The sequence below is a fragment of the Oncorhynchus clarkii genome, chromosome 15, assembly GCF_045791955.1.
Source record: "Oncorhynchus clarkii lewisi isolate Uvic-CL-2024 chromosome 15, UVic_Ocla_1.0, whole genome shotgun sequence".
Lineage (NCBI taxonomy): Eukaryota > Metazoa > Chordata > Actinopteri > Salmoniformes > Salmonidae > Oncorhynchus > Oncorhynchus clarkii.
This window is the reverse complement of record NC_092161.1, coordinates 39,685,546-39,829,724: the sequence shown is the minus strand read 5'-3', so window position 1 is coordinate 39,829,724 and position 144,179 is coordinate 39,685,546. Positions and strand designations below refer to the sequence as shown.

Here is a 144,179-nt window from a genome sequence, read left to right as displayed (position 1 = left end):
AGCTGGCTGACACATACACATGTGCTCAAGCATGGGCGTACACACACACACACACACACACACACACACACACACACACACACACACACACACACACACACACACACACACACACACACACACACACACACACACACACACACACACACACACACACACACACACATCCTGCAGTTTTCTGTTCTTCTTCGCTGGTCACATTTGTAGTAGAGAGCCAGACCGACACACCGAAAAACAATGTATTCAGAGCTAATATGCAAAAGGTTGGCTTGTGAATGCTACAGAGAAAATGCTATACAGAGCAGAGTGGCGATCACATGCAACAGTAAGTCCTCTGAACAGTTTGTTGTATTCCAAGCTGTAATGTACCGTTCAGTTCACTGACCAGAGGCCATCACACTAAATGCCCCGTAAACACACGCACTGAGCGAACAATAGGGAATAGTTTCAGGGAGTGATTTATGTCCATAATGTTACTGTAGCCTCTACTCCAGAGAAACATATTGTGTGTGTGTGTGTGTGTGTGTGTGTGTGTGTGTGTGTGTGTGTGTGTGTGTGTGTGTGTGTGTGTGTGTGTGTGTGTGTGTGTGTGTGGACTAACAGATCGAGCTTGTAATGTTAGCGGGCACATATGGCACCTCAGCCTTTGACATCATGGAGTTGTATTGGAATGGAAACACTGACACTGAGCTGAACAGCATACATATTATTGCTTAATAAAGGCAAATTCTTCTTCAATTTTTATACCACAGGCTCTCCTTATTAAAGACCACTGTCTATTTACAATACAGCGTACATTTAGGGCCCTACCATTCCATGTTTGCATTTGCACAAAACCCATGTAGAGAGAAAAGACAGAGAAGGCAGAAGAATGGATGAATAGATGCGAAGAAAGGGAGGAGGATGAGAAACGGGGGTTTCAGGGTGAAAAAGACGAGTCTGAAAATATATATAAGCTGTGTGTTTCCAGGGGCTTTAAAGGACAGAGTAAGTGTAATGTGACAATCAACACATGTATTTTGTGAAGTTTCAATCACATTCAAAGAGAGGACCTCGGTTATTAAATGAATCTGTTTTAGGTCACAAATTTGTCTGACTGATGGAGAAAGAGAGAGAGAGAGAGAGAGAGAGAGAGAGAGAGAGAGAGAGAGAGAGAGAGAGAGAGAGAGAGAGAGAGAGAGAGAGAGAAGAGAAGGAAATGTGAGAAAGTTTGTAGATGCATGCTTAGATAAGGATCAAAGTCAATGCTGTCTATCAAGTTCTCTTCCATGTTGTGGGTGCAGTCAGAGAGGGTAAGCCTACAGCAGGTGGAACTAGAATGTCTTCATAGTCATGATGGTTGTAGAGACACACTAATGAGTCCAACCCAGCAGGAGGCAGGGTCTCATGTGGCAAATCAAAGAGTCTGGGCTATGGGAGTATATGGGAGTGGTGTGTGACACAGGATGGCAAAGCCAAAGCGGGCACAGATGTCAAAGTAAACACATAGCCAGAGGCCATACAGGGCTCCAGATGACTTTCGTTCCTCCTTAGCTTAACACAGCTGTACTGCTGATTAGAGGAGAGGGAGACGGAGAGGATATCTGACAATGCTGTGAGTAAAACAAGCCTTCGCCCACATGCAAGTGACAGAATGGTCACTTTCCATTATAGATACAGAATAAATGGTATTTCATTCAGGAAATGGTTAACCCACTGTTCCCCAGTAGGCCACCATTGTAAATAAGAATGTGTTCTTAACTGACTCGCCTAGTTTAATAAAGGGCGACAAAAAAAAGTGTTATTAAAAATAGAGGGTTTCACACAATTCGCCTGGGTTTGTCCATACCAGAGCAAGTCACCACATCTTACCCCCCACAACCCACACCCATACTACACCCAACAACAACCCTGTTTTGGGAACCCCACACACATACACTCATACCCAAACTAACACACCCCTACGTGGGACTGGGTCACATTCTCTCCCCACCCACACCCCACAACCCCCCAGACGAGGGAACAGCCAAGTCCTCCCCCAAAACTATTCCTGTTTTATTTCCCCCTGAAGGAAAGATGTTACCCTCAAAGGAAAGGAAAGGTAACAATAAACTAATTGTGGGTTTGGAATCCTTGGGAACACAAAAATAAGGGTATGCGTCCCAAATGGCACCCTATTCGCTATTACCTCCCCCTAAAGGACCATCATCCCCGAGAGAGAGAGAGAGAGAGCGAGAGAGAGAGAGAGAGAGAGAGAGAGAGCTGGTTTAAACCAGTTTGTGGAAATTATGGGTCTCATGGCAGCTGGAATTACACTATTCAGAGCAGAGGTTCTGTTACCATCCTTGTTGAAACTTCACGTCCTTCTACTTGTCAAAAGTAGTGCACTATGTAGGGAATAGGGCGCTATTTGGGATGAAACCGTACCTTGTTCTTGTTCTTTCCCAGCTGACATTCCAAACTAAAGGGCACATCCCTAGCGTGCATTCGAAGATGACCCAGTCGCCAGGTGCTTGTTCACATTTCTCCAGTGGTGTTTACAAACACTAATTATAAAACATTCCTAGGGGAACGAGGTATCAGGACAGACATACAGATAGGCCCATCTGGCAAGAAACCGCAGACAGCCCTGACTAGAGGCCAAAGTGAGCAGTGCCCCTGTATTTGTTTAGAAATAATTTTTTTTGGGGGGGGGGAACTGTGTTTCCATATAGCTAGTGCTGACACTGAGGACTTCTGAAGAGCAGATTTAACAACCTCTGCATCTTTAAGACAGTTATTTGTGAGAAGGTATAAATGCCAGCTAAAAAGTACTAGAGGCCTGGGTCTTGGCTCCACGTCAGAGTAGGTCCACTGAGGATGTGGCTCAGTGAGACACTGGGGCCAAGCCATGGAGATGGAAACACAAAAGTCTAACCCTTTTGGGTAAAACACTGGGTTAAGTCCTTAGTGGAAGTGGAAATCCGCCATCACTGTCACAGAGCGTAGCACTTGCAATGCAAAGTTTTGAGATCGATTCCTGCTGGAGACACCCATACAAAAATGTATGCACACACGACTGTGAGTCGCTAAGATCATTTGCTAAATTGCTTATATTACTATAAGAGTATCCTTTACATTTACAGTAGCCTCATGACAGAGATATGGAACTGGTGTGGAAATATCTACTCTATGAAGGACTGTCATTTTTATCCATCGCTGACAACAGTCAATGAATGTTGTATCTTTCTGAGGGTCTCCCATTTGACAAATCCGACAGGCTTTATTTCTAGCAGTCAGCTGGAGGTCTCTCTGTGTGCATCCCAAATGGCACCATATTCCTTATATATATATAGTGTAATACAAGCATCCAGGGGGCCATTTGGGATGCTCTCCTTCTCTGTTACTGAAACCAAAATAATAGTTTAATTGAATTAGGCTCTGTGCTATTACATGTAATTTAGCCGCAATGAGAAAAAACACAGGCAGGTTTTGTTTTTGTCTATTGGCTGGATGTAATCTCACTGCCTCGTCTGAACCCATTAGTTTCTCCAGCTCTGTCTGACTCTGATATTTCATGTTGCGTGCGTGTGTGTGTGTGTGTGTGTGTGTGTGTGTGTGTGTGTGTGTGTGTGTGTGTGTGTGTGTGTGTGTGTGTGTGTGTGTGTGTGTGTGTGCTTGCGTGCGTGCGTGCGTGCGTGCGTGCGTGTGTGTGTGTGTGTGTGTGTGTGTGTGTGTTTGTGAGAGTAAAATCAGCCAATTCATAGCAGCAATCTAAGAATTTCAAATAGGCCTCTTCTGAATATTGCCACTCAGCAAAACTGCTATCAGGCCAAATCTCATGAACCCTTAAGTAATTAGATTTTGGTTAAGAAGTCTGTGGCAACCAATTACCAGAGGTGGAATGGAGTCTGGGGCTGCTTCCCAAACGGCAGTCTATTCCCTATATCAGTGTTCCCCCACTGGCAGCCGAGGGACATAAAGACTGTAAAAAAAACAGGAAATCAGCTCCAAGTGATTTTCATTTTGGAAATCTCTTCCAAAGTATTCCAACGCTTAATAGAGAGACATACATATGTGATCGCATACAAATTTTAGCAAGGTTTGAAATTATTACCTTTTCGTCAAATATTATATCTGTTTGTGCTTCTAGCGGTAAATTTGTACAAACTGAAACAGACATTCATGTGTTCTCTGTCTAAAAAGACAAACAAGCAACAAACTGAACAAACTAGAATAACTGATGTGTCTGGTTAATACTTTTACTGCATTATTTGAAGATCCAAGAAGATATTTGTGAAATGCCACCGCACCAGCAGATGTTAGCTCAGCTCTCTGTCTGTCTGTCTGTCTCTCTCTCTGTCTCTCTCTCTCTCTCTCTCTCTCTCTCTCTCTCTCTCTCTCTCTCTCCTTTCCTGTCTATCTTAGTCTCTCTCCTTTCCTCTCTCTCTCCTTCTCTCTCTCTCGCTCTCCTTTCCTGTGTATCTTACACTGTCTCTCTCCTTTCCTCTCTCTCTCTCCCAAATTCAAAATCAAATTCTAGCTGCTTTTTTGGCATGAAAAACATTGTGTCAATATTGCCAAAGCAACCATGTATACAGTATACATTGGTAATACAATTATAATCAATAACATATGATAATATAAAATGGAAGTAAATAATAATACAAAATTAAATACAAAAATAGCAACAATAACAATATATTAGAAATGAAATAAATATAAAAAGCTAAACATGGAAAATGAAACTATTACTAACTTATAACTAAATGACTGTCATCTTCACCATCACATCATTACTACTACCACCACCATCATTAACCTGCTATCACTACCACCACCCTACTGCCCATACCACTACAATTTGGAATGATACACAACATGATACACAACATGGTCGTGCAGTGAACACATACACGCTCCTCTTTGGGTAGCCATGTCTTTTTATGTCTGCCGGTTTCTATTGCCAATTGGTGGCCACTCAGCCTGTACTTGGTAAGGATCTGTCTCTGCTTCGTATCTCTGAGTAGAGATAATCAGCCAATTCATATTCTCTGTTTAGGGTCAGATAGCAATTTAGTACGCTTTGGGATTTTGTTTCGCTTTTCCAATGTTGTAAATATGATTCCTTTGATTGGTTCATGATTTTGCTTATTGGAATTCTTTCTTTTGAAGCAGTGCTGGTGTCAGCTTGGTTGGTGAGGTCCAACACCAGCTGACTGAGAGGGCTCGTTTCTGGGCTCAGCTCTTGGGTTTGAAGTGCTTTAAATTGCAGACTTGAATTTGGACTTGAATTTAGATGTGGCTAACATTTTTAGTATCTTTTCTGTATTTTCATTACCACTGGAAAGCAGCCCAATTCTGCCCTACATGCATTAGTTGGTGTATTTCTGGACTTGTAGCATTTTACGACAGAATTCTGCATGTAGGGCTTCAATTGGATGTTTGTTCCACATATCAAAGTCAAGTTTATTGATTGGCCCCCAAACCTTACTTTCGTAAAGAGCTATTGGTAGGATTACACTGTCAAATATTTTGACCCAAATTCTAATATTGAATAATTGTTTTGTTATTGCATGCAATGCTCTGCGGGCTTTTTCTTTGAGTGCATTCACATCCATATTAATATATTCCGATACAGATATGGTCAGACCAAGGTAGGTGTAATTTTTTGTGTGTTCAATTATGGTGTTGTTCAGGGTGAATTTATATTTGTGTTTCTGACATCTGTTTTTTGGGGGGGAAATCATGATTTTCATTAGACCCAGGGCCCAATATTTTTACAGCCAGGGCCCAATTATGGCAATATTGCTCTAGAATGTTAAGGTTCTGTTGAAGACCTTCTTTGGTTGGTGATAGAAGTACCACATCATCAGCATATAGCATGTATTTTACCTCTGTGTCAAATAGTGTGAGTCCTGGGGCTGGAGAATGGTCCAACATGTCTGCTCATTCATTAATATAAATGTATATATAAAAGATTTGGACTCAAACAGAAGCCTTGTCTCACACCTCGACATTGTGAAAATAATTATGTTCTTTGGTTTCAGATTTTTATTGCACACTTGTTTTCTGTGTACATACATTTTATTAAGTCATACACCTTACCACCAAGCCCACTTTGGAGAATTTTGTAGAAAAGCCCTTCGTGCCAAATAGAATCAAATTATTTTTTAAAGTCAATAAAGCAAGCAAAGATTTTGCCCGCTTTTTTTTGGTGGACGTGTTTATTAATTAGTGTGTGTAAGGTGTATATATGGTCAGTAGTGCGATGGTTAGGGAGAAAGCAAAATTGACATTTACTTATTACATTTTTTTTGATAAAAGGTTTGGATTGTTGAATTCAAAATGCTACAGAAAACCTTTCCCGAGTTGCTGTTTATGCAAATTCCCCTGTAATTATTGGGATCTGATTTGTCTCCACTTTTGTGGATAGGGGAGATGAGCCCCTGGTTCCAGACATCAGGGAAGCAGCCAGAAGTTAAAACCATGTTGAACAATTTAAGCACAGCATTTTGCAACTCAGGTGTGCTGTTTTTCAGCATTTCATTTCTGATGTATCTAGACCACAAACCTTCCTTGATTTTATAGATTTTAGCTTTTCATTTAGTTCTTGTTGGGTTATTGGGTAATCTAATGGATTTTGGTTGTTTTTATGACTGATTCAAGCATGTTCAATTTTGTTGAATTTCAAATTAGTTCTGTTCTAAATCTTTTTGTGGGATGTTTTTTCATAGATTATCAAAAAAAAAGTTTTCCAAATTCCTTAATCTTGTATTGCTGGTATAATTAAATTTCTTGCGTTTCAGTGTATGTTTACACTGTTTCATAGTTTCAAAGTATTCATAGCGTAGCTCTGGGTTGTTTTGCTGCTTATGTTTTTCATTTCACATTTGTCTTAGGTATTTTCTAATTGTTTTACATTCGTTATCAAACCATTTTTCAGAAACTTTTTGTTTTTTGCTTCTGATGTTGCATGGTTTTCTCAAATTTGCTTTCGATGCTGCTGAGCAGTAAGTAAACCTCTCTCTCCTTTAATTCTCTCTCTCACTCTCTTACCCTCTCTCCCTTTACCTCTCTATAGTACCCTCTCTCTCTCTCCTTCTCTCTCTCTCCTTTCCTCTCTCTCCATCTTATACTCTCTCTCTTACCCTCTCTCTCTCTTTTACTCTCCCTCTCTCTTTCTCTCTCTACTTTAATTCTCTCCCTTTCTCTCGCTCTCTCGCTCCATTCTTCTCTCTATCTTACCCTCTCTCTCTATCTATCTTACGTCACTCTCTCTCTTTATTACCCTCTCTCTCTTACCCCCCTCTCTCTCTATCATACCATTTCTCTCCCTCTATCTTACCGTTTCTCTCTTTCCTTTCCTCGCTCTATCTTACACACTCTCTCTCTCTCTATCGCACCCTCTCTCTCACCCTCCATATCGCTCTCTCTCCCTCTCCTTCTCTCTGTCTTACCCTCTTTCTCTCCTTCTCTCTCTCCTTTCCTCTCTCCTTCTCTCTCTCTCTCTTACCGCCTCTCTCTCCTTTCCTCTCTCTCTATCTCGCTCTACTTTAAATCTCTCTCTCTCGCTTTCTTACCCTCTCGCTCTCTCTCTCGTTCCTTCTCTCAATCTTACTCTCTATCTTACCCTCTCTCTCTCTCCTTTCCTCTCTCTCCATTCCTCTCTCACTCTCTCTCTATCTTACCCTCTCTCTCTCCTTCTCTCTCTCCTGTCCAATCTCTATCTTACTCTCTCTCTCTCCTTTCCTCTATCTCACTATCTCTCTCCATCTTACCCTCTCTCTCTCCTTTCCTCTCTCCTTCTCTCTCTCTCTCTTACCCTCTCTCTCTTTCTCTCTCTTCTTTAAATCTCTCTCTTTCGCTTTCTTACTCTCTCTCTCTCCTTTCCAATCTCTATCTTACTTTCTCTCTCCTTTCCTCTATCTTACCCTCTCTCTTTTCTCTCTCTTTCTTTCGCTCTCGCTCTCCATTCTTCTCTATTTATTTTACCGTCACTCTCTCTCTTTATTAACCTCTCTCTCTCTCTCTCTCTCTCTCTCTCTCTCTCTCTTACCCCCCTCTCTCTATCGTACCATTTCTCTCCCTCTCTCTCTATCTTACCATATCTCTATCTCTAACTATCTTACCGTCTCTCTCTCTCTCCTTTCCAATCTCTATCTCACTCTCTCTCTCCTTTCCTCTCTCTATCTTACCCTCTTTCTCTCTCTCTCGCTTACCCTCTCTCTCGCTCCTTTCCTCTCTCTCTCTCCTTTCCTCTCTCTGTCTCACTCTCTTTCGATCTTACCCTCTCTCTCCTTTCCTTCTCTCTCTTACCCTCTCTCTGTCTCTCTCTCTCCCTCCATCTTACACTCTCTCTCTCCTCTCTCTCTCTCTCTCTATCTTACTCTCTCTCTCCATCTTACACTCTCTCTCACCCTCTCTCTCTCTCTCCTTTCCTCTATCTTACCCTCTCTTTATTTCTCTCTCTCTCCCTCACTTTATCTTACCCTCTCTCTTTATCTTACTCTCTCTCTATCTTACTCTGTCACCCTTTTGTATCGTAGTTTTTTCCAATTTTGCCAGAAGTTGTTTGTGTTTACTCAATCAGCGTCAGCTGCTTGCTGTTGTACTGTGCTTTTTTAGTTCTGAGTGTACGTTTATAGAGTTTTAAATTCTCACAGTAATGAAGGCGTAATTCACCATTATTTGGATCTCTGTGCTTTTGGTTGGATAGTGTTCTAAGTTTTTTCCTTATAATTTTACAATCTGCATCAAACCAGGTGTCATCTGTTGTCGTTTCTGTTTTATTTTTTATCAATTTCAGTTGTGCTTCTTTTGCCGTTTGCCTGAATATATAGTTGATGTTTTGTACGGCTAGATTGATGCCTTCTTTACTGTGAGTGAATGTGGTATCCAGAAAGTTATCTTTAGAGTGTTTGGATATTTTGGTTACAGGTTGCTTTCTGGTATTCTTCTGTGCTGTTTTGGGCCCATCTGTATGAATTTCTGATGTTGTATAGCTTACTGGGCTGTGAATGTGTGGTTGTTTCCATGTCTGTTCTTTTGAGGAACAATGTAATTTGACTGTGATTAGACAGAGGTGTTGGAGGCTTAACTGTGAATGAGCTGAGAGGTCAATGTCTGTAATCTTATAGTCTACTGTGCTGTGGCCAAGAGGTGAGCAGTAGGTGAAACTCCCCAAAGAGTCCCCCCATAACCTACCATTGGCAAAGTACAGACCCAGGCTTCTACAGAGCTGCAACAGATCCTTTCCGTTTTTGTTGACGGTGCTGTCACTGTTGTTTCTATGGGGGAGATTAAGGCAATTACAAACAGTATGGCCTGTAATAAAGCTGTCCCCTCGTGTGGTTGTTTGATCAGGTAGTATTCCTGTGAGCGCATTTGTGTCCCCACAGATGAGCACATTTCCCTGGGCCTGGGTCTCTTCCTCAAGGGTGGGGAAGATCTCCTCTGAATAATATGGTGATTCTGAGGGGGGGATATATATTGCGTAAAGGAACACATATTTTTCTATCAGTACAAGTTTTCAGTACAAGTTTTTTTCAGTTTTAACCAAATTGTCACAACTTCCGCCAAAGTTGGCTCCCCTGCCTGTTCGGGGTGTTGCTCGTCACCGTCCTACTAGCCGCTACCGATCCCTTTTTCGTTTGTCTGTTGGTTTTGTCTTATTAGTTTCACCTGTGTGTATTTTGGTTGAATTAGCTTCCCTATATGTAGTAGTTTGACCCGCCCTTGTTTTGTGCGGGATTGTCTTTTGTTACGTGTGTACATATTAGGTCGTGGTGTATTTTGTTTTCTATACTGGACACCCTGTGGTTTTGAGTTGTCTGGTATAGTGTCCTGCGCCCTGCATTGTATTGGGCTTTGGTGTGCAATAGTAAAGCACTTTACTCCGTTACTCTCTCTCTGCGTCTGATTCTTGCACACACACCTAGTCCCGCGTGACACAAATGTGATAATTACCAATTTTGAGGGGATCAATTAGATTTTGTAGTTCGGATTTGTACCAAATGATCAGTCCTCCAGAGTCTCTGCCTCTATTGACAGAGCTGTCTTTCTGTGATGGCACAAGTACCTCTTTGTAGCCTGTTGGACAGTGAGTGACAATGTCTGCCTTACATACTGCAGAGTGATGACGTCAACATCTTTAACATTTTGTTGAACTCCAGTGCTAGACTCTTCAGTCCAAAGGTTGATGAGTTTAGGCCCTGAATGTTCCACATGCTAACTGATAGTGATTTCGTGTTGCAAAAATAAAGAATAGCCTCTCTCTTTATCTATCTTACTCTCTATATATCTTACCCTCTCTGTCTCTCCTTTCCTCTTTGTCTTACTCTCTCTCTCTCTCCTTTCCTCTCTCGCTCTCTCTCTCTTTCTGTGTGTGTGTGTGTGTGTGTGTGTGTGTGTGTGTGTGTGTGTAATTAGGACTAACTGCAAGGAAATAAAAAGGTAGGGCGACAGCAATGACGCATGATCGTCCAGCACAATAAAAAGCTGGGAGGGAGGGAGGGAGGGAGGGAGGGAGGGAGGGAGGGAGGCAGGCAGGCAGGCAGGCAGGCAGGCAGGGAGGGAGGGAGGGAGGGAGGGAGGGAGGGAGGCAGGCAGGCAGGCAGGCAGGCAGGCAGGCAGGCAGGCAGGCAGGGAGGGAGGGAGGGAGGGAGGGAGGGAGGGAGGGAGGGAGGGAGGGAGGGAGGGAGGGAGGGAGGGAGGGAGGGAGGGAGGGAGGGAGGGAGGGAGGGAGGGAGGGAAAAAGAGAGAGAACCCTGAACTCAGGTAATTCATTCCCAGTCAGAGCAGTGCAGTGTAGAGTAGACTAGAGAGAAATGCCCAGCGGGAGACAGGCCTCATTATGATATCGTGTTACAGCCTGGAGGAGCCAACATCTGAAACAAGCAGCTCAACGTTCTCTCTCTCTCTCTCCTCACACATACAGCGACTGAACAGACTTGGAGCAGAACAACATGACAAATAAAGGAACTCTATTATTCGCCATTGTGTTCTTTGTGGTTAGCAATAGCATGTGCCTGAGGCCCACCCAGTAGTTACATGTCAACATGGCGGCATGCTTCCCTCGTCCTCTGTAACTCTAGCAATGTCAGGTGGGTGGGTGTGTTTCTCCCCTTTATGAGAAGCAGGTGCAAGCTGATTGGCAGTGTAACGTGAGTGAGTGAGTGAGTGAGTGAGTGAGTGAGTGAGTGAGTGAGTGAGTGAGTGAGTGAGTGTGTGTGTGTGTGTGTGTGTGTGTGTGTGTGTGTGTGTGTGTGTGTGTGTGTGTGTGTGTGTGTGTGTGTGTGTGTGTGTGTGTGTGTGCGCGTTCTCAAGCAGATAGCTGTGCTGGAGTATCTGCAGCTACTGTGGAGACCCAGCACCTGTCATTCACAGTCTTAGAAGTGTTGAATATAATAGTGGTGATTCAGGTGCGTTAAAGGCTCCATGAGCAAATATTGGCAGTGTTCATTCTGAACAAGAAATAGCAATGAAGGTGTTGACGGTACTATGACAATTCTGCTTTGTACTGTAAATGTGAATTTGTGTTATGGAACACTTCTGTCCGTCTTCCCATCAGTTGGTGGGTACCATTAAACCCAGGCAGTGTTGGTGTCTCCCTCTCGAATCTAATGAATTAGAGTCCAGTTCAGAGAGAGCTCTCTGTGTCTGTACTGCCTGAAGCAAACTGTGTTGAGACTAAGCCTGCATCCAAATGGCACTCTATCCGTTTTACAGTGCACTACTTTTGACCAGGGCCCATTTGGTTCTGGTCAAAAGTAGTGCACTATACAGGGAATAGGGTGCCATTTGGGACATACCCTGTTGAGAGTACATCTCTATTCTCCATAGTGAGACTTCTACAAACGACAGCATACAGAAGCACACAAACATTAACGACATCACCGCTACCCAGACCCACCTGCTCACACCCACATCTCCAGCTCCGGCATCACTCTCCGCCACATGGCTTTAAACCTTTCTATTGTATTAACGATGGAGGTTTGGTTGATTTCCAGTTTTTAAGCATACGTTTTTTGAAGATGATTGACAAGAAAAGTATCGTCACTGCACCCTCATATGTCTTGAAATATGCAGACGGACAGATTAAAAGGAAATATACACTGCTGTTCAAAAGTTTAGGGTCACTTAGAACTGTCCTTGTTTTTGAAAGAAAATACAATTTCTTGCCTATTAAGATAACATCAAACTGATCAGAAATAGAGTGTAGACATTGTTAACCTCACTAGGGTAGGGGGCACTATTTTCACCTCCGGATGAAAAGTGTGCCCAAAGTAAACTGTCTGTTACGCAGGCCCAGAAGCTAGGATATGCCTCTTCACTGTAGACATTGAGACTGGTGTTTTGCAGGTACTATTTAATGAAGCTGCCAGTTGAGGACTTATGAGGCATCTGTTTCTCAAACTAGACGCTCTAATGCACTTGTACTCAGTTGTGCACCGGGGCCTCCCACTCCTCTTTCTATTCTGGTTAGAGACAGTTTGTGCTGTTCTGTGAAGGGAGTAGTACACAGCATTCTAAGAGATCTTGGCAATTTCTTGCATGTAATAGCCATTTCTCTGAACAAGAATAGATGGACGAGTTTCAGAAGAAAGTCCTTTGTTTCTGGCCATTTTGAGCCTGTAATCGAACCCACAAGTGCTGATGCTCCAGATACTCAACTAGTCTTAAGAAGGCCAGTTTTATTGCTTCTTTAATCAGCACAACAGATTTCAGCTGTGCTAACATAATTGCAAAAGTGTTTTCTAATGATCCATTAGCCTTTTATAATGATAAACTCGGATTAGCTAACACAACGCACCACTGGAATGCAGGAGTGATGGTTGCTGATAATGGGCCTCTGTAAGCCTACTGTATATTCCATAAAAAATCTGCAGTTTCCAGCTGCAATAGTCATTACAATATTAATACAGTTTACACTGTATTTCTGCTCAATTTTATGTTATTTTAATGGAAAAATGTGCTTTTCTTTCAAAAACAAGGACATTTGCAAGTGACCCCAAACTTTTGAATGGTAGTGTACATTGTATTACTTCTGACAGTTTCCCCTATTCTGTGTTTATGAGTGAACAATATTGGACTCCACGCAGTTTGGTTTTAACAAAGCATTTTTTACAGGGGCAGATTCTCTCTCTCTCTCTCTCTCTCTCTACCAGGAGACTTCCTGAAAATTGGTCTTCTCACGAAAACGTTGGTATCGTCTGAACGGTTTGGACTACTTCTAGAAACTACCCTGTTCTATAAAGCTCACAAACACGTGTTCTCCGTTTTGCTCTACGACACCCACAAGCTTTACGGGACTCATCTCAAGGTAACCCTGTACCGACCGGTGAAAAATGTTATGAAAACGAATAGGCTTTTTTAGGACCAGGGTTACACATGTAACTCTTTTTATTGCTTGTTTTTCAGGTCCTGGTGCTTTTCTTTCTCGCAGATGCATTTCAGAGACCTCAAACCATACATCCCATAGGTTTTGCCATGTGTTATTCAATGTGTTTCTGTGGGCTAATAGCAGTAAGGTCAACTTCAATTTTTCATCACACTAAAAATGACTCTTTTAAATAGTGTAGGAACACACCCGCACGCATACATGCACACACTCAAGCACACACACACACGCGGACACACACTACAAGCTCAATAGTGGAGAACATGTTTTCCACTGTGCTAGGCCCAAGTCTTCAACACAGCACCAATCTGTTTGTCATCCAGCCCCAAGTGTTTATACGCTTGTGTTGATCACTTAGTGAGACAGACAGGGTTTTTAATCAGACAACATCTAATAGATGTTTTACACAACTGTACAATTATTGTGCATAAGAACGAATCATTTACAAACTAAACACATCTGTATTATTAAACATTAATTGCACATCAGTAATGGATACAATGTAATTCACTTTCACTAGAATTAAATCGTGTCCTATTTGGAGCCTTGGCTACACTGGGCTGGGTTGGGTTGAGGCAGGGTTGGCCAAATGCAGACCAGCCCCAGCCTCAGCCCCAATGTCAGATCCTAAACGAGACAGGAGTTAACACAGTGCTTCCTGTCTGACTGCAGGCCCTTTTAGGTTCCACCACTCCACAGACCTCTGGTCTGAATTATGCCTGTCTGTCCCCCTCCATACCACCCCCCTGTCCCCCTACCCTTGTCCCCCCTTCGCCCCCTCTCAGACTTCAGTGGTCTGCCCAATGTTCACTCTTAACTCTTAATGTTGTACAGATGAGGGCTGCCACCACTGCCTAAACCACACAGGGCGAGGGGAGAGAAGAGGAGAGGAGATGAGAGGAGTGCTGTAAATGTGTTTCCCTATAAGCCCCACAGGGGAATCAAAGGAGAGGGGAAAAGCAGGGAATTATTGCAAATATCTCTTTAAAAAATACAAGAACAAAGAGGCCACATAACCTCCCACACTCAAATGGAGAAATAAGAAACCTTTGCTTTAGGCATATTATTCTAGCGTAATGTAGCTGTAATTCATTAAGCATTCAGAAGGGAAATAATGTATGAATTTTAATAAAGCATGATTGATTTGAGGAACATTAATTAGCGAGAGAGAGAGAGCAAACAAACAAACAAACAGAGGCAGGGGGCTGTTAGGATCGTAATGTGGCCATTGCATGTACTGGGTGAAGTTTAACAACAATGGCTCTTATGAGAGCAGCAGTAAATATGTGCCTGGGACCTTGACCCCAGTAGTAAACAGGCTTAACCCACTGTGATGATTAGCTGAGCTAGGAGCTGTGTAGAGCAGGAGGAAACAGAAAACGGAAAGGAAGAACATTGCAAGAACATTCATGTGTCCAGTTTTTCCTGAGGTTTAGGAGAATATTCCATCAACGTCACACCAAACATACACAGAACATGGTTTCCATGTTCTCAGAATAAAATATATTAATGTTCTTGACATGTTTCATGGGAGGCTTAGAAGAACATTCAATCAACATAACACCTAACAGACACATGATGTCATTGGACACAGGATTGTTTTTGCAACTCTGAGACCATGGCAACCATGTTCTGTGTATGTTTGTTGTGATGTTGATGGAGTATTCTCCTATCCCTCAGAAAACTGGACTCATGAATGCTCTTGCAACGGTCCAATGATACATGCCTAGAACATTAATATTGAATATTCTGAGAACATGGTAACCACGTTCTGTTTAACATTAAGGGAATGGTCTCTTGGAAACAGTTCCTGCACATCACTGGAACATTCCTATGAAAACATTAGGTAATGACCTAATGAGAGTCTCAGTGGAATGTTCTTTAAAGATGAATGTTTGTTGTTAGCTGGTCCTCTCTGGAATAAACAAAAAGAAGAAGAAATGAACTCTCTCTTCCTCACTCTCTCTCTCTATTTCTCCATCTCACATACCCTCCCCCCTCCTCTTCTCCCACCATCTCTCTCTTTTACTATTTGACCATCAAACCAGGCCAGTACATTGGTAAACTGTGATTACTGTAGCTCTAGCTCCTGTTCCCCCATGCTCCAGCTCTCCCTCTACACTTCTAATTAATGGAGTATAGGATTACAGAACCCTGGGATGGGGGAACCTCCTCACCCCTCCTCACCCCTTGTCCGTCTCCACAGAAATCCACATCCCAAATGCACCAAATGCACCCTATTCCCTACATAGTGCGTTACTTTTGACCAGTGCACTATGTAGGGAATAAAGTGCCATTTGGAACTAAAACACTACGCGCAGAGGAAGCCTCTCGTCCTGTTTATTTTCCATTGCCCTGCTCTCAGTGACCCAAGGGGACTGTCCTACATTTAAACATATTTATGTTTGGAAGTGAACTTCACTCTTCTTCTCAAGAGCCACATCCTCCTAGCAGTGCAGAGCCAGACCACATGGATAACTATTTCGTATTTTTTCTGAGGAGATGGTGGTTTTTTCCCAAACTTGGACGATTTATGAGATTGAGAGGTAGTGAATTCAATATGGAGCCTCAGACTCACAATAGTAACTACCTGGACTGGGTAAGTCTTAGATGGAAAATCACCATAGGTAGTGTGAGATGACTGGAGGCTCCTCAGGAGGATCATCTTCCTTTGTGAATTTCATTTTTTTTTTTATAATGAAACATTTAAAAAGTTATCCTTTAGATAAAAGTATACTAAATATTTTCACGTCACCAAATAATTGAATAAAACACTGTTCTGCAATGAAGTTCTACAGTACCCTCAACAGCACTCTGTAGGGCAGCACCATAGTGTAGCTGGAGGACAGCGAGCTTCCATCCTCCTCTGGATAAATTGACTTCAATACAAAACCTAGGAGGCTCATGGTTCGAACCTTCTTCCGTAGACTTACACAGTAAATATGACAACTTCCCCAACCTAATAGGACATCCCTGTCAGAGTCGTGTAAATAGGTGGCAGGGAAGTCAGGCACAGGAGAATCAAACTGAGTGTAATGGAGTTATTTAATAACGATAAACGAAACATACTCCAAACACTAAATGTAAACAATAAACAAAGTGGGTACGAGGACCGGTCGCACAACAATACAAAAAACAACACAAATAAATAACAAACAATCTCTGACAAAGACATGAGTGGAAACAGAGGGTTAAATACACAACAGGTAATGAATGGGATTGAAACCAGGTGTGTAGGAAGACAAGACAAAACCAATGGAAAATGAAAAATGGATCAATGATGGCTAGAAGACCGGTGACGTCGACCTCCGAGCACCGCCCGAACAAGGAGAGGCTTCGCGGCTCCAGCAGCTCCAGCAGCACGTCGACACCGGCCTCGGTGACGACCCGGAGGGCGAGGTGCAGGGCGATCCGGATGGAGATGGTGGAACTCTCACAGCATGGAAGGATCTAATGCGTCCTCCACCAGAACCCAGCGTCTCTCCTCCGGACCGTACCCAGAAGCCTGTCCCGAACAAGGAGAGGCTTCGACTTCGGTAGAAGTCGTGACAGTCCTCCAACCTTTCAGAGCTCTTCCAGCATGAAATGACATGTTGTCCACCCAATCAAAGGATCAGAGAATTAATCTAGTACTGAAAGCATAAGCCACAGCTAGCTAGCACTACAGTGCATAAAATGTGGTAAGTAGTTGACTCAAAGAGAAAGACAATAGTTCAACAGTTTGGAACAAATTAATTTCTTAAAAAATATAGAAGCAAGAGAGATTTTTTTCACATTCACTTACTCACTTGCACTTAATTAGCTAGCAAATGCAGCTAGCTAGTTTAGCCTACTCAAACACTCGGCTCAAACAGAGGGATGCTATGTTAGCTAGCTGGCTATTGCTATCCAACACAACACTGGAACTCTTCCAAGTCAAGTTAAGCTTTTGATTTTACTAATTTAATTGCCATGGGGTCCGACGGTGTGACTGCTGAACTACTTACTGATTTCAGCGGGTTTACTAACACATTAGTTATATTAGCTATGTTGACTATGACATTACTTTAGCTAATATGGTAACAACAATGTAGACTGTGTGTAGCGGTTTTGATATGGTTTGGCTTGGAAAGGATTTTTCGCCAGGTCACATACAGTACCAGTCAAAAGTTTGGACCCACCTACTCATTCCAGGGTTTTTCTTTATTTTTACTATTTTCTACATTGTAGAATAATAGTGAAGACATCAACACTATGAAATAACACATATGGAATCATGTAGTAACCAAACAAGTGTTAAATAAATCAAAACAGATTTTATATTCTAGATTCTTCAAAGTATCCATCCGATGCCTTGGTGACAGCTTTGCATACTCTTGGCATTCTCTCAACCAGCTTCACCTGGAATGCTTTTCCAACAGTCTTGAAGGAGTTCCCACATATGCTGAACACTTGTTGGCTGCTTTTACTTCACTCTGCAGTCCAACTCATCGCAAACCATCTCAATTGGGTTGAGGTCGGGTGATTGTGGAGTCCAAGTCATCTGATGTAGCACTCCATCACTTTCCTGCTTGGTCAAATAGCCCTTACACAGCCTGGAGGTGTGTTGGGTCATTGTCCTGTTGAAACACAAATGATAGTCCCACTAAGCGCAAACCAGATGGGATGGGTAACGTTGCAGAATGCTGTGGTAGCCATGCTGGTTAAGTGTGCCTCTAAATAAATATGAATGACAGTATGCTGTTGTAAAAATAAGGCCATTCTCATCTTAAACGGCACCGAACACCACAGTTTGAGATCTACCTGCTCACCACACCTGACCTTGCTTTAAAAACACACCACACCTCGGAAACAGAGAGACACCCTTCCCAATAACCGCAATACTCAGGTCAACTCTGACCTGGCTATGGGCCTGCCTATGAGCCGTGGGCTTTAGCCAGGCGGCAGGCGGCTTCACCATTCCACCGGATGCACCAGGACACCAGGGAGGGAGAGGCAGCCTGTCTGGTCTGGCAAAGTGAAGCACTGTTTACTCCTGCACTCTAGAGTTTCCAAACAGTCATTAAGACTGAGACGTCTGGAGGGCAGTGAATCATGTTTACGACAAACTAACCTCTCCGGGACTGAGCTATGGGGACTCAGAGGGACTGTGGCTTTGTCCTAAATGGCACCCTATTCTCTATGTTGTGCACTACGTTTGACCAGAGTTAGTTATAGGGCATGGGGTATTCATCACTTACACTATGAGGTCCGGAGCCTGCTGGTTTTCTGTTCTACCTGATAATTAATTGCACACACCTGGTGCCCAAGGTTTAAATCAGTCCCTGACAAGAGGGGAACAGTGAAAGAAAAAAAATAATCAGTGGAACTGGATTCTAGGTCCAGAGTTGAGTTTGAAGGATATAGGGAATCAAATCAAATCAAATTATATTTTTCACATGCGCCTTACAGTGAAATGCTCATTTACAAGCCCTAAACCAACAATGCAGTTTTAAGAAAATACCTAAAACAAAGAGATAAGAATGACAAATAATTAAAGAGCAGCAGGAAATAACAGTAGGGCTACACAGGGGGGTCACCGGCACAGAGTCCATGTCAATGTGTGGGGGTGCCATTTAGGACGCAGCCTGTGACTGGTAAATTGCCCTAGTGAATATGCACTTAATGTAGGATGTAGTGGAGGGTGCTAGAGGAAGCAGGGAGTGGTGACCTCTAGGTGTCTGGGTGGGTTGGATGGGGGACCTCGGGTTCAGGGAGGCAGGGGACAGGTTAGTGACCTCATGTGCTGGATCACTGGGCATTAAGGATCCAGCCATTACCCAAGTAGACGTGGCCTGTCTCCCGCTAGAGAGATATGGACAGGGGAGGGAGGTCTGAAGTTCTAGAGTATCTGCAAAGAGGTGGTGTCACGCCCTGACCTTAGAGAGCCTGTTAATTTCTCTATTTGGTTAGGTCAGGGTGTGATTTGGGTGGGTATTCTAGTTTTCTATTTCTTTGTTGGCCGGGTATGGTTCCCAATCAGAGGCAGCTGTCTATCGATGTCTCTGATTGGGAATCATACTTAGGCAGCCTGTTTTCCACCTGAGTTTGTATCTTGTTTTCTGTTTAGTTACTGTTGCCTGACAGAACTGTGCGCTTTCGTTTTCGATTTGTTATTTTGTTTGAGTGTTTTTTGAATTAAAATCATGAACACTTTCCACGCTGCACCTTGGTCTACTCTTTCTACCACAAACGAGAGCTGTTACAGGTGGAGAGGAAAGGGGGAAGAGGGGGAGTGGACAGAGGGAAGAGGTAGAGAGAGGTGGAGAGGAGGACAGGGAGAGGAGGTTTCATGACTGTGTGGTTGTCCTACCTACCTAAGTTGAATACACTGACTTTAAGTCGCTTTGGATAAGAGTGTCTGCTAAATGTCCAAAAGTAATGTTTTCAGTTCTATAGGCTATAAACTATCATCAAAGAGGTGGAGAGGAGAGGTAGAGCTCTGAGGATCTACTATATACTGTAGTCTATCAGCATTCAGGAATGCTGACACCTGCCATTACAGTATGTACAAATCTCAACCAAGAATTTTATACTCCAAATAAATATAATGTTTGTGAAATGTATAACAAGAATCACATGTAGGCCTATTTGCCAAACATGATTTTCCATGTGTGTATGTACTGTATAAAAATATATATATTTACACCTAAAGCCTTTGCATGTCTGTCCCTGATTGCATCCCAAATGGCACCCTATTCTATATACTATCCTTTATATAGTGCATTACTTTTGACCAAGGCCCAGGCCCTGGTCAAAAGTAGGGCTCTATATCGGGTATAGGGTGCCATTTGAGATGCAACAACCTTTATTGTAAATGGTAAATAGGACACTTTCCCCAAACAAACCCTGCCGTTTGAACGTTCCCCAGAAAGTGTCGTAAAGCTCTGAGAGAGAATAATTACCCAGCGTTTACCCCAGTGTTTTGGAACATAGCAGTCTAACTGTCATACTTTGCCCTGCAGCGGTGTAGCCCTCCAACATGTGCTAGCTGTGTCAGTTAGTGATTTCTCAAACAGAAACAAATAAATCTATTTTGTCAGGAGCGGTTTTATCGCTCCACTAAGTTTTATCACTTATGGACTCCTTCTTTCAGTTGTCTGTCTGTAGATGACTTAGTAGGGCCCCTCTTACTATGAAATACATTGGACACATTTTTCCGTAGCATGTTCTTGGGTGTCGCTTGACAATGGCCACTCACCCAAACTGAAATGGAACAATTTGATTTTGATCCAGGCTGCACACACCCATCCACCGGAGAGAAAAATAAAAAATAACCATACTTGCTTTCTAAACACCAGTGCAGCTCATATTATCAAATCTCCCAGAGACTTAGTGAACCAGATAGCATCTGCGCTGACGTGGTCTTAAAGATGAAATCTGCAGTAGGGAAACAGCGCCACTCTCCTCCCCATGGCCATTGTTATGCTTTTGTTTTGTTGACTGGTGCACTATACAGGGAATAGAGTGCCCTTTGGGAGGCAGTTCCACAGTCTTACCTGTTACTGTGGGGCTAGATCCTGTGGGCATATCACTGCCTGCCATCCTTTTAAATGCTCCATACAGTAGGGAATAGTGTCAGGGAGATGCACTGAAACACAGTCATCTCTCCTTTCAATCAGGTAATCCCTAGGATGTAAGACTCACAATGCACACACAGTATAACTTCCCTGCACAGAGCAGTGTCCCACCTGGGGTATGGCTGCCAACACACACACACACACACACACACACCCCCCCCCCCCCCCGAGGGCTATGGCTGCCAACTCAAGGTGCTGCCGCTGCTCACCGTCCCTGCTCTGTACTCTTCAAGAGAGTAGCCTGGCTCTGGCCAGCTGCCAATAAGCTTTGTGAAAGCCATTATTATTAGTCCTTAGTATGCACGCAACCTTTTAGCTTTTCTCCCTCTCTTTTTTCTTGTGTGTGTGGGGGAGGCTTATTTCACAGTTATGTTCAGGTTCTGCCTCCATTGTCACACTCTGTGTTCATTAAATGTGCTCACGGTTGGCACCTGATAATGTACTTAATCTCTCCTCGACTACAGAAGTCTGTTTGGATGTACGGGGATTACGTTAACAGCAGGATGTGGCATAAAGGTGGGAGGTGGTCCTCTAGCAAGATGAAAAGCAATCAAACTGGTGCACATTGTGCTGTCCCACTATAAACATGTCCCTTCCGTATGCCTACATCTATGACTAGGCCCATCTGACTTGTATAACATTGTAACTACAAAAGAGGGTTTTTAACCACAAGAAAGGCCCGTCCTTGTTATGCCATATGCGCCTATCTCTGTAATCCATGACTGGAGAGATGTGTGGTTGTAGGAGGTGGGACTCAGAGGGTAAGAAATGTCAGAGTTAATGAGAGTTAAACATTGTTCTGCCATCTGTCTTTAGGACCTGATCTTCAACTGACAGAGAAGGGCCCATAAGTGCCCTTATAGTAGCACGGATGATGAGGGTGTCACGTGCACAGAGTGCTGAATGGAGAAAAGTGTCTGTCTGAGGGGCACAGTCCCAGAGGCCCAGGGCTGGGTTCATCTCAGTTCAGTTAAGGTCTGGTGGGGACAGGTCACTACTGGGCCTAGTCTGGATCCTTAGGGGGGGGATCTCTGAATGTCAGTAAGTTAAGAGTCTCAACACATCTCATGAGGACTGGCTTGGTCGCTTCCAGACCCCTCTTCCTTCCTCTTGCCGTCGTCCTCCTCCTCTCCTCCTCCTTCTCCTCACTAGCACGACTTCTCAGCCTTGCCTCAGTGACACAAAACGAACCAGCAGGACTCTTGACTAGCAGCACGGGTTGTTAGTAGAGGTCGACCGATTAATCGGAATGGCCGATTAATTAGGGCCGATTTCAAGTTTTCATTAACAATTTACATAACACTTTATTTAATCTTTATTTAACTAGGCAAGTCAGTTAAAAACACATTCTTATTTTCAATTACGGCCTAGGAACGGTGGGTTAACTGCCTCGTTCAGGGCCAGAACGACAGATTTTCACCTTGTCAGCACGGGGGATTCAATCTTGCAACCTTACAGTTAACTAGTCCAACGCTCTAACCACCTGCCTCTCATTGCACTCCACGAGGAGACTGCCTGTTACGCGAATGCAGCAAGCCAAGGTAAGTTTCTAGCTAGCATTAAACTTATCTTATAAAAAAACAATCAATCAATCAATCATAATCACTAGTTAACTACACATGGTTGATGATATTACTAGTTTATCTAGCGTGTCCTGCGTTGCATATAATCGATGTGGTGTGTATCGTTGCTCCAATGTGTACCTAACCATGAACATCAATGCCTTTCTTAAAATCAACACACAGAAGTATATATTTTTAAACCTGCATATTTAGATAAAAGAAATCCAGGTTAGGAGGCAATTTTAACCAGGTGAAATTGTGTCACTTCTCTTGCGTTCATTGCACGCAGAGTCAGCATATATGCAACAGTTTGGGCTGCCTAATTTGCCAGAATGTTACGTAATTATGACATAACATTGAAGGTTGTGCAATGTAACACAAATATTTAGACTAATGGATGCCACCACTTAGACAAAATACGGAACGGTTCCGTATTTCACTGAAAGAATAAACGTCTTGTTTTCGAGATGATAGTTTCCGGATTCGACCATATTAATGACCTAAGGCTTGTATTTCTGTGTGTTATTATGTTATAACTAAGTCTATGATTTGATAGAGCAGTCTGACTGAGCGATGGTAGGCAGCAGCAGGCTCGTAAGCATTCATTCAAACAGCAATTTTGTTTGTTTTGCCAGCAGCTCTTCGTTGTGCGTCAAGCATTGCGCTGTTTATGACTTCAAGCCCATCAACTCCCGAGATTAGGCTGGTGTAACCGATGTGAAATGGCTAGCTAGTTAGCGGGGTGCACACTAATAGCGTTTTAAACGTCACTCGCTCTGAGACTTGGAGACCAGACCTTGCTCTGCATGGGTAACGCTGCTTCGAGGGTGGCTGTTGTTGTTGTGTTCCTGGTTTGAGCCCAGGTAGAAGCGAGGAGAGAGACTGAAGCTATACTGTTACACTGGCAATACTAAAGTGCCTATAAGAACATCCAATAGTCAAAGGTTAATGAAATACAAATCGTATAGAGAGAAATAGTCCTATAATTCCTATAATAACTACAACCTAAAACTTCTTGGGAATATTGAAGACTGGGAATATTGAAGTTAAAAGGAAACACCAGCTTTCATATGTTCTCATGTTTTGAGCAAGGTGTTCATTCAGTATTGTTGTAATTGTCATTATTACAAAAAAATAAATAATAAACAATAAAAAAATATATATATATATATTTTTTTTAAATCGTCCGATTAATCGGTAGCGGCTTTTTTTGGTCCTCCAATAATCTGTATCGGTATCAGCCTTGAAAAATCATAAATCGGTTGACCTCTAGTTGTTAGCTACACCGATATACAAAGTCAGACATTGGAATATCTATTTGGAACTTGTAATTTAATCATTATCATCTCTGTCACCGTCTTTTAATTAATTATCTTTCATTTGGAGAGATATTGTGCTGATTTAACCGTGGTTGAAATGCAACTGAAAAGCCCTCTTTAAAAAAAAATAACAAAACATCTATTTACAGACGGTGACATTAAGCTTCAAGAGTCCCAGTCAGATCTCGTAAACATTCCCAACCAAATTATTTTTCTCTTGAGGAAGATTTATATCTAAATGTTAACACGCAGGGATAAATATTTAGATGGGTAAATTAGGACAGGGACCAACACATGTTTTTATCCATTCAAAGGAAATACATTTTCTTTGTGTGGAATAAATATTTATTCCTTGTCTTGTTTTAAAGAATGTCCATTCGTCACAGGGCAGAATGACACTAATGTACTGTACTGTGCATTAAGAGTAATGTAGTTAATGCTGAGAAGATAAATAATAACCTGTAACCTGTCATAGGATGCCACCTTTCCAACAAGTCAGTTTGTCAAATTTCTGCCATGCTAGAGCTGCCCCGGTCAACTGTAAGTGCTGCTATTGTGAAGTGGAAACGTCGAGAAGCAACAACGCTTCACCATCTGGCAGTATGACGGACAAATCTAGGTTTGGCGGATGCCAGGAGAATGTTACCTGCCCCAATGCATAGTGCCAACTGTACAGTTTTGTGCAGGAGGAATAATGGTCTGGAGGATGTTTTTCATGGTTCGGGCTAGGCCCCTTAGTTCCAGTGAAGGGAAATCTTAACACTACTGCATAGAAAGAATGAAATTCTAGACGATTCTGTGCGTCCAACTTTATGGCAACAGTTTGGGGAAGGTCCTTTCCTGTTTCAGCATTACAATTCCCTCGCGCACAAAGCGAGGTCCATACAGAAATGGTTTGTCGAGATCGGTGTGGAAGAACTTGACTGGCCTGCACAGAGCCCTGACCTCAACCCCATCAAACACCTTTGAGATGAATTGGAACGCTGACTGCGAGCCAGGCCTTATGCCCAAGATCAGTGCCCGTCCTCACTAATGCATATGGCTGTATGAAAGCTAGTCCCTGCAGCAATGTTCCAACATCTAATGGAAGGCCTTCCGAAAAGAAGACTTACCTTGGGCTCCCAAGTGGCGCAGCGGTCTAAGGCACTGCATCTCAGTGCTAGAGGCGTCACTACAGACAACCTGTTTAGATTCCAGGCTGTATCACAACCGGCCGTAATTGGGAGTCCCATAGGGCGGTCGCACAATTGACCCAGCATCGTCCGGGTTTGGCCGGTGTAGGACGCCAATGTAAACAAGAATTTGTTCTTAACTGACTCGCCTAATTAAATAAAGATTCCATTAAAATAAAAAATAAAAGCGTGGAGGCTGTTATAGCAGGAAAGTCGGATCAACTCCATATTAATTCCCATGAATTTGGAATGAGACGTTTGACGAGCAAGTGTCCACATACTTTTGGCCATGTAGTGTATGTGGTCGTAAACAAATGTAAGCACGGATTTAAATTATTATGTTTTAGTCAAATAGCATATCTGTTTGGGCTTCTTGTGGTCAATTTGCAGTCTACAAATGATATGTAATTATGTTCCGGCACCCTGACCATCCCCTCAAGAAAAAAAAACGGCCCACGGCTGAATCTAGTTGATGATCCCTGCTATATAGTCTGCTGAAGAGGAGAAAACAATAATAATATAGAAGGTTATAAAAAGCTGTGTAACAGTATGTGTGCATCCACTACCATGTGCAGGTGTTAACAGGTTCCATGTGTGTTTTCACTTTCACTTCATATCGTTTAACTCGGCCACAACATAGTCCATGAGAGCCCTTTACATAAACACACACCCAGCACCAACTGCATGAATGTTGATCGTCAGTGAGGTGGAGAGAAAAAAATAAAAACACCTCTGATTTAAATCACGCTAGTTAACCTTCCCCGCTATGAGGTTGAAAAATGTCACATACCAATAAAAGCTGTATATCTCACCCTCATAGCTGCTAGTAGGAAAACATGAGACTGGAGTAGATGAGCCTATGATTCTTGACAAGTCTACGCGAGAGCGAGAGTTCCCCCCCCAAATAGCACCCTATTCCCTATATAGTGCACAACTTTTAACCAGGGTCCGACGCAACCAGAATATACAGCACCAGTCAAAAGTTTGGACATCCTTTGCCACCCTTAGCCTTGATGACAGCTTTGCACACTCTTGGAATTCTCTCAACCAGCTTCATGAGGTAGTCACCTGGAATGCATTTCAATTAAACAGGTGTGCCTTGTTAAAAGTTAATTTGGGGAATTTCTTTCCTTCTTAATGCGTTTGAGCCAATCAGTTGTGTTGTGACCATGTAGGGGTGGTATACAGAAAATAGCCCTATTTGGTACAAGACCAAGTCCATATTATGGCAAGAACAGCTCAAATAAGACATGAAGGTCAGTCAATATGGAACATTTCAAGAACTTTTACGTTTTCTTCAAGCACAGTCGTAAAAACCATCAAGCGCTAAGATGAAGCTGACTCTCATGAGGACCGCCACAGGAAAGGATGACCCAGAGTTACCACTGCTGCAGAGGATAAGTTCATTAGTTACCAGCCTCAGAAATCTCAGCCCAAATAAATGCTTCACAGAGTTTAAGAAACAGACACATCTCAACATCAACTGTTCAGAGGAGACTATGTGAAGCAGGCCTTCATGGTCAAATTGCTGCAAAGAAACCACTACTAAAGGATACCAATAAGAAGAAAATACTTTCTTAGGCCAAGAAACACGAGCAATGGACATTAGACCGGTGGAAATCTGTCAAATTTGAGATTATTGGTTCCAAACCCCATGTTTATGTGAGACGCAGTACAGGTGAGCAGATGATCTCCACATGTGTAGTTCCCACCGTGAAGCATGGAGGAGGAGGTGTGATGGTGTCGGGTGCTTTGCTGGTGACACTGTCAGTGATTTATTTAGAATTCAAGGCACATTTAACCAGCATAGCCATCCCATCTGGATTGTGCTTAGTGGGACTATCATTTGTTTTTCAACAGGACAATGACCCAACACACCTCCAGGCTGTGTAAGGGCTATCTGACCAAGAAGGAGAGTGATGGAGTGCTGCATCAGATGACCTAGGCTCCACAATCACCTGACCTCAACCCAATTGAGATGGTATGGGATGAGTTGGACCAGAGTGAAGGAAAAGCAGCCAACAAGTATGAACTCCTACCAGACTGTTGGAAAAGCATTCCAGGTGAAGCTGGTTGAGAGAATGCCAAGATTGTGCAAAGCTGTCATCAAGTCCAAGTGTGGCTACTTTGAAGAATCTAAAATATATTTTGATTCGTTTAACACTTTTTTGGTTACTACATTATTCTACATGTGCTATTTCATAGTTTTTATGTCTTCACTATTATTCTACAATGTAGAAAATAAAGAAAAACCTTTGAATGAGTAGGTGTGTCAACTTTTGACTGGTACTGTATATCAATACAAATTCACTGGCAAGTTAGAAAGGAAGGAGTTTGAAGTCACTTCAAAACAAATTGGGCTTTTGAAGGAAACCAGTTGACCACCTCATTACATGTGCATGTCAATACAAACAGCATGACCGCCTGCCTCTCAGCAAAATGGTAGCCTATCGTAATGGGCCTGGAGAATACTTTTATTGTAGGCCACTGTGACGGTGCATCCGGTCTGTATGTGCATGAAGATGCTCTACTAGTCTCCCTGAGAGTGTGTGTGTGTGTGTGTGTGTGTGTGTGTGTGTGTGTGTGTGCTTGCATGCGTGGGTGAGTGCATACTGTGTGTGTTTGTGCTCCTGCATGTTCATCCCTCCCCTCTCAGACATCATCAGGGAAGTATTAATATGTAATAAAGTAGAAGGCCAAATCGATGGGAGAGGAACACATACTGGGAAAAGAAGTGATGGGGGTTTTCAACAACAATAAAAATAAATACATGCTTCACATTATTAAACCCATAAGTCTGTAGGTGCCATATTAACTATCTTAATAGCTCATCAATAACTCTCTTAATAAAACAAATCCCACCATCACACTTGAGATCTATTTCTAAGTGGTGTAATGAGATATTTGGCATAATCGCTAGCCTAGTTGCTTGGCAGGGAAAAAAGCCCTCTTCATCAACACGAGGTTGGATACAGGAGGGTTAGTGTGTCGGCAGAAACACATCCAGAGAAGCTGAATGGGGAGGGATTATACAGGCCTTCGATTGAGTATAAAATAAATATCCACACTACTTCCAGGAGAAATCCAGCATGTGCAATGAAATAAACAACATTTGTTTGAAGCTGAGATCCTAACCTTTGGAGGAAGTTCAAGAATGACTGAGTCATGTGGAGCACTACTGTGAAACATGGCCTCACTATGAAGTCAGACCTACACACACACACACACACACACTCACACACTCACACACTCACACACTCACACACACACACACACACACACACACACACACACTCTCTCTGCCTGGTCCAGCACACATCACAGAGGCAGCGTGTTCCTCTCTCGCCACACATCCTCTTACATAGTACTGTATAGACACACAACCCAGAAAGAAACAGATAGAAAAAAGGCCTCTCTGACATGAGCCACAGCTCTCATCTCTCTTTCTCGCTCTCTCACACACACGTAGCAGGGAAGAACATCACAGAACAGGGTGTTTCTTTCAGACAAAAATATATATATTTTCAATCTTTACAATTAGCTTGGATCAAGAAACGTACAGAGGAGTGTACACACCTTAAGTCACCTATACTCCTCAAAAAGTACTTTTTTGTACCCTGGTGTCAGTGTAAAATTCTTCTCCTATTTAGCTTTTCTTTAAGCAAAACAAAGTTTTTTTGTTTTTACAATTGTGCAAATAAGACCGATTTGGAATCCTTCAGCAGTCTGTGTAAAGTCCAGGATGCACAGGCAGACAGGGTCTTGACAGAGCTCTTTCAATCCGTCAGCTCAGCCCTGCCCGCTCAGCTCCTCATTGGTTTGCCTTTAATTTTCAAGTAAAGTGCTCCTTTAGCAAAAACCACAAGGCTTGCGTTCAATTCTGTCCTCTTTTTTTCTTCCATTGAAGAAAACAGATAAGTACAATGGACAAAAAAGGGGATTCATTTTTTAAGTTAAAAGAGAAACCCCAACGAGTGGAGGAGGCAGTCTTGGCTGTTTTTTGGGGGGCGGGTGGGGAAGGGTGTGGTGGGACATAAAGTGAAGTCAAACGATCTTAGAAAAGTAAGTTATACAAACTCCAGCTTCCCGTGCCCACTGTACATCCCCCAGTGTACCAGTGACAGTATCTTGTCATTTCCCAGGTCTGCCTGTCTCATCTTGTCACAGGTGAGGCAGCAGTTCTCGTGGCCCGTCACAGGCACCATACACTCCAAGTCTAGCTTTGCCACGTGGCCCTTCTTAGTGTGGTGGCCATGGAAGCTGTAGTGGAGCCGTGACAACATCTGCTGCCTCTGGTCCTGCAGCCGCTTGTTCTCGCTGCGGAGCATCCTTAAAGCCAGCATGATGAGAAGAACCAGGATGAGGCCTCCCGCGATAGGCACCGCAATCACCGCCGCCCTGAACCACACCTCTTTGGCAGAGGCCAGCTCCTGTACCCGCGTGACCAGGTTATGGTTGTTGCTCTCAGGCTGGTACCTGCCGTGGTCTGGAGGTGGAGGGAAAATACGATTATTTTATTGTGCAATGTACACCGATGTTCAATGGAAACTTGTCTTCTGCTTTCAGAAGGTGAATGCAATGAGTTGCCTTTCTAAAATAAGAGCCCCCCCAAAAAAATTATTCAGCTACTAAACGAGTTAAACTCCCTTGGACTGAGTCATAACAGAAATCCCTACTTGAGAGCTCTTCCTCTCTGTAAGGCTGTATGCACCTTTCCATAACTCAATGAAGCTAGTATTTCGGCACCGCTACATACAGTCTGAGAAGGGATATTCTACAAGGCTGGCTTCCGATTAAAAGTCAAACTGAAGTTTTGTTAAAGACGGAATTGTTAAAGACAAAAGTGTATGGACAGCATGTCCTTACAGTAGGCCGTTGTCGATAGAGTTCCAGCATAGGACTATGACACATGTAAACAGTAGGCTACACAACAAATCGTCACTTTGGTTGCTCTGTCTATCACACATTATGAACCTTGTCAAACGAGTAGAATAGAACATAATAACTTCAATATCCATACAGTTTACAGAGCCACAGTAGGGCAATTGAAAGTGTCCATTCTCTCTCCTTCCTTACCTGTAGATTCTCTGGTGTGCGCCAGGTCGTGTAGTCCTCTGTAGTTACACATGTCGTCGTGACAACATTCTAGTGTGGACAAGCCCCCGCTCAGGGCATCTGTGTTCTTAGCGCTGCACACGTCGGCAGCGTTTGCTATGGGATCTAGACACCCGTGTGTGAGAGGCGAGTTCGTGTTCATAGGGTCCAACACCTTGGTGAAACAGGCGTTTAGTTCCGATTTGCACATGTAGCCTGTGGCCACGCAGTGGGGGGCATCACAGTAACACCGTATTTCTCCTAAAATAAGAAATTAGGAAATGCATGTAAGTCTTTGTTTATGAAGTATTTTAGGCTAAATATTAGGCTATAGCCTACCCACCACCAACATGTCAGACCACACATTCTACATATTATTATCTAGTAATAATAACGTCTTAATTCACAGATTTGAAATGGACTATGCCTATGTTTTCTAACAGGGTAACGTTAGCAGTTTGGGAAATCAAACGTATTCTGACAGGGGAGAAATCTTGTGTTTCATAGTAAAATAAGTGAAATGTTATAAACTTGTCAGCTGGACGTAGGCTATATGAGTTAGTCACACACAACGCTGTAATTATCCCAGAATAAAATAAGGTCAATAGCCTTGCCTATAGTCTACCTACTTTGCTTTTAAAATCAAATCATGATGTCACCTCGCTATTTCAAGACCCAGAAACCAGACTACTTATCTTTTTAAGACTCACAAATTAGGACTGAAGTGACATTGGCAACATTGTCAAAATACATGTAAATGACAAGGTAAACCCTGAAATACTTTGAGAAGTATTTCTCAGTTTAAATTACAGCAAATAAGCCGAGTTTAAGAGCTTTCCGTGCAAAATGGTCCTTTTAGTCCGTATTATAAAACAGGAACCGTGTAGCTTATAATTAGTGGTTTGTGTGCCAAAGTTTTCAAAAATTCAACCCAAGTGGAAACTTGTAAAGGGGGGTGAGAGTGGTGCAGGAGACTCCCTTTTCAGCTTGCACGCAAGCTTTAGTGTGGTCAGGATGGGCTGGGTGTTCCCCTGGCTTCTCATCTCACAAGCTTTCACCAAACAACCTTATCATTATTCTTTTTTTTTGCACCTTTTCTTTATTGAAATAAAAATAGTGATAAAAACGCGTTGCAAATGTTATGAGTAGCGTTTCACTTATATTCAGATGTTTTAGTTTACTCTTAGGCTGTGGTTTTAAAACGGTTAAATATGGCACAGGCTATTTGTATTGAGTTGTTATACATTTCAATAGAAATCCTTATCTTTATTAACACTGTGTTACAAGACAGCAACAAACAAAAAAACACAGAGATGCACCCAGGTAAATGCGGGCCTTTGTATGTTGTTACAAGCTGTTTGTGTGTAGGCTACTTTCAGAGTCTCAGTTACATGCTGTCATTTTATTAAAACATCATGAGCTGACCATTGACATGGACCTGCATTACATTGGGCCCTAAACAACACATTATAGAAGCATTATGGCACTCTAATACACTACTGTCTTATAAATGCCAAATGCTGTATATACCAGACAATCACCAGTATACTATAGCAGCCTAGGCCTACCTACTGAGCTTTGATTTTAAGTTATTTGGAGATTCGAGTTAATTGAGTTTATTTCTTTACATTAACCGCTATAGGCTACATAATATCACACGTATCAAATAGTGCGTGTGCACACACGCGAGAACTATGATAACCATTTGAGTCATTCAGTCTGTTTAGTGCCAATTTTACCATAATGGAAGGCCTTGCTATATGAACTCATGGGGGACACACAGAACACCTACTGGATAGAAAGTTGCGTTTTCTTAGTAATAACAATTAAGACACCTCTCGTGTTGGAATATCTGGTAGAATTATAAAACGTATTGCTGATTGAGAGACATTTAGAAACATATCCAAAAAAGCTAACTTAAAAGCACGTTTTTAGGGATCAAGGTTTACCTTTAGTAAGAAGAACAGCCATGGCACACAGTTCCAGTTGTAGCCAAATGCAAATGAAACTGGAATGGCGATCCATTTATGACAAGTAACTTTTTAGTCCCCTTATCCCAGTAGCAAAACCCGTAGGGCTGAGCTCGAAGACAAGGTTACATGAACGCTGCAGAAGATAGCGGTGGACCGCGAACAAATGTTGCCACAATCACAATCGGTTGGAAGACGTAAGAAAATAACAACAAAAAAACGAATGGCTTGTCCCTGCATCGAGAAAACTAGGTTACAAGAGAAATAGCCCTAAAATCCGACTTTTACCTTACTTGGATAGCTCTGCAGGAAAAAAACGAAATGTTTATAGCTGCTGAAAATAAGAAAAAAAATACATTCCATGAGTAGAAAAAGTGATAAATCTCGTAACTACTTGTCCACTCCGACTTCACAGACACCCGCGATGATGGTTGTGCATAACATTTATAATCCGAAACCAACGAAATGTGAATAAATGGTTGCTCACTCTCGCATCAACACTTCACTAGTCGACTTCGGGGAGAGGCTCTTGAGTTGAAGAAATATCTGAGCCAGACTTCGATACGTAACCTAAGTCCGCCCACTGAGTGCTCATTGGGTCATCCCGAGCGTAATTTGCATACCTTAGATTTCCATTGATTTCCATTGCATTCACACAATTTAACATTCCTCCTACTCTATGTAAGTGCCATACACTCTCTTATACTGACTAGTCAATGCAATGTAACAGTGTTACAGTTTGGGTCAATCAATGTAGCCGTGAGTGTTGGCTACATTGTTTTAATAAAAAGCAGCATAAAATAGGTCTATACATGCCTTAGGCTATTCAGGTAGAATATAAACTAATAATGAAAACATAGTCTAATCTATTTAGAAGTTAGGCTATGAGCTCATCTTTACCTACCTGTATGTATGTAGCCTATCCAAATTGCCTCGTTAGGCGGACGCCACCACGAGCAGGTTCCCCAGCCTATGCCAGCCCAGAGATCTATTACGCAACATGTAAAGTGTTGGTCCCATGTTTCATGAGCTGAAATAAAACATCCTGGAAAATTTACATAAGCACAAGAAGCTTATTTCTCTCAAATGTTGTGCACAAATTTGTTTACATCCCTGTTAGTGAGCATTTCTCCTTTGCCAAAATAATCCATCCACCTGACAGGTGTGGCATATCAAGAAGCTGAATAAACAGCATGATCATTACATAGGTGCACCATGTGCTGTGGACATATAAAGGCCACAGATTTTGAGGGAGTGTGCAATTGTCATGCTGACTGCAGGAATTTCCACCAGAGCTTTTGCCAGATAATTGAATGTTAATTTCTCTACCATAAGCCACCTCCAACATATTGCAGTACGTCCAACTGGCTTTACAACGTGTAACCACACCAGCCCAGGACCTCCACATCCGACTTCTTCACCTGCGGGATCGTCTGAGACCAACCATCCGGACAGATGATGAAACTCAGGAGTATTTATGTCTGTAATAAAGCCCTTTTGTGGGTAAAAAAAATATTCTGATTGGCTTGGCCTGGCTCCCCAGTGGGTAGGCCTATGCCCTCCCAGGCCCAGCAATGGCTGTGCTTCTGCCTAGTCATGAAATACCTAGATTAGAGCCTAATTGATTTATTTCAATTGACTGATTTCCTTATATGAACATTAACTCAGTAAAATCATTGAAATTGTTGCATGATGTGTTTATATTTGTGTTCAGTATAGATTGCTGCTGCCTGTGTAAATGGATGTTATGGGGGGTTAATAGGCGTTTAGAGAAATTAGCAATCCAAAAAGACACTTGGCGCCACTGAAACGACACAGACAGACATGGACACTCAATTACCCTCGAAACAATCCCATGCAAAACACACAGCAGCACTAGTCTCCGATCGATATCAAAACCAACCAGCCCAAATCAAACCTATTCTGTTGATTCTGATTACTTTGGAAACTGTAGTCCAAGACAGTTTGACGTTTGGTTTAAAAAAAAATAATAATAATGAAAAAAAATGTTTTTAAAGGTTGATTGACTGAGAGACAAGAACGAATTACAACCAAACAATCATAAATTACATTATTCAGGAAAAAGGTTAAGTGTTATTCACCAATGTCGTATGCTTATTATGTAGCAGCCTGAGCAGCCAGCCATCCCATGTCTGGGTTGTGGGCTATAGGCCTACATGGGTTAGGAATATTAGGATATTGAATACCTATTTTAGGCTAAAGTGTTCAACTTGAGAATTAGTTTATTTCAGAATTCCATGAACGAACAGGATTATGGGCTACATGGAATGTTAGCTAGGTAAGCTTTTATACTGATAGCGTCGAACATTCTCGTGGTAAACTATGCAGCAGTAGTTTTCATCTCTCTATCCCCTAATTAACACCTTTGGGCGGAATCCCCGGAAAAGGAAACAATGGCAACATTCTCATGATGGTAGTTAAATGCCTAGTCACATATTCTGTGAAAATGTCAAGCCAACTAGTAGCCTAAGCCATATATGAAAAATATTCATACCAAAAGAAAATGCTAGGCCTGGGCCTAAATGGAAAATAATATCTCCAGCCTACAAAGAATAGCGAGAGACAGAGAGATGCCTCTCGCTATTACATAGCCATAGCCATGATATAGGCCCAACATTTTAAATGTTTCTACTCTTTTGAAACTTTTGTGAGTGCAATGTTTACACCTCTTTTCTGACTGTTTGTTTCACTTTTGTTTTTTAGCTTAATTATTTCACTTGCTTTGGCAATGTAAACATGTGTTTCCCATGCCAATAAAGTCCTTTGAATTGAATTGAGACACGTTTTTGCCAGACGGTCATAGACACAATGTCAAAGGGTAAAGCTTTCCTGAGAGACGCCAGACCTACACCTGCTTTTTATCATCCACCCAAATCTGTTGAACAAACTAGGCTAAACCTAAACCTGTTGATCTGCCTCTAGAAATGACAAGTAGTTACACCATTTTAGAAATGTCCGATGTAGGCCTACTCTTATCCTTGCAACTGTTTTCACACTCTGCTAATATTGCTAATCTTTATAACAAACATGACACTTCTAAATTCTAATAAACTTCAGAAATGAAATAGAGGTGGCGATATATAATCAGATATGGTAATAATATCCAAAAGGCCTTGAGGTGCTCTATGGATGAACCATAATGAATGGCATGTTCCCTGCATGAAAGTTAGGCCTTTTGTCTGTATCTCAGGCAACGCACCATCACATTTTATTGTAACATGAACACAAATTACTTATTCGAAACTCGTGACAGGCACACAAAAAAGTCCACTTTTTCATCACAATGCATTTTGTGTGCATTACATGACTTTCTTTCTTAATAATGCATTAGTGTACATTACACTAATTCCAATTTGTTGTGGCTAACGTTAGCTAGGCTAGGGGTTAAGGTCAGAGTTAGGTTTAGGGGATAAGGTTAGGGATAGTTAACATGCTAGCTAAGTAGTTAAAGGGTTAGGTTTAGGAGTAAGGTTAAAGGGTTAAGGTTAGGGTTAAGCTTAGCTAGCATGCTAAGTAGTTGCAAAGTATCTCAAAAGTAGTAAGTAGTTGCAAGTAGCTAATTAGAGAAAATGCTAAAGTTATCCATGATGAGATTCAAACACACAACCTTTGGATTGCTATACATTCGTATTATATGGCCATATATGTCTTAAGTAACCTACTGTCGTTATCTGTGGTTGAAATGCACTGTATACAAACTCGTGCACTGCACACAAAAAAATACACTTTTTTGTGTGTCTGCCACAAATTTCCCATAAGCAATTTGTGTCTATTTCACAATAATCTGTGATACTGGGTTGACCTCAGTTGTATGGTCGAATAATGCCATCTACTGGCTCAGAGTGAAATGTCCCCTGCCAACTGTGGATGGTAGTCACGGATAGACAGGTTTTCATTCTTTTTTCTCTCTTGCATGAAACATTTTCTGCTGAATGAATCAATCAATTAATCAAGCAATCAGCTTAACTCAAATGATCTCAAACCAATCAATTAACTCAAATCACTGTTCAGTCATTTTAATATGCCTTAAAAATCTCAATTACCTTGACTAACCGGTGCCCCCGCACATTGACTCTATACCAGTAGCCCCTGTATATAGCCTCGCTATTGTTATTTTACTAATGCTCTTTAATTATTTGTTACTTTTATTTTAAAATGTATTTTTTAAAGTATTTTTCTTTAAACTGTGTTGTCGGTCGAGTGCTTGTAGATAAGCATTTCACTGTAAGGCCTACTACACCTGTAACATTTGATTTGATTTGAAAATGGCAGGCTGTTTAGTTTCATGCAGTTGGTTCAGGGTAGGACATTGAGAATGGACAAGACAAACTAGGCTATGCATCTGGCCTATGATGGTCATTCATTTCCACATTATGGGGTAGAATAGATTATGCAAAAGTGAATGGTTAAGAAAACAAAATGTGTTTTTTTAAAACAGATTTAAGTTTTCCTGAATTAAAGTCCCCGGCCACTATGAGTGCTGCTTCAGGATGAGCATTTTCTTGTTTGCTTATGGCCTTACACAGCTCGTTGAGTGCGGTCTTAGTGCCAGCATCGGTTTTTGGTGGTAAATAGACGGCTACAAATAATATAGATGAGAACTCTCCTGGTAGATCGTGTGGTCTACAGCTTATCATGAGGTATTCTACCTCAGGCGAGCAATACCTCGAGACTTCTTTAATATTAGACATCGCGCACCAGCTGTTATTGACAAATAGACCCCCCCCCCCCCGCCTACCAGACGTAGCTTCTCTGTCCTGCCGATGCACAGTAAACCCAGCCAGTTCTATATTATCTGTGTTGTCGTTCAGCCACGACTCAGTGAAACATAATATTTTACAGTTTTTAATGCCATCCCCTCCGGTGTCATTATTAGATGTACCAAGTTTGTAGCATCATACCCAAGAAGACTCGAGGCTGTAATCGCTACCAAAGGTGCTTCAACAAAGTACTGAGTAAAGGGTCTGAATACTTATGTAAATGTGATATTTCTGTCATGAATACTTTCCAAACGCACAGTATGGAGGTGCAATTCTAGGGGAAAGGCAACAGTGTCATTTAGTAACGAGTGGAATCTGTGACGCAACAGTAGCCAGACTCACTCAAGGTTCAACACTTCTTGACATTGTTGTTGAGGTCTGCATATTTCTTCATCCATTGCATTCAGAGCCCTTCTTAGTAAACCTACTGATTTTCATGGGGGTTTCTCCGTCCTGCATAGGAGAAAGAAATCTAAAGTAGCAACTGGGAAAAGGGAAGGAAAACAGGAATCTTAAATGAAGAAAGAATCATTGGGTAGAGGAAAGAGTGACAACTCGTGGAGACATGAGGGGAGAAAGGAGAAAGTGAGGACTGGCTAGCATTGCCAGATACCTAATGGCAGCAGTCCACTTAGTGCATTCAGAAAATATTCAGACCCCTTGATTTTTCTAAATTTTGTTACATTATAGCCTTATTCTAAAATGTATTAAATAGTTTTTTTCTCTCATCAATCTACACACGATACACACAATGACAAAGCATACAGGTTTTTAGACATGTTTGCAAATGTATAATATGTATATTTTTTTTATAAATATCACATTTACAAAAGTATTCAGACCCTATACTCAGTACTTTGTTGAAGCACCATTAGCAGCAATTACAGTCTCGATTCTTCTTGGGTATGACTCAACAAGCTTGGCACACCTGTATTCTGGGAAATTCTCCTGAGTTTCTCCTGTCGTTGTTCTGTTGGAAGGTGAACCTTCACCCAGTCTGAGGTCCTGAGCAGGTTTGCATCAAGGATCTCTCTGTACTTTGCTCCGTTCATCTTTCCTTCGATCATGACTAGTCTCTCAGTCCCTGCCACTGAAAACCATCCACACAGTATAATGCTGCCACCGAATTGCTTCACCATAGGGATGGTGCCAGGTTCAGGCCAAAGACTTCAATCTTGGTTTCATCAGACCAGAGAATGTTTCTCATGGTTTGAGAGTCCTTGGGTGCCTGTTGGCAAACTCCAAGCGGGCTGTCACGTGTATTTTACTGAGGAAAGGCTTCCATCTGGCCATGAATGCCTGATTGGTGGAGTGCTGCAGAGATGGTTGTCATTCTGGAAGGTTCTCTGCAGCTCTGTCAGTGACCATCAGAACCTTGGTCACCTCCCTAAACAAGGCCCTTCTCCGCCAATTGCTCAGTTTGGCCGGGCAGGCAGCTCTAGGAAGAGTCTTGGTGGTTCCAAACTTCTGTTTTGGTACCAGTCCCCAGATCTGTGCCTCGTCTCTGAGCTCTACAGACAATTCCTTCAACCTCATGGCTTGGTTTTTGCTCTGAGATGCAATGTCAACTGTGGGACCTTATAGACAGGTGTGTGCCTTTCTAAATCATGTCAGATCAAATACATTTACCACAGGACTCCATAGGAAACAGGATGCACTGGAGCACAATTTCAAGCATCTTAACCTGAATACTTAAATAAACAAGGCATTTTTAAAATTATTTTTAATACAATTTGCAAAACACTCAAAATCTGTTTTGGCTTTGTCATTATGGGATATTGTGTATACGGAGGGAAAAATTACATATCCATTTTGGATAAGGCTTTAATGTAACAAAATGTGGAAAAGGTCAAGGGGTCTGAATACTTTCCAAATGCACTGTCAACATAAAGGACTAACTTGAACTGTCGTTCTTCTGTGGTAGTTTATTTAGGTTACCCTAGACATACTGAACACTATGATATATTGGAAACATTCAACATGTTCATTGTGGGAACATTGGAACAAGTTACCCTGGTCCCAGATCTGTTTGAGCTCTTGCCGAGTCCATCATCAAACCAAACATGTTGGACCTGACAATGAGTAAACATGACAGCAGACACTGGCACTCAGGCTAGTTTTGAACAAATAACATTAATAAACACGTATGTCACAAGTACTGAACTGACGAGGTCAAAACAGAGAACTTGGTTCTGTAGAGGCATATTTTATTTATTTTTTCAATATACTTCAGAGGAAAACAATATACAAAGCAATGATGTGGCCAGCTTTACTGAATGTGTTGGTGCATCTCAAATCAGACTGAATAGAAGATTAGAACAGTGGAGAAAAATCAGGCAGTCACAGCTCAGGACACCGTTTACTTCCCAAATCGCACCATTTCCTACATAGAGCACTATTGTTATACATAGGGCACCATTTGGTACAAAGCCACTGTTTCTGTACTGACTCGGAGTGAACAGGGGGGGGATACAAAGGTGCAAGTATGGACGAGTGCCAAAAACAACCCTATAGATCGATGCATGACAAACACTTGTTGAATATCTTTTTGTTACTGGATCAAATAGAAAAAAACATGGTATATTTATTTCCATGTCAGAGGTTGTGTGACTTAAGACTTTCAACAAGGCACTAGCATTAATAGTAATAAACAAAACACTAACAGAACTCCAATAAAATAATAACCAGTGCTCACTTGAGTTTAGCATGTTTATTACAATACGCACATATCACATTGGCTGTCATTGCTCTGCTCAACCTCTGACCCTGGTGTGTGAGGTTAGTGATCAGCACCTCCATGTCCACATCCCAAATGGTACCCTGTTCCCTATATAGTGCACCACTTTTAACCAGGCCCTTTAGGTAAGAAGACTAAAAAGGAGACGAGAGACTCATAACAGAGAGCAAGAAGTACAAATGGGAGCCAGTAGTTCTAATTGTGTCATTCAGGTCAATTCACTGAGTGCCATTTGGCTTCCATTGCACTTCCTGAAAAATCTGGAGAATTATGACATCTTCTCCTTTTTAGTCTTTTTGACTATGGGCCCTGGTCAAGGGTAATGTACCAAATCAGGAATACGGTGCCATTTCAGACATACCCTATACCTTGCCAGTGCCCCCCAAACAGCTGCTTTAATAGCTCCAAGTAGCACTCATTGTGCAAAGAAAAGTGTAGAAATAATTTATTAATAACATATTCTGATATACTAGTAGCACTGCAACTTTTTAATAAAGTCTTTTTCTTTACTTCTTAAACTCCATTATGACTTTATCAACTGTACATAGGAATGAACTCTCGGTTGAACCAAGACTGTGCCACCTTGCTTTTAATATAAGTACCCCCCCCCCCAAAAAAAAACTTGCTGGAAAGTTTGAGGAAAAAAAAGGAGGGTTTTTACTCTTCCTGGCTCCTCTACATTATAGGAGCTAGACCACGGGGTTGGGCTCCTGCATGTAATGGGTATGACCAGGGTGGGAGTTATGGAGGGGCTAGCAGTGGGAATGGTCCTTGATCTCAAAGCAGCACACAATTGTGGCACCTTCTTTTTTCCCCCCTTCACTCACTCATCACACCACCAGGCACTGGTTTGTTTGTTTTTCATTTTAGGAAATGCAGGACAGGGCCACAGGGAGCTGTGAACAAACAGATCTGAACCATTGCGACCAGACATTATGTACCTTTCTGCAGGAGGAAGGTGGGGATGGGTAGCTGTGTGCGGCCGTCTCCCAAATATCACCCTACTCCCTATATAGTGCAAATTTTAACCAAAAGTAGTTCAATACACATAGGAAATAGTGTGCCATTTGGGACACATCCTGTGTGTGTGTAACCATTATACTTCAACCAAAGGGGGATGATAGGGAAAATAACTTTAATCCATTGAGCATTATTATTATTCAAGAGCAGAGAAAAACCAGTGAGTTTGTTTTACCTTGCTTGCTTGTTTTATACTAAGTTAATGTTTCAGTTATTATTGACTGTATAATACTATACTCCACCGTTTCCATGCAGGTCATAGATGTTCTCAAGGCAATGGTTCACCCATCTATTAAAACAAAAGCTTCAAGTCTGCAGACTGACAGTGCCGTCCCAAATAGCATCCTATTCCCAATATAGTGCACTACTTTTGACTAGGGCCTATAGGGTTCTGGTTAAAAGTAGTGCACTATAGAGGAAATAGTGTGGCATTTGGGACATACACACTGACAGACAAGTTTAATATGAAGGAGGCTATGAAATTAAGCCGTTACTTCCTCGGCATAACGTTGATTAGTTTGGATGTCAAAAGCTTTGATAAGCATGGCTTTCCATGGTTTCAATAATCTACAAAACATATTTACAACATGGATAACATCTACAAGAAATCTACATCTCCAGGGCACATACAAAACCAACCCTAGGGGCATCCCAAATGGCACCCTATCCACTACATAGTGTACTATAAAGGCAATAGGGTGCCATTTGGGACACAGGCCATGTCTTGTATCAACCCTTTTTCCTCCCCTCTTCCCCAACCAACCGACCAACCACTCAGACCCTCTCCCACAAGCCCAGCACTCTCCATGCCCAACGGTCCAAAGCCAACCCAACTGCGGCTTGTGTTAAGACTGGGCACAGAACAAGAACAGTTCTCCCAACCAACGGCTCTCTTACGACCATGTGCAATGGGTCTCTCCACCCTATCCTCTCCATTCTTCAACTCAAGTTCTCAGACCATGAAGGAATTCTGATTCTTCAACTTTTCAAGTTCTTTAATTTGTTGTCTCAAAAATAATATCCTAGACAAGAGTAGAAAAAAATATGTATTAGTTGTCATGTTAAAAGATTTGTAATAATAGAACACATGGATGTTAACATGCATATCGCAGGCAATTGGGGTCTGGACTCTTACCTCTGCTCGCGCAATGTCGCTTGAATTTCACTGACTCGAACTAAGGATCTGAGATTTTTGAGCTCTGTGCAATTTTCAGACATGTAGATGCTTCCCATGGTGTGGGCCTCCTCACGTAGTCTGGAAGCCTGGGGGGGAAGATAAAAAAGTTTAAAATAATCAAAGAAAATCAAAAAGAACAACAGCAATGACACTGATCATTGCATAATGAATCTGGGTTCACATCAAAATAATCAAATGGATAGGTTACCCAATACTGTAAAATCTATACACTCTCTATGCTCTTTACCAAATATCTTTACTGGTGAAATAATAAAAAACAATGCATACAATTCCTTAAATGCGTATCCTACCTGTTTCTCTGCGTGGTCGGCGGGCCAGCCCTGGACATGCTTGATGAGATTCTCATTGAAGTGTGCTGCTAGGGAGGGGGTGAAGGAGCAGGAGGCTGGTCGGGTGGAGGAAGAAGAGCTGGAGGGGGTGGAGGTGGTGGCACTGCTGCTGCTGGGGGGGACGTAGTTAGGACCCGGGGATGGACTCCTCTGACTGCTGTGGAATGACAGAGGCGCAACAAGAGGGTCAGACTAATTATATGCCAACGATATTCTGCTGTAATAACACTAACACCAACCTTGTTGTTGTAAGAGAGGAGACAGGAGGGTCAAACCAATATATCATACAAAACAGACCAACACGGCATAATATCAACAATTAAGGTGCTTAGAAATCAAATAACTAAACAATTGTGCATATTATGTGAGATTCTGCTGATCAAATACAACCAGAGAAAAGGGTCCACATCAGAAAAGACTGACACATTCTGCATATTATTTTAAGCTCAAAACACCCATGAAGTCCAGTGTCTGACTACAGTCAGGGTGGGGTAATCTACATTGTAATACTTAATTTTGTAATATTGTATTCTCAGTGGCTTGTGAATCGTGATATTTGGTTAAATCCGCTTAACAGTTCCAATACATATCAGATGTGTTTAACTTGATGTCGTCTTGATTTCTTTGGTTAAACAATGGTGCATCCATTGTCTTTGTGTGTAGCGATACAATGCAATGTTCTATAAACCGCCAGCAGGTGGTGCCACAACATGACATATTGACAAATTAAATTGTCTCCTACAAGGCAGGCTCACGTATGGCATTGTTCTGTTTTTGCTTCACATCAGTCAGACCAGAGTTTCTTGAAGAATCTTACTAGCAATATGTGGTTGTTTTGTCTTCTATAGATAGGAGCATCTGCACTGTTAATTTTTTTGTAAATAGATTTCCCACACTAAAAACACAAATTAACACATTCAACGCCACACAATGTTATTCAAAAATGTATTGGTTTCTTCAATGTACACAATACCCAATAATGACAGTTTTTGCTTTAAGATTTTTTTTTTTGCGAATGTATAAATAAACTGAAATATTACATTTACACAAGTATTCAGACCCTTTACGCAGTACTTTGCTGAAGCACCAAGTCTTCTTGGGTATGACGCTACAAGTTTGACACATCTATGTGGGGAGTTTCTCTTATTCTTCTCTGCATATCCTCAAGCTGTGTCAGATTGAATGAGGAGAGTCACTGCACAAATATTTTCATATCTCTTCAGAGATGTTAGACCGGGTTCAAGTCCAGGATTTGGCTGAGCCACTCAAGGACATTGAGACTTGTCCTGAAGCCACTCCTGCGTGGTTAAGGTTGTGCGCTTAGGTTTGTTGGTTTTTTGGAAGGTGAACCTTTGCCCTAGTCTGAGGTCCTGAGCACTCTGGTTTTCATCAAGGATCTCTGTACTTTGTTCCGTTCAGCTTTCCCTCGATCCTGACTAGTCTTCCAGTCCCTGCAGCTGAAAAATATCCACACGCTTGATGTTGCCACAACCATCCTTCACAGTAGGGCCATGTTTCCTCCAGACGTGACACTTGGCATTCAGGCCAAAGAGTTCAATCTTGGTTTCATCAGACCAGAGAATCTTGTTTCTCATGGTCAGAGTCGTTAGGTGCCTTTTGGCTAAATCCAAGCGGGCTGTCAGGTGCCTTTTGCTGAGGAGTGGCTTCCATCTGAGCACTACCATAAAGGCCTGATTGGAGTTCTGCAGAGATGGTTCTCTTTATGGAAGGTTCTCCCATCTCCACAGAAGAACTCTGCAGCTCTGTCAGGGGGACCATCAGGACCGTGGTCACCTCCCTGACCAAGATCCTTCTCCTGCGATAGATCAGTTTGGCCGGGCGGACAGCTCTAGGAAGAGTCTTGGTGGTTCCAAACATCTCCATTTAAGAATGATGGAGGCCATTGTGTTCTTGGGGATCTTCAATGCTGCAAAAATTGTTTGGTACCCTTTCCCAGATGTGCCGAGACACAATCCTGTCTCTGAGCTCTACGGACAATTCCTTCGACCTCAAGGCTTAGGTTCTGCTCTGACATGCGCGGCCAACTGTGGGACCACATACAGTTGAAGTCGGAAGTTTACATACACTAAGGATGGAGTCATTAAAACTTGTTTTTCAACCACTCCACAAATTTCTTGTTAACTTCTTGATGCACCCATCCCGTTAGCGGGATCATTTGTCAACATCCGCTGAATTGCAGAGCGCCAAATTCAAATTAAATTACAAAAAATATTTAATTTTCATGAAATCACAAGTGCAATATAGCAAAACACAAAACGCTTGTTGTTAATCCACCTGGCGTGTCAGATTTCAATAAAGCTTTTCGGAGAAAGCATTCCCAGTGTTTATGTAAGGACATCTCTCTCAGTAGACAAAATATATTACAAACAGCTAGCAGCCAAGTAGATTGGTCACGAAAGTCAGAAAAGCAATAAATTAAATCGCTTACCTTTGATGATCGTCGGATGTTCGCACTCACGAGACTCCCAGTTACAATAAATTATCTTTTGTTCCAAAAATATTATTTTTATATCCAAAATACCTCCATTTGGTTGGCGCGTTATGTTCAGAAATCCACAGGCTCGAGCGGTCAAGACATCGCAAACGAAAATTCCAAATAGTATCCTTAAAGTTAGTAGAAACATGTCAAACGTTTTTTTTTACATTTTTATAATCAATTCTCAGGTTGTTTTTACAATATATAATTGATAATATTTCAACCGGGACTGTAGCTTCTTCAATAGGAGAAAAAGAAAAATGTCTGCTCCAAGCTGTTGCGCATGCACCCAGCCATCCACTGACGCGATATCATCTTTCTCGCTCATTTTTCAGAATAAAAGCCTGAAACTATGTCTAAAGACTGTAAAAACTATCTGGTTGATATCCCTTTAAATGGAGTGAAGGCAGGCAATGGAACAGAGAGCTTTCAGGAAAAACAGCACTTCCGGGTTGGATTTTCCTCAGGTTTTCGCCTGCAATATCAGTTCTGTTATACTCACAGACAATATTTTGACCGTTTTGGAAACTTTAGAGTGTTTTCTATCCTAATCTGACAATTATATTCATCTTCTAGCTTCTGGAACTGAGAAATAGGCAGTTTCATTTGGGTACGTTTTTCATCCAAACATCAAAATGCTGCCCCCTACACTCAACAGGTTAACAAACTATAGTTTTGGCAAGTCAGTTAGGACATTATTTTGTGCACGACAATCAATTTTTCAAAAAAAATTTAGCGACAGATTTCACATCTCACTGCACTGTATCACAATTCCAGTGGGTCAGAAGTTTACATACACTAAGTTGACTGTGCCTTTAACTTCTTGATACTACCCTTCCCGGATCCGGGAAAGTAATCATCGCCTGAAACTAATTAGTATAATGCAGCGGACATAAATATCCCTAGAAAATATTCCTATTCATGAAAATCACAAATTAAATATATTGACACACACTTATTAGCCTTTTGTTAAACCTCTTACTTCTACCCCCTCCTTTTTCGAAAATTCTGTTAAAAATCGCGCAACTTTTCAGCGTCCTGCTACTCATGCCAGGAATATAGTATATGCATATGATTAGTATGTGTGGATAGAAAACACTCTGAAGTTTATAAAACTGGTTAAATCACGGCTGTGACTATAACAGATCGTGTGTTTCATTGAAAAACGCAAGAAAAACTGCTCTCTGAAAGCTAAAAATAATTTCCATAAGTCACTTCCACGAGTTGTTAAAAGAGAACAGAATTTAATATCGAACTGCCTGCAATTCATACAAATTCCGCACGATGGCGCCATTGTCCTCATTTTCAATTGAATTAATTGTTGGAAAATCCATCTATCTGACCTCCATTTTCCCAGTCTTCACCCGGATGTAGTTGATGAAGATATTAGAAGCCATTGTTTTGCAAGTGAAGACCTATTGAAAAGACATCGCCCTGTAATCATTTTGATAGATTATAAACGTTTACTAATACCTAAAGTTGAATTACAAAAGGATTTCGAAGTGTTTTGTGAAAGTTTATCGTCGACTTTTTTAATTTTAAAAAATTACGCAGCGTTTAAAAACTGTTTTTTTTCTGAATGACACAGCTTCCATACAAAGCTATTTTGGGTATATATGGACCGATTTAAACGAAAAAAAGACCCAATAGTGATGTTTATGGGGCATATAGGAGTGCCAAGAAAGAAGCTCGTCAAAGGTAATGAATGTTTTATATTTTATTTCTGCGTTTTGGGTAGCGCCGGCTACCGCAAAATCTGTTGTTTACGTGTCGTGCTGGCATTTTGGGGGGTGCATGCTATCAGATAATAGCTTCTCATGCTTTCGCCGAAAAGCATTTTAAAAATCTGACTTGCTGGCTAGGTTCACAACGAGTGTAGCTTTAATTCAATACCCTGCTTGTGAATTTTGATCAAAGATTGAGTTGTAACGAGTACATTTAGCATTTAGCGTAGCGCATTTGCATTTCCAGGGGCATACTTGAGACGTCTGCGTCTCAAGTATGGTCAAGAAGTTAATAATCACACTGTCATCTCAGATTTTCAAAATATGCTTTACAGCCAACGCTAGACAAGCATTTGTAAGTTTATCGATAGCCTAGCATGACATTATGCCGTGCTACCAGCAGGCAACATTTCCACGAAAATAAGAAAAGCAATCAAATGAAATCATTTACATTTGAAGAACTTCGGATGTTTTCACTCAGGAGACTCCCAGTTAGATAGCAAATGTTATTTTTTCCAAAAATATTATTTTTGTTGGCGAAATAGCTCCGTTTGTTCTTCACATTTGGCTGAGAAATCGACCGGAAAATGCCATCACTACAACACCAAACGTTTTTTCCAAATTAGCTCCATAATGTCAACAGAAACATGGCAAACGTTGTTTAGAATGAATCCTCAAGGTGTTTTTCACATAGCTATTCGATAAAATATCCGTCGGGACAATTGGTTTCTCATAAGAAGCGATTGTAAAAATGGCTACTTGTGTTTTCTCTCGGAGTCATCATGTGACCACTTGCTAAATGTGGTCCCTTATGGCTATTCTTCAACATAAATGCGTAAAACGTCACAATGCTGTAAGACACCTTGGGGAATACGTAGAAAACGTAAGCTCATTCGTAGCTCATTCACAGCCATATAAGGAGTCATTGGCATGAGGCGGTTTCAAAAAAATGTGGCACTTCCTGATTGGATTTTCATCTGGGTTTCGCCTGTAACATTAGTTCTGTTGCACTCACAGACAATATCTTTGCAGTTTCGGAAACAGAGTGTTTTCTATCCAAAGCTGTCAATTATATGCATAGTCGAGCATCTTTTCGTGACAAAATATCTTGTTTAAAATGGGAACGTTTTTTTATCCAAAAATGAGAATACTGCCCCTAGAGTTCCATGAGGTTAAAAAGCAGAAAATTATGTCATGGCTTTAGAAGCTTCTGATAGACTAATTGACATAATTTGAGTCAATCGGAGGTGTACCTGTGGATGTATTTCAAGGCCTACCTTCAAACTCACTCAGTGCCTCTTTGCTTGACATTATGGGAAAAACAAAAGAAATCAGCCAAGACCACAGAAAAACAATTGTAGACCTCCACAAGTCTGGTTCATCCTTGGGAGCAATTTCCAAACGCCTGAAGGTACCACGTTCATCTGTACAAACAATAGTATGCAAGTATAAACACCATGGGACAACGCAGCCGTCATACTACTCAGAAAGGAGACGCGCTCCGTCTCCTAGAGATGAACGTACGTTGGTGTGAAAAGCGCAAATCAATCCCAGAAGGACAGCAAAGGACCTTGTGAAAATGCTGGAGGAAACAGGTACAAAAGTATCTATATCCACAGTAAAACGAGTCATATGTCGACATAACCTGAAAGGCCGCTCAGCAAGGAAGAAGTCAAGTCACTGCTTCAAAATCTCCATAAAAAAGCCAGACTACGGTTTGCAACTGCACATGGGGACAAAGATTGTACTTTTTGGAGAAATGTCCTCTGGTCTGATGAAACAAAAATAGAACTGCTTGGGCATAATGACCATCGTTATGTTTGGAGGAAAAAGGGGGAGGCTTGCAAGCCGAAGAACACCATCCTAACTGTGAAACACGGGGGTGGCAGCAACATGTTGTGGGAATGCTTTGCTGCAGGAGGGACTGGTGAACTTCACAAAATAGATGACATCACGAGGAATACAATTATGTGGATATATTGAAGCAACATCTCAAGACATGAGCCAGGAAGTTAAAGCTTGTTCGCAAATGGGGCTTCCAAATGGACAATGACCCCCAGCATACTTCCAAAGTTGTGGCAAAATTATTTAAGGACAAGAAAGTCAAGCTATTGGTATAGGAGTTGCCATCACAAAGCCCTGACCTCAATCTCATAGAAAATGTGTGTGCAGAACTGAAAAAGCGTGTGTGAGCAAGGAGGCCTACAAACCTGACTCAGTTACACTGGGGCTCTGTCAGGAGGAATGGGCCAAAATTCACATAACTTATTGTGGGAAGCTTGTGGAAGGCACCCGACCCCACACAATTTAAAAAGGCAATACTACCAAATACTAATTGAGTGCATGTAAAATTCTGACCCACTGGGAATATGAAGAAATAAAAGATGAAATAAATAATTCTCTACTATTATTCTGACATTTCACATTCTTAAAATAAAGTGGTGATCCTAACCGACCTAAGACAGGACATTTTTTACATGGATTAAATGTCAGGAATTGTGAAAAAGTATAGAAGAGTTTAAATGTCTTTGGCTAAGGTGTATGTAAACTTCCAACTTCAACTATATAGAGAGGTGTGTGCCTTTCAAATCATGTCCAATCAAATGAATTTCCTACGGACTCCAATCAAGTCGTAGAAACATCAAGGATTATCAATGGAAACAGGATGCACTGGAGATCAATTTCGAGTCTCATAGCAAAGGGTCTGAACATTTATGTAAATAAGATATAAGCTTTATTTTTAATACATTTGGAAAAATGTCTAAAAACCTGTTTTTGCTTTGTCATTATGGGGTATTGTGTGAAGATTGAAGGGGGAAAAAATTATTTAATCCATTTTAGAATAAGGCTGTAACGTAACAATGTGGAAAAAAGGGAATACTTTCCGAATGTACTGTACAGTGCTCTAGCCCATAAATGACTCAAGTGTCTGCTAAATTACTAAAAATGTAAATGAAAAGCTCACCCTTGACGCTGGAGAGTCCTTGGGGAGGCTGCAATGTCGTGTCCGTGCTGTTTGTCGCTGGGGAGGGGCTGCTGGGGGGAGGGCTGAGGGGCTGATCCTTGCTGCTTCACAGCCGGCGTGTTGCTCACCTGGACCACAGCCAGAGAGCAGAGAAGGGTTAGAGAGGAAACACACCAGAACCCTTGAGGTTCACCACAACCACACAGACAGGGAGGAAGGTTAAAAGCCCAGATTAGACTGGCACAGACCATAATTTCACTGAAATTCACTTGCTGTTGATTGACTCGACACACAAACACAAGGGGATGGGATGTTATAGAATACAAATGGCAGTAGCTATGGTTTCCATCCAATTGGCGACAGATTTATGCAAATATTCTAAAATCTTCATAATAAAATATCATACAAAGACCCGTCAAGCTCATCACCATGCATTTTCGTCACGCTGTGAAGGTCATTATAACTTTGTGCCTTCAGAAAGTATTCACACGCCTTGACTTTTTAAAATTGATTAAACTGGCCAACATACAAAACCCCATAAGGTCGAAGTGGAATTATGATTTTACAAATTAGTTTAAAAAAAATGAAAAGCTGAAATGTCATGAGTCAGTAAGTATTAAACCCCTTTGTCATGGGAAGCCTAAATAAGTTCAGGAGTAAAAATGTGCAAGTCTCATAAGTTGCATGACTGCGTGTAATAATAGCGTTTTACATGACTAGAATGACTACCTCATCTCCTTACCCCACACATACAGATAATTGTAAGGTCTCTCAGTCGAGAAGTGAATTTCAAACAGATTCAACAACAAAGACCAGGGAGGCTTTCCAGTGACTCGCAAAGACGGGCAGCTATTGGTAGATGGGTAAAAAAAAAAAAAAAGCAGACCGTGAATATCCCTTTGAGCATGGACGGTGTTGGACAGTGTATTAATACACCCAGCCACTACAAATATACAGGCGTTCTTCCTAACTCAGTTGATGGAGAGGAAGGAAACCGCTCAGGGAATTCTCCATGGTGACTTTAAAACAGTTAGAGTTTAACCTCTAGTGACATCCCATCCCGTGAACGGGACCGTTCTCATCATCTTACACTAATTAGCATATCGCAACGGACATAAATCTTCCTAGAAAATATTCCTATTCATGAAAATCACAAGTGAAATATATTGGAACACAGCTTAGCCTTTTGTTAATCACCCTGTCATCTCAGATTTTCAAAATATGCTTTACAGCCAACGCTAGACAAGCATTTGTGTAAGTTTATAATAGCCTAGCATAGCATTATGCCTTGCTAGCAGCAAGCAACCTTGTCACGGAAATCAGAAAAGCAATCAAATTAAATCGTTTACCTTTGATGAACTTCAGATGTTCACTCACGAGCATCCCAGGTAGATAGCCAAAGTTCATTTCTTCCCAAAATATTATGTTTGTAGGCGAAACAGCTCCGTTTGTTCTTCACGTTTGGCTGAGAAATCGCCCGGAAATTGCGGTCACCACAACGCCATTTTTCTCCTCCAAATTAGCTCCATAATATCGACAGAAACATGGCAAACGTTGTTTAGAATCCATCCTCAAGGTGTTTTTCTAATATCTATTCGATAATATATTCGTCGGGATAATTCCTTTTTCTCTAGGATCGATTGGAGTAATGGCTACCTCTGCACTTTACGCGAGTCTCTCTCGGAGCCACCAATGTGCCCCCATACGGCTATTCTTCAACAGAAATGCGTAAAACAACGTGACAATGCTGTAGACACCACCTTGGGGAATACGTAGAAAGCGTAAGCTCGTTGATGGTACATTCACAGCCATATAGGGAGTCAATGGAAGGCAGCGCTTTCTAAACCTGGGGCACTTCCGGATTGGATTTTTCTCAGGCTTTCGCTTGCAACATCAGTTCTGTTATACTCACAGACAATATCTTTACAGTTTTGGAAACGTTAGTGTTTTCTATCGAAAGCTGTCAATTATATGCATATTCTAGCACATTTTCCTGACAAAATATCCCGTTTAAAACGGGAACGTTTTTTTTTTCTCCAAAAATGAAAATTACTGCCCCCTAACACCAACAGGTTAATGGCTGTGATAGGAGAAAACAAAGGATGGATCAACAACATTGTAGTTACTCCACAATAATAACCCAATTGACAGAGTGAAATGTAAGAAGCCTGTACAGAATTTAAAAAAACATTCCAAAACAGCCTGTTTGCAACAAGGCACTAAAGTAATACTGTAAACAATATGGCAAAGCAATTTACTTTCTGTCCAGAACACAAAGTGTAGTAATGGATTTGCCCCAAACATTTGCCTCAAGCATAGAGGTGGCTGCATTATATTATGGGTATGCTTACAATCATTAAGGACTGGGGAGATTTTCAGGATAAATTGAGCTAAGTAGACAATATCCTGAAGGAAAACCTGGTTCAGTCTGCTTTCTACCAGTCACTGGGATATGAATTCATCTTGATCAATAACTAATTTGAGAGCTTGAAGAACTTAGTGTGGAAAGCTCTTAGATTCTTGCCCAGAAAGACTCACAGCTGTAATCACTGCCAAAGGTGATTCTAATGTACAGACTCAGGGGTGTGAATATTTATGTAAATGAGATGTCTATTATATTGTCAATTAATTTGCCAACATTTCTAAAAACATATTTACACTTTCTCATTATGGGGTATTGTGTGTAGATGGGTGAGAATTTTGAATTCAGGCTGTAACAAAAGGAATAAATCAAGAGGTATTTATTTTTTTACCTTTATTTAACTAGGCAAGTCAGTTAAGAACAAATTCTTATTTTCAATGACGGCCTAGGAACTGTGGGTTAACTGCCTGTTCAGGGGCAGAACGACAGATTTGTACCTTGTCAGCTCGGGGATTTGAACTTGCAACCTGCCGGTTACTAGTCCAACGCTCTAACCACTAGGATACCCTACCGCCCCCCTACTGTATGAATACATTCTGAAGGCACTATTTCATCAGTAGACTAATAAATTAAATGCTTTTGAGTTGTAGTGGGAGGACCACACAACATGTCATCACGTGACTCCCAAGTTTACTTTGATATAATAGTTATATCAATATATACAAAAGTGGTCAGATGACGCGGATGCAGGACTGTTTTGCTAGCAAAGACTGGAATATGTTCCGGGATTTATCCAATGGCAATGAGGAGTACAGCACCTCAGTCACCGGCTTCATCAATAAGTGCGTCGATGAACCAGAAGCCTCAGATTATAGGCAACATCTGCACTGAGCCAAAGCCATGAACTGTCGCTTTGAACCTCTCTGGGATATGTGGGAAGCTAGCATCCCACCTGGCCAAAAGCCAGTGAAAATGCAGAGCGCCAAATTCAAATAAATGACTATAAAAATCAAACTTTCATAAAATCCCACATGTAAGATACCAAATTAAAAGCTACACGTGTTGTGAATCCAGCCAACATGTCAGATTTCAAAAAGGCTTTTCAGCAAAAGCAAACAATGCTATTATCTGAGGATAGCACCATAGTAAACAAAGAGAGAAAACATATTTCAACCCTGCAGGCGCGACACAAAACGCAGAAATAAAAATATAAAATCATGCATTACCTTTGACGAGCTTCTTTTGTTGGCACTCCAATATGTCTCATAAACATCACAAATGGTCCCTTTGTTCGATTAATTCCGTTGATATATATCCAAAATGTCCATTTATTTGGCGCGTTTGATCCAGAAAAACACCGGTTCCAACTTGCTACACTACAAAATATCTCAAAACTTTGCCAAAACTACAAAATATCTCAACTTTGCCAAAACATTTCAAACTACTTTTGTAATACAACTTTAGGTATTTTTAAGTAAATAATCGATCAAATTAAAGACGGGATGATCTGTGTTCAATACAGGAAGAAAACAAACTGACGCTACCTTTCTGGTCACGTGCCTCTATCTAACAGTACACTTGAAGTGACCCTCGTTTTGAACAGGGCTACTTCTTCATTACACAAAGGAAAAACCTCAACCAATTTCTAAAGACTGGTGACATTTAAGGATCTGCAAGAAGGTCCCTTAGAAATCTGGATTCCCAATGAAAACCCATTGAAAAGAGTGACCTCAAAAAAAAAGAAATCTGAATGGTTTGTCCTCGGGGTTTCGCCTGCTTCATAAATTCTGTTATACTCAGACATGATTCAAACAGTTTTAGAAACTTCAGTGTTTTCTATCCAAATAATATGCATATCTTATCTTCTGAGGATGAGTAGCAGGCAGTTGAATTTGGGCATGCATTTCATCCGGACGTGAAAATTACTGCCCCCTGTCACCAAGAAGTTATGGAGCAGGACTAACCCGGAAGCTTATAAGAAATCCCACTCTGACCTCCGACGAACCATCAAACAGGCAAAGCGTTTATTACAGGACTAAGGAGGAATCCTACTACACCGGCTCTGACGCTCGTTGGCTGTGGCAGGGCTCGCAAACTATTATGGACTACAAAAAGGAAACCCAGCCACAACCCAGTGACGCGAGCCGACCAGACGGGTTAAATGCCTTCAATTGCTTCGAGGAAAGCAACACTGAAACATGAATGTGAGCACCAGTTGTTCCCAGACGCCAGTGTGATCACGCTCTCCGTAGCAGATGTGAGCAAGACCATTAGCCTCTTAAGGATCGGACAATTTTATTAAATTTGCTGAAAATGAGCAAGACTGTTAAACAGGTCAACATTCACAAGGCCAGATGGATTACCAGGACGTGTACTCAAAGCATGCGCGGACCAACTGGCAAGTGTCTTCATTGATATTTTCCACCTCTCCTCGACCAAGTCAGTAATACCTACATGTTTCAAGCAGACCACCATAGTCCCTGTGCCCAAGAAAGCAAAGGTTACCTGCCTAAATGACTACCGCCCCATAGCACTTATGTCGGTAGCCATGAAGTGCTTTGAATGGCTGGTCGCATCATCATCCCGGAAACCCACAGACACAATCTCTATTAAACTCCACACTGTCCTTTCCCACCTGGACAAAAGGAACACCTATGTGAGAATGCTGTTCATTGACCACAGCTCAAGTGTTCAACACCATAGTGCCCACGAAGCTCATCACTAAGCCAAGGACCCTGGGATTAAACACCTCCCTCTGCAACTGGATCCTGGACTTCCTTTACCGGCCCCACCAGGTGGAAAGGGTAGGCAACACCACATCTGCCACGCTGATCCTCAACACGGGGGCACCACAGAGGTGCGTGCTTAGATCCCACCTGCACTCCCAAGCAAAACTCCAAAACCATCTTTAAGTTGGCTGACGGCCTGATTACAGACAACAATGAGAGAGCCTCTATGGAGGTCAGAGACCTGGCAGTGTGGTGCCAGGAGAACCTCCTCTTCCACAATTTGAGCAAGACAACTACAGGACTACAGGAAAAGGAGTGCCAAACACGCTCCAATTCACATCGATGGGGCTGTAGTGGAGCAGGTTGAGAGTTTCAAGTTGCTTGGCGTCCACATCACCAACAAACTATCATGGTCCCAACACACCAAGAAAGTTATGAAGAGGGCATACCAATGCCTTTTCCCCCACAGGAGACTTACAAGATTTGTCATGGGTCCCCAGATCCTCAAAAAGTTTGACACCCAAAGCCATAAGAGTGCTGAACAATAACTCAAATGGACAACCGACCGTTTTTTACACTGCTACGACTTTATTATCTATGCAGTCACTTTACTCCTACTTACATGTACAAATTACCTCGACTAACCTGTACTCCTGCACATTGACTAGGTACCGTTATTCAATGTATAAAGCCTCATTAATATGTAACTTTATTGTGTTATTTTAATTTTATTTAGTAAATAGTTGAAGTCGTTTACATACACCTTAGCCAAATACATTTAAACTGTTTGTTTTTGTTGTTTTTTTACCATCCCTGACATTAAATCCTAGTAAAAAAATCTGTCTTAGGACAGTTAAGAACACCACTTTATTTTAAGAAGGTGAAATGCCAGAATAATAGAATGACTTATTTCAGCTTTTATTTCTTTCATCACATTCCCAGTGGGTCAGAAGTCTCACACACTCAATTGGTATTTGGTAGTATTGCCTTTAAATTGTTTAACTTGGGTCAAACGTTTCAGGTAGCCTTCCACAAGCTTCCCACAATAAGTTGGGTACATTTTAGCCCATTCCTCCTGACAGAGCTGGTGTAACAGAGTCAGGTTTGTAGGCCTCCTTGCTCGCACACTTTTTCTGCATACACATGTTCTATAGGTTTGAGGTCAGGGCTCTGTGGTGGCCACTCCAATACCTTGACTGTGTTGTCCTTAAGCCATTTTGTCACAACTTTGGAAGTATGCTTGGGGTCGTATTCCATTTGGAAGACCCATTTGCGACCAAGCTTTAACTTCATTGGGATAGGGGGCAGAATTTTCACGTCCGGATGAAAAGCATGCCCCAAGTAAACTGCCGGTTTCTCAGGCCCAGAAGCTAGGATATGCATATAATTGGTAGATTTAGATAGAAAACACTACGTTTCTAAAACTTAAAATTATGTCTGCGAGTGTAACAGAATGTATTTGATAGGCGAAACCCAGAGGAAAAACCATCCAGGAATTTTTGTTGTCGTTGTCACTGTTTTCAATTGGTTTTCTATAGGAAACCTATGAGGAACCTGGTTGCAGTTCCTATGGCTTCCACTAGATGTCATCAGTCTTGAGAAATTGGTTGATGTTTTTCTTTTGAGAATCTTAAAAAATTGACATTCTCTATTGACGTCATTTCCGGTCACAACTTGCAGACTTGTTTACGTGTTGCTGTGCGTTTTGTTGCCAACCTATTTTGCTACCTGACAACTTTACAGTTTTTACTTTTTAATTACCGTTTATATTTTTGTTTTTTCCCCTCAACTTTTTCACTCCGGACGCTTTATCTGGACACGGTTCGTCATGACCTCCAACAGCCGAAGCTAAGTAGTAACATTAACATGATGCCTTCTAATTGCAGTCGCTGTACTCAAAATATACAGGAGAACGATCGCCTTACGGCAAGGATAGCTGTGCTACAAGCCCAGCTTCAGACACAATCGTTAGGCAAGGGTAATTTCAGTGTAGGAAAGGATGAAACGGCGTCTGTGCCACCAGTAAGTACAGATAAAAGTATAAATCCCCTGGCACAGTCCCCGCAGCCGGACAACTTTCTCACGGTTTCTGGAAGGAAATGCTGTAGGAATAGTGGAGTCTGCCACTAGCACAGTCAGTGTAGTCAGCTCAGCTATCACCATTGAGACCGTGTCTGTGCCTCGACCTAGGTTGGGCAAAACTAAACATGGCGGTGTTCGCCTTAGCAATCTCACGAGGATAAAGACCACCTCCATTCCTGTCATTATTGAAAGAGATCATGATACCTCACATCTCAAAATAGGGCTACTTAATGTTAGATCCCTTACTTCAAAGGCAATTATAGTCAATGAACTAATCACTGATCATAATCTTAATGTGTTGGCCTGACTGAAACATGGCTTAAGCCTGATGAATTTACTGTGTTAAATGAGGCCTCACCTCCTGGCTACACTAGTGACCATATCCCCCGTGCATCCCGCAAAGGCGGAGGTGTTGCTAACATTTACGATAGCAAATAACAATTTACAAAAAAATAAATGACGTTTTCGTCTTTTGAGCTTCTAGTCATGTCACTTTTTATAGCTACTGTTTACAGGCCTCCTGGGCCATATACAGCGTTCCTCATTGAGTTCCCTGAATTCCTATTGGATCCTGTAGTCATAGCAGATAATATTCTAATCTTTGGTGACTTTAATACTCACATGGAAAAGTCCACAGACCCACTCCAAAAGGCTTTCGGAGCCATCATCGACTCAGTGGGTTTTGTCCAACATGTCTCTGGACCTACTCACTGTCACAGTCATACTCTGGACCTAGTTTTGTCCCATGGAATAAATGTTGTGGATCTTAATGTTTTTCCTCATAATCCTGGACTATCGGACCACCATTTTATTACGTTTGCAATTGCAACAAATAATCTGCTCAGACCCCAACCAAGGAAAATCAAAAGTCGTGCTATAAATTCACAGACAACACAAAGATTCCTTGATGTCCTTCCAAATTCCTTCTGTCTACCCAAGGACGCCAGAGGACAAAAATCAGTTAACCACCTAACTGAGGAACTCAATTTAACCTTGCGCAATACCCTAGATGCAGTTGCACCTCTAAAAACATTTCTCATAAGAAACTAGCTCCCTGGTACACAGAAAATACCCGAGCTCTGAAGCAAGCTTCCAGAAAATTGGAACGGAAATGGCGCCACACCAAACTGGAAGTCTTCCGACTAGCTTGGAAAGACAGTACCGTGCAGTACCGAAGAGCCCTTACTGCTGCTCGATCATCCTATTTTTCTAACTTAATTGAGGAAAATAAGAACAATGCGAAATTCCTTTTTGATACTGTCGCAAAGCTAACTAAAAAGCAGCATTCCCCAAGAGAGGATGGCTTTCACAAAAGATCATGATTATTAGAAAGCAAATTACAGACTCCTCTTTAAATCTGCGTATTCCTTCAAAGCTCAGTTGTCCTGAGTCTGCACAACTCTGCCAGGACCTAGGATCAAGAGAGACGCTCAAGTGTTTTAGTACTATATCTCTTGACACAATGATGAAAATAATCATGGCCTCTAAACCTTCAAGCTGCATACTGGACCCTATTCCAACTAAACTACTGAAAGAGCTGCTTCCTGTGCTTGCTAGGAGTGTGAAGGTGAACGGAAAGGCTCTGGAGCAACAAACCGCCCTTGCTGTCTCTGCCTGCCGGTTCCCCTCTTTCCACGGGGATTCTCTGCCTCTAACCCTATTACAGGGGCTGAGTCACTGGCTTTACTGGGGCTCTCTCATACCGTCCCTGGAAGGGGTGTGTCACCTGAGTGGGTTGATTCACTGATGTGGTCATCCTGTCTGGGTTGGCGCCCTCCCTTGGGTTGTGCCGTGGCGGAGATCTTTGTGGGCTATACTCAGCCTTGTCTCTGGATGGTAAGTTGGTGGTTGAAGATATCCCTGTAGTGGTGTGGGTCTGTGCTTTGGCAAAGTGGGTGGGGTTATATCCTTCCTGTTTGGCCCTGTCGGGGGTGTCCTCGGACCCCTCCTGTCTCAGCCTCCAGTATTTATGCTGCAGTAGTTTGTGTGTCAGGGGGCCAGGGTCAGTTTGTTATATCTGGAGTACTTCTCCTGTCCTATTCGGTGTCCTGTGGGAATTTAAGTGTGCTCTCTCTCTCTCGGAGGACCTGAGCCCTAGGACCATGCCCCAGGACTACCGGACATGATGACTCCTTGCTGTCCCCAGTCCACCTGGCCGTGCTGCTGCTCCAGTTTCAACTGTTCTGCCTTATTATTATTCGACCATGCTGGTCATTTATGAACATTTGAACATCTTGGCCATGTTCTGTTATAATCTCCACCCGGCACAGCCAGAAGAGGTCTGGCCACCCCACATAGCCTGGTTCCTCTCTAGGTTTCTTCCTAGGTTTTGGCCTTTCTAGGGAGTTTTTCCTAGCCACCGTGCTTCTACACCTGCATTGCTTGCTGTTTGGGGTTTTAGGCTGGGTTTCTGTACAGCACTTTGAGATATCAGCTGATGTATGAAGGGCTATATAAATACATTTGATTTGATTTTGAGAAATGAAGAAGTAGGGTGTCAAGTGAGTTCATTATGAGCTCGCTCCACGTTGTTTTTTTTATCAACTATTGAACACAGTATATTCAGTCTTAAATTTGATCGATTATTTATGTTTTAGGATATCTAAGGTTGGATTAGGAAAGTTGTTTGAAATGTTTGGACCAAGTTCACAGGTAACTTTGTAGTCATGTTGGGCGAGTTGGAACCGGTGTATTTCTGAATCAATCGCGCCAAATAAACCGACATTTTGGGGATATAAAGAAGGAATTTATCGACCAAAAGGACCATTTGTGATGTTTCTGGGACATTTTGGAGTGCCAACAGAAGAAGATCTTTAAAGGTAAGGCATGAATTATCGGTATTTGTGACTTTTGTGTCGCACCTGCCTGGTTGAAATATGTTTTTCATGTGTTGGTATGCGGGGCGCTGTCCTCAGATAAACGCATGGCTTGCTTTCGCCGTAAAGCCTTTGAAATCTGACTCGGCGGCTGGATTTACAACAAGTTAAGCTTTATTTTGATGTATATCACTTGTGATTTTATGAAAGTTAAATATTTATAGTATTGAATTTGGCGCGCTGCAATTTCACCGGATGCTGTTGAGGCGGGACACTAGCGTCCTACTGATCCGAAATAAAACTTCCTGACTGATGTCTTGAGATGTTGCTTCAATATATCCACATAATTTTTCTGCCCCATGATGCCATCTATTTTGTGAAGTGCACCAGTCCCTCCTGCAGCAAAGCACCCCTAACAACATGATGCTGCCACCCCCGTGCTTCACGGTTGGGATGGTGTTCTTCGGCTTGCAAGCCTCCCCCTTTTTCCTCCAAACATAACAATGGTCATTATAGCCAAACAGTTCTATTTTTGTTTCATCAGACCAAAGGACATTTCTCCAAAAAGTACTTTCTTAGTCCCCATGTGCAGTTGCAAACCGTAGTCTGGCTTTTTTTAATGGCGGTTTTGGAGCAGTGGCTTCTTCCTTGCTGAGCGGCCTTTCAGGTTATGTCGATATTGGACTCGTTTTACTGTGGATATAGATACCGCTGTACCTGTTTCCTCCAGCATCTTCACAAGGTCCTTTGCTGTTGTTCTGGGAATGATATGCACTTTTCGCACGTTAATCTCCAGGAGACAGAACGAGTCTCCTTCCTGAGCGGTATGATGACTGCGTGGTCCCATGGTGTTTATACTTGCATACTATTGTTTGTACAGATGAACGTGGTACCTTCAGGCGTTTGGAAATTGCGGTCCAGGATGAACCACACTTGTGGAGGTCTGGTTCATCCTTTTTTCTGAGGTCTTGATTTTCCCATGATGTCAAGCAAAGAGGCACTGTTTGAAGGTAGGCCTTGAAATACATCCACAGGTACACCTCCAATTGACTCAAATGAGGACACTTCGCCTATCAGAAGCTTCTAAAGCCATGACATTTTTGGGAATTTTCCAAGCTGTTTAAGGGCACAGTCAACTTAGTGTATGTAAACTTCTGACCCACTGTAATTGTGACAGTGAATTATAAGTGAAATGATCTGTCTGTAAGCAATTGTTGGAAAAAGTACTTGCACAAAGTAGATGTCCTAACAGACTTGCCAAAACCATAGTTTGTTAACAAGAAATTTGTGGAGTGGTTGAAAAACAAGGTTTAATGACTCCAACCTAAGGGTATGTAAAAATGTTGTCAAAAAATGGACATCAAAATATTCAAATATAATGATATAACTCAAAAGATCCCCAATGATTGTACAGAGCAGTAGCAGAGTTTCTGTCTAGCTCAATTGCCATTCTCTGACCTTGGCTAATACATATTTCTTTGCCACGGTATTGTTTTGGTATTGAGTATCGTAATACTAAACCTGGTATGGAAGTCCAAATTCTGGTACTGTGACAACACTACATCACTTAAACACTGAACCTGGGTATGATTTAGGCCAGTTTGTGATGCTGTGAAACACCAACAGAAAATACTCCTAGGCCCAGACCAGCTAGGTTATACAGCCAACACAAATACTACCATTCCCTTCACTCATTTACATTACATACAGAACAAGACAGCCAATACTTGTAATGCGAAACATGGATTGAACAGAGTTGCTCTGCAGGCAGTACTTTAGACACAGAGGTTCTAGGCAGGAAGTAGGCTGCTAGGCAGGCAGTAGTTAGTATATTAGACTGGCAAGGCTTTTTTTTCACTACTTGGTCTTTTGACCAATCACATCAGATCCTTTTCAGAGCTGATACGATTAGTCAAAAGAACAATTAGTGAAAAAAATATTAGAATTGGGCTGCATGTCTAAAAGCAGCCAAATAGACATGGCCTACCAGAGTGGTAGTAGTAGACAGTACCTTGTTCTGTGAGGCTACAGGGGGCGTGCTGAGCAGGGCTTTGTGGTGACCAGCGTTGTTCTGCGGCGTGCTGATCCTGGGAGACACATAGGAGCGGGGAGAGGAGGCGTCTGACGTCAACGACATGGGGGACTGGTTCGACTGCTGGGCTGTTGGGGGTAACAGAGGGTGGAGAATTATTAGACATCTATCTGGTTTAGATACTTTAAAAATCAACAGTGGCAAGTTGGAATAGGAAGGTTGCCATTGTGGATCTAAAAACAAAACAGGGTGGCTGAAGGCCTACCTTGGTTGGAGAGCTGGGCTGCTTGGGAGAGCAGAGTAGTGATGTTGAAGGCTGACGGGCCGGCTGTGAGGATCTTATGAAGCAACGACTGTAACGACGCTTGAGTGACAGCAGCTTTGAGGACTGGAAAGAGAAGGAAAAAAAATAAAAAATGAGTGTGGAAAGCTTAGAAATATGGGCTTTTATCTAAAACCATAACATAAGATGATCCCTAACATCACCCCTGTTTTAGAGCCATCAGATCAGCCACACTAAGTGCGCGACCAAACAAAATGTAAACAACGGAGCAAATTAAATTCTATGACTAACTACTCTCTAGCTGGTAAAAATGTATTTTGACGTAGGAACAAACTGAATCAGGATGGATTGGGCAATATTACCATAGTATCGGCTAGCGTTGATGATTGACAGCCATCGTCGATGGTGATGATATCGTGATGTGACCGACAATGGTTTACCATATTTGAACTTCACTGGCGCCACGCATAAGGCCGCAGAACTGAGTCGGCTAGCGCCCAAGTGACATTGAGTAAACAGAGGAATCTAGGCTAGACAGAGCAGTGAATTTCACCAAGGCAGTGCAAAATGTTCAGTCAGAAAATATTGTTTCCCTTTTTCCTCGCTCTGTCATATGCATGGGCTTTATAGCCAAAAACTATTCACTTAATTTTTTTTATTTTTATAAATTGGACACTCCACTATATTGTGTATAAAAAAAATACAAATTCTCTCCATTCAATATGAATATGACTTTGGGCTACTACGCTTTCATCGTTCTTTGCATGAAACACAGGCATGCAAGGTTAAAACCGAATGTCCAATATAGCCTATCATAGAAGCTTTACAACAAACTATTTCCCTAATAGCTCTTGAAGGTACTGTTGTCCTAAAGGTGTCACTTTCAGTCTTGTTCTTTTTGAAAGTCAGAGGCTATAGGCCTAGGCTATTCTCAATCACAGCTTTATGAGAACTGGAACAAACAATAGACTTAAGAGAGAAGGACGAGGCAAAGCAATTAGTATCCAGTTCTTTAGACTGTAGACTATGCTTCTATCCAACCCATGATTTATTATGTAACTCACTGGGATGATAAACCGAAAATTACAGACATATCCGAGTCATACCGAAGCAATTTTGCATATGTCGGTATTTTTCGATAATTACACAATATTCCTTCATGTCGTTTCATTTGAACTAAGACTACAGCAGCCAACCAGAGCTGTGTTCTATTCCATGTTCCCACACCTGTTGGCAGTTCTCAAGTGATGTTACGTGTAGCTTCGCTCATTAGCGGGAGAAAATGAAGAGCAATGAAGAACATGCAGTCCCAGAAATCCAAGAACAAATACTGTCAAAGAAGGATGCAGTGTTGGTTGTTGGGACTTACTTTGGTTTTAAACCTAGTGACATTGAGCAGCGTGAGGCAGTGTGCTTGTACTGTCGCAAAACTATAGCAACCACTCCAGGAAACACAAGCATCTTAACCTACCACCGTCACGACAACGCAGACAAAAATTCCAAATTATATCCATAATGTCAACAGAAACATGTCAAAAGTTTTTTATAATCAATCCTCAGGGTGTTTTTCAAATATCTATTCAATAATATATCAACCGGGACAGTTGGCTTTTCACTAGGACCGGGAGAAACAATGGTTGCCTCTCCCTTTTGCGCACAAATCACCCTGAGAGCCCCCACCTGTCCACTTACGCAATGTGGTCGTTGACACTCATTCTTCAAAATAAAAGCCTGAAACTATGTCTAAAGGCTGTTGACACCTTAGGGAAGCCATAGAAAAAGGAATCTGGTTGATATCCCTTTCAATGGGCAATGCATAGGGACACAGGGGTTTCAAAATAAGAGTCACTTCCTGATTAGGTTTTTCTCAGGCTTTCGCCTGCAATATCAGTTCTGTTATACTCAGACAATATTTTTACAGTTTTGGAAACTTTAGAGTGTTTTCTATCCTAATCTGTCAATTATATGCATAATCTAGCACCTGGTCCTGAGAAATAGGCCGTTTACTTTGGGAACGTTATTTTTCCAAACATAAAATAGTGCCCCCTAGTTTCAAGAGGCTGATCCTCAACACTGGGGGCCCACAAGGATGCGTGCTCAGCCCCCTCCTGTACTCCCTGTTCACCCATGACTGCGTGGCCATGCATGCCTCCAACTTAATCATCAAGTTGGCAGACGACAACAGTAGTAGGCCTGATTATCAACAATGATAAGACAGCCCACAGGGAGGAGGTGAGGGCTCGGATTATGGTGCCAGGAAAATAACATCTCATCCGACGTTAACAAAACAAAGGAGGAAACAGCAGAGGGAGCACCCCCCTATCCGCATCGATGAGACCGCAGTGGAGACGGTGGAATGCTTCAAGTTTCTCGGCATACACATCACTGACAAACTGAAATGGTCCACCCACACAGACAGTGTTGTGAAGGCTGAAGAAATGTAGTTTGTCACCTAAAACCGACAAACTTTTATAGATGCACAATTGAGAGTGTCCTGTTGGGCTGTATCACCGCCTGGTACGGCAACTGCACCGCCCGCAACCGTAGAGCTCTCCAGAGGTTGGTGCGGTCTGCCAAACGCATCACGGGGCAAACTACCTGCCCTCCAGGACATCTACAGCACCCGATATCACAGGAAGGTCAAAAAGATCAAGGACAACCAACCGAGCCACCGCTATCATCCAGAAGGTGAGGTCAGTACAGGTGCATCAAAGCTGGGACCGAGAGACTGAGAAATAGCCATCTCAAGGCCATCAGACTGTTAAATTGCCATCACTAGCACAGAGAATGCTGCATATATACATAGACTTGAAATTACTGCCCACTTTAATAATGTTCAAGTATTTTACATTATTCATCTCATATTAAAATGTATTTATATTTAACCTTTATTTAACTAGGTAAGTCAGTCGCTCTGACATTGTTTGTCCAAATATTTATATATTCTTAATTCCATTCCTTTAGATTGTGTGTATTGTTAGAAATTCCTGCAATGTTGGAGCTAGAAACACAAGCATTTCTTTACATGCGCAACATCTGCTAAACACGTGTATGTGACAAATACAATTTGATTTGTCGCATGCGATTTAGCCCTATAGCCCAACGGTGGTTTTAGCAGTGTCTTATTTTGTATTTTTTTAAGCATGTATTTTTTAGGGGGTTGGCCAATATATAATGATATTGCGCACTATCACAATCTTTTATGAGTACACAATCACGACAGGACAAAGGTTGACGTCACCCAACTCTATAACACGCAGCACAAATGCGCCGGAGTGTAAGGGCTGACGTCTTACCGGCTCTCAACCAATCATGCTATTTTGTTGGTTTTTCGTGTGGTTCATAACTTGTTTTGTACATAATGTTACTGCTACCTCTTATAACCAAAAATAGCTTCTGGACATCAGAACTGGGATTATTCACCTCAAATTGGACGAGGAGTTACACTCAATGAGTCGGACATGAAGGATATCCCACAGACACATGACCAGGCCCCAATCCCCGTGATTCGCTGGAGAAGGAAACGGAGATTGAAGCAAAAGATCAGGGTGCCTGCCTTGCGAGGATCAGGCAACGAATGGCTAATCTGAGCTTGCCTTCCGTTCTGCAAGCTAACGTTCAATCACTGGAAAATAAATGGGACGAACTGAAAGCACGTATATCCTACCAACGGGACATTGAAAACGGTAATATCTTATGTCTCACCGTGTAGACGCTGTACAGCTGGAGGGTTATAGACTATCAGCAGGATAGAACACCAGCCTCTGGTAAGACAAGAGGCAGGGGCATATGCATTTATGTAAACAGCTGGTGTGCGATATCTAAGGAAGTCAAAGTTTGGCTCGCCTGAGGTCGAGTATCTCCTGATAAGCTGAAGACCACACTATCTACCTAGAGAGTTTCTGTATTTTTCGTAGCTGTCTACATACCACTACAGAGCAAGGTTGGAACAAAAACCGCACTCAATAAGCTGTATTCCCCCATAAGCAAACAGGAAAATGCTCTCCCAGTGGCCGGTAACTTTAATGTAGGGAAACTTAAATCAGTGTTACTGAATTTCTGTCAGCATGTTAAATGAGCAAACCAGAGGGGGGAAAAAATAAAATAAAATCTAGACCACCAAATCTCCACACACGGAGCTCTTCCTCGACCCTTCATTTGGCAAATCTGACCATAACTCTATCCTCCTGATTCCTGCTTACACGCAAAAATGAAAGCTGGAAGCACCAGTGACTCCATTTATTTAAAAAAAAAAAAGTGGTCAGATGAAGCAGATGTTAAACTACAGGACTGTTTTGCGTGCAGACTGGAATATGCTCTGGGACTCTTTCGATGGCATTAAGGAGTGCACCACAGTCATTGGCTTCATCAATAAGTGCATCGATGACGTCGTCCCCACAGTGACTGTACGTACATACCCCAACCAGAAGTCATGATTACAGGCAACATTCGCACTGAGCTAAAGGGTAGAGCTTTCACTTTCAAGGAGCGGGACTCTAACCCGGAAGCTTATAAGAAATCCCGCTATGCCCTCCGACGAACCATCAAACAAGCAAAGTGCCAATAAAGGACTAAGATCGAATCGTACTACACCAGCTCCGAAGCTCGTCGGATGTGGCAGGGCTTGCAAACTATTAGACTACAAAGGGAAGTACAGCCGAGAGCTGCCCAGTGACACAAGCCTACCAGATGAGTTAAATGGCTAGCTAGTAAGTGGGGTGTGCGCTAATAGCGTTTTAAACGTCACTCGCTCAGACTAGTTATTCCCCTTGCTCTGCAAGGGCCGCGGCTTTTGTGGAGCGATGGGTAACGCTGCTTCGAGTGTGGCGGTTGTCGATGTGTACCTGGTTCGAGCCCAGGTAGGGGCGAGGAGAGGGACGGAAGCTATACTATTCCAATGGCAATACTAAAGTGCCTATAAGAACATCCAATAGTCAAAGGTATATGAAATACAAATTGTATAAGGAGAAATAGTCCTATAATTCCTATAATAACTACAACCTAAAACTTCTTACCTTGGAATAGTGAAGTCTCATGTTAAAAAGGAACCACCAACTTTCATATGTTCTCATGTTCTGAGCAAGGAACTTAAAACCTTAGCTTTTTTACATGGCACATATTGCACTTTTATTTTTCCAACACTTTGTTTTTGCATTATTTAAACCAAATTGAAAATGTTTCATTATTTATTTGAGGCTAAATTGATTTTGATGTATTATATTAAGTTAAAATAAGTGTTAATTCAGTATTGTCATTATTACAAATAAATAAATAATTGTAAAACTTGTATTAATTTTATTTTTTCTCTTTCTTTTCTTCTCAAATCGGCATCGGCTTTTTTTGGTCCTCCAACAATCGGCATTGAAAAAACATAATCGGCAGACCTCTACTTTGTACCTCACTATTGTTGTCACGATACCATAATTTTGACTCCGATAGCCATACCAGGTTTAGTATCACGATACCATTGGATTAAAAAGGTATTTTAGCCAAAGTTACAGAATGGCACTTGATCCAAACAGATCTTTTGAGTTCAATATCATTACATTTTAAAGGTTTTGTCAATTTTTCAGAGAATGCTATGTATGCATTAATGAATCAATTTGCTTTTACCAAACTACATAACGGTAATAATTTATTTGAATGGTAAATCTCTGTTGATAAACTTGGTAAATCAAGACGTAGCCAAGACAAATTCACAATACAGACTTAATTCCATCAAGTGGAGTATGGGCATACATTGAATTATTGAGCTTGTATTGGCTGATTTCATGGGGCTACATCTATTTGCCTTCCATTTGGGACTTATTTTATTGTACTTAACATGCATAGAAGAAGCAATCTTTTTTTATAACAGAGTATGCTGTCTGTTTAAGACCTAATGACTCAACCTAATGACCCTCCCAGAGAGACCGCACAGATGTGAGGCAAGAGAGACAAAGTGAACAAATAACATTTTTGGCTGTGACTGAAAATCAGCATTTTTTGCATTATGGTTTGCATATCATCACAAAGTACTAGGGGAGTGAATGGATGTTGGCTTCAGCTGTAAGTTAGCAAGGAAAATTTGCCTACAAAGCTGGAAGCTACTGGTATCTTCTTGCATTGTGTTCTAGCCTGTAATGGACTGTTTTGCGAACAGTAAATAACAGTTGCAACATTTCTATATCCTGTGTTGCATTATTCAAGTGTGTTATCTTCTGTGCAGCATGAGTGGGGAGATAACATGATGCAGCCCAGACTCCCAGTGAGTAAAGTGGTTCCTCAGGACAGGTTAGAGCTAGCAATGAATAAGTGTAGCATGCACGGTGCACTGGCACTATAAGGGGACATCGGCTGTGCTGATAGACAGACGACCTCTCAATTAGTAGACGACGTGAAACATGACAGAAGTACAGAAGGTTTCATGTTCTAGTATAGAAACATACTAAAATTGCAGTATACTGTGCAACACTACATCAATATGCGATTTTACGTGTTTTTTTTTGTTAGAGAGTGGACCTCAAAACGTAAATAGCATCTCATAGTTATGCAATGTTTCTAACAAATCTGAAATGGTCACGGCACAGAATACAATTTGAAACCTGAAGGCACACATGCTTGAAAACAAGTAATAAAAGCATTACGATGGCTTTGAGTATCTTATGTTGGCTTCGAGTAAAGATATTGCATTCTGGGCCATGCTCAGGGATCATAAAGCAGTCAGAGAGGATGACACGCTTGCCCCAGACAGCCAGTGCCAGCCATGTTCTTTTCTGCATGGCCAGTCATCGTTGCATATTGAAGCAGGATTGGGCTGCTGCAGAGCCCCGGTCTGTGTGACAGAGGGCCCCGCTGAGCACATTTGCTCTGGAGCACTTAAGCACCCGGCATGACACGCCAGACAGGGTCAGCCTCCAACCAACCAGACCCTGACTAATAGTAGCATTAGAACACAGGGTGGCAGGTAGCCTAGCGGTTAAGAGCCTTGGGCCAGTAACTGAAAGGTTGCGGTTTTGAATACGAGCCGACTGGGAGAAAAATTTGAAGATGAGCATTATCTCAAAAACCCAACATTAGCAAGTTAATTCTCACATCTCTGAAAATATTTGTTGAATTTCGTGCTATCTGTAATATTGTATAGCTGTGGAATCTTGACAATACGTACTATTGAGGAAAACAGGCACGTTTCAACATATACACCGACTTTGAGAAGGGATGACGAGAAGGGATGACTCGCGTGACGAGTAGCTTAGCAACTGTGTGACGCTGCATGACAACGTGAACGTGATTGGTCGACAGTGCTGGGTCAGGCGTTACACTGACGCAAAATATGATCAATGGCTTTCGAGATCAGACATCCTGGAGTTGTGACATCAGCCAGCATTGAAATCTGACATGTATGATATCTAAAAGTCGTATTCCTATTAAAATTCCAGTGTACTGAGAGCAACTTTACCACAGTTCTAAGTCATACAGGCCGGATGTCAGCCAGCTTGAACGCCAATAACTCAGATTCACGTGAAAACATGAAATGACCCAGAAAATCAAAACATAATTAGATGCAAAAACCAATAACACTCAAAATGGGTGACCATTTCCTTTAATGCAGACATGGCTGTCACTCATTATATATATATATACAGTGGGGCAAGAAAGTATTTAGTCAGCCACCAATTGTGCAAGTTCTCCCACTTAAAAAGATGAGGCCAGTAATTTTCATCATGGGTACACTTCAACTATGACAGACAAAATTAGAAGAAAAAATCCAGAAAATCACATTGTAGGATTTTTAATGAATTTATTTGCACATTATGGTGGAAAATAAGTATTTGGTCAATAACAAAAGTTTCTGAATACTTTGTTATATACCCTTTGTTGCGAATGACAGAGGTCAAACGTTTTCTGTAAGTCTTCACAAGGTTCTCACACACTGTTGCTGGTATTTTGGCCCATTCCTCCATGCAGATCTCCTCTAGAGCAGTGATGTTTTGGGGCTGTTGCTGGGCAACACGGACTTTCAACTCCCTCCAAAGATTTTCTATGGGGTTGAGATCTGGAGACTGGCTAGGCCACTCCAGGACCTTGAAATGCTTCTTACGAAGCCACTCCTTCGTTGCCCGGGTGGTGTGTTTGGGATCATTGTCATGCTGAAAGACCCAGCCACGTTTCATGTTCTTTGGATGCAACTCAGCATTCTTTGTCCTCCAAACACGACGAGTTGAGTTTTCACCTAAAAGTTCTATTTTGGTTTCATCTGACCATATGACATTCTCCCAATCTTCTTCTGGATCATCCAAATGCTTTCTAGCAAACTTCAGACGGGCCTGGACATTTTCTGGCTTAAGCAGGGGGACACGTCTGGCACTGCAGGATTTGAGTCCCTGGCGACGTAGTGTGTTACTGATGATAGGCTTTGTTACTTTGGTCCCAGCTCTCTGCAGGTCATTCACTAGGCCCCCCCGTGTGGTTCTTGGATTTTTGCTCAGCGTTCTTGTGATAATTTTCACCCCACGGGGTGAGATCTTGCGTGGAGCCCCAGATCAAGGGAGATTATCAGTGGTCTTGTATGTCTTCCATTTCCTAATAATTGCTCCCACAGTTGATTTCTTCAAACCAAGCTGCTTACCTATTACAGATTCAGTCTTCCCAGCCTGGTGCAGGTTTACAATTTTGTTTCTGGTGTCCTTTGACAGCTCTTTGGTCTTGGCCATAGTGGAGTTTGGAGTGTGACTGTTTGAGGTTGTGGACAGGTGTCTTTTATACTGATAACAAGTTCAAACAGGTGCCATTAATACAGGTAACGAGTGGAGGACAGCCTCTTAAAGAAGCAGTTACAGGTCTATACTTATTTTCCACCATAATTTGCTAATAAATTCATTGAAAATCCTACGATGTGATTTTCTGGACTTTTTTCTCACTTTGTCTGTCATAGTTGAAGTGTACGTATGATGAAAATTACAGGCCTCTCATCTTTTTAAGTGGGAGAACTAGCACAATTGGTGGCTGACTAAATACTTTTTTGCCCCACTGTATATATGTGTGTTTTAAATGCAAATGTAATGATATTGAACTCAAGACACCAAACGACTGAAGAAGTAGCCGAGTTGATCTGTCAGAATCAAGTGCCATTCTGTGACTGGCTAATATGCCTTGATATCGAGTATCATGATACTAAAATTGGTATCGAAATCAAAATTCTGGTATCATGACAACATTACCACACAGTCAGGCACCACTACCAAAATGGAAGACCTCAGAAGAAAAGGCAGCTCACTCCTAGGTTGGACAACCTGTGGGTGTATGCATACACAGGTAACCTGTTAGTCAAGTGTACATACAATTGAAGTCGTAAGTTTACATACACTTAGGATGGAGTCACTAAAACTCGTTTTTCAACCACTCCACAAATATCTTGTGGCCAGTCAGTTAGGACATCTACTTTGTGTATGACAAGTAATTTTTCCAACAATTGTTTACAGAGATTATTTAACTTATAATTCACTGTATCACAATTCCAGTGGGTCAGAAGTTTACATACACTAAGTTGACTGTGCCTTTAAACAGCTTGGAAAATTCCCGAAAATTATGTAATGGCTTTGGAAGCTTCTGATAAGCTAAGTGACATCATTTGAGTCAATTGGAGGTGTACCTGTAGATGTATTTCAAGGCCTACCTTCAAACTCAGTGGGAAAATCAAAAGAAAATCACCCAAGACCTCAGAAAAAAAGTTGTAGACCACCACAAGTCTGGTTCATCCTTGGGAGCAATTTTCAAACGTCTGAAGGTACCACGTTCATCTGTACAAACAATAGTAAACAAGTATAAACACCATGGGACCACGCAGCCGTCATACTGCTGAGGAAGGAGACTCATTCTGTCTCCTTGTGGTGAACGTACGTTGGTGCGAAAAGTGTAAATCAATCCCAGAACAAAAGCAAAAGACCTTGTAAAGATGCTGGAGGAAACAGGTACAAAAGTATCTATATCCACAGTAAAACGAGTCCTATATCGACATAACCTGAAAGGCCGCAAAGCAAGGAAGAAGCCACTACTCCAAAACCGCCATAAGAAAGCCAGACTACGGTTTGCAACTGCCCATGGAGACAAAGATCGTCCTTTTTGGAGAAATGTCCTCTGGTCTGATGAAACAAAAATTGAACTGTTTGGCCATAACGACCAAAGCTTGGTCGCAAATGGGTCTTCCAAATGGACAATGACCCCCAGCAAACTACCAAAGTTGTGACAAAATGGCTTAAGGACAACACAGTCAAGGTATCGGAGTGGCCATCACAAAGCTCTGACCTCAATCCCATAGAAAATGCGTGGGCAGAACTGCAAAAGCGTGTGCGAGCAACGAGGCCTACAAAGCTGACTCAATTACATAAGCTCTGTCAGGAGGAATGGGCCAAAATTCACCCAATCTATTATGGGAAACTTGTGGAAGGCTACCCAAAAAGTTTGACCCAAGTTTAAACAATTTAAAGGCAATGCTACCAAATACAAATGTTGTGTATGAAAACATCTGACCCCACTGTGAATGTGAAATAAATCATTCTCTACTATTATTCTGACATTTCACATTCTTAAAATAAAGTGGTGATCCTAACTGACCTAAAGACAATACATTTTTACTAGGATTAAATGCCAGGAATTGTGGAAAAACTGAGTTTAAAGGTGTATGTAAACTTCCCGACTTCAACTGTACCTGCCCAGTGTCCTCAGAGGGAGGTAAAAGAAAGGTTGAAAGACAACTGGTCTCAGTCACCATCATGACCAAAACAAACACTTCAATCTTAATTTGCTTCAGAAGCATTCAGCATACCCTCTATCGTGTTTGTGTGTCTGAGCTATTACAGTGTTGTGGATAGAAGGGTAAGAGAATACTGGGTCTAAGAGAAACAGATGGCGCTGACCCATAATTTGCTGACTGCGAAATAATTTACCACCATAACCCTCACATGTAAGACTCTTCAGAGGACATGTGTGTACGCACGTGACTCTCTTACCCTCGTTGATCTTGGCCATGTCGACGCTGGCATTGTTAAGCTGTAGGGCGGTCTGAAGTGCTGGGAGGAGCTGTCTGAGCAGTGAGGGGTCCTGGAGCAGGGGGGTATGGACGGGGGACTGCAGGACTGGGGACACGGGCACCGTGGTAGAGGCCGAAGAGGAACCGGGGGTAACCGATGTGGGGTTCAGGCCCGAGCCTGAGGAGGACGCCAATGCTGGCTGCTTCTCCGTCTGGGCCGATTCTGTGGAGGGAGGAGAGGAGGAAGGGGAAGGAGTGAGGGAGGCAGCCTTGTCAGATCTCAAATGTGAAAAGCATTCGCACATCTGGTAAAGATTCGCACATCTGATCACAATTTTTTTGCAGGTGCAGCGTGGGAAACATTTAACCTGCTGTGACTAGGGGGCAGTATTTTCATTTTTGGAAAAATAACGTTCCCAAAGTAAACAGGATATTTTGTCAGGACAAGATGCTAGAATATGCATATAATTGACAGCTTAGGATAGAAAACACTAAAGTTTCCAAAACTGTAAAAATATTGTCTGTGAGTATAACAGAGGTGATATTGCAGGCGAAAGACTGAGAAAAATCCAATCCGGAAGTGACTCATGTTTTGAAGCTCTGCGTTCCGATGCGTCCCTATTGAGCAGTGAATGGGCTATCAACCAGACTACTTTTTCTATGTATTCCCCAAGGTGTCTACAGCATTGTGACGTAGTTTCGCGCCTTTATGTTGAAGAATAAGCGTAAGCGGCTACATTGCGCAAGTGGTCACCTGATGGCTCTGAGTGATTCTTGCGTAAAATTCAGAGGTAGCCATTTTTCCTCTCGCTCCTACTGAAAAACCAATTGTCCCGTTGAAAAACACCTTGAGGATTGATTATAAACTACGTTTGCCATGTTTCTGTCGATATTATGGAGCTAATTTGGAATATTTTTCGGCATTGTCGTGACTGCAATTTCCGGTCGACTTCTCAGCCAAACGTGAAGAACAAACGTAGCTATTTGGCCTACAAAAATAATATTTTTGGAAAAAACATTTGCTATCTAACTGGGAGTCTCGTGAGTGAAAACATCCGAAGCTCATCAAAGGTAAACAATTTAACTTGATTGCTTTTCTGATTTCCGTGACCAAGTTACCTGCTGCTAGCTGGACATAATGCTATGCTAGGCTATCGATAAACTTACACAAATGCTTGTCTTGCTTTGGCTGTAAAGCATATTTTGAAAATCTGAGATGACAGGGTGATTAACAAAAGGCTAAGGCTGTGTTTCAATATATTTCACTTGTGATTTTCATGAATAGGAATATTTTCTAGTAATATTTATGTCTGTTGCGTTATGCTAATTAGTGTCAGATGATGACAACGATCCCGTTCACGGAATGGGAGTTACAACAAGTTAAATGTAACTTAGCGTCTCACCAACCTTAACCTCTCTAACGACCCACCAGGCCAACATCCGGGTGAAACTGCAGAGCGCTAACATTCTAAATACACCATTTGTTATAGTAAACATTCTTGTAAATACATGCATCTTAAATAATTTAAAAGATGAACGTTTTATTAATCCAGCCGCTGTGTCAGATTTCAAAAAGGCTTTACTGTGAAAGCAAACCATGCAATTTTCTGAGGACAGCTCCCCGCACACACAAGTATTACTAGCATTTTCCAACCAAGCATTAATTAGCGTCACGAAAGTCAGATAACAATAAAATAAATTGCTTACCTTTGAAGATCTTCCTCTGGTGGCAATGCCAAGTGTCCTAACTACACAGTGAATGTTCGTTTTGTTTGATAACATCCATTTTTATAGCCTAACACAAAACATTTGTAAACCGCTTGCGTCGTGATTTCCGTCTCATTCAACTTTGGACGAAGCGTTCATGGTAATTACACACACTAAACATACGTTTATCCAGTTGTTGGTGTTGGTTTCAATCCTCTGGTTGTTACTACCACAACCATACTTGACTGTTCTTTTCCCTGGATGTATTGACCGAAACAAACCGTTTTGAAGACACCAATCAACGACCTCATTGCGCACCAATGTTCGGACCGGTCTATCGTTGATTGACTGCATTTTGGCCCAATGACCACTGATCATCTTGAAATCTAGCTTGGAAGATAGCCAATGAGTTTAGGTAAACGGCAATATGTAATGGTTATACGTTTGAAGACCAGCCTTTGTCGTAAACTCTGGTGTAAGAGAGGTTAATTCGCCATTGCAAATCCTACTTGACGGAGTCACGAGTGTTACGCATAGCAGTACATAGTCAATAGAATTTTCAGCAAGTTTATATATTTAAATTATGGCGAATAAATCAGGAAAAGCTAAAACAAAGTCTAGGTATACAGATTTAACCCAAGTTATAGAGGAAATTGATAGAGAAAGCGAGACCGAGTAAATAGTTACCCTCGTTATTTAAAAAAAATAGATTTTTTTATATATTTATTTTGGTGTGTGTTAGAATAGCATTTATGTATATAGTTACTTCCTTCAAAATGTATCACTGTACCAATTTGGCCACTTAGGTACATTTGGTTACATTTGTGTGGGACACTTGGGTGACTTCATGCTCAATGTCATGTAGCTCGCTCATTTTTGAAGTTCTGTCTAAACCTTTGCTCAGCTATTGTTGCCATCTTTTCTTCATTCAAATCCCCAGCATCCTATCTGTATGTTTGGCTGTTCTTGGTCGTTTGAAAGATGATGCAGCAACAATAAAAACAGAAAATGTATGTTTATTTCCTTGTATTTTCTTCTACCAGATCTATTGTGTTATATTCTCCTACATTCAATTCACATTTCCACAAAATTCAGTGTTTCCTTTCAAATGATACCAAGAATATGCATATCCTTGCTTCTGGGCCTGAGCTACAGGCAGTTAGATTAGGGTATGTCTTTAGGAGGGGGGGTGGGGGGGTACCCCAAAGAAGTTAAGAGGCCAAGACGAAAGCTTAGCCTAATAAACAAGTGATACTGGCAAGAGCAGTGTACAAGAATGCCTCTGTCTGGGCAACAGACAAGTTTATTAAAGACAGGGTCCGCTCCAGTGGAAACTGCCTCAAAAGTGGAATCGCATTTTCAAATGACAACTCAGCAAGTGGGTGTGTCGAGCGAGTGACATTCGTATAGTAGGGTCTGAAATTATTGACACTTGATAAAGATGAGCAATAATGACTGTACAAAATATATTGTATGCTCAATTGGGTAACACTTAACTTGACACCCAGTGTCATAACACATTATGACATGGTCATGACAGCTGACAGAACTTGTCATGCCACATTTACACCTGTTGTGGCAGTGCCTTCAGACGTTTTCCACATTTTGTTACGTTACAGTCTTATTCAAAAATGTCTCAATCTACACACAATAAAAAATAAATATTCAGACCCTTTGCTATGAGACTCGAAATTGAGCTCAGCTGCATCCTGTTTCCAATGATCAGACTTGAGGTTAATTCAACTTGATTGCAGTCCACCTGTGGTCAAGTCAATTGATTGGACATGATTTGGAAAGGCACACACCTATCTATATAAGGTTGACAGTGCATGTCAGAGCAAAAACCAAGCCATGAGGTCGAAGGATTTGTCCGTAGAGCTCCGAGATGGGAATGTGTCGAGGCACAGATCTGGGGAAAGGTATCAAAACATTTCTGCAGCATTCCTAGCGAAACTGAGCAATCGGGGGAGAAGGGCCTTGGTGAGGGAGGTGACCAAGAACCTGATGGTCACTCTGACTAGAGCTCTAGAGCTCCTCTGCGGAGACAGAAGAACCTTCCAGAAGGACAACCATCTCTGCAGCACTCCACCAAATCAGGTCTTTATGGTAGAGATGCCAGACAGAAGCCACTCCTCAGTTCAAGGCACATGACAGCCCCCTTGGAGTTTGCCAAAAGGCACTTAACCTGTTGGATCTCTAGGGGCGCTATTTCATTTTTGGATAAAAAACGTTCCCGTTTTAAGCACGATATTTTGTCACGAAAAGATGCTCGACTATGCATATTCTTGACAGTTTTTGAAAGAAAACACTCTGAAGTTTCAGAATCTGCAAAGATATTGTCTGTAAGTGCCCCAGAACTCATTCTACAGGCGAAACCAAGATGAGGCGTCAACCAGGAAATTAGCAGAATTTCTGAAGCTCTGTTTTCCATTGTCTCCTTATATGGCTGTGATTGCGCAAGGAATGAGCCTACACTTTCTGTCGTTCCCCCAAGGTCTTAGCAGCATTGTGACGTATTTGTAGGCATATCATTGGAAGATTGACCATAAGAGACTACATTTTCCAAGTGTCCGCCTGGTGTCCTGCGTGGAATTCGGTGCGCAATTGCCAGCTGCTTGTACTTTTCCATTTGATTGAGGGGAGAAACCATGCGTCCAAGAACGATATATCAATGAAGAGATATGTGAAAAACACCTTGAGGATTGATTCTAAACAACGTTTGCCATGTTGTCAGTCGATATTATAGAGTTAATTTTGAAAAAAGTTTGCGTTTTGAGGACTGAATTTTCGTTTTTTTTGGTAGCCAAATGTGATGTATAAAACGGAGCTATTTCTAATACACAAAGAATCTTTTTGGAAAAACTGAGCATCTGCTATCTAACTGAGAGTATCCTCATTGAAAACATCAGAAGTTCTTCAAAGGTAAATGATTTTATTTGAAGGCTTTTATGTTTTTGTTGAAATGTTGCGTGCTGGATGCTAACGCTAATGCTAACGCTAAATGCTACGCTAGCTAGCTACTTTTACACAAATTATTGTTTTCCTATGGTTGAGAAGCATATTTTGAAAATCTGAGATGACAGTGTTGTTTACAAAAGACTAAGCTTGAGAGATGGCATATTTATTTCATTTGCGATTTTCATGAATAGTTAACGTTGCGTTATGGTAATGAGCTTGAGTCTGTATTCCTGATACCGGATCCGGGATGGGGAGATCAGAGAGGTTAAAGGACCATGAGAAACAAGATTCTCTGGTCTGATGAAACCAAGAAATTTGGCCTGAATGCCAAGCATCATATCTGGAGGAAACCTGGAACCATCCCTACGGTGAAGCATGGTGGTGGCAGCATCATGCTATGGGGATGTTTTTTAGCGAAAGGGACTGGGAGACCAGTCAGGAGAGGCAATGATGAAAAGAGAAAAGGGATGTTTTTTTTTAAATTTTATAAACCTTTAACTAAGCACTCCAGCTAAGAAAAAAAAAACGTATTTACAACGACGGCCTACAGGGGAATAAGTGGGTTAACTGCCTTGTTCAGGGGCAGAACAAGAGATCAGCTCGGTGATTTGATCCAGCAACCTTTCGGTTACTGGCCCAACGCTCTAACCACTAGACTACCTGCCTCCACAGGTAGCCTAGTATAGAGAGATCCTTGATGAAAACCTGCTCCAGAGCGCTCAGGATCTCAGACTGGGTCGAAGGTTCACCAACAGGCACCTGAGTGGCGCAGCGTTCTAAGGCACTGCATCGCAGTGCTAGAGGCATCACTACAGACCCTGGTTCTATTCCAGGTTGTATCACAACCGGCCGTGATCGGGAGTCCCATAGAGTGGCACACAATTGGCCCAACGCCGTCTGGGTTTGGCCGGGGTAGGCCATCATTGTAAATCAATGTGTTCTTAACTGACTTGCCTAGTTAACCCTCTTCATCCTACCCCCTCCTTTTTCGAACATTCTGTTAAAAATCGCGCAACATTTCAGCGTCCTGCTACTCATGCCAGGAATATAGTATATGCATATGATTAGTATGTGTGGATAGAAAACACTCTGAAGTTTCTCATACTGATTAAATCACGGCTGTGACTATAACAGAGCGTGTGTTTCATCGAAAAGCGCAAGAAAAACTGGTCACGGAAATCTGAAAAAAGTATCCATGCGCCCCTTTCATGGATTGTTTAAAGGAAACCAAATTTAATATGGAGACGGATGCAATTCCTACAGCCAAAAACGTCATTTTCATTGACATAAATCCTTTGAGACATTACCAATAGATCCGTCATTCCATCCAGCCTACCTCAATCGATTTTGGAAGATTGAAAAATGGACACTTTTCTTTTGTAGCTGCTATTGAATACAGATCGCCCAGTAATCAATTTGATCGCTTATTAACGTTTACAAATACCTAAAGTTGGGTTATAAAAGTAGGTTGAAGTGTTTTGTCAAAGAATATAGGCAACTTATATAATTTTTAAACATGACGTTGCGTGTTGGAAGAGAGCTTTTTTCCTGATGCAGACAGGCTATACAAATTGATATTTTGGGCATTCATGGACGGATTTAATCGGGAAAAAGACCAATTTGTGATGTTTATGGGACATATAGGAGTGCCAACAAAGAATATCATCAAAGGTAATGAATGTTTTATATTTTATTTCTGCGTTTTTGTGTAGCGCCGGCTACGCTAATTATTTTGTTTACGTCGCCTTCAGGCATGCTATCAGATAATAGCTTCTCATGCTTTCGCCGAAAAGCATTTTAAAAATCGGACTTGTTGGCTAGATTCACAACGAGTGTAGCTTTAATTCAATACCCTGCATGTGTATTTTAATGAACGTTTGAGTTTTAACGAGTACATTTAGCATTTAGCGTAGACGTCTGCGTCCCAAGTAGGATCAAGAAGTTAAATAAAAATAAATTTTAAAAACAGGCAATGACCCTAAGCACTCAGCCAAGACAATGCAGGAGAGGCTCTGAATGTCCTTGAGTGGACTTGAACCCGGTCGGGTCTGAATACAATTGTAAATGTCATATTTCAGGTTAGTTTTAATAAATTAGCAAACATTACTAAAAATCTATTTTTGCTTTCTCACTATGGGGTATTGTGGGTAGATTCATCCAAGTTGGTAGAGTCACAAGCGATGTAGTCATTGAATGCTGGGAATATGGGACCAAATAAACTTTTGACTGCTTTATTTATAATCTTCAGGGGTGTCAATTTTGACCCCTACCTAACTTTTGATGTATTTGAGCAAATTGTAAATATACTTTCCCCCTTTTCTTGAGCATACAATATAGCTCAGTATTTGAATTATTTATTTTAGTCATTATTGCTCATCTTTATCAAGGGTGTCAATTTCAGACCCCACTGTACACAGTAGTTCTAGATTGGATAAATATTCTGAAGATTCAAACCGTCTCAAATCAACAGGCTTTTGAAGTCTGGTTAAAAGCCCCTGCTAGACTGTCCTCCCCATCTGGCTGTACAGCACAGGAACACGCTCACCAACATGAGCCACCACCACTCCTGCAGTATCTCCAGTAAGTGACTACACTTTCACTGAGACAATGACAGCCTTAGATTAAAATGATCTGAAAACACCAAGTCACAAATACCAGAGAATTATAAGAGTGGTTTTGAACGTCAACGGTGAAGATGCGACTCTGGGATGCTGGCCTTCTAGGCAGAGTTACAAAGAAAAAGCCATATCTCAGACTGGCCAATAAAAATAAAAGATTAAGATGGGCAAAAGAACACAAGACACTGGACAAAGGAGCTGTTGGAGTCGCCTCTTCATGGTTGACTTTGAGACTGGGTACTATTTAATGACCCTGCTGGTTGAGTTCTTGTGAGGTGTCTGTTACTCAACTCTAATGTACTTGTCCTCTTGCTCAGTTGTGCACCGGGGCCTCCCACTCCTCTTTCTATTCTGGTTAGAGACAGTTTGTGCTGCTCTGTGAAGGGAGTAGTACACAGCGTTGTACAATATCTTCAGTTTCTTGGCAATTTCTCGCATGGAATAGCCTTCATTTCTCAAAACAAGAATAGACTGACGAGTTTCAGAAGAAAGGCCTTTGTTTCTGGACACTTTGAGCCTGTAATTGAACCCACAAATGCTGACGCTACAGATACTTGCTTCATTAATCAGCACTACAGTTTTCACCTGTGCTAACAATTGCAAAACGGTTTTCTAACACAACGTGCCATTGGAAGCCAGGAGTGATGGTTGCTGATAATGGGCCTGTTTCCAGCTACAATAGTCATTTACAACATCTACACTGTATTTCTGATGTTATTTTAAAGGACAAAAATGTGATTTTATTTAAAAAACAAGGACATTTCTAAGTGACCCCAAACTTTTGAACGGTAGGGTAAGTCATAAAATATATTCCCCCCACCCAGTGTTGTAATCAAAACTTACCAGAAAGCATGTAGTCCTTGGCTCAGACAGTGTAATAGTGTGGGCTCAATAGCATCTCATTAGTGTGCAAGATCTTTAGAATCAGCTGTACATGTGATGGAAGAATGCACTGTGCATGCAGAGGGTTGCAATTCCATTGAATTGGGGATAGTTTAACCAAAATATGCCACAAGACCTAGAATTGCCTTATGTATATCCCACAAAAAAAGGTTCACTGTTATAAGGCAACTTTTTTCATGAATGTAAGCTAAATTTCAAGGCTTAACTTCCCATGGAAAATGTCAGGAAATTTTACCGACGTCTTTGAAACCCTAGATGTAGTTACAGTATGGAATTCACAACTAAATGTTTGCCAGCAAGATAACTTAATAGTTAAGATAACCGTCTAAAATGTTGTAAATGCTCTGCAGTTGTGCATTTGGTTTGATCATTTAGTAGCTAGTTGGCTATCTAGCTAAGCGGTTAGCTTCTACCAAAATCAAGCGTCGCATAGGGGCGGCAGGGTAGCCTAGTGGTTAGAGCGTTGGACTAGTAGCCGGAAGGTTGCAAGTTCAAACCCCCGAGCTGACAAGGTACAAATCTGTCGTTCTGCCCCTGAACAGGCAGTTAACCCACTGTTCCTAGGCCGTCATTGAAAATAAGAATTTGTTCTTAACTGACTTGCCTGGTTAAATAAAGGTAAAATAAATAAATAAATAAATAAATAAGATAGAACCCCCTCCTGGATCAAGAGCCTTGCAGTCTAATATGTTTTGGGCATGCAGCAAACTGAGTAGCATTTTAGAGTTACTTGTATAAACTGGGATGTCTGTCGTTAAATAGTTTAAATCAGAGACCGTATAAAATATTTGCAATGCGCTCGTTACCATTTAGTTAGAATTCTCTATGTGATTTTACATGTACTTGTTAGCATTGCTAACCTTTGGATTACAGAGGCTGTGTGGTTCGAAAATATCTCCCCTTGTGCTTAGTGCAGGTATTACCGAATATCCCAGTATGGCACAAGGTCGGTATGAAGGCATGACACCGGCCAAGCCTACTTTTGTACCTCAATGGGAGACCTTGTATAAAAAAACTATTTTTAAAAGACTTACTAGCAGCAGTAAAGCCAGTGGCTGATGTAGCCTGCTGCATGGCCTCCCGTCTGTAGTCCCGGTCTTTGGGGAAACTGTTGACTGGCGTCACCTTAGTGGAGGACTCCTTCTGCCTCTGCTCTCTGGGAAACAAACAAACAGTCAAGTTAGAGCTCAAGATTGCATCTCAAATGGCACCATCCATCCATCACTACTTTTGACCAGGGCCCTAAGGTAAGTAAAACACATTGTCACTCAAAGATGAGGAAGATCTGCGCAAAGGTAGAGCCCTATATAATATGTTTGAATTTTTTGCCCGATTCAGTTTAATCTGTATGGAAAAGCCAACTAAAATTTACTCCTGAGGTGCTGACCTGTTGCACCCTCTACAACCACTATTATTATAATTATTTGATCCTGCGGATCATCTATGAACATTTGAACATTTTGGCCATGTACTGTTATAATCTCAGCCCAGCACAGTCAGAAGAGGACCAGCTACCCCTCAGAGCATGGCTTCTTTCTAGGGAGTTTTTCCCTAGCCACTGTGCTTCTTCATCTGCATTGCTTGCTGTTTGGGGTTTTAGGCTGGGTTTCTCCCCAAATTCCATTTTCTCCTTTTAGTTCAGGTTTTTGTTTTTCCCAGTTTCTGTTCACAAAAATCCTACCTTTTTAATAGAAAAACAAAACGTTCTAAATCAGGGATTGGCAATTAATTTAGGAAATTTGTGTTTTAACTAAAGTGGTCTAACTAATAAAGCATGTGATCGCGTCTCAATCAAGGTATGAAATTGTTATTTTCCAAATACAATCTATTGTTGGGCTTAGTTGTGGTCAATTTGCAGTGTTCAAATTATAATGATGGGAAAACAAATCATTAAGAAATGTCTGGGTTTTGGGTGTAGTTACCCTTCAACTCAAGTGTGTACCAGTCAGAGACTGTTGTTTGGTTAGCAATGTTTCTGTAGCGCTCCTGTGATTGCAAAACAAAATGGCCACGGGATTGATGCAAATAATGATATAATTCTGTCAGGAAGGCTACTTTGTAGTTAGTCTCACGTTGCCATACCTCAAATCACGTCGTTGTCACGCCTCACTTTGAGGTCTAGAGAATTTTGTATTGCAAAACCGTTTTGAATGGTCGACTGGGATTTTGATTGGATGTTACATTTCAAGAACCCTCCACCCACACGCCCATAGAACAGGTGCTGTGTGTTATATGAGTCACTGTTTTCCGTCCGGGTAGTTGTTGCCTATGCTAGTTTAAGTGTGGCCGATAGTCTGCTATTTATAGAAATTGAAAGTGGATTATGCTGATGACAAACACTTTTTCCCCTAGTCTCGATTCGTCCACGTGGCCACTTGTTGTGCTACCACCAAAAACATTGTTAAGATTGGGTCCTTGGTCAAACAGCAGAGGCAAGTAAATAAATGGTTTTCTTTATTAAACAATGTATTATTAGCTAACTGGCTGGCTACAAGTAGGCGACCTTGTAGGCTAACACAACTGAGCTGCTAGCTAGCCAACTTTCCAGACTATTTAGCTAAGGGAATTAAATGTAATCACCCAACATCCTATTAGCTAGCTATTCTGATGCAATCATTGTAAATTAAAAATAGTCACCAAAAGCGTAAATAACAGCCATGAAAGAGAGTGAAATTGCTGCTGTCATTGAAGGGAGAGTGTAGGCTAATAACCTAGGCAGCAGATTGTGCAGATCTAGTGCCCATGCACTATTGGCTGCCTAGGCTAGCTATTGGATAGGGCAGGTCATTTTGTGGGAGGACATTGGAGAATCTTTTCATAGTTCCAGTCCCTAGATGGGAAAACTGAGGACAGAGCGATAAATGGCAACATAATATTCAGTTCTGTCTAATTTGAGTATTATGAACACGATTTCTGTGATGTTTTCTGCCTTCAGACATGGAAAGCTGTCAAAGCCTGTTTGCAGATGGAGAGGTCCCAATGAATGCCCCAACAGACTATGGGCATATCCTATATGCCACGGGTTACATGTGCAGGCCTACCTATGTTAGCAAATGTTGTATACAAAAATAGTTATAATCGACAACAATTGGAGCAGACCAATCATGCTGAAGGTCTGCTGGATGTGCAGGCGTCTGTTTCAGACAAGCAATAACACACCCGATTCAACCTTATGAGTTGAGTCAAGTGCGCTATTGCTGGGCTGGAATTGAAGTCTGCTCACCCTGTAGATCAGGGATCAGTGGAGCAAGGTTGGCCACCACTGGTCTGGAGTTTTTGTTCACCTGACCGAGCACGCCCCCATTCTCACCGACAGGGCTGTAGTAGAGCAGGTTGAGAGCTTCAAGTTCCTTGGTGTCCACATCAACAAACTATAATGGTCCAAACACACCAAAACAGTCGTGCAGAGGGCACGACAAAGCCTATTCCCCCTCAGGAAACTAAAAAGATTTGGCATGGGTCCTGAGATCCTCAAAAGGGTCTACAGCTGCAACATCGAGAGCATCACTGGTTGCATCACTGCCTGGTACGGCAATTGCTCAGCCTCCAACTGCAAGGCACTAGAGGATAGTGCGTATGGCCCAGTACATTACTGGGGCAAAGCTGCCTGCCATCCAGGACATCTACACCAGGCAGTGTCAGAGGAAGGCCCTAAAACTTGTCAAAAATCCCAGCCACCCTGGTCATAGGCTGTTCCCTCTACTACCGCATGGCAAGCGGTACCGGAGTACCAAGTCTAGGACAAAAAAAAACGTATTTTATCCATCTATTATACAGGTAATCAAACGGCTACCCGGACTATTTGCATTGTGTTAAACCATTATTAAAAATGAACTAGTGTCAATGTTGATGAATCACATCACAATCAAGAGGGGGTGGTGTTCTGTCTAATGTGTCTGTTGTATTCCCAAATGAACATGTCCTTTTTGTGTAGTTGTAGAACTCCAATCTGTTTTATTTGATTGTCACCCTCAGTATATTAGCTATGTGAATCCATTTGCAGCTTATCATAAGGCATGCATCGCCAATGCAGCCATAAGCCTACAGTATGATGGCATTACTGGCCTTATGGGCATCTCATATCTGAAGCAGAGAATAGCTAAACTCATACACTGTTTACATGTCGAGTTATATGTGCAGTTTAAAATGATACCAGTAGACAATGTTCAGTATGAGGCAAACCATATACCAGGTTTTGTACATGCCTTGTAAGTGCGGACATAAAATTGTTTCAGTGGAAATCCAACCCTTGTCATGCAAGTACAGTATGGAAATAAGGAGACAATTAGGCTTCCTGGAGATTAGCATTAGAGGTTAAATTTATATGATTAATTTTTGCACGGTTGCTCCTAAGGCACTAATCTGGTGAGCGCCTTTGGAGCTCCGCCAAAGCAAGGCATTTAATTGGTTTGACGTGTTGCGAGGCGTCACTGATCAAATAAAATAAAATGTTATTGTCACATACACGTGTTTAGCAGCTGTTATTGCGGGTGTAGCAAAATTATTGTTCCTAGCTCCAACAGTGGAGTAATATCTAACAATTTCACAACATATACCCAATACACACAAATCTAAGTAAAGGAGAAAATATAAATATATGGACAAGCAATGTCAGGGCGGCATATACTAACAGTAGAATAGAATACAGTATATATATATATATATGAGATGAGAAATAGAAAATATGTAAACATTTTTAGTGGCCAGTAAGTAATTTCAAGTCTATGTATATAGGCAGCAGCCTCTAATGTGCTAGTGATGGGTATTTAACAGTCTGATGGCCTTGAGATTGAAAAACAGCTTCTGTCTCTCGGTCCCAGCTTTGATGCACCTGTACTGACCTCGCCTTCTGGATGATAGCGGGGTGAACAGGCAGTGGCTCGGGTGGTTGTTGTCCTTGATCTTTTCGGCCTTCCTGTGACATCAGGTGATGTAGGTGTCCTGGAGGGCAGGTAGTTTGCCCCCGTGATGCGTTGGGCAGACCACACCACCCTCTGGAGAGCCCTGCGGTTGCAGGCGGTGCAGTTGCCATACCAGGCGGTGATACAGCCCGACAGGATGCTCTCAATTGTGCCTCTGTAAAAGTTTGTTAGGGTTTTAGGTACCAAGCCAAATTTCTTCAACCTCCTGAGGTTAAAGAGGCACTGTTGCACCTTCTTCACCAGACTGTGTGGGTGGACCATTTCAGTTTGTCAGTGATGTGTACGCCAAAGAACTTGAAGCATTCCACCTTCTCCACTGCGGCCCCGTAAATGTGGATAGGTGGGGTGCTCCCTCTGCTGTTTCCCGAAGTCCACAATTATCTTGTTTTGTTGACGTTGAGTGAGGATATTTCCCTGGCAACACACTCCCAGTGCCCTCACCTCCTCCCTGTAGGCCGTCTCGTCATTGTTGGTAATAAGCCTACTACTGTTGTGTCGTCTGCAAACTTGATTGAGTTGGAGGCGTGCGTGGCCACGCATTCATGGGTGAACAGGGAGTACAGGAGGGGGCTGCGCATGCACCAGGTTTCCAAACTCTCTTTAGAGGATTACTGCCATGGAACTTCCCCATGCTTCCTGTTTTAGGGAAGCCTGGTTCACGAGAAGGCTACTTTGTAGTTAAAATTTAACTGGAAAAGGTTTTCTGGAAAGCCTTTTCATTTCTACCAGAACTTTTGTAATTATAAGCATCATCGCTAACGGCTACACAAAATGAAGAAAGGAAAGGTGGATACCTAGTCAGTGGTACAACAATGCATTCAAATGAAACGTGTCTTCCGCATTTAACCCAACCCCCCTGAATCAGAGAGGTGCGGGGGGCTGCCTTAATCATACCTGCACTACACGCCGTTTCAGAAAGTTCCAGAAATATGAAAATCATAAGTCATTAAAAAAATGCATCAGTTTCACTTAATGAATGCATTTTCTAATAATTTCAACAAATGTAGTTGATTTCATACTAAGTTCAATAAATGTTTTAATATTGTTGAATAGCAGTTAAGTGTCTGTATTCCAAGATTCTGTCCACGTTCTCCAAAATGTGGATTTAAGGCCCTACAAATGGAATGGTAACTTACAAACAATATGGCTTATGTTACATTTAATGCAATAACAAATCAGGACCAGGGTAGAGCAAAGCAAAGCCAACTTAGTCTCAGTTTTTTGGTAAGCGGTGTTTATGAATTCAGACATCAGTTTCACGGCTCATCAAGGACTTTAGAGACAAGCATTTTAAAAATGAATAGAAAACCAGGCCAGCCAGCACAGTTCAGCTCAACTAGGCTCAGTAGTGTGAAATCGGTATTATGTTAATGAAAATGGCGTACTGCGTACCTCTCCAGCCACTCTTTGGGTTTCTCCCACTGGGAGACCTCGGTCCTGCAGTTGTAGTAGTACTTCTTCCCAGAGGAACTGATGTGCTCTGACCAGTCATCTTTATCTTCATATGGCTGAGGAGTAGGGAAGAGGACATTTATGTAGGGGAGAAAGGAAAAAGGTGAGTGAGGGAGAGGGCAGCATTTTACGTTGAGGCCAACTTCTGCCGAGAGACTGGTCTCACAACAGCGGACCTACCAGGTGTCATGAACCACAGAGAGTTATGGCAAGCCATCATTCTGTGCATTGTGCCACCACAAGCAAGCAAGCAGACTGAGGGCATCTACAATGTCTTCAGAAAGTATTCATACACCTTCACTTATTCAACTTTGTTGTGTTACAGTGGGAATTCAAATGGATAACATTTATTTCTCACCCATCTACACACAATACACCATGACAAAGACAAAACATGTTTTTAGAAGTTAAAGTAAATTTATTGAAATACAGTAATATCTGATTTACATAGGTATTCACACCAGAGTCAAGAAATGTTAATCACATATGGCAGCAATTACAACTGAGTTTTTCTGGGTAAGTCTAAGAGCTTGGCACACCTGGATTGTACCATATTTACACATGAATTAAAACAATTCTTTAAACTCTATCAAGTTGGTTGTCGCTAGACAGCCATTTAACTCTTGCCATAGATGCCACCCAGGAACATTCAGCATAGTCTTGGTAAGCAGTGAATATTTGGCCTTGTGTTTTAGGTTATTGTCCTGCTGAAAGGTGAATTTGTCTCCCAGTGTCTGTTGGAAAGCAGACAACCAGATTTTCCTCTAGGATTTTGCCTGTGCTTAGCTCTATTCTGTTTCTTGATATCCCCAAAATATGGGGTGTGGTACTCAGGCATGTTTTGGATTATTTATATTATGTATAGGCTTCCTTCTTTTCACTCATTTAGGTTAGTATTGTGGAGTAACTTTTATTGTCCTCAGCACAAGGTGCAACTGTGCAATGATCATGCTGTTTAATAAGCTTCTTGATATGGCACGCCCGTCAGGTGGACAGATTATTTTTGCAAATAATAAATAATGATTTACAGGGGTGTAAACAGATCTGTGCACAAAATTTGAGCGAAATAATATTTTTGTGCATATATATATATATATATTTACATTTTTGTAAATATTTTAGTATATCTTTTCAGTATGAGGGAGTGTGGTTAACAGAGATTCTGGGATCATCAGTAGGTGGGGGAAATTATATTCTGGTAATCAGGACAATTGAACATATGCAGTGGTACTTAATGAATATGATGTCAGTTCGGTTGTCATCTGAGACATTCTAATCAATGATAAGATGACAAACTCTACAGTGGAAAGTCTACACAGAGTTATCGGATTCACATGGAATTGTTGTTCAATTTAAAATGTTTTAATATGAAATTATTTGTGACGGGATGAAATGTGATATTAGCTTCTAAAATGTGAGATGTGGGTTTTCATAAGTTAGGGCTGCTCACTCAGTGGCCCGCCTCTGTGAAGGCACATGGGCTATAAAACTTTTCAAACATGCCCTCCTCTCCCTTCCTATATAAAGCCTTGACGACATCAGAACTTCCTGTTCCGAGGATGTGAGGACGACGGTCTGATGTCAGAATGGTTCAGATAATAACTACAGAACGAAGCCAACATCAGCATGAGCTTTGGTTGCGAATGGTATGAACTTTGAACTCTTATTCACGACAGAAGTGATACCTCCTAGCCGCTGAGTTAGCGACCGCAGCTGCAAACGCAGGTTAGGAAGGAACAGACAGAGTATCCCATCTACCACACAACATTACCACAACGTATCCAATTGACCACCAGAGACATTCTTCAAAGGACAAAGGACTCGGTTTGGCAACACGGTCTTCCATCTACGACCAACCTACTGAAGCGTAGCTCAGAGTAAATATGTATTGCATTTTCCTTTTCCAAATGGGCGGTCATTTAGAATGCATAAGATACTGTATTTACGATAGTGCAGCTTCGACTTTGTTCCCGTCTTCCCGCTCTTTCACTCAACCCAGCCCCTTTTCCTTTGTTTAACAAGCGGTCATATCTGTTCCGCCCGCTAGGGATGTTTTCCTTTATGACGTAATTTGTAATCAAGTTATGATTTAATTATGTGCATGTGTGATTAGTTATGTATTTAGTAAACAAATTATTAAACCCAATTTTGTATTGCTGTTTCAAATTGTTAGCCAGGGTTCTTGCAGAAATGTACAACTTTCAGATGAGACTGAAGTAAGATGACGATTAATGTTGACTGCTATTAAGTAAAATATTACTAGGTCTTTAAGAGTTTATTCGGAAGATAACAGCTCTATAAATATTATTTTGTGGTGCCCGACTCTCTAGTTAATTACATTTACATGATGAGCTCAATCAGGTAATATTAATTACGGATAAATTATTTTATAGAGTAGCATGTCATATCACTTAATCCGGCATAGCCAAAGACACGACAAGATATACTCAAATATTTACAAAAATGTGAGGGGTGTACTCACTTTTGTGATATACTGTGTGTATGTACAGTGGGGCAAAAAAGTATTTAGTCAGTCACCAATTGTGCAGGTTCTTCCACTTAAAAAGATGAGGCCTGTAATTTTCATCATAGGTACACTTCAACTATGACAGACAAAATGAGGGAAAAAATGCAGAAAATCAAATTTTTAATTTATTTATTTGCAAATTGTGGTGGAAAACAAGTATTTGGTTACCTACAAACAAGCAAGATTTCTGGCTCTCACACACCTGTAACTTCTTCTTTAAGAGGCTCCTCTGTCCTCCACTCGTTACCTGTATTAATGGCACCTGTTTGAACGTGTTATCAGTATAAAAGACACCTGTCCACAACCTCAAACAGTCACACTCCAAACTCCACCATGGCCAAGACCAAAGAGCTGTCAAAGGACACCAGAAACAAAATTGTGGACCTCCACCAGGCTGGGAAGACTGAATCTGTAATAGGTAAGCAGCTTGGTTTGAAGAAATCAACTGTGGGAGCAATTATTAGGAAGTGGAAGACCACTGATCATCTCCCTCGATCTGGGGCTCCACGCAAAATCTCACCCCGTGGGGTCAAAATTATCACACGAACGGTGAGCAAAAATCCCAGAACCACACGAGGGGACCTAGTGAATGACCTGCAGAGAGCTGGGACAAAAGTAACAAAGCCTACCATCAGTAACACACTACGCCGCCAGCGACTCAAATCCTGCAGTGCCAGACGTGTCCCCCTGCTTAAGCCAGTACATGTCCAGGCCCGTCTGAAGTTTGCTAGAGAGCATTTGGATGATCCAGAAAAAGATTGGGAGAATGTCATGTGGTCAGATGAAACCAAAATAGAACTTTTTGGTAAAAACTCAACTCGTCATGTTTGGAGGACAAAGAATGCTGAGTTGCATCCAAAGAACACCATACCTACTGTGAAGCATGGGGGCGGAAACATCATGCTTTGAGGCTGTTTTTCTGCAAAGGGACCAGACGACTGATCCGTGTAAAGGAAATAATGAATGGGGCCATGTATCGTGAGATTTTGAGTGAAAACCTCATTCCATCAGCAAGGGCATTGAAGATGAAACATGGCTGGGTCTTTCAGCATGACAATGATCCCAAACACACCGCCCGGGCAACGAAGGAGTGGCTTCGTAAGAAGCATTTCAAGGTCCTGGAGTGGCCTAGCCAGTCTCCAGATCTCAACCCCATAGAAAATCTTTGGAGGGAGTTGAACGTCCGTGTTGCCCAGCAACAGCCCCAAAACATCACTGCTCTAGAGGATATCTGCATGGAGGAATGGGCCAAAATACCAGCAACAGTGTGTGAAAACCTTGTGAAGACTTACAGAAAACGTTTGACCTCTGTCATTGCCAACAAAGGGTATATAACAAAGTATTGAAATAAACTTATTGAACAAATACTTATTTTCCACCATAATTTGCAAAAAAAGTCATTAAAAATCCTACAATGTGATTTTCTGGATTTTTTTTCCTCATTTTGTCTGTCATAGTTGAAGTGTACCTATGATGAAAATTACAGGCCTCTCGTCTTTTTAAGTGAGAGAACTTATATATATATATATATATATATACACACACACACACACATTTCTCTTTTTTTTGTGCACATGGTGTTGTGTTTAGGCCGTGACAAAGTCTCAATGGAATCCATTTTAAATTCAGAGTAACAAAATGTGGGAAAAGTCTGAATACTTTATGAAGGCCCTGTAGGGTAGAGAGTGAGGAGGACATTTAGGTAAGAAGGGGGGAGAGAGAGAACAGTGAACAGGAAGGAGGTGCGGGGGGCATTTAGGTAAAGAGGGAGGGGGGAGAGAAGAGGACATCTTCGGTAAGAAGGGAGAGAGAGAGAGAGAGAGAGAGAGAACGGGACATTTGGCAAGAAGATGGCGACATTCGGGAAAGGAAAGAGCAGTAGAAGGGACAATTAAGTAAGGATAGGAGAAAATACAACGCTGCATTTTATCCCATCAAGAGTTGAGGCAAAAAATATATACCGCAGCAAGAGAGGGATTAGATATGATGCAAGAGCTTGCAATGTGAGACGTAAAAGATGTGTGGGTCTATCTGGGCATGAAGGTTTGTTTGCCTCCGATACCAGGGCTGGTTGGGAGATGAGACGGAGGGACGGATGCTGGCTAACCCAACTGACAACAAGGCAGGCTTCTCAAGATTTCAAAATATTGCTGTTTTTGTGATTTTTGAGGTGGATGCTTCCATGTACAAAACCCAAGACAAATTCCTAGCAACATTGGTAGCATGGCAATAATGTTTCCTGATTCGGAAAACCACCTGCCCAGGGACTAGATACAAATTTGTTGTATTAACAGGCCTGTTGAGTAATGGTGTGCATGGTACCAGTCAGCTAAATATAATAAAGTTAAATAAAATACATTTTGCTGATCTTTATTTTTGACAAGTGACAAACACTTGAATTATGTTCAATGTCATCCAATAATTAGGGACTAGGGTCTATGGACAACAAAGAAAGGCAAGGCCGTGTTCAGGCTCCGTTCTTCGGGAAACCAATGTTCATGAACTCATCCAAGACAGCAGCTTCACAGCTCATTACTGACTGAAGAGGCCAGCCACTTGACACACACACTTAACATCTTTTAAATTAAACAAAAGTAAGAGAGGAATTAGCCTAGCAGCTGATAGAAGCATAAGACTGTTTCCCCCTGTAGGTTTTCACTTGATATCGGTGTTACCTTGGTCCTGCTTGCTATCAAATACCTACTTTTTGAGAAGACGAAAGGACAATTTATCTATCCGTTCGACAATCATTCTGGACCTCTGAAAGAGTATTTTCTCGTTTATCAAGGCAAACGTACTGTGACAATTTACCCGACACGTATGAATGGAAAACTAATGTTGGTGAAGCCTACCCTTATTTAATTTGTTTCCAATTTAATCAATCAAATACTAGACTTTAAAATAATTGTCTGACGAGGTCATTTTTATCAAGATCGGGGTAAAAATATCCCTGGACTGTCCATATTTGAAATGTGTTACGGAATTAAGTAAATTGTTAGATTTAAATAATCTATATTTATTTATCAAATGAAAATGTAGGCTAACAAAGTAATCAAATGGCATATAAACTCTGCAACAAAAAAAAAAGAAATGTTCCTTTTTCAGGACCCTGTCTTTCAAAGATAATTCGTAAAAATCCAGATAACTTCACAGATCACCATTGTAAAGGCTTTAAACATCATACTAGGACTTCTAGTAGGCCTGTTGTAAGGCAGGTCCTCACCAGTCATCACGGGCAACCGCGTCGCCTATGGGCACAAACCAATTGTCGCTGGACCAGGCAGGACTGGCAAAAAGTGCTATTCACTGACGAGTCACGGTTTTGCCTCACCAGGGGTGATGGTCTTATTCACGTTTATCGTCAAAGGAATGAGTGTTACACCGAGGCCTGTACTCTGGAGCGGGATCGATTTGGAGGGTCCATCATGGTCTGGGGCGGTGTGTCACAGCATCATCGGACTGAGATTGCAGGCAATCTCAACGCTTTGCATTACATGGAAGACATCCTCCTCCTTCATGTGGTACCCTTCGTGCAGGCTCATCCTGACATGACCCTCCAGCATGACAATGCCACCAGCCATACTGCTCGTTCTGTGAGTGATTTCCTGCAAGGCAGGTATGTCAGTGTTCTGCCATGGCCAGCGAAGAACCCGGATCTCAATCCCATTGAGCACGTCTAGGACCTGTTGGATCGGAGGGTGAGGGCTAGGGCCATTCCCCCCAGAAATGTCTGGGAACTTGAAGGGGCCTTGGTGGAAGAGTGGGGTAACATCTCACAGCAAGAACTGGAAAATCTGGCGCAGTCCATGAGGAGGAGATGCACTGCAGTACTTAACGCAGCTGGTGGCCACACCAGACACTAACTTACTTTTGATTTTGACCCCTTTGTTCAGGGACACATTATTCCATTTGTTAGTCACATGTCGGTGGAACTTGTTCAGTTTATGTCTCAGTTGTTGAATCTTATGTTTATACAAATATTTACTCATGTTAAGTTTGCTGAAAATAAAACAGTTGACAGAGAGGAAGTTTCTTTTTTTTTCTGAGTTTATAATATTTTGCCATTTAAAGATGGAATCTGCATTAAGGGAAATGGCGCAACCATCCGCCCCAGTACTTTTATTTATTGTCCTTATTTTGTGGACGAAACAGAGGCGAGGTGCTTAGATCAAGTTGTTGAAATATCCCAAAAGGACGTGGCAGTTACAACATTAAGGTGAAATGTTTTAACGAAATATATAGGCCAACTATATTGTTGCACCCTAATAAGTATGTTTACATTGAAGCAGCTTTATGGTTTCTGATGCCCCTGGTAGGTCAATATTTCAATGGGGGTGGTAATGGAGAACCTATACTCGCAGCTGTCTGTATCAAACTCGCTTGACACAGTAACAAGCGATAAACTGATCAGGGCCTGGTTTCCTAAAAGCATTTTATGGCCATGTTCATCGTTAGAACCTTCTTAGGGGCATCGTTATCGCGGAGCTGTTTCCCAAAACCACCGTTACTAAAGTTGCACTTGAAAACGCTCGTTATTTACCGACTGCCTCAGACAACTCGTAGCAGGTAAGTGCTTCGTTAGATGCTTTTTTTTGCCATCTTGTGCCACTATTGAAAGATCTCCGCTAAAACCATGATGTTTATCTGTCTGACTACCAGAACGAAGTCGACTACAAATACAGAGTCGTTGCAATTGTTACGAATAAGCGAAGGATAAAAATATGCTTCAAATTAACACAGATGACTGCATTAAAAGATTGGAAAATGTAGGCCCATGTAGCCTATCATATTTAAATCAATTGAATTCCATTTTGTCAATTGAGTTCCTCAATATATTTGATTTGTAACAACGTGCGCAATCTGTGTTTCAGTGCATTATATATTATTATGCATTATGCATTATGCATTATCTTTCGATCCCATCACTGACACGTGGTGGTCTAACGACGTACTTAGCAAAAGTTCTCCGCGTGGTGTTTTTGGGAAATGCACGTTACATCTTGGCCATCGTAGGAACAATTATTAAAACATTTAATTATTTATTCCTGGAAGAAGAAAAAAAATACAGTATGACAAAATGTAAGAAAAACTTACATTCCAGAGCGGCACCAGAACATCCAATTGTAGTGAACGATGCATTGTTAAAAAACACTCGTAAGCCTAAGTTCCATCGCTATATGGAAACCGGACCCTGGTGGTTTATTCTTGTGCGTTTTTGGTTGCAAGCAAGATTGCTTTAACAAGCAGGTTCATGTAATCTCCAATTACTAGAATTCAGCAGTAATGGGTAACACTAAAATCTGCCTGTTGGTTGCAATGAACCCTCAATGTTTGTGCCTGGGGGGGGTGGGGTGTCAAGGGATGTAAGTATGTAAGTCGGAAGTTCACATACACGTTAGCCAAATACATCTGAACTCAGTTTTTCACAATTCCTGACATTTATTCCAAGTAAAAATTCCCTGTCTTGGGTCAGTTAGGATCACCACTTTATTTTAAGAACTTGAAATGTCAGAATAATAGTAGAGAATGATTTATTTCAGATTTTATTTATTTCATCACATTCCCAATTGGTCAGAAGTTTACATACTCAATTAGTATTTGGTAGTATTGGCTTTAAATTGTTTAACTTGGGTCAAATGTTTTGGTTAGCCTTCCACAAGCTTCCCACAATAAGTTGGATGAATTTTGGCCCATTCCTCCTGACAGAGCTGGTGTAACCGAGTCAGGTTTGTAAGGCCTCCTTGCTTGCACACGCCTTTTCAGTTCTGCCAACAAATTTGCTATAGGATTGAGGTCAGGGCATTGTGATGGCCGCTCCAATACCTTGACTGTGTTGTCCTTAAGCCATTTTGCCACAACTTTGGAAGTATGCTTGGGGTCATTGACTAAAATGATGTCAATTAGGCTATCAGATGCTTCTAAATCCATGACAACATTTTCTGGAATTTTCCAAGCTGTTTAAAGGCACAGTTAACTTAGTGTATGTAGACTTCTAACCCACTGGATCTGTGATAATGAATTATAACTAATCTGCCTGTAAACAATTGTTGGAAAAATTACTTGTCATGCACAAAGTAGAAGTCCTAACAGGCTTGCCAAAACTATAGTTCGTTACCTTCTTATGGCTGCAGGGGCAGTATTGAGTAGCTTGGATGAAAGGTGCCCAGGGTAAACAGCCTGCTCCTCAGTCCCAGTTGCTAATACATGCATATTATTATTAATATTGTATAGAAAACCTCTGAAGTTTCTAAAACTGTTTGAATGATGTCTGTGAGTATAACAGAACTCATATGGCAGGCAAACCGGAGAAAAAATCTAAACAGGAAGTGGGAAATTTGAGGTTTGCAGTTTTTCAAGTCATTGCCTATCGAATATACAGTGATAATGGGGTTATATTGGACTTCTAAGACTTCCACTAGATGTCAACAGTCGTTAGAACCTTATTTCAGGCTTCTACTGTGAAGGGGGAGAGAATGAGAGCTGTTTGAGTCATGTGTCTGGCAGAATGCCATGAGCTAAATCATGCGCGTGGCTGTGAGGTAACTGCGTTCCTTTTCATTTCTAAAGAAAAAGGAATTGTCCGGTTGAAACATTGAAGATTTTTGATGAAAACATCCTAAAGATTGATTCTATACATCATTTGACATGTTTCTATGAACTGTAATAACTTTTTGGACTTTGTCTGAACTTTCGCCTGGACTTGCCCTTGCCTCGTGAGTTTGGATTTGTGAACTAAACGCGCTAACAAAAAGGAGGTATTTGGACATAAATTATGGACTTTATCGAACAAAACAAACATTTGTGGAACTGGGATTCCTGGGAGTGACTATTTATAACGCTATTTGACACCTCTTCTTTGGAAAATCGCTGTACGTTTTTCTGTGGCTAGGTGCTGACCTAACATAATCGCAAGGTATGCTTTTCGCCATAAAGCCTTTTTGAAATCTGACACAGCGGTTGCATTAAGGAGAGGTTTACCTATAATTCCATGCATAACACATCTTTTATCGATGTTTATGATGAGTATTTCTGTAATTTGATGTGGTTCTCTGCACTTTCACCGGATGTTTGTTCGAGACAATGCATTTCTGAACATAACACAATTTCAAATGAGGTTTTTGGACATTAAGATTAACTTTATCGAACAAAACACATTTATGATGTAAGTCCTGTGAGTGCCATCTGATGAAGATCAAAGGTTAGTGATTAATTTAGTCGCTATATCTGACTTTTGTGAGCCCTCTTCTTGGCTGGAAAATAGCTGTATGGTTTTCTGTGACTAGGTGCGACCTAACATAATCGCTGTGTGCTTTCGCCGTAAAGCCTATTAGAAATTGGACACTGTGGCTGGATTTACAAGAAGTTTATCTTTAAAATTGTGTAAAATACTTGTATGTTTGAGGAATTTTAATTATGGGATTTCTGTTTTGAATTTGGCGCCCTGCAATTTCACTGGCTGTTGGCGAGGTGGGACGATATCCCAGAGGTTTAACTTATCTAGGGTAGGGGGCAGCATTCGGAATTTTGGATGAAAAACGTGCCCAAATTAAACTGCCTGCTACTCGGGTCCAGAAGATATGATATGCATATTTGGATCGAAAACACTCGACAGTTTCCAAAACTGTTAAAATAGTGTCTGTGAGTATAACAGAACTGATTTGGCAGGAAAACCTGAGAAAAATCCATTCAGGAAGTAGGATGTGTGTGTGCGTAGTTTTTCTATTCAATGCCATTACAGTATGAGGGAGTAAGAGCAGTCTTAACCTCTTGGAACTCCCCATACCGGATCCGGTATCAGGAATACAGACTCAAGCTCATTACCATAACGCAACGTTAACTATTCATGAAAATCGCAAATGAAATGAAATAAATATGCCATCTCGCAAGCTTAGCCTTTTGTAAACAAAACTGTCATCTCAGATTTTCAAAATATGCTTCTCAACCATAGGAAAACAATAATTTGTGTAACAGTAGCTAGCAAACAAAGGATTTAGCGTTAGCATTAGCGTTAGCATCCAGCACGCAACATTTCAACAAAAACATAAAAGCCTTCAAATAAAATCATTTACCTTTGAAGAACTTCTGATGTTTTCAATGAGGATACTCTCAGTTGGATAGCAGATGCTCAGTTTTTCCAAAAAGATTCTTTGTGTATTAGAAATAGCTCCGTTTTATACATCACATTTGGCTACCAAAAAAAAACCGAAAATTCAGTCCTCAAAACGCGAACTTTTTTCCAAATTAACTCCATAATATCGACTGAAAACATGGCAAACGCTGTTTAGAATCAATCATCAAGGTGTTTTTCACATATCTCTTCATTGATACATCGTTCTTGGACACATGCTTTCTCCCCTGAATCAAATGGTAAAGTGGAAGCAGCTGGCAATTGCGCACCGAATTCGACGCAGGACACCAGGCGGACACTTGGAAAATGTAGTCTCTTATGGTCAATCTTCCAATGATATGCCTACAAATACGTCACAATGCTGCTAAGACCTTGGGCGAACGACAGAAAGTGTAGGCTCATTCCTTGCGCAATCACAGCCATATAAGGAGACAATGGAAAACAGAGCTTCAGAAATTCTGCTAATTCCTGGGTGATGCATCATCTTGGTTTCGCCTGTAGAATGAGTTCTGGGGTACTTACAGACAAAATCTTTGCAGATTCTGAAACTTCAGAGTGTTTTCTTTCCAAAACGGTCAAGAATATGCATAGTCGAGCATCTTTTCGTGACAAAATATCGCGCTTAAAACGGGAACGTTTTTTATCCAAAAATGAAATAGCGCCCCCAGAGATCCAACAGGTTAATGAGTGTACCCTGCTGTGTCACAGAGCTTTTTCATGCACAATCCCGAGAGCGCGCCTTTCTTGTTGACATCTTATATTGACAACATTATTGTCCGGTTGAAATATTATCGATTATTTAGGCTAAAAACAACTTGAGGATTGAATATAAACATCGTTTGACATGTTTCTATGAACTTTACGGATACAAATTGGATTTTGTCTGCCTGTTTTGACTGCGTTTGAGCCTGTGGATTACTGAAGAAAAAGCGCAAACAAAACGAAGGTTTTTGGATATAAAGAGAACATCGAACAAAAGGAAAATGTATTGAGTAAATGTATGTCTTCTGAGTTCAACCATCAAATGTAAGGGATTAATTCTCTCTATTTCTGACTTGTGTAACTCTTCTACTTGGCTGGTTACTGTTTGTAATGATTTGTCTGCTGGGCTAGGTTCTCAAATAATCGTACGGTATGCTTTCGCTGTAAAGCATTTTTTAAATCTGACAGTGGTTGGATTCACAAGAAGTTCATCGTTAAAACTATGTAAAATATATTTTGTTTTCTGAATTTTTATGAGTATTTCTGTATTTGAATTTGGCGCTCTGCAATCTCACTGGATGTTGGCCAGGTGGGACGCTAGCCTCTAGGGTAAGGTACTAAAAAGCTTTTTAATATAATGTAGCAATTTGAGAAATTAATCCATTTTTTAACATTGCACTGTATTCATAGCATTCATTTTTGTTTGTATAATATGTCATTTGTGACCAACCGCCTTGATTTGGTCTTGTAGCAAAAAAAATTCATTGGATAGCAATGAAGAGACAGAGCTACAAAATGATATATCATACACTGCATTTGAGGAACAATGGAAAAGTAATTCTGCTTGTAACTTGTAACCTCACTTTTGAGAAAAGGTCCTTTGAATGTTTTGGTACTACTACTACTAGTAGTGGATAACCCTTTGTCTACACCCATTCAGCATCGTTCACATCCTCTTAAGCTTTACACCCAACCATCTCTCTTCAAGGGTTGAGCCGAGCGTTCTGTCCTAACAGTCAAGCAATTCAAGTAAACTGGCTAACATGAGAGAACCGTTCACTGACCATTTTACTTGCCCTCGCAGTGCTGGTTAGGCTGTTATGTTACCCAGAGCATTGGTAATTGCAACTATGCTGCTGGCAACAATTTGCGCTTTCTTGCCAACGTTTACGGACACTGGCCATATTCAACGGGTGTTGACTGTCCATAAATTCATCAGTTATTCTGCGCTCTGGCACACAGACGAGAGTGCTCTGAAATCAGAGTAGATAGCTGGTAAATTCGCTCTGGCTATGTCTAGCAACAGTTGACGTATTGACATTCTATTGAAATGGTTACTTGCAAATTGGAGTCTTTTGTTGAAACATGTAGCTATCTAAGTGAAGAATGAACCATAATCCCAACTCATAACATTACTATCCTGCATGAATTTGCAGGCAGCTAACCAGCCAGGTTCAATGTTAGCTAGCTAGCATCAGGCTATATCTAGCAAAGCAAATGGCTCTGAGATACGAATAATATCATACACGTAACGTTAGCTGGCTCGCAAGCTAACAGTATACCAACTTGAAATGAAAACGACTGTCAAAATTAGAAACGTATAATATCGGAAAAAAATGCCGATCGCTAGACTATCATGGATGGACGCCTCTGCCTGTCACAGATGCCATGGTTGCCCTTAGTTTGAAGATGTTATTCGGAGACAGGTGCTTTCTCCAGCTTAGCCATCATACTCGAATTCCACTGATTTCAAAACTCGGGCCTCCAGAAAGTGGAGAGCAACACTGACGTGATACATATATATATATATATATTTTTAATCCGCGTTAAGACAGGATTACCTACATACACTGACCAGCTCAAATAGACAGAAGCGTTCTATATGGCAGACCAATCTGAACTCCTCTCTCAGCATGTCCAGCCAACTCATCATCTCAGCCAATCATGGCTAGCAGGAAGGTTGCTGACTTTTTCTGTAGCTAAACCAACTAGGCTCGTAATTTAATTGTATTCGTATTTACAGATGGCATACAAGTCTGTTAAGGTACATTAAAGTTCACGTTCCAGAAGGCATTTCTGACAACAATTTTTTTTTATCAAAAACATAAGCTCTCAAATGGCTCTCCTGTGAAGTAGTGACACGCAACATATGCCTAGTTTCCTGAAACGAGTCACATTTTAAGAAGATGTTGCCCCTTTAAAGAGACATCTGCATTTCAAAAGAGATATGCAAAAAGCGTATTGATAAAATGAACAGTAGCCAGACTATTGCAAGTATGTTCACCTAAAATAAATAAAATAAGATCAGCGGGTGGATTGATGAATGCTTATTTTTTTCTCTGCACGGCTCATGGGCGCGTCACCTAGTAATGTACTGCTTGAGAACAAGAAGTTGTGAGTGTGGTGCTTTACCACCCAATCATATTGCTCAAATACAAATAGTATGACTTTTCAGCATGTGGTCTTCAATGGTTTTCAGATGGTAGACTGACAGAGCAGGTAAATGTCAAACTGGAATGCAAAATGTGCTGAGAAGTTACTGGCCTGGACAAGTCAGTGACTGACAAGATCCACTGCCCAACATGTTATTCCCAGGCCACAGGACAATAGTTTATGTTGGACCCTGTCTGGAATGCTTGATACTACATACGAACCCTGGTCTGGTCCAGTGTCTGGCTATAGAGTCCCACTCAAGAGACCGACTGATGCATTTAGCACATTGAAGATGTTCAGCAAATGATTAGGGAAATGTGTACACTTGTACACTCCTTCCCACAAATGTCAAGTCATTGGACTATTTTAGGCATCAGCAGCTTATTTCTTAAAACCAATAATTTCCTTTCAAATCCACGCAGGGAAGTGAATAAGTGTACACTTCAGAGGAAATGAGAGATTGGGACATTGTCCAGGCCACCATGCTTTAACATCAACAACGCAGAGGTGGTAAGCGTGTAATGTACTTACTGCGTCTGATGTCTTGCTGGGGTTCGAATGTGAATTGGAGCTGCTATGATGGGTGCTGTGGTTGTGTGAATTTTCCTGTGGAGAATAACTGGTCCCTAGAAAGAACAGAAAAGTTGGTTTTTATTCAACCAACAGGCAAGTATCATATTGCTAGATATGGAACAATAAAGTCCTTTCACTTGTCCCATTCAGTCTGTAACAGAAACTCAAGATAATAAATACATTGTCTCAAGGTAGCCTTACTTTTTTGGTAAGCTTAGCATGCGTCAGCCAGACATCAGCCTAATAAGTATCATCGCTGACTGATAAGTGCATCCAACTACCATCAGAAGAAGAAACCAGTGCCTCAATTGGAATCAAAACTACACTGTAGTATTTATTTTGGGGTATAAATATTACACAGATTCACATTACAAGTAAACCACTTCTCAAAATAACAAGTTAGTAAACAAAGTTACTGATGAAACATTGTTAATGAACAACTGAATCTGGCAATCTATTTCTAGAAGAATTTTAACTAGCAGCTAGACCTTAGAGGCATCCCCAAAATCAGATAAGCATCACGGAAAGGTCACAGTTAAACATTTGACAAGGCAAATAAAAACAGTGGCACAGAACTACCCCAAGTGAGGCTACAAAATTACCTTTTTTAGTGGTGAATTGCAATTGTCTTGGAATGATGTAATTCATTCCATTTTTATAAACTTTTTACATCATTTTATAAACTTTTGAGAACAAATACTGATTGCCTAGTTGTATTGACATAGGACGTTTGAAACTAAAGAGGCAGAAGTGAAGTAGTTTATAGGCTAACATCCAGAGATTGACAGAGGTACTCAGCTAATGCAAATTAGTGAAGGTAAAACATTTGTGAGGGTAAACTATTTAAATTACTAAGCTACATATTAACGTAGCCTATCAAACACAGCACTGGCTTGCAAATCCAAAACGCAGTTAGGAAAACTGACTTGCCAGAAATACACATATTTCCAATTCACAAATTCAAAAGTTAAACCTTATGTTTAACTGGAAACCAATGCAAAATAAATAAAAAAAACTTGTCTGCATCAATAGCAGATAGTGTTTGCTGTATCTCATAAGTTTTTTCATTTTAATTCCTTGTGATGCAGATACAATGGTGTGTTAACACTGAGTGGGCCATATTGCCTGTGGCTGCAGGCCCAGAGGGAGGAGGAAGGTTGGTGTGTGTGTGTGTGTGTGTGTGTGTGTGTGTGTGTGTGTGTGTGTGTGTGTGTGTGTGTGAGAGAGAGCTCCCTGTCCCATGCAGCAGGTGTGAGTCAGAGGCAGAAGCCTCAGGGAACCAGGGTATCCTAATTCCTATATAGCGCACTACTTTTGACCAGAGACCATAGGGATCTGATCAAAGGTAGTGCACTATATAGGGAATAGCTTGCCATTTGGGACGGGGACATGGCATCACCAAACGCAGCAGGTGGAGGAAGTAGCTATGTCACAAATACTCCAATATCGATGGAAACAAAAAGACAAGCTACAGCCCAGAGGACAGATTAGCTGTGGCATCTCTGTACTGACAGCAGTATCAACAGTGGAGAGTGAGAATAATAGGGGATGCTGAAAAACATTTAACTTGAAGGGATAACTCCTAAAGGTCAAGGGTTGTGTCCAAAATTGCACCCTATTACCTATGTGGGGCACTACTTTTGGCTAGAGCCCTATGGCTCTTAGAGAAGGAGTACTGTTTTAGGATAATTTTTGCCTTTTAGATAATGAATAAGATTAGATGGACAGGGAGGACCTGATCTTAGATGAGTTTAGATGAGATGAGATCCTAGTTTCAGACACTAAATACAAGCCCTGATGTCTTTCGGCTCCATACCTGAACCATCCTGCTGCCATGGGCTCGAGATACATTTAGCATGTTTTTGTTTATTCTGTCCAGGCACAATCATCATGTGAACATTCTCAAGGTTGGAAATTAAGAATGTATATTTCAACAACCATGTTGGCAACATAACATTTCCAGGTGTTCTTTTTTTTTAATAAAAAAAATCCAAAGCCCACATGTAGAAGTTTGTCATCCCCAAAGTGACCGTACGTACCCCAACCAGAAGCCATGGATTACAGGAAACATCCGCATCGTGCTAAAGGCTAGAGCTGCCGCTTTCAAGGAGCGGGACACTAATCCGGACGCTTATAAGAATTCCTGCTATGCCCTCAGACGAACCATCAAACAAGCAAAGTGTCAATACAGGACTAAATTTAAATGTAATTATACTACACTGGCTCTAACACTCTTTGGATGTGACAGGGCTTGACAACTATTACTGACTACAAAAGGGAAACACAGACGTGAGCTGCACAGTGATGCAAGCCAACAAGATGAGCTAAATGCCCTTTATGCTCGCTTTGAGGCAAGCAACACCGAAGCATGCACGAGAGCACCAGCAGTTCTGGATGACTGTGAACGCTCTCGGTAGCCAATGTGAGCAAGACCTTTAAACAGGTCAACATCCACAAAGCCACCAGGACGTGTACTCAAAGCATGCGATGACCAACTGGCAAGTGTCTTCACTGACATGTTCAACCTCTCCCTGACATCTGTAATAGAGGTCGACCGACTATGATTTTTCAACGCCGATACCGATTATTGGAGGACCAAAAAAGCCGATACCGATTAATTGGACGATTTTTATTTATTTATTATTATACTGAATGAACACTTATTTTAACTTAATATAATACTTCAAAATCAATTTAGCCCAAGTAAATAATGAAACATGTTCAATTTGGTTTAAATAATGCAAAAACAAAGTGTTGGAGAAGAAAGCAATATGTGCTATGTAAGAAAGCTAATGTTTCGGTTCCTTGCTCAGAACATGAGAACATATGAAAGCTGGTGGTTCCTTTTAACATGAGTCTTCAATATTCCCAGGTAAGAGTTATTATAGGACTATTTCACTCTATACCATTTGTATTTCATTAACCTTTGACTATTGGATGTTCTTATAGGCACTTTAGTATTGCCAGTGGAATAGTATAGCTTCCGTCTCTCTCCCCGCTCCTCCCTGGGCTCGAACCAGGAACACAACGACAACAGCCACCCTCGAAGCAGCATACCCATGCAGAGCAAGGGAAACAACCACTGCAAGGCTCAGAGCGAGAGACGTTTGAACCGCTATTAGCGCGCGCTAACTAGCTAGCCGTTTTCACTTCGGTTACACCAGCCTCATCTCGGGAGTTGATAGGCTTGAAGTTATAAACAGCGCAATGCTTGACGGACAACGAAGAGCTGCTGGCAAAACACACGAAAGTGCTGTTTGAATGAATGTTTACACGCCTGCTTCTGCCTACCACCACTCAGTCAGACACTGAGATACTTGTATGCTCAGTCAGATTATATGCAACGCAGGACACGCTAGATAATATCTAGTAATATCATCAACCATGTGTAGTTAACTAGTGATTTTGATTGATTGTTTTTATAAGATAAGTTTAATGCTAGCTAGCAACTTACCTTGGCTTACTGCATTCGCGTAACAGGCAGTCTCCTTGTGGAGTGCAACGAGAGGGGGGCAGAACGTTATTGCGTTGGACTAGTAAAGTTGCAAGGTTGGATCCCCCGAGCTGACAAGGTGAAAATCTGTCGTTTTGCTCCTGAACGAGGCAGTTAACACATCGTTCCTAGGCTGTCATTGAAAATAAGAATGTGTTCTTAACAGACTTGCCAAGTTAAATAAAAGGTATAAAAAATAATAATAAAAATAATAAAAAATATATTTATTTTTTTAATCGGCGCCCCAAAATACCGATTTCCGATTGTTATGAAAACTTGAAATAGGCCCTAATTAAAATCGGCCATTCCGATTAAATCGGTTGACCTCTAATCTGTAATACCTACATGTTTCAAGCAGACCACCCATAGTCCCTGCGCCCAACGAAGCAAAGGCAACCTGCCTAAATGATTACCTACCCGTAGCACTCACATCAGTAGCCATGAAGTGCTTTGAAAGGTTGGTCATGGCTCACATCAACAGCATCCCCCCAGATACCCTAGAACAGTGGTTCTTAACCTGGGTTCGATCGAACCCCAGGGGTTCGGTGAGTCAGTCTCAGGGGTTCGGCGGAGGTCAAGACACACATTCGATTAATATGATTCGTGATGACACGCTCCGCTTGGCCATCATTGGCTGCAGGTGATCACGCTACATCGCTTGGCCTATCTGTGCTGCAGGGAATTTGGTGCGCTCAGTAGTCGACTTGTGATTTCTTTCTTAATATTTTAATCACTTCATACTTACTATGTCGAGCAAAAAAAGAAAGTGGTCGGACGAATATGTACAATATGGATTTACATGTATAACCGAACGTGATGGGAGTCAGTGTCCTAACTGCATGATTTGCAATGCCAAGTTGAGCAATTCTAGTCTAGCACCGGCAAAACTAAGAGAACACTTCCTTAAGCTGCATGGAGATGGAAAATACAAGAACACAACGCTCGCTGAATTCAAGGTGAAGAGAGCCAGATTCGATGAAAAGGCTACTCTGCCTGTTCTCGGCTTTGTACCCATCAACAAACCGATCCTCACAGCATCGTACGAAGTTGCTTACCTGATCGCAAAGCAGGGCAAACCACACACCATTGGTGAAACACTCATAAAACCAGCTGCGTTGAAGATGGCGAATATCATGCTGGGAAGAGGCCGAAGTTAAGTTATCCCAAATTCCTCTTTCAAATGACACCATCAGCGACAGAATAGAGGACATGAGCAAAGACATCTTGGCTCAAGTAGTTGCAGATCTGATTTCAAGCCCGGCAAAATTCAGCCTTCAACTCGACGAGACCACAGACGTTTCCAATCTAAGCCAGCTTGCTGTATTCGTGCGCTATGTGAAAGACGACGTGATAAAGGAAGAATTTTTATTTTGTAAGCCTCTTACAACAACAACTAAGGCAGCCGATGTGAAGAAACTTGTGGATGACTTCTTCAAAGACAACAATCTTTCGTGGGATATGGTTTCTGCAGTTTGTTCGGACGGAGCTCCAGTCATGCTGGGAAGAAAGTCTGGTTTTGGTGCGCTAGTGAAAGCCGATGCACCACACATCATTGTTACGCATTGTATTCTGCACAGGCATGCGTTGGCAACAAAAACCTTGCCTCCAAAACTGGCAGAAGTATTAAAAATTGTAGTGGAATGCGTGAACTATGTGCGAACTAGTGCTCTGCGGCATCGCATCTTCAGTGAGCTGTGTAAAGAAATGGGCTCTGAATTCGAGGTACTTCTGTACCATTCTAACGTTAGGTGGTTATCCCGGGAACAGGTGCTGAATCGTGTTTTTGCCGTGCGTGTGGAATTAGCCCTGTTTTTGCAAGAGCACCAACATTGTCATGCAGATTGCTTCAAAAATTCTGAGTTCATTCTCATTTTAGCGTACATGGCCGATATCTTTGCAGCTCTCAATCATCTCAATCAAAAGATGCAGGGCGGTGGAGTCAACATCATCGTAGCGGAGGAAAACCTAAAGGCTTTTCAAAAAAAGCTACCGTTATGGAAACGACGAACAGAGAACAATAACTTCGCAAACATTCCCCTGCTGGACGACTGTGTAAGTAAGATCGAAGATGTATCTGGAATCGGAGACATTTCTGTACCCGCTGAACTGAAGCAAGCAATTGCCACGCACTTAGATGAGCTTGCAAATTCTCTCGACGGATACTTCCCTACAAGAGAGTCATATCCAGCATGGGTGAGACAGCCGTTCACGTTTAGTGTTGAGACAACAGATGTCAATGATGAATACCTCGATGAAATCATTGAAATTCAGCAGAGCCAGGTTCAACAGCAACTCTTCAGAACAACAACGCTTTCAACGTTTTGGTGTCAACAAATGGTAACTTACCCTGTTATTGCTAAGAAAGCTCTGGAGATTTTCATACCGTTTGTTACAACATATCTTTGCGAGCAATCCTTTTCGAGGATGCTGGACATAAAAACGAAGAAAAGGAACAGACTTTGTTGCGAAAATGACATGAGAGTGGCACTTGCCAAGGTGAAGCCGCGCATTTCTGAACTGGTCTCTGAAAGGTAACAGCAGAAGTCACACTGATTTGCAGTAAATATTCATTATTATGTTTTTGTTTTTGTGTGAAAATGATCATCTGTGTGAAAATGTTTTGATGATTTTGTTCTTTGAACACAATGATGTGGATGCACGGTTCATTTTGTGCACCAGTCAAATATATACCTATGTTTTGAATTAGATTTTTTTTTTTCAATTAAGAAGGGTTCGGTGAATGCGCATATGAAACTGGTGGGGTTCAGTACCTCCAACAAGGTTAAGAACCACTGCCCTAGAACCACTCCAATTCGCATACCGCCCCAAAAGATCCATAGATGACGCAATCTCAATCGCACTCTACACTGCCCTTTCCCACATGGACAAAATGCTGTTCATTGACTACAGCTCATCATTCAACACCATAATGCCCACGAAGCTCATCACTAAGCTAAGGACCCTGGGACTAAACACCTCCCTCTGCAAATGGATCCTGGAGTTCCTGACGTGCCGCCCCAGGTGGTAAGGGTAGGCAACAACACGTTTACCACACTGAGTGTGTACTTAGTTCCCTCCTGTACCACCACGACTCAAACAACATTAACATTGCTGACAACAGCAGCCTGATCACCGACAATGATGAGACAGCCTATAGGCGGGTCAGAGACCTGGCAGTGTGGTACCAAGACTACAACCTCTCCCTCAATGTGAGCAGGACAAAGGAGCTGACCTTTTCCTGGACTATAGGAAAAGGCGGGCCCGAACATTCCCCCATTAACATCGACAGGGCTGTAGTGGAGAGGGCCGAGAGCTTCAAGTTCCTTGGTGTCCACATCACCAACAAACTATCATGGTCCAAACACACCAAGACAGTCGTGAAGAGGGCACAACAACTTCTCCTTCCTGGAGACGGAAAAGATTAGGCATGGGTCCCCAGGTAATCAAAAGTTTCTATAGCTGCACCACCGAAAGCATCACTGCCTGGTATGGCAGCTGCTCGGCATCTGACCGTAAGGCGCCACAGAGGGTTGTTCGTATGGCCCATATATCACTGGGGACAAGCTTCCTGCCATCCAGGACCTATATACTAGGCAGTGTCAGAGGAAAGCCCCAAAAATTGCCAGAGACTCCAGTCACCCAAGTCATAGACTGTTTCTCTCTGCACAGCAAGCGGTACCGGAGAGAGAAGTCTAGGACCAAAAGGCTCCATAACAGCTTCACCCCCAAGCCAAAAGACTGCTGAACTGGACTATTGACACTGACAACACCCCCCCCCCCATATATTTGTTTTGTACACTGCTGCTGCTCGCTGTTTATTATCTATGCATGTTCACTTCACCCCTACCTACATGTACAAATTACCTCAACTAACCTGTATCCCCCGCAGACTCGGTACCCCCTATACATAGCCTGGTTATTGTGTTACTTTTAACTTTATTTGGTAAATATTTTTTTTTAAATGTACTGTTGGTTAAGGGCTTGTACGTAAGCCTTTCACGGTAAGGTCTACATTTGTATTTGGCACATGTGACAAATAGTTACATTTGATTTGAAATTGACTAGAAAGGATAGTAAAAGTATGACTTTGTCCTAATGTTTCTTGGCTAGAACATAGTTTTGTTCACATGCTAAGTTGTTTTTCAACGTTACTTTGAGTTTGCTGCAACTGACTGCTGCTGGGGAGATATCGCAGTCATTGATTTGTTTCATCACAGACAAGCGAGTGCAAAAGGAAAGTCTCGGTAACATCTTGTCCCTTAAAAGGCCAGCTGAACATTTGTCTCACCTAATGATTGTGCTTGGTGGATCACTGCCAAAAACTTTTACTCATTGTTCTCCTAGATGTGTGTGCTTCTAGATTTCTAATTAGGAGCAGATCATGTACTCCTTATCAAAAATGTCAGCGTAGAGCCATGAACTAATAACAAATAAACAGCATTTTGTGTCAGGGCAGGCACTTTGTTGATTCTTGGTAAGTTGTTTTTATTATTGGCTCTAAATTATGCATTTTAACATATTTTGGTTAAAAATAATAAAAATACAATTAAGCAATATACCCCAATACTTCTTACTAGTAAAACATTTGTTTTTGAAACAGAATGCACGCTCAGTTTTTGTGATTTTTGGCTGGTAGATTTTCTTTAAATTAATCAACTGATCATCAAGCCCTTGATTACTTGAATCAGGTGTTCCATTACTGGAATAGATTGAACGTTCACTGTCATTGGAGACAAATCGGTGAATAAGGCGATGCATTTTTTGGGTGTGGACTTTTTTTTTTTTACTGTATTTCTTGTAATTCATTCCATTGTTCATTGATAAGGGTACGTCTTGCACAGAATACTTAACTGTACCAAAAGCTAACACTGAAAAGATTAACGAACAGCTATTTTAGACTATTGTGGCCTTTACATTAACATGGCAAAGTCTGAAAAGGTATTCAATGAAGGATTTCATTATGCTCCCCTGAAGATGGTGAAACTGCATTACAAGTCTGAAAACCTCATAGCTGACAAGAAAAACAGAACATCAAGGCTTAGTTTGTGGTCACTGTGCATGAAAGAGACTATGGGAAAATAAGTAGCTGTCAACGTCTACCAACTTTGGCACGGTTCAAATACTCCTAACATGCATCTTTCCTTCATTGAAGTGATCATTGAGCTGACATTACTAAATAGTTTTTTAGCAAGCTTGCCATTGCATTGCTTTTAACAATTATGTCATGTCAGATGAGCTATTTCAAGTATTTCTACATACTAATAGGGCCCTAGCCCTACTAGTTAACTCCTCATCCCGTGCTGTAGGTCTAGGTGCTGTGGCCAACTATTGTTATATGGTTGTTATATGGCATGATGGAAAATGATAGAAGGGTTGGCAGGCTGCAACACACGGGGCCAATCAGGGGTTGGAACCGGTTCAGGGAACAGAATCAACAAACAGGAAAATAACATTTCAAGGAACGAAAGTGATCCATACTGTCCCGGAACAGAACCGTTATTTTAAAAACATGGAAACTGGCTAACTACGTTATTTTACGTTACAGGCATTTTTTTCTAGTTTCAAAAAAAAAATCATAAACAAACAAAGCGCCCATGCAAAGCGCTCACTGTCACTCAAACTTATTCCAGCTTCTGCCTGCAAGCTGAAAATCTTCGCCAGTCCCATATCACTCCATAGTTCACAAGAATATACTTTTGGTTGCAACTCCTGGTAACAGTATGTGGTGAACGCTAGTTAGCTCCTACCAAAAGTGAGATTGGGGAAAGAATGCATGTATAATTTAAGCGGATCAAATCAGAAATTCACTGCCATTTCCTAGCACTTGTCAGAACTACTCACACCTTTAAAAAAAATGGTTTTCGCAACAAGCATAGAGAGTTACAAGGGGCCTAAGAAGTAAAGTGAGTATATCACAAGATGAGTTTGTATGTCATGGCAAAGGCATGTTTTGCCTAGAATAAATACACTGAACATAAATAAAACAATTTCATTGATTTGACTGAGTTACAGTTCATATGAGGAAATCAGTCAATTGAAATAAATTCATACGGCCTTTATCTATGGATTTCACATGACTGGGAATACAGATATGCATCTGTTGGTCAGATACGCTTAAAGAAAATGGGCCTAAGGATCACATCAGTGTTTTTGTGCATTCAAACATGCATTGATAAAATGCAATCATGTTTGTTGTCCATTGCTTATGCCTGCCCATACCATAACCCCACCATGGGACACCCTGTTCATAAAGCTGACATCAGTAAACTACTTGCCCACACCACGCTTTAACCCTAGAAAGCGGTTGTGAGGCCGGTTGAATGTACTGCCAAATTCTCTAAAACGATGTTGGTAGAGAAACGAACATTCCATTCTCTGGCAACAACTCTGGAGGACATTCTTGCAGTCAGCATGCCAATTACACACTCTCTCAAAGCTTGAGACATCTGTGGCATTACATTTACATTTTAGTCATTTAGCAGATGCTCTTATCCAGAGTGACGTATAGTAGTAGTGAGTGCATACATTTCCATATTTTTGTTGCACTGGTCCCCTGTGGGAATCAAACCCACAAGCCTTGCATTGCAAGTGCCATGCTCTACCAACTGAGCCACACAGGACAGTGTTGCGAGACAAAACTGCACATTTTAGAACGGCCTCCTTCTTTTCACTCTCATTTAGGTTAGTATTGTGGAATAACTTTTATTGTCCTCAGCACAAGGTGCACCGTGTAATGATCATGCTGTTTAATCAGCTTCTTGATATGCCACACCTGGATTATCTTGGCAAAGGAGAAATGCTCACCGACACGGAACCCAAACAGGCTGCACGCGCATAAATGTATTTTGTCACCCACACAAAATGCGATCACGACACACAGGTTCATGAAACATGTATGGCAATTTATCTAGCTAGCTTGCACATGCTAGCTAATTTGTCCTATTTAGCTAGCTTGCTGTTGCTAGCTAATTTGTCCTGGGATATAAACATTGAGTTGTTATTTTACCCGAACTGCACAAGGTCCTCTACTCCGACAATTAATCCACACATAAAACAGTCAACCGAATCATTTCTAGTCATCTCTCCTCCTTCCAGGCCTTTTCATCTTTGAACTTATATGGCGATTGGCATCTAAACTTTCATAGTATTACCACGACGACCGGCAAAACAGTTAGTATTTCAATCACCCACATGGGTATAACCAATGAGGAGATGGCACGTGGGTACGTGCTTCTATAAGCCAATGAGGAGATGGGAGAGGCAGGACTTGCAGCGCGATCTGCGTCAGAAATAGTAATGACTTCTATTTTAGCCCTTGGCAACGCAGATGCTCGTTGGCGCGCGCGAGCAGTGTGTGTGCAATAATTGAATAACATGATTTTGACATTTATTTTTGCAACGCTCGTGCACAATTTGAGAAATAAGCTTTTTGTGCATATGTAACATTTCTGGGATCTTTTATTTCAGCTCATGAAACATGGGACCAACAATTTAAAATGTTGCATTTATAATTTTGTTCAGTGAATGATGAGCCAACCACAGTAATTAATGTAATCATATGTAATTAGGCATGCTTCCTTCTGTGTAGTATTTACATTGTATGGTACAGGCAAGAACTCAGTGTGCACTAACTTAGAGTGGGGCTTAATTCAGGGCCTGTATAAAGTATCTCAGAAGTGTGATGATACACAATAAGTTTTGCCTTTTAGATCGTAATGACTAAGATTACATGGACAGGAGAGACCCGTTTCTAGGCCAGCACTCATAATCGCACATGCTTGATGAATACAGGCCCAGATGTCCCTTGCATATAGCATATGTGCCACAGATGTTCAGCATGATATTGAAATAAACAAATCTATACACTGGTCTTTCACTGTTCATACATGTCTGGCTAGGTTAGGTTGGTTATGCCATTCTCATTGTGGATAAAGACAAACAAGGACCGATTTCCAGGGTAGGGAAAAAGAGGGCAGACATTTTGGATAGTGACCAAAGCCCACCAGCCACTGTGGCAGATAGCTTTTTTAATCTACCAGACACTCATATCTTTTCCCCCAGAATGAGGGTCGAATGAAGTGTACTGTTTGTTAGAGGCTGAAAGCCTGAAAACTCACTCCACTTTGTTTTTATCCGCTATTGAACACAGTTTATCCCGTCTTAAATTGTATCGATTATTTACGTTAAAAAATACCTAAAGTTGTTTGAAGAGTCTGGATCAAGTTTACAGGTAACTTATTAGATACTTTGTAGGCATGTTGCACGAGTTGGAACCTGTGTATTTTCAAAATCAAACGCGACAAATAAATTGACATTTTGGGGATATAACGACAGAATTAATCAAACAAAAGGACCATTTGCGATGTTTAATGGACATATTGGAGTGCCAAGAAAAGAAGATCTTCAAAGGTAAGGCATGAATAATATGTTATTTCTGACTTTTGTATTGTGCATGGCGGGTTGAATTATGATTTTCATGTGTATGTTTGATCGGGTGCTGTCCTCAAAATAGCATGGTTTGGTTTGCTGTAAAGCCTTTTTGAAATCTGACACTGTGGCTGGATTAACAAGAAGTTAATCTTTAAACCGATGTATAACACTTGTATGATTTATTAATTATTATGAGTATTTCAGTTTTTGAATTTGGCGCGCTGCTATTTCACTGGGTGTTAACGGGATTGGCACGTGAAGGGATCACTAAGAAGTTAACCAAAAGATCAGAAACAAACATTTCACCTGCCCCTTTAAGGGTGGGAGGTTACCGTGGAAATGTCATGTTTGTGCCCGAGTCGTCTTCTCTTCCCTAACAGTTGAAACTCCAACATTGAAAAACCTAACTTGTTAACAATACAATGTAAATAGCCAAGAAACACAAGGGCAGTGTCACTTCAGTAGACAAGTAAATTAGACCAACTTTTGTACCCGTGCGCAGCGCTTCTAAAAATGTATCTCACTCAGCTCTTCACATGCGCAGACCCAAGCCAGGCAGTGTTGCAGCGCCAGGTGGATAGGCTATAGTAGGATTCGTAGTTCTTTGACTTTGTGCAATTAATTTACCAGCTATGAAACAAGGCCGCAGAAATACTTTGAAAACAGCTACTGCAGCATTTACTTTAATTCACAAATTAGAGTGAAATGCCGCCAACGTGGTGGGTGAAATAGACATCTTACCCGCCAATGACAAAATCTGTACATGTGTTCATTTTAGGCCCTGCAAGAAATAGGCAAACACACTGCCAGTAAATAAGCTTAAATAATGCACAGCTAGACTGCTGTTATCTCATGACCAAATCTCCAAAGTTGGTGTGTGAATACTATTCTTAAAAGAATATTACAATGAAACATTAGCAGTTTGGTCAATGGTTAAAGAGGCTACATCCAAATAGAGGCTAATAGTTGACAAAACTAGTCAATGTTAATAGTGTGCATTTGCAAATTGTTGGTTATGGACATATTTAGAATTGGGATGAAAAACACAATGCTAACAGATATCACATCAAATCTGTAACAAGGCACAACTGGTAACCCTATTCAAAACACTGTTTTAGGTAAGCATATGTGTGTATCAGTGTACAATGAGCAGGCTGACTAGTGTAGACAGTGGAATGAAGTGCTAGTTCAAGAAGGAGATGCGCTTTACAGAGCTGTCTTCCGCCAGCTAGCTACTTTTCATGAATCTGACATAATTGTCTAGTTTCACCACAGCACTCAGAATATTGTCTAGTCTTACCTATCCTAGAGAGTGCCATCCGACTACTGTTTGACAATGCAGAAGGTAGAGTAACTTAAGTGTTCAATTCAAGATCAAAATACCAGGGATAATGAACCTCATTCAGAGCCCAAACTCAGAAAACAGGAGAAGCGAGAGGATACGAATATGATTCTAGGTTTAGACATACACTTCTGATTTGTTAGATTATTTTTCTTATGATTTACACCTCTGCCATGATTTATTACATGTGTTGTCCTGGCTGATATGCTGGACTTGATTTCGTCACTGTCTTATAGATATACTAAGCAGCACATATGAGGCACTGTGCAGTCTTTCACTTCCAATAAGTGTGTCATTAAACCATCTATGTGCTATTTCTATGCTTCCCGTTCAGAAGTTTCATTTTTGTCTTTTACTTTCGGTTTTGTACACAAGCTTCAAACAGCTGAATATACAACATTTTTTGTTTTGGAAAATATATTTCCCAGCGGTTTAGATGGTTCTATTATGCTCTACACAATGACTGCTTGTTTTTGTCACAAACTGAAATTAGGCAAACTAATGGTATTTTAGCAACAAGGAAATGGTGGAGCCATTTATGCGTAGTGCATCTTTAAAGATTTACGGCATGTGACTAGACAGAGCTGTTGCCTTGCACTTCAGATCTATAATGGCAACATCATTTGAGAGAAAGTACTGTTTACATTTAAATTTTAGTCATTTAGCAGACAGACACTCAGAGCGACTTACACTTATGCTTGATCTTAGCAACACAATATTTCTGACTCGGCCTACACCATACAGCTTAACAAATGAATGCAGAATACATGTCAGTAGTAAAAATTTGCATAGGGAGAAACTAACAGACACTGGTGGTTAGCTACTTGAACATTTAAAAAAAAAAAAAAAAATCTTATATGCATTTCTCACCTCCATCCCTCTCTCTGGCCCGCTGCGCGTGGACTGCCTTTGCCCTGCCATGCCCCGTGCTGTCAATGTGTTTGTTGTCAGGACTGTCAGATCTCCGAAGCATTTTACATGGTGGAGTGGCATCTGCGGTGTCTCGCATCTTGTCATGGCGGTGATCACCACCGGGGTGACTCTTCGATGAGTACTTGAGAGTCTGAAAACAAAACAAAACAAAAATAGATTCTGGAACGGCAATCGATTCAGAGCCATGATCGATTCGAAAGGCTCGAGCTGAATCTAAACGTCTGAATAAGTGTCTGTGATATCATTACAAGTTGCATAGCACAAAAGCTTATTAGCCCCAAAATTATGCAGCCAAATAATACGCATGCCATGAAAATGTGTTTACAAGATCTTGCAAATTCTAAAAAGTCGTGACTTAATCTTGTAGTTAGCTAGATCAGCTGTGGCTACGTCACAAGCTATTGGCTCCATGGATGGGCAATGACAATTGATTAGCTAAACCCTGCGCATGTAAAACTCAAACTAAACGTGGGGTGTAACGCCACATTTTGAAATCAATAGATGTGGGAGACAGCTAATTCAAGTGTTTTTCTGTCTTATCATATAACGTTAGCTAACATTAGTTAGCGTTAATGTCGACCATATATTGCTAGCTACTAACGTTAATTCTTACAATTTCAAAGATAACCTAATTTATTATAGTATTTGGGTGTTACCAACATGAAGGTTATTTAGTGAACTACATTTCTTTTTCTGAACTTTGCTCCTTAATCTTATATCGCGCAAGCTGTGACATTACGAATAGGCCGGAATTATAGTTAACTATGGGCTCCAATAAAACTCGCTAGTAAATGTGTTCACAAAGCAAAATTCGACGTTTAAATTATGTATACAATCTACCAGTCATAATTGTAATGTTAACCAACATACAGCATTGTTTGTTGTTCAAACCCAAAGGAAATTCGCTACTTTGCGATTTTCCGCACCGAGGCCTGTAGTACTCAAGAAGCCTGCACTAGAGTATCCATTTTAATCTTATTTGTTGCTAGCTAACAAGTACCTGGTAGGGCTGTGAATCCCTTCGGTCGTTGCACCTAAAAAATTAAGAAACAGGTTGTAAAGATGATCTCAAACATCAATGAAAAAAACAAAACAAAAACAGTTCAATAATCTGCAACAGCTGAATAGCTTCCATAAGTTTCTACTTATTTTTATTGCAATAAAAATGGCGGATTGTCAAAACTGAGAAGAAAAAACTGAATAGAAGTAACGTTAGAGCTGTTTACCCATCGCTGAGTCTCGGTTGTTTCCTTGCATACATTACCATCAATGCCGTGTTAGTGTGTGTGGATTGGATGTGAAAGATGGACTAAGTTATGTTTTCTTTCAGCAACCTGTTATATTATTTTAATAGTTCTGAGTATTTCAGTTGCTAATCGGAAGAACGCTCTCGGTCCATCTCCCACTCGCGCGCACACCAACTAGCTTTGCCCCTATCTACCGAAAGGTGAAGCTCAGCCTGCAGGTCCCCCCTCCCACTACTACATCCGGGACACTGCGGCGCTAAACTCGGCTGCCATCATCCGGTTGTCGATTTTTTTTGAGACGCTGCAAAGTGGTTCAGAAAAACAACAACACGGATTACTTTAGAACAGCACACTTCAGTGGCATTTTCATGCACCAAAATAGGTTTATTACCTACCAGCATGTCTGTCACATTTTTTCACAAATACACTCTCAGAGTAGTTGGTAGGTAATCTAGTAGTTCGAGTATGAACTCAAAACAATCTCCCTGGTTCTATTGTGGATCTCTTGTGCTGTCTGCTGGGTATTTGTGGAAGTGCATTAACACATATTTTGACCTATTATATTGTATGTAGTGTATTGTACTTCTATGTCAAATCTAATTTCCATTTCAATAAGAAACCCAGGTCTGATACAGATTTAGCTCATATGTGACTCCATACGCCTCACGTCCTCACTTGACTAGCTGACACAGGAGGGAGGAGGCATCACGAGAGAGCTGCACAGTGTTACCCTCTTCAAGCAACCTGTCTGATGCTGCCTGCAAAGTAAACCTTCTGAGAAATAAACATATCCTAGTCTGAACAGATTGGTGGAGATATGGTCATTTACATATTGTGAGCATGGTCAGAATGAAAAAGAAAGCTGACGGGCCACAGACAAAAGAAGCTAATGGATTTCCACTATTGGTCAGGAAGTCCCCGTATGGAGCTCTCTTTGGGAATTTCGGAAACAAGCTGATTGTAGACTCTTGCAATGCTTTAATGCCTTGTAAGACAATCATTATACATTTCACAGGAGTTAAAACATTCAACATGATTGCATTATTAGCTACACTTTAATAATTGAAAAGCATAAAAGGAGAGGCAACTATAATTGCTTTGTACATCCTACAAATAAATAGGCTACTTAGTTTGTTGACGTTTGTAAATTATGACAAATTGAGTGAAAAAATCTAAATTAATTATGATTTACAAGTGTTTATTGAGAAACTAAAGAATGTTAGTGTCATGAATAAATAAACATTGTATTGTGTAGTTGTTAATGTTGTCGTCAGCCAATCAATCAAACTGTATTTATATGGCACATTTCTTACAACAAATGCATTTCAAGATGCTTAACAAATAAAATCATTAAAGGTGAGGTATTACCCAGGGGGTAGATCAGAAACTATCAAATCACCTTTAGAACACCTGTTCAGATGAAGGTGAAGGTTCACCTTCCAACAGGACAATGACCCTAGGCACACAGCTAAGACAACGCAGGAGTGGCTTCAAGATAAGTCAAACGTAATGATGTTGTTGGAGTCGTGCCTGGCCGTGCAGTCATGAGTGAACAGGGAGTACAGGACGGGACTGAGCACACACCCCTGAGGGGCCCCTGTGTTGAGGATCAGCGTAGAGGATGTGTTGTTACATACTCTTACCACCCGGGGTTGGCCCGTCAGGCAGTCAAGGATCCATGGCTACAGACGTGAGTGCTACGGGTCGGCAGTCTTTTAGGCAGTGAGTGTTCTTGGGCACAGGGACTATGGTGGTCTGCTTAAAACATGTTGGTATTACAGACTCAGACAGGGAGAGGTTGAAAATGTCAGTAAAGGCACTTGGCAGTTGGTCAGCGCATGCTCGCAGTACACGTCCTGGTAATCTGTCTGGCCCTGCGTCCCTGTGAATGTTGACCTTTTAAAGGTATTATTCACATCGTCTGCGGAGTGCGTGGTATTTGCTTCGAAGCGAGCATAGAAGTAGTTAACTCGTCTGGTAGGCTCGCGTAACTGGGCAGCCTTCAGCTGTGCTTCCCTTTGTAATCTGTAATGGTTTGCAAGCCCTGACGCATCCGACGAGCATCAGAGCCGGTGTAGTACCATTTGATCTTAGTCCTGCATTTACACTTAGCTTGTTTGATGGTTCGTCGGAGGGCATAGCGGGATTTCTTATAAGCTTCCGGGTTAGAGTCCCAATCCTTGAAAGCGGAAGCTCTAGCCTTTAGCTCAGTGCGGATGTTGCCTGTAATCCATTGCTTCTTGTTGGGGTATGTACGTACGTACGGTCACTGTGGGGACGACGTCATCGATGCACTTATTGATGAAGACAATGGCTGATGTGGTGTACTCTTCAATGCCATCAGAGGAATCCCAGAACATTTTCTAGTCTGTGCTAGCAAAACAGTCCTGTTGCTTAGCATCTGCTTCATCTGACCACTTTTTTATAGATCAAGTCACTGGTGCTTCCTGCTTTAATTTTAGCTTGTAAGCAGGAATCAGGAGGATAGAATTATGGTCAGATTTGCCAAATGCAGAGCAAGGGAGAGCTTTGTATGCATCTCTGTGTGTGGAGTAATGGTGGTCCAGAGTTTTTTCCCCTCTGGTTGCACATTTAACATGCTGATAGAAATTTGGTAAGATGGATTTAAGTTTCCCTACATTAAATTCCCCGGCCACTAGGAGCGCTGCTTCTGGGTGAGTGTTTTCCTGTTTGCTTATGGAGGAATACAGCTCATTGAGTGCGGTCTTAGTGCCAGCATCAGTCTGTGGTGGTATGTAGACAGCCACGAATAATACAGATGAAAAATCTCTAGGTAGAAAGTGTGGTCTACAGCTTATCATGAGATGCTCGACCTCAGGCGAGCTAAACCTTGACACTTCCTTAAATACATTGTTCCCTCGCCCCTTGTCTTACCAGACGCCGCTGTTCTATCCTGTCGATGCAGTGTATAACCAGCCAGCTGTGTGTTGATAATGTCGTCGTTCAGTCACGACTCCGTGAAACAAAAAATATTACAGGTTTGAATGTTCTATTGGTTGTATAATCTTCCGCGTAGGTCATCAATTTTATTTTCCAAAGATGGCACATTTGCTAGCAGAATGGAAGGCAGTGAGGGTTTATTCAATCGCCTATGAATTCTCAGAAGGCAGCCCGCGCTCCGGCCCTTTTTTCTCCGCCTTCTCTTCATGCAAATGACAGGGATCTGGGCCGGTTCCCGGGAAAGCAGTATGTCATTCACGTCGATCTCGTCGGACTCATTATTAAAGGAAAACAAATATTTTGCCAGTTCGTGCTGAGTAATCGCAGTTCTGATGTCCAGAAGTTATTTTCGATCAAAAGAGATGGTAACAGCACAAAATCAGTAAAAAAATAAGCTACAAACAACCCAAAGAAACAAACAAAAAAACACAATTGGTTAGGAACATGTAAAATGTCAGCCTTCTTCTCCGGATGCCCCCTTTCCAACAAGTCAGTTAGTCAAATTTCTGCCATGTTAGAGCCGCCCCGGTCAACTGTAAATGCTGTTATTGTGAAGTGGAAACGTTTAGGAGCAACAAAGGCTCAGCCGTGAAGTGGTAGGCTACACAAGTGCGTGGCACGTAAATATCATCTGTCCTCAGTTGCATCACTTACTACCGAGTTACAAACTGCCTCTGGAAGGAAAGTCAGCACAATAATTGTTAATTGGGAGCTTCATGAAATGGATTTCCATGGGGCGAGCAGCTGCACACAAGCCTAAGATCACCATGTGAGCAATACAAAGCGTCAGCTGGAGGGGTGTAAAGTTAGTCACCACTGGAGGCGTTCTCTGGAATGATGAATCACGCTTCACCATTTGGTAGTCCGACAGACGAATCTGGTTTTGGCAGATGCCAGGAGAACACTACCTGCTCCAATGCATAGTGCAAACTGTAAACTGTAAAGTTTAGTGGAGGAGGAATAATGGTCTGGGGCTGTTTATCATGGTTCTGACTAGGCCCCTACGTTCCGGTTATGGGAAATCTTAATGCCACAGCATACAATTACAGTCTAATTGATTCTGTGCTTCCAACTTTGTGGCAAAAGTTTGGGAAAAGCCCTTTCATGATTCAGCATGATAATGCCCACGTGCACAAAGCGAGATCCATACAGAAATTATTTGTTGAAATCGGTGAGGAAGAACTTGACTGACCTGCACAGAGCCCTGACCTCAAACCCATCGAACACCTTTGAGATGAATTGGAACGCCGACTGCGAGCCAGGCCTAATTGCCCAACATCAGTGCCCAACCTAACTAATACTCTTGTGGCTGAATGGAAGCAAGTCTCCACAGCAATGTTCCAACATCTAGTGGAAAGCCTGAGTGGAGTGGAGGCTGTTATAGCAGCAAACGGGGGACCAACTCTATATTAATGCCCATGATTTTGGAATGAGATGTTTGATGAGCAGGTGTCCACATACTTCCGGTCATGTAGTGTGTAAGAAAGATCAGGAAATATTTTTTATTTGATTTATTTTACAAAATATTAATTAACCCCCTATTTTTCTTAATTAACCCTTTGTTTTTGGCATGAAACAGTCTCCATATGCAGTATACTTCCATACATTTTTTCAACTGTACCGGTCAATTTGTTTGTCATTTTCTAATTTAAATAACAAAAAAAAGGAAAAAAATCTATATTTATTTTTTACCTAGACATGATCCTACATATCCCAGCTTGGATAGAAAGCTTATTAATTCCAAATAATACTGTCAGTCCACCATCAAAACTCTAGCTTACTATGGATTGTTTCATCACTATCTATAGCTACACTGAACAAAAATAAATATGCAACATGTCAAGTGTTGGTGCCATGTTTCATGAGCTGAAATGAAAGATTCCAGAAATGTTCCATATGCACAAAGCTGCCTCCAGTACGTCTGGCAGTACGTCCAACCGGTATCACAACTGCAGACAGTGTATATGGCCTTGTGAGTAGAGGCTGGTATAGTAGCAAACGGGGGTCACAACTTGTTTACGTGCTGCTGTGCGGTTTGATGCTAACCTTACTTTTCTACCTGCCAACTTTACGGTTTCTATTTTTAATTACCGTTTATATTTTTTGTGTTTTTCAACTTTCTTCATTCAACTTTTTTATCCCGGACAGATTATCTGCAAGTTAGTACCTCCTCCAGCCGAAGCTAAGTAATAACATTAACATGATGCCTTCTAATTGCAGTCGCTGTACTCATAATATACAGGAGAACGATCGCCTTACGGTGAAGATAGCTGTGCTGCAAACCCAGCTTCAGACGCAATCGTTAGGCAAGGGTAATTTAAGTGTAGGATGAAACAGCGTCTGTGTCACCAGTAAGTACATATAGTAGTTTAAATCCCCTCGCACAGTCCCCGCAGCTGGACAATTTTCTCATGGCTTCTGGAAGGAAATGCTGTAGGAATGCTCAACCTTTGTCGCTCATTCAGCCAACAGAAACTTTCAACCGGTTCTCCCCATTTAGCAACCGGTTAGAGTCAGAGGCCTAGCCTTCTCTGGTCTCTACTCCTCCCGTTACGGGGTCTGAGAGCCTCCCACCAGTAGCTCTGACAAATTGAAAACCCTAGTCATTGGCCACTCCATTACCCGCAGTATTAGACATAAAACGAATCATCCAGCGAACATACACTGTTTACCAGGGGGCAGGGCTACCGACAATAAGGCTAATCTGAAGATGGTGCTGGCTAAAGCTAAAACTGCAGAGTGTAGAGCGTATAGAGATATTGTTATCCACGTCGGCACTAACGATGTTAGAATGAAACAGTCAGAGGTCACCAAGCGCAACATAGCTTCAGCGTGTAAAACAGCTAGAAAGATGTGTCGGCATTGAGTAATTGTCTCTGGCCCCCTCCCAGTTATGGGGAGTGATGAGGTCTACAGCAGAGTCTCACAACTCCATCACCCCTCCCAAAAGATAGAATTTGAAGATACGTGACCCTCTTTCTGTGACTCACCCACAAACAGGACCAAGCCTGGCCTGTTGAGGAGTGACGGACATCCTAGCTGGAGGAGTGCTCTCATCTTATCTACGAACATAGACAGGGCTCTAACTCCCCTAGCTCCACAATGAGATAAGGTGCAGGCCAGGCAACAGGTTGTTAGCCAGCCTACCAGCTTAGTGGAGCCTGCCACTAGCACAGTCAGTGTAGTCAGCTCAGCTATTCCCATTGAGACCATGTCTGTGCCTCGATCTAGACAAAATTATACATGGCGGTGTTCGCCTTAGCAATGTCACTGGAATAAAGCCATTATTGAAAGACATTGTGATATCTCACATCTCAAAATAGGGCTACTTAATGTTAGATCCCTCACTTCCAAGGCTGTTACAGTCAATGAACTAATCACTGATCATAATCTTGATGTGATTGGCCTGATTGAAACATGGCCTAAGCCTGATGAATTTACTGTGTTAAATGAGGCCTCTCCTCCTGGTTACACTAGTGACCATATCCCCCGCGCATCCCGCAAAGGCGGAGGTATTGCTAATGTAGCCGATGTAAAATTGCTAGCTAGTTAGCGGTGGTGCGCGCTAGTGGCGTTTCAATCGGTGACGTCACTTGCTCTGAGACCTTGAAGTAGTGATTCACCTTGCTCTGCAAGGGCCGTGGCATTTGTGGAGCGATGGGTAACGATGCTTCGTGGGTAACGATGTTTCGTGGGTTACTGTTGTTGATATGTGCAGAGGGTCCCTGGTTCGCGCCCGGGTAGGGGCGAGGGGGCGGATTAAAGTTATACTGTTACATTGGTGCCATGACCCGGATCACTGGTTGCTGCGGAAAGCGGAGGAGGTCAAAAGGGGGGTGAGTGTAGCCGATGTGAAATTGCTAGCTAGTTAGCGGTGGTGCGCATTATGCATTAGCGGTGGTGCGCAATGTCACGTAGAGTAGGCCAGAAGGCTAAACTGGATAACCTAACCTCTATCAAAATAAAAAGATGGCGGAGCCGCAAAAGTTCTTCTGTGCAAAGGTGTTTATTTACAAGTGATTCCGGAACAAAAAACAACAGTACTGCCATCAACGTCTACCTTATGGGACAGCTTAAAAACAATGCTGCCCCATCCACAGCTCAATCCAAAAAATGCCCTCCTTAGAGACTGGAGAGAGGCTCCTTTTGTAGGGCTAGCCCCTCCCCTCAGAACAATTAACCCTAATTAATTAATCAATTAACAATACAAACCTACATTTTCCATGAACTAAACAAACTAAAGGATATACATTGCAACACGGTTTTAAACAATATCACAACATAACATTTACAACATTACATCACTACTGACAATATCTTTCAATATGCCCATATGCATTAATGAGCCATTTGGGACAGGCACTAGAAAGCCAACCCAACTCCCTTAGCTCGGGTCCTTTTCCAGCATACCCGGAAGCTACAGAGATGGAGAGAGAGGAACAGAACAAACAAACAATGCGCTCATCCACAACATTGATAAGTATAATAATTATTGTATCTCTCAAATATGAACATTGACAAGTGTGAAATGCCTGCACCAAGACAGAAGTTAATTTGTGTGTCGACCCACATTGTTAACTTATGGTATAATGGCGCAGGGAGGAGTGGTGAATATGTGTGTGCGTTAAAGAACCAAATGCTGCCCGCGGCCAGTGACGGACTTCTACGTCACATTACCTTCCTCCTCTCCTGAAGCGACCATGTTCGGGAGCCTTGATAGGTAGTCCGCAGTAACGTTCTCTTTTCCTGCCTTGTGACGGACACAGAACCTGAAGGGCTGGAGCTCCAGATACCACCTGGTCACACGAGAATTCCGGTCCTTCATGGTCTGGATCCAGGTCAGTGCTCTGTGGTCCGTGTGCAGGTCAAATTCCCTCCCAAGAAGGTAGTAACGGAGGCTATCTAGGGCCCACTTTATAGCCAGGCACTCCTTTTCGATTGTAGAATACCTGGTTTCCCTGGGCAACAGCTTCCGACTCAGGTACAGCACAGGAAGCTCTTCTCTTGGCTCCCCTTGGGCCAGTACAGCTCCAATTCCTACAGCCGAAGCGTCCACCTGCACGAGAAATCTCTTCTTAAAATCAGGGGTCTGGAGAACAGGGAATGAGCACAGTCGTTTTTTCAGTGTCATGAAGGCTTCCTCACACTCCTCAGTCCACTTCACAGGGTTGCTGGCCCCCTTCGAAGTGAGGTTGGTCAGAGGGACAGCGATGGTCGAAAACTGTGGAATGAATCTCCGGTACCACCCTGCCAGACCTAGGAAGGACTTCACCTGTGTCTTGGTTCTGGGTTGAGGGCTATTCCTGATGGACTCCACTTTCTCCACCTGAGGCCGAACTTCACCCTTACCCAGCTGGTACCCCAGGTACTTTGTCTCCTGTTTCGCCCACTCACACTTCTGGAGGTTAAGTGTGAGGCCTGCTTCATGGATCTTCCCCAGGACGCTGCTAAGATGCTGTATGTGCTCCTCCCAGGAGTGGCTGTAGATCACCACGTCGTCCAAGTAAGCAGCACAGTAATCGTCACAGTCCTGGAGGACCTTGTCCATCAGCCTCTGGAAAGTCGCAGGGGCCCCATGAAGGCCAAACGGCATGACCTTGAACTGGAACAAGCCCATTGGCGTCCGGAATGCAGTGTAGGCCTTGGATTGTTCATCCAGGGGCACCTGCCAGTACCCTTTGCAGAGATCCAATGTGGTGATGTAATGAGCTCTACCTATTCTCTCCAGTAAGTCGTCAATGCGGGGCATGGGATAGGCATCAAACTGGGAGATGGCATTCACCTTACGGAAGTCCATGCAGACGCGCAAAGAGCCATCCTTCTTTGGGACAATGACAATAGGGCTGCTCCATTCACTTGAAGATGGCTCGACAACATCCATCTCTATCATGGTGTGGACCTCTTCCTTGAGGGCTACCACCAGCCTCTCAGGCACACGGTAAGGATGCTGGCGGACAGGGTTCTGGCCAGGTTTCAAACGAATGACGTGTTCCAGGACTTTGGTTCTTCCTGGTCTCTGACTGAAGAGGGCCGGATACTTGCCAAACAGCTGCTTCAGCTCATCTTGCTTGTCTTCTTCCAGGTGAGCCAGTATGACTTCTGCTCGTTCTTTCCATGCCTCTGTGACCCCATCCGACTCATCCTCTTCTACTCTGCGGACCAGAAAGGACTTTTCTTTGGAGAGTTCCTCTTTCTCCTCCCAGGCCTTGAGAAGGTTCACATGGTAGGTTTGCTTCTTCTTACCCTTGTCCGGGTGCAGCACCTCGTAGGTCACTGGGCCCATCTTCCTCCCGATTAGGTACGGTCCTTGCCATTGCGCAAGGAGCTTGCTGGTAGACGAGGGAAGGAGGAGCAGGACTTTCTGTCCTGGCTCAAACTCTCTGTGACGAGCGTGCTGGTCATAGCCTCTCTTCTGGGCCTTCTGGGCTTGCTGAAGGTTTGCTCTAGCTTCCTCTCGGTACCGTTCCAACCTGTCTCGCATCTGGAGGACATACTGGACAATCCCCTGTCCTGAGGTAGCTACTGGGGAACCTTCCCAGCACTTCTTCAGCAGGTCCAGTGGTCCTTGTACTGGCCATCCATAGAGGAGTTCGAATGGCGAGAAACCTGTCGATGCCTGAGGCACCTCCCTGTAAGCAAAAAGCAGAAAGGGTAACCACTTATCCCAGTCTTTACCAGTGTCAGCCACAAACTTCCTCAGCATGTTCTTGAGCGTTTGATTGAATCTCTCTACGAGCCCATCCGTTTGGGGATGGTAGGGAGTAGTCCTCAAGCCTTTAATGCCCAGCTGTCGGTGGAGTTGAACCATCAGTCGCGAGGTGAAGTTTGTCCCTTGGTCCGTCAGGATTTCATCTGGGATTCCTACACGAGAGAAGAGCTGAACAAGAGCACTGATTATTTTTGGAGTGGTTATGGAACGGAGTGGGAAGGCTTCTGGGAACCGGGTGGCATAGTCACAGATCACCAATATATACTTGTAACCTGCACTACTCTTCTCCAAGGGTCCAACAATGTCCATTGCAATTCTCTTGAATGGGGTAGAGATAACTGGCAGTGAACATAGAGGAGCCCGTTCAGACCTACGGACAGCACTGGTTTTCTGGCACGTGGGGCATGATTTGCAGTATTTTTGTACATCAGTATACATGGAGGGCCAAAAGAAACGGGAGCCTAGCCTAAGATAGGTCTTATGTTGCCCTAGATGGCCTGCCCATGGAACTGTATGTGCAAGGTTGAGAACAAGTGGTCTACAGGTAGATGGCACCACCAACTTCCTGCCATCTGCCTCTGACCCAAGGTAGAGTATGTGGTTGTCTATTGTGTAAATCCCCCCACATGAAGATTGACTGTCCCCAGCTAAGGCCTTGTCAAACAAACATTTCAAGGTTGCGTCAGACTTCTGCAGTGTAGCAAAATGTTGTGGAACATCCCATTGCACCTCTAACCCAGACACATCAGCAACAGGTACAGGGGTTCCCACATACTTCTCAAGACGCCGCTGGCGGCGTGACTTTCTGGGCCCTTTGGTTCCCCCCTCGCACAGACTATCACACAAGTCAGGCAGAGGTTGTAAACCAGCTTTGGCCTGGGCACGAGTGACAACTGAACATGCCATCTGAACATCAGACTGGCAAACTGACTGCTCATATAGCTGACCCCCCACACTTCCCAACAGATCAGAGAGTACAGGCACATCCCTCCCCAAAATCATCTCAAAAGGTAGCTTCTCCATTACCCCAACTTTGAGGAGGTATTTCTGACCCTGAATCTCAACTGTGAGCTCAGCTGTGGGCTGCTGTGACTGGTCACCATGGACACATTGGATCAGTGTCTGATGACCATAATCAATGTCATTAACAGGTACATTACCTTTTCTGATCAATGACAGGGAACTGCCGGTGTCAATCATTGCAGTAAGACTTTTACCATTCACTTTTACAGGTACCAAGCATGACCCTTCCCGAGTCTGTCTATTCTGAACACCATCCCCCTCTCTGGGTACATAACAGTAACCTGAGAGCTTGGATTTACGTAGCGGACACATTGAAGCTTTGTGCCCCTGCTGCCGGCAGTAAAAACAGGTCAGACCCCTCCCATCAGAGCGAACTGCATGATCCCTTACCTCCCTCCCAGACACATAACCCCCAGAGTTACCTCCACCATCTCTGGCGTTTCTGATGTCCCTTGTGTCTCTGAGACTCCTTGGAGCGGGTGCTGCAGGTTGTGGTGGGCCCCCTTTACGTGCATTAAGATACTGCAGTGCAAGCTTGGCCGCCATAAGCCCGTCCTTGGGCTCGTGCTCTCGGACCCAGGTTCGAATGTCGTGTGGTAGAACTTGTAGAAGTTGCTCGAGGATGATGACCTCCCCGATTTCGTCCTGTGTCTTCTCCCCCGGTCGAACCCATCGTCGGTAGAGACCCTTGAGGCGGTGGTACGTCTCTGTCGGTGACTCACCCGATGGCGTTGATGCAGCTCTGAAGCGTTGACGGTAGGTTTCCGGTGAGATGTCAAACTTCACCAGCAGCGCTTCCTTCAAGCCCTTGTAGACATTGGCCAGCCCCTCATCCATTGCTGTGTAAGCCTCTAAGGCCTTGCCCGTGAGCAATGGGACAAGCCTGCAGGCCCACTCTACCTCAGGCCACTGCCACGTCTTAGCCATGCGCTCAAACCTCAGCAGGTAGTTTTCAATGTCCTCCCCCTGCTGGTATGAGGGCATCTTTGGCTCCTTCCTCAGGAATGCTGGAAGATGGACGTTAACACTGCTGGACTGGTCTCCTGGTGCTGGCCTCATTACTGCTTGGGGTGCCTGCTGTGGAGTTGAAGTCCCTGCTGCATCGAGCCTTTGTCGTCCTGGTGTTGGAAGACCCAATCTTGGGCTCTCACTGACGAGTTCCGCCTGGTGGGGAGCTGTGAGGATAGATTGGCGTAGGCCACGTAACTCCTGCTTGAGGTCTTCGTCCCTCCTCTCAAGGCAGGTGAAAAGTTGCTGAAAAAGGGTTACCATGGTTGGGTGTGGTTCAGGTCCCCAACTGCTCCTTCAGTCAGCAGCTCACCCAGTTCTGGTTGTCTTTGGCCCCGCGGTCGGGCTCCTAGTTTCTCATACTTGACCTCTTCTTCTCCAGACGATTCCATGGTATTCCACCCCGGTTCAACTTCAGGTACCTTTTCTGACAGTTGCTGCTGTTGCTGAGAACGCAATCCTGTACGCATTCCTTTACCTCTTTTGTTGGAATTCACTGATTTGCGGTACGCCATCCCACCACTGCCACCATATGTCACGTAGAGTAGGCCAGAAGGCTAAACTGGATAACCTAACCTCTATCAAAATAAAAAGATGGCGGAGCCGCAAAAGTTCTTCTGTGCAAAGGTGTTTATTTACAAGTGATTCCGGAACAAAAAACAACAGTACTGCCATCAACGTCTACCTTATGGGACAGCTTAAAAACAATGCTGCCCCATCCACAGCTCAATCCAAAAAATGCCCTCCTTAGAGACTGGAGAGAGGCTCCTTTTGTAGGGCTAGCCCCTCCCCTCAGAACAATTAACCCTAATTAATTAATCAATTAACAATACAAACCTACATTTTCCATGAACTAAACAAACTAAAGGATATACATTGCAACACGGTTTTAAACAATATCACAACATAACATTTACAACATTACATCACTACTGACAATATCTTTCAATATGCCCATATGCATTAATGAGCCATTTGGGACAGGCACTAGAAAGCCAACCCAACTCCCTTAGCTCGGGTCCTTTTCCAGCATACCCGGAAGCTACAGAGATGGAGAGAGAGGAACAGAACAAACAAACAATGCGCTCATCCACAACATTGATAAGTATAATAATTATTGTATCTCTCAAATATGAACATTGACAAGTGTGAAATGCCTGCACCAAGACAGAAGTTAATTTGTGTGTCGACCCACATTGTTAACTTATGGTATAATGGCGCAGGGAGGAGTGGTGAATATGTGTGTGCGTTAAAGAACCAAATGCTGCCCGCGGCCAGTGACGGACTTCTACGTCACAGGTGCCATGACCCGGATCACTGGTTGCTGCGGAAAGCGGAGGAGGTCAAAAGGGGGGTGAGTGTAGCCGATGTGAAATTGCTAGCTAGTTAGCGGTGGTGCGCATTAGTGGTGTTTCAATTGGTGACATCACTTGCTCTGAGACCTTGAAGTAGTGGTTCCCCTTGCTCTGCAAGGGCCAAGGCTTTTGTGGAGCGATGGGGAACGATGCTTCGTGGGTTACTGTTGTCGATGTGTGCAAAGGGTCCCTGGTTCGCGCCCGGGAAGTGGCGAGGGGACGGATTAAAGTTATACTGTTACACTAACATTTACGTTAGCAAATTTTAATTCACAAAAAAACAACGACGTTTTCATCTTTTGAGCTTCTAGTCATGAAATTTAAGCAGCCTACTCAATCTTTTTTGGGGCCAAAAACAGTGTTCCTCACTTAGTTCCCTGAATTCCTATCGGACCTTGTAGTCATGGCAGATACTATTCAAATTTTTGGTGACTTTAATATTCACATGGAAAAGTCCACAGACCCACTCCAAAAGGCTTTCAGAGCCATCATCGACTCAGTGGGTTTTGTCCAACATGTCTCCGGACCTACTCACTGCCATAGTCATGCTCTGGACCTAGTTTTGTCCCGTGGAATAAATGTTGTGGATCTTAATGTTTTTCCTCATAATCCTGGACTATCGGACCACCATTTTATTACGTTTGCAATCGCAACAAGTAATCTGCTCAGACCACAACCAAGGATCATCAAAACCCGTGCTATAAATTCTCAGACAACCCAAAGATTCCTAGTCACCCTTCCAGACTCCCTCCACCTACCCAAGGACGTTAGAGTACAAAAATCAGTTAACGACCGAACTGAGGAACTCAATTTAACCTTGCACAATACCCTAGATGCAGTTGCACTCCTAAAAACAAAAAACATTTGTCATAAGAAACTAGCTCCCTGGCATACAGAAAATACCCAAGCTCTGAAGCAAGCTTCCAGAAAATTGTAACGGAAATGGCACTATACCAAACTGGAACTCTTCCGACTAGCTTGGAAAGACAGTACCGTGCAGTATCGAAGAGCCCTCACTGCTGCTCGATCATCCTATTTTTCCAACTTAATTGAGGAAAAAAAGAACAATCCCAAATGTATTTTTGATACTGTCGCAAAGCTAACTAAAAATCAACATTCCCCAAGAGAGGATGGCTTTTACTTCAGCAGTGATAAATTCATTAACTTATTTGAGGAAAATATCATGATTATTAGAAAGCAAATTACGGACTCCTCTTTAAATCTGCGTATTCCTCCAAAGCTCAGTTGTCCTGAGTCTGCACAACTCTGCCAGGACCTAGGATCAAAGGAGACGCTCAAGTTTTTTAATACTATATCTCTTGACACATTGATGAAAATAATCAAGGCCTCTAAACCTTCAAGCTGCAAACTGGACCCTATTCCAACTAAACTGCTGAAAGAGCTGCTTCCTGTGCTTGGCCCTCTTACGTTGAACATAATAAACGGCTCTCTATCCACCGGATGTGTACCAAACTCACTAAAAGTGGCAGTAATAAAGCGTCTCTTGAAAAAGCCCAGAAAATATAAAAACTATCGGCCTACATCGAATCTCCCATTCCTCTCAAAAAAAAATTTAAAAGCTGTTGCGCAGCAACACACTGCCCTCCTGAAGAAAAACAATGTATACGAAACGCTTCAGTCTGGTTTTAGACCCCATCATAGCACTGAGACTGCACTTGTTAAGGTTGTAAATTACCTTTTAATGGCGTCAGACCGAGGCACTGCATCTGTCTTTGTGCTCCTAGACCTTAGTGCTGCTTTTGATACCATTGATCACCACATTCTTTTGGAGAGATTGGAAACCCAAATTGGTCTACACAGACAAGTTCTGGCCTGGTTTAGATCTTATCTGTCAGAAAGATATCAGTTTGTCCCTGTGGATGGTTTGTCCTCTGACAAATCAATTGTACATTTCTGTGTTCCTCAAGGCTCCGTTTTAGGACAACTATTGTTTTCATTATATATTTTACCTCTTGGTGATGTCATTCGGAAACATAATGTTAACTTTCACTGCTATGCGGACGACACACAGCTGTACATTTAGATGAAACATGTTGAAGCCCCAAAATTGCCCTACCTGGAAGCCTTTGTTTCAGACATAAGGAAGTGGATGTCGGCAAATGTTCTACTTTAAAACTCGGACAAAACAGAGATGCTAGTTCTAGGTCCCAAGAAACAAAGAGATCTTCTGTTGAATCTGACAATTAATCTTGATGGTTGTACAGTCGTCTCAAATAAAACTGAAGGACCTCGGCGTTACTCTGGACCCTGATCTTTCTTTTGAAGAACATATAGCGACTGTTTCAAGGACAGCTTTTTTTCCATCTAAGTAACATTGCAAAAATCAGAAACTTTCTGTCCAAATATGACACATAAAAATGTAGCCATGCTTTTGTCACATCTAGGTTAGACTACTGCAGTGCTCTACTTTCAGGCTACCCGGATAAAGCAATAAATAAACTTAAATTAGTGCTAAACACAGCTGCTAGAATCTTGACTAGAACCCCACATGTTTTATCATATTACTCCAGTGCTAGCCTCTACACTGGCTTCCTGTTAAGGCTAGGGCTGATTTCAAGGTTTTACTGTTAACCTACAAAGCATTACATGGGCTTGCTCCTGAGTGTAGTTGTGACCGTAGCGTACGTGTAGGTATATACGGCAGGACCAAATCAGAAAGATAGGTAGGCAGGCCTCCTTATTGTCCCTATAATTTCTAAGCAAACAACTGAAGGCTGGACTGTCTCCTATAGAGCTCCATTTTTATGGAATGGTCTGCCTATCGATGTGAGAGACGCAGACTCGGCCTCGACCTTTAAGTCTTTATTGACAACTCATCTCTTCATTGAGTCATATGATTGAGTGTAGTCTGGCCCAGAAGTGTGAAGGTAAGACGGAAAGGCTCTGGATTAACAAACCGCCCTTGCTGTCTCTGCCTGACCGGTTCCCCTTTCGCCACTGGGATTCTCTGCCTCTAACCCTATTACAGGGGCTGAGTCACTGGCTTACTGGTGCTCTTCCATGCCATCCCTAGGAGGGGTGTGTCACTTAACTTGGTTGAGTCACTGATGTGATCTTTCTGTCTGGGTTGGCATCCCCCCTTGGGTTGTGCCGTGGGGGAGATCTTCGTGGGCTATACTTGGCCTTGTCTCAGGATGGTAAGTTGGTGGTTGGAGATATCCCTCTAGTGGTGTGGGGGCTGTGCTTTGGAAAAGTGGGTGGGGTCATATCCTGCCTGTTTGGCCCTGTCCGGGGGTATCATCGGACAGGGCCACAGTGTCTCCCGACACCTCCTGTCTCAGCCTCCAGTATTTATGCTGTAATAGTTTGTGTCGGGGGGCCAACGTCAGTCTGTTATACCTGGAGTATTTCTCCTGTCTTATTCGGTGTCCTGTGTGAATTTAAGAATGCTCTAATTCTCTCTCTTTCTAACTTTCTTTCTTTCTCTCGGAGGACCTGGCCCAGGACCGTGGCTCAGGACTACCTGGCCTAATGACTCCTTGCTGTCCCCAGTCCACCTGGTCATGCTGCTGCTGCTCCAGTTTCAACTGTTCTGCCTGCGGCTATTGAACCCTGATGTCACGATCGTCGTATGGAGTAGACCAAAGCGCAGCGTGAATCCATTATTTTATTGAATGACGAAAAACCACGAAGAACACTTAAACAAAAACAACAAAACGACCGTGACGCTATGCCAACGAGTGCAGACAAAGGCAACTACACATAGACAATAACCCACGAACCACAATACAAAACAGGTTACCTAAATATGGTTCCCAATCAGAGACAACGACAAACACCTGCCACTGATTGAGAACCATATCAGGCCAAAACACATAGAAACAGACTAACTAGACATGCAACATAGAATGCCCACTCATATCACACCCTGACCAAACAAAACATAGAAACAAACAACTCAAATAATGGTCAGAGTGTGACACCTGACCTGTTCACCGGACGTGCTACCTGTCCCTAGCCTGCTGTTTTCAACTCTCTAGAGACAGCAGGAGCGGTAGAAACACTCTAAATGATCGGCTATGAAAAGCCAACTGACATTTAATCCTGAGGTGCTTTCCTGTTGCACCCCGTACAACCACTGTGATTATTATTATTTGACCCTGCTGGTCATCTATGAACATTTGAACATCTTGGCCATGTTCTGTTATAATCTCCACCAGGCACAGCCAGAAGAGGACTGCCCCTCATAGCCTGGTTCCTCTCTAGGTTTCTTCCTAGGTTCTGGCCTTTCTATGGAGTTTTTCCTAGTCACTGTGCTTCCTACACCTGCATTGCTTGCTGTTTGGGGTTTTAGGTTGGGTTTCTGTACAGCACTTTGTGACATCAGCTGATGTAAGAAGGGCTTTATAAATATGTGAGGGTGAGCGGTTTGCTGATGTCAATGTTGTGAACAGAGTGCCCCACGGTGGCAGTCGGGTTATGGTATGGGCAGGTATGAGCTACAGAGAATGAACACAATTGCATTTTATCGATGGCAATTTGAATGCACAAAAATAGCGTGACAAGATATTATGGCCCATTGTGAGGCCCATTTTTTAAAAGGTATCTGTTACCAACAGGTGCATATCTGTATTCCCAGTCATGTGAAATCCATAGATTAGGGCCTAAGGAATTTATTTCAATTAACTGATTTACTCATTTGAACTGTAACTCTGAAATTGTTTCATGTTATGATTATAGCTGTTATTAAGTTCCTATTTATAAAACATCCATACAAATTACACATCAAATATCCTAACAATGATGAAAAAAGTTGTTGACTTAAATATAAATCTTGCCACTATTTATTGTTGAATTCAGCATGTTTAATCTGTCTAATAGGCGACACAAATGGGCTGCAATCAAGGTAAATTCAATTAAATCCAACTTGAGAGACACCCCCGGTCTTATGAAGTCCTGAGATATTGTGCTTTAGCCTATATGTCCATTGCATTGCACACAATTTAAACGTAGTCTTGAATGATGTATACCAAGATCAGTGGTGGAAAAAGTACCCAATTTTCATTTACTCAAGTAGTATTTGACTTGGTGACTTTCACTTAAGTGTCCAAAGTAAATGTAATTGCTAAAATATACATCGAGTAAAAGTATACATTATTTCAAATTCCTTATATTAAGCAAACCAGATGGCACAATTTTCTTGTTGTTTTTTACAGATAGACAGGGGCACACTCCAACACTTAGACATAATTTACAAAGAAGCATTTGTGTTTAGTGAGTCCACAAGATCGGAGGCAGTAGGGATGACCAGGGATGTTCTCTTGATAAGTGCATGAATTGCACCATTTTCCTGTCCTGCTAAGCATTCAAAATGTAACAAGTACTTTTGGGTGTGAAGGAAAATGTACAGAGTAAAAAGTACATTATTTTCTCTAGGAATGTTGTGGAGTAAAAGTAAAAGTTGTCAAAAATATAAAAATAGTACTGTTGTTACTGTTGTCGATGTGTGCAAAGGGTCCCTGGTTCGCGCCCGGGAAGTGGCGAGGGGACGGATTAAAGTTATACTGTTACACTAACATTTACGTTAGCAAATTTTAATTCACAAAAAAACAACGACGTTTTCATCTTTTGAGCTTCTAGTCATGAAATCTATGCAGCCTACTCAATCTTTTTTGGGGCCAAAATCAGTGTTCCTCACTTAGTTCCCTGAATTCCTATCGGACCTTGTAGTCATGGCAGATAATATTCAAATTTTTGGTGACTTTAATATTCACATGGAAAAGTCCACAGACTCACTCCAAAAGGCTTTCAGAGCCATCATCGACTCAGTGGGTTTTGTCCAACATGTCTCCGGACCTACTCACTGCCATAGTCATGCTCTGGACCTAGTTTTGTCCCGTGGAATAAATAAACACCACTGATCAAGATATACCAGAGATAAGGGACTATTGATAATGCAAAGACACAACTCAAAAACCGGTTCACCAGTATGAAGAAAATAGCAAAGAACTATTGTCCTCTAATGATGATCTGTTAGCATTTATTGGCTGTCCAGTATCCAAACGGTCTGTCCCAGAGATTCCTATATATACAGCTCATCTCTTTCAATAACGTGTTCAGGCCGGCAATTTCAGAAGATGGGAGAGGCTCTATTAATTAAAGATGTTGCAGGACTGCTGTATTTGAATCACCACTCCCTTCTGCCCAGTTTACTTGATGTTGCTAGGGCAATAAAGCTGTTTTTAACCATCCATGTAACTGTCATTTCTAGCCTAGAATGAAATGCTTCTCGGTCTGATATGCGCTCTTGAACACTTGAGTAAGCTCCACTTTGCACTGGCGCCGTCTTAGCCTTTTGACCATGGCATTTGTTAGCCGATATACCCTTATTTGAAATTAGTTCCATTATTTATTTTTCACGGCCAGAGACACTTTCATCAGTCATATTCTTGAAATCCAAGAAACAAATGCTTAGCTTTCTAGTACATATGGAAATTATATGGTTAATGAATGACTTTTTAGAGGGTTACTGAAAAAAATATTTATTAAATGTAAAAACATTGACATACAGTAGATGACAGGCCCATGGCACCCCAGAGCTCGTGGACCCCTGGCGGGGGCTGTGGGGGTGTCCGGTACGCCAGTGCAAATGAGTCCATGCATCAGGCTATTGTAAAAAAAAAATATATATATAAAAAAATAAAAGAGGAGTTGAACATGCTGACCACACTGCTCACACGCGTGCGTCCGCATGCGCCATCGCACGCATGTTGATTTTGTCCACCCACACCAGACATGATCAGGACACACAGGTTTAAATATCAAAATGAACTCTGAACCAAGTATATTAATTTGGGGACAGGTTGAAAAGCATTAACTTTGTGCTTTGGCAAAGTGGGTGGGGTTATATCCTTCCTGTTTGGCCCTGTCCGGGGGTGTCCTCGGAGTGGGCCACAGTGTCTCCTGACCCCTCCTGTCTCAGCCTCCAGTATTTATGCTGCAGTAGTTTATGTGTCGGGGGGCTAGGGTCAGTTTGTTATATCTGGAGTACTTCTCCTGTCCTATTCGGTGTCCTGTGTGAATCTAAGTGTGCGTTCTCTAATTCTCTCCTTCTCTCTTTCTCTCTCTCGGAGGACCTGAGCCCTAGGACCATGCCCCAGGACTACCTGACATGATGACTCCTTGCTGTCCCCAGTCCACCTGGCTGTGCTGCTGCTCCAGTTTCAACTGTTCTGCCTTATTATTATTCGACCATGCTGGTCATTTATGAACATTTGAACATCTTGGCCATGTTCTGTTATAATCTCCACCCGGCACAGCCAGAAGAGGACTGGCCACCCCACATAGCCTGGTTCCTCTCTAGGTTTCTTCCTAGGTTTTGGCCTTTCTAGGGAGTTTTTCCTAGCCACCGTGCTTCTACACCTGCATTGCTTGCTGTTTGGGGTTTTAGGCTGGGTTTCTGTACAGCACTTTGAGATATCAGCTGATGTACGAAGGGCTATATAAATAAATTTGATTTGATTTGATTTGATTAACATTCATGGCAATTTAGCTAGGGTTTGTTATTTACCTGAAATGCACAGTCCTCTACTCAGTCTACTCTGACAATTAATACACAGATAAAAGGGTCAACCAATTTTCTTACCTAGTAATTTCTCCTCCTTCAGGGTTCTTCTTCTTCTTTGGACTTTATATGGTGATTGGCAACCAACTTCAAGGTGCATTACCACCTCCACCTGGACTGGAGTGTGGACCTCAGTTCATTAGCAGAGGCGGGGAAAGGACGTCGCTCCATGAGTGATGAGTGGTATTTCTGACTGCTCATCTCAGCTCACATACTCTGCATATGACTGACAATCCCAAAATCTCCACGGTGCCTGAAAAAAAACACCAGGGGGCGCCATAGATCAATGGTTCACACTATGCCTACATGTGAAAAAAGCACTTGTAGCTTATCAGTTGGGGCTTTTCTGCACTGAGCCTGAGCCACACCCTATGTTGGCATGTCATAAACTCCTCAATAGTATTTTATTACAGCCAGGAATTTAAAGATACAACATGTACATCCAGTGCATCAGAAGTACAGAACTAGACCGGGGACACAGAGGACTGGGTGATCCTCTTTAATCAGGTCAAATCTAGCAGGATGGTTTTCTGGAGCGCATTCTCAGAGCATGCGCAGAACAACTGGCAGGCATATTCACAATCATTTTCATCTTCTCCTTGTCCCAGTCTGTAATCCCCACGTCTTAAGATAACCAACATCATTCCTGTTCCCAAGAACTCTAAGGCTTCATTCCACAATGACTACCGCCCTGTAGCACTTACATCTGTAATCATGAAGTGCTTTGAAAGGCTGGTTATGGCACACATAAACTCCATCATCCCAGACCCACTCCAATTTGCATACCACCCCAACAGATCCACAAATAACGCAATCTCAATTGCACTCCACACTGCCCTCACCCACCTACATAAGAGGAAAACCTATGTGAGAATGCTGTATATTGACTACAGCTCAGCATTCAGCACCATTGTCCTCTCCAAGCTCGTCACCAAGGTCAGGACCCTGTGAGTGAACACCTCCCTCTGCAACTGGATCCTGGACCTTCTGACGGGCCGACCACAGGAGGTGAGGGTAGGCAACATCACCTCCGCGACGCTGACCCTCAACAAGGGGGCGACACAGGGGTGTGTGCTTAGTCCCATCCTGTATTCCCTGTTCACCCACAACTGCATGTCCATGCATGACTCCAACAACATCATCAAATTCCAAGATGGCGTAGCAGTTCAGATGCCTTTGTCTTCGTCTTGTCGTGTCCCGTGTATATACCTTTTTTTCCCCTTCGTATATATTTAGTATATATATATATATATATTTATTTTAACCTCAGTTTCAACATACTCTTCTGCAACCCGCCTCACCCAATGTGGTATGAATCTGCTATTTTCTATACTCTAGAAACGAAACCCCCAACAGAAGTTTGCCAGCTAACTAGCTACTAGCTAATGGTCAGTTAGCCATGGCTAGTGGTCATCAGCTAACCTTAGCTTGGTCAAACTCTGCCAGTCTGCACAGCGTGTTTCAACCCAGAGCATACCGGACTGCTCTTTCTCCACATCTCCGGTTTCCTACAGCAAGCGCAACCTTTTCACCTGGATCATCGGATAGCTAGCTGCTATCCGAGTGGCTACCCCCTGGCTAACGTCTCTGTCCCGAAGCAAGCACCAGTGAGCCTGGAACTATCCTCGTGCTAGGCCCACCCCCGGCAAGCTGAAGAGGTCCATCAGCCACTCCTTGGGCTACAATACATAGTTTTCCAATTGGCCTGGACCCTTTTACTGCCTACACGGAGCCCTGCCAATCCAACACGACTGGTCTGCCAACATAACCGTCCGAGGGGGCTACAACAGACTTCTTCCGTCGCAACGTCCCCCCTAAGGTCCTTCTGATAGCTTGTTATCCCCGGCCCGCTAGCTGTCTGAATAGCCGTGTCTCCAGCTCGCCTAGCCTCCAACTGGTCCCTATGATCACTCGGTTACGCATGCCTCTCCCTAATGTCAATATGTCTTGTCCATTGCAGTTTGGGTTAATGATTATTGTCCTATTTGACTGTAGAAACTCCAGCCCTGCTCAATATGCCTTAGCTAGCCCTATTGTTTCACCTCCCACACATGCTGTGACCTCACCTGGTCTAAATGATGTCTCTAGAGACAAAACCTCTCTCATCGTCACTCAATGCCTAGGTTTACCTCCACTGTATTCACATCCTACCATACCTTTGTCTGTACATTATGCCTTGAATCTATTCTTCCGCGCCAGAAACCTGTTCCTTTTACTCTCTGTTCCGAACGCACGAGACGACCAATTCTTATAGCCTTAGCAAAATTGAAACTTAGTTGAAGGTAACAGCGCTCACTGTTATCTCTGGTGGCTAGTTTCCATGTCATCTCCCGACATCTCAGACATGGATGGACGTCAAATACTGACTTGTATCAAAGGTGACCTGGCGGGCATCTGTGACCTCTCTGATTTTGAGTGCTGTGGGGCGGCAGGTAGCCTAATCGTAAAGAGCGTTGAGCCAGTATCCAAAAGGTCACTGGTTAGAATCTCCGAGCCGGTGAAAAATGTGAAAAATATGTCGATGTGCCCTTGAGCAAGGAACTTAATCCTAATTGCTCATGTAAGTCATTCTGGATAATAGTGTCTTCTAAATGACTAACATGTACAGTATGTGCCAGTGGGTGAGAAAGGGAGGGTAGGCTATTCAAGAAAGAAATAGGGCTTACAGAGTTCTATGTAGGAATATGACTCCTGAGAATTTATTTGATTTCCAAAGGAAGAGAGCTTTAGAGCATAGGGTCATTAATTCTGTCAAGAGAAATACATGGAGACAGTTTTGCTCTACAATAGGCAGGGGTACTGAGTCGGGGGATTGTTGGTCTATGTTGAAGAAGATGACTGGAAGAAGCAAGTCCACTCTAATTCCAGTTTTGGTTGTGGGTGAAAACCTGGCCAAAACTAACCACATTTCCATCCAACCATTTCATGCAAATTAATTACCTAATGTGTGAAAAAAGTCACGACCGGGCTAATGGAAACATGAAATGCCGGTACAATTTTATAAATGCCAATTTACAATTTGTTTGTTCGACATCTTTTGTGTCTGTAAAATCAATTATGCGACAAATAGTGGTGGAAACACATTTTTGTGCAAATATTGGTATAATAACCATCATATTGAAGTAAACTTGGAGTCACGCTTGACAGTTTGTCAGTTTTTGTGACAAACCATCAGTAGTTGAAAATGCGATGAAAACCCATTTAACTTGTATTTTTCATTTGGTACATGGGAATTTAATGTCAAAGTTATTTTTATGTGCACTATGTCATCATGCACAGCTTTTATCTGCACAAAGTCAGTTTGATGGAAGCACATCTCTGGTGGGAAAATGCACATATTGTTTTAGGCAGATTTGAGAATATTTTCATGAAAACATGTTGCACATTGGATGAACAGAGCAAAGTACAGAGAGATCCTTGAGGAAAAATTGCTCCAGAGTGCTCAGGATCTGAGACTGGGGCGAAGGTTCACCTTCCAACAGGACAACGACCCCAAGCACACACCCAAGAAAATGCAGGAATGGCTTCAAGACAAGTCTCTGAAAGTACTTGAGTGGCCCAGCCACAGCCAGGACTTGAACCCAATCGAATATCTCTGGAAAGACCTGAAAATTGCTGTGCAGTGATGCTCCTCATCCAACCTGACAGAACTTGAGAGGATCTGCAGAGAAGAATTGGAGAAACTCCCCAAATACAGGTGTGCCAAGCTTGTCGTGTCATAACCAAGAAGACTCGAGGCTGTAATTGCTGCCAACCGTGCTTCAATAAAGTACTGAGTAAGGGTCTGAATACTTATGCAAATGTGATATTTCCAGGTTTCTTCATAGACAATGAAGAAGACAATGCAGTTGGAGCGGGGACCCTCGCCGCCGACCCCGGACTGGGGACCCTCGCAGCGGGCCCCGGACAGGAGGGCAACTCCGGCAGCTCCGGACAAGAGGGAGACTCCGGCAGCTCCGGACAGGAGGGAGACTCAGGCAGCTCCGGACTGGAGGGAGACTCCGGCAGCTCCGGACTGGAGGGAGACTCCGGCAGCTCCGGACTGGAGGGAGACTCCGGCATCTCCGGACTGGAGGCAGACTCCGGCAGCTCGGGACTGGAGGGAGACTCCGGCAGCTCCGGACTGGAGGGAGACTCCGGCATCTCCGGACTGGAGGGAGACTCTGCCTGGAGGGAGGGTAGTGCCCCAGTGCTTGCCGCCCCCAACTTCGACAAACCTTTTAAGTTGGAGGTAGATGCTAGTATAGTGGGGGTGGGTGCGGTTCTCTTACAGGAAGATGAAGAGGGAGTGGTTCGGCCCGTCAGTTTCTTCTCCCGCAAGTTCAACTCGTGTCAGTCAAGGTACTACACAATTGAACAAGAGACGCTGGCTTTATTGCTAGCCTTACAGTTCTTTGAGGTATATGTGTGCTCCAGTGCCTTGCCTATACTGGTCTTCACGGACCATAATCCTTTAGTGTTTCTGAAGCAAATGTACAATCAGAACCGCTGACTTATGAGGTGGGCTCTGATTGTACAAGGATATAATGTACAGATAGCCTATGTGAAGGGCACGGCAAATGTGATTGCCGACGCTCTATCACGGTTTTAATAACTGGGGATGCATTGGTTTTTGTTATTGCAAACTGGTATTGCAAACTTTGCATGTTTTTTGGTGGGCGTGTTACGTTCCCCAGTTTCTGTGTTGTGGTTTGTGTATTTTAATGTATGCATTTCAGGAAATGGCTTCCTGAAATTCTCCCCGAGCAGCTTGGTCAGCCCCATTGATGATTGGAGAGCTGACCCCGTCCCCTCGTCAGGACGCAGCTGTCTTCAATTACCAACTCCTTCTGAAGCTATATAAGCCAGAGTTCTGTTGCTCAGTAGAAAGAGGAGGCTGATGGCTGAGGGTTATGTTGGTTGTTGCTGAGAGTGAGACATGCAGTTTTGGTATGTACTATGTTAGTTGTTGTTGGGAGCAGCTTTGGTATGTTCTGTGTTAGTTTGTTGCTTTGTCAGATATAGCTTCTTTAATGTCCTGAGTTTCTCAGCTTTTGTTGTGAAGTAGTTTGTATTGTGTTTCATTTGTACCCAGGGGGAAGGGGAAGGCACCTAGGGAGCGCTTAGGCAAGAGGCCCACGGGCATACATACCCGTAGTATATTCACTGTCTATTCACACTAGGTAAGACGTGGGCGGACCACCCCCTGTATTTTGTTTAGGGCACCAGGTGGTGTTAAGTTAGGTAAGTAATGGGTAGGCAGGTAAGGTAGGAGAGGGGGCTTTGATATTTACTTTCTTTGCTTTGGTTCCGTCCAGCCCCCTTTCCCCAAAATTACCATGTGATGGAATAAATTCCTAGTAAACGGTAAATTCTCTGCCTTTTGTCATCCTTACTTGCACCTACAGTCCCATACCTCTTTCGCACCACAGGGAGTTGCGTTCCCTCTTCCTAGAGGTGTGCGTAACACCTATATGCTAGGAAGTGTCAGAGGAAGGCCCAAAAATGGTCAACTCCAGTCACCTCCAGACTGTTCTCTCTCTAGAACCAAAGGGCTCCTTAAAGCTTCTACCCCCAACTCATAATACTGCCGAACAATAAACAGCCACTATGTTTAATATATTTTTCTTCACTGTTGACGGGTGTTTTACGGGAACTATTTAACGAAGCTACCAGTTGAGGACTTGTTAGGAGCCTGTTTCTCAAACTAGACATTCTAATGTACTTGTCCTCTTTCTCAGTTGTGCACCGGGGCCTACCACTCTTTCTATTCTGGTTAGCGGCAGTTTTCGCTGTTCTGTGAAGGGAGTAGTACAGAGTTGTACAATATCTTTAGTTTCTTGGCAATTTCTCGCATGGAATTGCCTTCATTTCTCAAAACAAGAATACTCACGAGTTTCAGAAGAAAATTCTTTGTTTCTGGCCATTTTGGGCCTGTAATCGAACCCACAAATGTTGATGCTACCGATACTCAACTAGTCTAAAGAAGGCCAGTTTTATTGCTTCTTTAATCAGCACAACAGTTTTCACCTGTACTAACTTAATTGCAAAAGGGTTTTCGAATGATCAATTAGCCTTTTAAAATGATTTGGATTACTTAACACAACATGCCATTGGAACACAGGAGTGATGGTTTCTGATAATGGTTCTCTGTACGCCTATGTAGATATTCCATTAAAAAAATCTGCCGTTTCCAGCTACAATAGTCATTTACAACGTTTACACTGTATTTCTGATCAATTTGATGTTATTTTAATGGACCAAAAAAAATTGCTTCTTTCAAAAACATGGACATTCCTAAGTGACCCCTAACTTTTAAACAGTAGTGTATGAACTCAGCAAAAAAAGAAATGTCGTCTCACTGTCAAATGAGTTTATTTTCAAACTTAACGTAAATATTTGTATGAACATAACAATACTCGACAACTGAGCCATAAACTGAACAAGTTCCACAGACATGTGACAAACAAATGGAATAATGTGTCCCTGAACAAAGGGGGGTCAAAATCAAAAGTAACAGTCAGTATCTGGTGTGGCCACCAGCAGCATTAAG

General features: G+C 42.1%; 2 protein-coding genes across 3 annotated transcripts; both read right to left on the bottom strand.

Annotated features, from left to right (window-relative positions):
* Nucleotides 1-28,507: 28,507 nt before the first annotated feature.
* LOC139367249 (BMP and activin membrane-bound inhibitor homolog) lies at nt 28,508-32,611 on the bottom strand. Its single transcript, XM_071105495.1, has 3 exons — nt 32,055-32,611; nt 30,088-30,366; nt 28,508-29,497 (listed from the first exon to the last, which is right to left on the bottom strand). Exons 1-3 carry the CDS (start codon nt 32,128-32,130, stop codon nt 29,079-29,081), a joined length of 774 nt encoding a protein of 257 aa, XP_070961596.1. The 5' UTR covers nt 32,131-32,611; the 3' UTR covers nt 28,508-29,078.
* Nucleotides 32,612-39,042: 6,431 nt separating this feature from the next.
* On the bottom strand, nt 39,043-117,244 carry LOC139367248 (WW domain-containing adapter protein with coiled-coil-like). Of its 2 annotated transcripts, XM_071105493.1 has the most exons (13): nt 116,986-117,244; nt 116,760-116,793; nt 115,697-115,889; nt 101,520-101,614; nt 87,139-87,254; nt 81,859-81,980; nt 72,619-72,861; nt 61,613-61,735; nt 61,327-61,475; nt 49,327-49,454; nt 42,102-42,297; nt 41,749-41,876; nt 39,043-41,635 (listed from the first exon to the last, which is right to left on the bottom strand). In XM_071105493.1, the coding sequence occupies exons 1-13, from the start codon at nt 117,024-117,026 to the stop codon at nt 41,566-41,568; spliced, it is 1,638 nt and encodes a 545-aa protein (XP_070961594.1). In that variant the 5' UTR covers nt 117,027-117,244; the 3' UTR covers nt 39,043-41,565. The 2 variants fall into 2 exon arrangements, with proteins under 2 accessions (XP_070961594.1, XP_070961595.1); XM_071105494.1 differs by lacking the exons at nt 87,139-87,254; nt 101,520-101,614; nt 115,697-115,889; nt 116,760-116,793; nt 116,986-117,244 and adding an exon at nt 85,666-85,898.
* Nucleotides 117,245-144,179: the final 26,935 nt, after the last annotated feature.

Coding starts and splice junctions, on each gene's coding strand:
- LOC139367249 (XM_071105495.1), bottom strand. CDS start 32,130: ATGGATCGCCATTCCAGTTTCATTTGCATTTGGCTACAACTGGAACTG. Junction 30,367..32,054: donor GGCTGTTCTTCTTACTAAAG/GTAAACCTTGAT, acceptor TTCTTATTTTAG/GAGAAATACGGTGTTACTGT. Junction 29,498..30,087: donor GCACACCAGAGAATCTACAG/GTAAGGAAGGAG, acceptor CTCCACCTCCAG/ACCACGGCAGGTACCAGCCT.
- LOC139367248 (XM_071105493.1), bottom strand. CDS start 117,026: ATGGTAATGTATGCAAGGAAACAACCGAGACTCAGCGATGG. Junction 101,615..115,696: donor GGCCAGAGAGAGGGATGGAG/GTGAGAAATGCA, acceptor TGTTCTTTCTAG/GGACCAGTTATTCTCCACAG. Junction 41,877..42,101: donor CCGACCACGCAGAGAAACAG/GTAGGATACGCA, acceptor CTTCCCCCCCAG/GCTTCCAGACTACGTGAGGA.